The sequence below is a fragment of the Dama dama genome, chromosome 19, assembly GCF_033118175.1.
Source record: "Dama dama isolate Ldn47 chromosome 19, ASM3311817v1, whole genome shotgun sequence".
Classification (NCBI taxonomy): Eukaryota; Metazoa; Chordata; class Mammalia; order Artiodactyla; family Cervidae; genus Dama; species Dama dama.
Window position 1 is genome coordinate 33,311,329 of NC_083699.1, and position 144,179 is coordinate 33,455,507.

Consider the following 144,179-nt stretch of genomic DNA (forward strand, 5'->3'; position numbering starts at 1 on the left):
CTGGAATGGGCAGCCTTTCTCTTCTCCAGGGAATCTTCCCAACCCACGGATTGAATCCAGGTCTCCCGCATTGCAGGCAGATTCTTTACCAGCTGAGCCACAAAGGAAGCCCCCATATATGATAAATCCACAGCAAAAATTATTCTCAATGGTGTAAAACTGAAAGTGTTTCCTCGAAGATCAGGAACAGGACAAGGACACCCACACTTGCCACTATCATTTAACATAGTTTTGAAAGTCGTAGCCATGGCAATCAGGGAAGAAAGAGAAATAAAAGGAATCCAGATTGGAAAAGAAGAAGTAAAACTCTCACTGTTTACAGATGACATGATACTATACATAGAAAATCCTAAAGATACTATCAGAAAATTACTAGAGCTAATCAGTGAATTTAGTAAAGTTGCAGGATAGTATATAGGAATCCTTTGTATTTTTATATACTAACAATGAAAAACCAGAAAGAAAAATTAAGGAATCAATCCCATGCATGATTGCAACAAAAAGGATAAAATACATAAGAATAAACCTAAGGAGACAGAACTGGTCTTCCCTGGTGGCTCAGATGATAAAGACTCTGCTTGCAATGTAGGAGACCCAGGTTCAACCCCTGGGTTGGGAAGATCCCCTGGAGAAAGAAATGGCAATCCACTCCAGTATTCTTGCCTGGAAAATCCCATGGACAGAGGAGCCTGGCAGGCTACAGTCCATAGGATCTCACAGAGTCAGACACGACTGAGTGACTAACTCTTTCAAGGAGACAAAAGAGCTGTATACAGAAAACTCTAAGACACTGATGAAAGAAATCAAAGACAACATAAACAGATGGAGAGATATACCATGTTCCTGAACTGGAAGAATCAACACTGTAAAAATGACTATACTACCCAAAGCAAGCTACAGATTCAGTACCAATGACATTTTTCATGGAACTAGAACAAAAAAATCTCACAACTCATATGGAAACACAAAAAGCTGAATAGTCAAAGCAACCTTGAGAAAGAAGAATGGAGCTGGAAGAATCAATTTTCCTGACTTCAGACTATATTGCAAGCCTATACTACAAAGCTATAGTCATCAAGACAGTATGGTACTGGCACAAAAACAGAAATATAGACCATTGGAACAAGATAGTAAACCAGAGATAAACCCACACACCTATGGGCACCTTATCTTTGACAAAGGAGGCAAGACTGTAAGTAGTGCTGGGAAAACTGGACAGCTATGTAAAAGAATGAAATTAGAACACTTCCTAACACTATACACAAAGATAAACTCAAAATGGATTAAAGACCTAAAAATGTGTCTGCTGCTGCTGCTGCTAAGTCACTTCAGTCGTGTCTGACTCTGTGGGATCCCATAAACGTCAGCCCACCAGGCTCCACCATCCCTGGGATTCTCCAGGCAAGAACACTGGAGTGGGTTGCCATTTCCTTCTCCAATGCATGAAAGTGAAAAGTGAAAGTGAAGTCGCTCAGTCGTGTCTGACTCTTAGCGACCCCATGGACTGCAGCCCACCAGGCTCCTCCATTCATGGGATTTTCCAGGCAAGAGTACTGGAATGGGGTGCCATTGCCTTCTCTGAAATGTGTCTGAGAGACATGCAGAAGAAGATAATGAATAGTCAGACAGGTATAAGGTTTGAATCTCAGAAGAAACATCTGAACTAGAGATGTACATTTAGGATTTATCAGCTTCCCTGGTGGCTCAGAGGTAAAGAATCTGCCTGCGATGCAGAAGGCATGTGTTTGAGAGCTGAGTTCCATCCCTGGGTCAGAAAAATGCCCTGGAGAAGGAAATGGCAACCCACTCCCGGGAAATCCCATGAACAGAGAAGCCTGGCGGGCTGTAGTCCATGGGGTCACGAGTCAGATATGACTTAGTGACCACTACCATTTAGAATTTATCAGTAAAAGGGTGGGAATGGGCTTTCCAGGTGGCTCAGTGGTATAAAATCTGCCTGCCAATATATGAGACATGAGTTTGGGACAATTCCCTGGAGTAGGAAATAGCACCCCACTCCAGTATTCTCGCCTGGAAAATTCCTTGGACAAAGGAGCCTGGTGGGCTACAGTCTGTGCGGTTGCAAAGAGTTAGAGGCGACTGAGTGACTGAGCATGCATTTACGGGAATTGATACAATTACTTAGGGAGAGAATGTGTTGCAGAATAAAAGCAAATTAAAGCTTACTGAGTGCCTATTATATACCAGGCACTATTTAAAATTCTTTATACATATTCACATAATCCTCACCATAACCCCAAGAAGTAGATATTACTATTATCTCATTTTTATATATCAGAAAACTGAGGCACATAGGGTGTAAGTCTTACCTGCAGCGAGTTTAAGCACTGTAACCAGGATTCATATCTTTGAAGTCTGACTCTGTAAGAATAGAATATCCCAGAGCTATGACCTGAAGAGCTCTACATCTGGTAGAGTATAAGCCAAAAAAGGACTCTGAGAAAAGAGCCAAGGAGGTAATCAAGATATAGTTGAGTCAATAATGTCAATATAAACCAAAAACTATTAAAAAGAGAGAGAGAGAACAAGCATATTCAAGAAAGGCAGTGGCCAATGGTTTTGAATGGTGCTAAGAAGTCAAGAAAGATGCATGCTGAAATTAATTCTATCACTGATGGCCAGCTCAGCTCTATTTCACATTAGTTTGTTTCCATCAAGATACTTCTCAACAGTATGTTGTAATTCCAGTGTGATTCTAACTTGATAAATAATAAGGAAATAAGAACATCTACCATTATACATTTACATATAATAGCTTCTACTATAATATATCTTCCCATGAAATACATAAATCCAGACACTCAAAATATAATTTAGAAAGGATTTTTCTGTGGTTAACAATAGAATTCCTTACTGAAATGATTCATCTTATGATTCTTTTATATGGGGATTTTTCCTAGTACATTTAAAATATGATTCAATTTTCAAATCTGTTGAATATGAAAATTTAAAGACACATTTGAAGTGCAACCTGCACTATGATTTTTTATATATTTTAGTGTTTGCTAGACTAGGAAGAATTTTCAAGAAGAATGAAGCTTAAAATCTGTCAAAAATGATTAGCTTTTCCTACTGCTCATAGATGATCTTTAAATTTTCAAATCTTGTTTTCAGTTTCAGTGAATAAATTGTTAACATTTATGTTCTTTGGTTCTTAGGGAGAATCTTCACATCCTCAGGAATTTATTTGTCCTATGGATTAATTATGAATTCCATTTTCATCTGCACATATGCGGTTCTTGAGGAATTTCCAAGCACTAGGTATATTGTACATGGGGAAAAATGAGTTGAAGATCTTCCTTTCAAATAATCTGTTTGTAATCATCAGTGTAATATTAGCTTATGTTTTTCACTTTGATGTAAGAAATTTGTATCACAGAGCATTTTTTGGCTTGAATTTTTAAAACCTTAGTAACAATTCTAGAAAATGGAAGATGATTACTTTCTCATCTACATTTAAGTGTTGGCCTAAAGATAAAATTCAATTATTAACCAGCTAGCTCTAACCTGGAAAAAAAATTAGAATTGATGCTGTGCTTGACATGTGCTGCATTATCTGAGGAATCCTATGGAAACTAAATATACTATTAGTACTTCGCTTCCCCCATATCCACTATAAAAGAAAAGGAAATAATAGATATACTGAAGTTTTCAACTACAGGACCAGAGCAGGCTCAGAATCTATCACACATTAATATTAAAATCTAGTCCAGTGGTTTTCTGGACAGAGAGATGCAACCTGCATGCTCCTGGGGTCTCCAAGACACAGGAAGTGTGCAAAGACAAAGATACTTTCATAATAAAACACCCCAATACAAAATAAAAAGTTTAAAGTTTGAAAAAAACTAAGATGCTATTTTTTTTTCTTCATTATGTTAATATTTACTAGTGGTGCAAAAGCAATGGTGGGTAAAACTTTTGGTCCCTTAGGAAGAATCAAAACAGTGACACCATACTACACTGGTAGTCACATTCTTCACCATTATGCACTCAAAATAAAAATATCAATAAAATGCTAGGTTCACTTAAGAATGTCTTTTACAGGGAATTTCCAGTGGTTCAAACGCTGCACTTTCACTGCCAAAGGTCTGTGTTCAATCCCTGGTTATGGAACTAAGATCCTGCAAGCTGTATGGCACAGTCAAAAAAGCAAACAAAAATGTTTGAAACCTGAAAAGAATGCCCTTTATAAAGCAATAAAATGATTACTTTATTAAATTTATACATCTTATTAGTGTTCTGTATAATAAAACGAGAAGTATGCCTAAAACCCTTCTGCTATATTCTGAAATATGATATTGTTTCTAGGAAAAGCAATTCGCACAATTGAATAAAAAATGGAACCAGTTTAAATTTTCATAAAACATCATTTTTACATGAAAAAAAAAGACTGACAGACAAATTATGGATTATCAGATTGGGTATTTGGTACACTTTTCAATTTGTTTTTATTAACAAATAAGCCTGTCACTTCAAGGGAAACAACAGATGGTATTTTTTTTTGCCCCTCATAAAATTTGAGAGAAAACTAAAATTTTGGAAAACTTGAGTCTACTATGGTGAACTTCACAATTTCTCAACACTTAAAGTCTTATTTAATGAGATTCATGATGATATTAACAGAAAATTTTGGGGGTAATATATAATGAAATGGGTTAAAATTCAGAGTATCTGAATAAGTCAGGGAACAAATATTTTTCCAATGACCAATGAATAATATTACAAAATCATGCATTAGTAAAAAGAACCATTCAAAGTTTGAGATAGATCAGTAAATTTTTAACCCAGTCAAGTATACAAAGTTACTTCATATGGTTTCACATTCCACATTGTTATTAACCTTCAAGAAACTATTATTTGTAGGAGTTTGGTATAGTATAAAAAATAATACAAGGACAGATAGGACAAGTAAATTGTCCAATATCAAAAATAAAATGCTGAAGATCTGAGATTAGAAATGTAGCTCCTAAATTCATACTTCCCAAGTAAAAGTTTCTAATAATATCATCCATGTCTTAGTGGTAGTTAGATCCTTGCTGTTATTTATTAAGCTCCTGAAGAGGGACATGGTCCCACTTGATCCCTAGTCATCAGAACTGACAATTTGGAAAGAATTAGCCTATAAAATGATTTTCAACCTTTTAGTGCTAAAACATTTTGAGGACTTCTACATTTAGTACTTGTGTTTTGAGCATCCATTGACAAAATGCTGTTAGAAATTATATTCAGCCTACAGGTAGTATGTAGTATACATTTTGATTCAAGGAAATCCCTTTCAAGGATCGAAATTCCACAAACTGGAACACAATGCTTTTATCTAAACCTTTGAAAGAGCTAATAACAGGGTTAGCTTTCAGATTCAGACTAACACAGAAGGCAATAATGTGTCCCATCAGTTGTGGAGAAATCTGAATTGCATGTGTGTATGTATGTGGCATTGTTGTTCAGTAGCTAATTCATGTCCAGCTCTTTGCAACCCCATGGTCCGCAGCATGCTGGGCTTCCCTGTCCTTCACTGCCTCCCGCGGTTTGCTCAAACTCAAGTCCATTGAGTTACTGATGCCATCCAAACATCGTATCCTCTGTTGTCCCCTTCTCCTCCTGCCTTCAATCTTTCCCAGCATCAGGGTCCTTTCCAATGACTCAGCTCTTCATATCAGGTAGCCATAGTACTGGAGCTTCAGCTTCAGCATCAGTCCTTCCAATGAATATTTAGGGTTGATTTCCTTTAGGATTGACTTGTTTGATCTCCTTGCTACCATGTTGTATGTGTGTCCTGTTCTGTTGTATGTGTGTGTACTTTATATTTTCTAACTTTTTGTTAGGGGCTTCAGATGGTAAGAATCCACCTGCAAAACAGGAGACCAGGGTTCCATCCCTGGGTCAACAAGATTCCCTGTAGAAGGGAATACTGGCTACCCAGTCCAGTATTCTTGGAGAATTCCATGGACAGAGGAGCCTGATGGACTACAGTCCATGAGATCTCAAAGAGTCAGATGTGACTGAGCAAAGACTCATTGTTGAAAACTTGTAACTTCTCGCTCTGTGCATCCATTCTTTTCCCAAGTTCTTGGATACTTTTTACGATCATTACTCCGAGTTCTTTCTTGGGTAGGTTTTCTATCTCCACTTCACACAGTTGTTCTACTGGGATTTTAATCTTGCTCCTTTGTGTGGAGCATATTCTTCTGCCACCTCATTTTGTTTAAATTTCTATTTGTATTTTTACGTATGTGGAAGGTTAGTTAGTTTTCTCAACCTTGGAGCAGGGGACAGCCTAAATGTCCTAGAAGTACTCCCCATCTCATCACACAAGGGCCAGGGACCAATTGGTCCAGGGTAGGTTATGAACTGCATTCCCCAGGGTGCTGGATCATAGTTTTCATGCTTCTGGTGTCTGCCCCAAGGGTGAGGCTAGTCTAGAGGCTTGTGCAGACTTTTTGGTGGGAGAGGCTGGCAGGCCTCCTGGGTGGGTGGAACTGGGATCTTGGCCCTCTTTCAGGCAGGGCTGCATCCGGGGGCATGTCTTAAGGTGGCTATGGGCTTAGGAAGTCTTTTTTAACCTGTCTGCTGATGGGTGGGGCTGTATTCAAACCCTATAGGTTTTTTAGCCTAAAGCACTGGGCTTCCCTGGTAGCTTAGATGGTAAAGAATCTGCCTGCAATGCAGGACACCTGGGTTTGATCCCTGGGTTGGGAAGAACCCCTGGAGAAGGGAATGGCTACCTATTCCAGTGTTCTTGCCTGGAGAATTCCATGGACAGAGGAGTCTGGCAGCTACAGTCTATGGGGTCACAAAGAGTTGGACCAGACTGAGTGACTAACACTTTCACCTCCATCCAAGCACTGGAGCCTACAGATGTGGTGGGTGGGGCCAGGTCTTGGTACTGATTATCCAAACAAGATGTCTGCCTCCAGCCAGAGTTCAAGTAGAAGAACACTCCCCAATATTTCTACCACCAGCTTTTATGACCCCAGAGAGAGCCTTTCCAGGACACTCTCCAAAACCAGGAGGTAGATCTGGCTCCATGACTTTGAAGTCACTGCCTTTGCCCTGGGTTCAGATGTGCAGGAGACCATGTCTGTGCACTCCAAGAGTGGAGTCTCTGTTTCACCTGATTCTGTGGAGCTCCTGCAATTAAGTCCCGCTGGCCTTCAAAGCCAAATGCTCTGGCGGCTCCTCCTACCGATGCAAGACCCCCAGGCTGGGGAGACTGATTTGGAGCTCAGAACTCGCACTTCTGCAGGAGAACTTCTGTGATATAATTATTTTCCAGTTTGTGGGTTTCCCACCCAGCGGGTATGAGATTCAATTATATCATGAGTGTGCCCCTTCTACCATCTCTCTTTTTTTAACTTTTTGTTTTATTTTGGAGTATAGCTGATTTAAAACCTTGTGATAGTCTCAGGTGTGAAGCAAAGTGATTCAATTATACTCTCTACTGTTTCTTTGGACTTTCTGTCTTTGGATGTAGAATATCCTTTTTGGTAAGTTCCAGTCGACTGAAGCGACTTAGCAGCAGCAGCAGCAGCCCTTTTTATCCAGAGAAGGCAATGGCACCCCACTCCAGTACACTTGCCTGGAAAATCCCACGGATGGAGGAGCCTGGTAGGCTGCAGTCCATGGGGTCGCGAAGAGTCGGACACGACTGAGCGACTTCACTTTCACTTTTCACTTTCATGGATTGGAGAAGGAAATGGCAACCCACTCCACTGTTCTTGCCTGGAGAATCCCAGGGACGGGGGGCCTGATGGGATTCCGTCTATGGGGTCACACAGAGTCGGACACGACTGAAGCGACTTAGCAGCAGCAGTCCTTTTTATCAATAGCTATTCAGCAGTTAGTTTTGGTTTTAGTGTTCTCTTGGGAAGAGATGAGCTGAAGTTCCTTCTACTCTGCCATCTAGTCTCCCATCTTTTTGCCAAAAGGCAAGATGAGTGCATAAAAGATGGGTCCAAGCTCTTCTCTGCCATTAGCTTCTCCTCTTCCGTAGCATGGACTTCAGACCGTCCCCCAGGAGGCACAAGTTTTCGCATGCGCAGAAGCAGATGGCTGGGCAGTCCTGCTCACCGGCCTGCCTCAACCAGGGCCTGGGGTCCAGCGCCCTCTCCCGCCCAGCTGCGTGTGCCTGCTGCGGCCTCACACCGCCAGGCCGGCCGTCTAGCTGCTGTCCCTCCTGTATGTGTGTGTATGAGACAATTTTCTCAGAGGTATCTGTGTGATATCTTTCCAAAGTTCTAGCTTCTTGGGATTGATGGGAGAAATGGGACTCAGTCTGATCTCCTTTGTAAAGACAGTATTACTCTGGCTTTACCTGTATTCCAGGTACATATCATTTCAACTTGCAAGAAAAATGTACTGCATTATTCCATTGCCAAGCCAAACCTGAAATCGAAACACACAGAGGATGCAAAATAAAAATGGCTGTGTACAAATATAAGGAATTGTCTCAGTGCTCCGGCCTGGTGCACTGGGAAGACCCAGAGGAATTGGGTGGAGAGGGAGGTGGGAGCTGGGATCGGGATGGGGAATACATGTAAATCCATGGCTGATTCATATCAATGTATGACAAAACCCACTGAAATGTTGTGAAGTGATTGGCCTCCAACTAATAAAAAAATTTTAAAAAAGGAATTGTCTCTGTCTGGTCACATCCTGCCCAACATTTAAACTCAGAGAATTTCATATTCAGCAGATGTCTTACAGATAATTCAGCTAATCCTCACTTTTCAAAGATGAGGAAACTGTGGACCAGAAAATCTAAGTGTCTTTTTCAATTTTTTACAATGAGTTAATGCTAGAGAAGGACTGAAAACCACAGGCTTTTTTTCTATTTCATAACTTGATCATCTAATTGTTTTTTTCCTTGATTGTCAGTTCCCTATCTCTAAACCTATATTTAGGCTTCCTAACCACAGCAAAAGGGACACAGCATTAGTTAAGTCGAATTAAAGAACCCTATTTACTTAAAAAAAAGAGAGAGAGCAAGATAGAAGGTTTGTTAAATGCTAAGAAGTTCATAATAGTCTAGTCATTTGACACAGGTTCTTAGGTTTCAATTACAGGAAAACATTATTGCCAAAGTCCACAAGTGCTATCCTAATTTTTCAGATTACTTCCTCAGAAAGTGTGCTTTTGATCTGTTCTTCCATAGAAGAATAAATGTGCAGACTTCAATGCTTAATAAAGTTGAAAGCTTCTCCCTGGGGTAACTGAAATTCTATCAAAGGGGCGATAGACCTGGTTGCAGCTGCAACAAAGAAGTGCCATATAAAGCCAAGTGGAAAGCAGTTAAACATCATTGGTGGTACAGGGCTATTGAACACGGTCATATTAATTGGAATCTATTGCACAGGACATTCCACTACATGCTGGGCAAATGACCCTGAAAGTTTTGAGTCTCTCCGGTGCATAAAAAAAAGTTCAGATGTAAAAATAATCATACAGATGGTGGATTCTCTATCCTTGAATGGGAATAGATACCCTGAGATATAGGTGACTGAAAAATTTCTTTTTTAAATAATGCCCTTTGAGTGAGTCCCCATATATGCATCTTCTTTTACAATCACTTGAAAACTTGTCTTCTAATAATTTCACACAGAGCTTTCACTGTGGCAACATTCAAAAGAATAAAACTAATGAAACACAGCAACTTTTACATTTTAACTTTTGCGCTTTGGGAAAATTCCAACTGAAAGATACAAGGTAGTTCAAGTTGGAGTTTCTTTATTGCTCCCAAAGTGAATAACTTCTAATATAATATAAAAATTAGAGAATTTTAAAGCCAAGGTAGTATGGAACATGTTTCAGGTACACCAGGATGCAACCCTCTGCACTTCTGGTTTAAATGTCTATGTCCTTAGCTGGTCATATTGTTACTGATTGCAGGTTGTGTGTAAAGAGCAATCACCATATTTGTCTTTTAGACAGAAGTATTCCTGAGCTTTATTACAGGCCCTTTATCTTACTTTTTAAACTAAGTATTAAAAGAAAACCCCACAAGATATAATGCCATCAATGGGAATGTCAGAACTGTCATCAAGATATAGCTACCTGATACAGTACTTTGCCAACAAAGGTCCGTCTAGTCAAGGCTACAGTTTTTCCAGTGGTCATGTATGGATGTGAGAGTTGGACTGTGAAGAAAGCTGAGCGCTGAAAAATTGATGCTTTTGAACTGTGGTGTTGAAGAAGACTCTTGAGAGTCCCTTGGACTGCAAGGAGATCCAACCAGTCCATCCTAAAGGAGATCAGTCCTGGATGTTCATTGGAAGGACTGATGCTGAAGCTGAAACTCCAATACTTTGGCCACCTCATGCGAAGAGGTGACTCGTTGGAAAAGACCCTGATGCTGGGAGGGATTGGGGGCAGGAGGAGAAGGGGACGACAGAGGATGAGATGGCTGGATGGCATCACCGACTTGATGGACATGAGTTTGAGTAAACTCTGGGAGTTTGTGATGGACAGGGAGGCCTGGTGTGTTGCAGTTCATTTGGTTGCAAAGAGTCGGACACGACTGAGCGACTGAACTGAACTGATAAGAATAATCCCTTTCTCAGTTCCCCAAATTTTGCCCAATTTTATAAATAAATGACCTAGAATACAAATCAGTGAAAACATAAGCCCTAACTAAATGATGACTAAAGGGTAAATGTCCTTTAAAAGTACCACACTTTAAGCCAACTTTCATTTACTCAAAACTGTAAGCAAGACATTACTTTGCTGACAAAGGTCCATATAGTCAAAGCTATGGTTTTTCCAGTAGTCATGTATGGATGTGAGAGTTGGACAATAAAGAAAGCTGAGCGCCGAAGAATTGATGCTTTTGAGCTGTGGTGTTGGAGAAGACTCTTGAGAGTCCCTTGGACAGCAAGGAGATCCAACCAGTCCATCCTAAAGGAGATCAGTCCTGGGTGTTCATTGGAAGGACTGATGCTGAAGCTGAAACTCCAATACTTTGGCCACCTGATGCTAAGAACTGACTCATTTGAAAAGACCCTGATTCTAGGAAAGATTGAAGGCAGGAGGAGAATGGAATGACAGGATGAGATGGTTGGATGGCATCACCGATTCAATGGACATGAGTTTGAGTAAGCTCCAGGAGTTGGTGATGGACAGGGAAGCCTGGTGTGCTGCAGTCCATGGGGTTGCAAAGAGTCAGACACAACTGAGCAACTGAACTGAGCTGGAAGCCCCGAATTCTTACGTACATCAATCCTTTCATCAAGCTATATGATACATACTAAAAAGATGCTGAGTTTATACAACATCCATGTCTTTGTCTTCCCCAGGGATCAACACATAATGTTGATTGGATTTTTGTTAACATTTTTATATAAAACATATCATTCATAAGAAGTCCAAACACAGAAATCAACTCATTTACAACCACCTTTTCTTTAATTAAAGCAGTTCAAACAACTATGCCTTTTTTCCTCCTATAACAATAACAAGTATCTTCCTTATATTTACCTTTCTACCAACAAGTGACATTTTGATGATTTCTACCTTTTATAAGATGATGACTTCAGAGTCAATTGGAGCTCCCAACAGGTAGGAATTATTATTGCCAAGGAGAACAAGGAAGTATTTACAACCAGAGCTCATTAGAGAGTAGTATCTATGGAAAGCCTACTTCTTTGCTAAAGGTCAAATATCAATGAAAATAGTATTTAGGTAGCAGCAACATGACCTCTTGAGTCACGCTCCAATGGGTAGACTGGAACTCATAAAAGATAAATGACATATGAAAGAGTATGATATTCCACTCCAGGTCTTGCTTCGCCCAGGTAATGCATTAAGTGAGAGCCAAAACAAGATTTAATGGAAATTACAAGCTAGGCATATTAGGCCCTGCCAAATTTTCTCCTTAGATTGAGTAACTCTGGTCATCACTGCTTTCACTAATGATTACGATAATAGTCCAACATGGCTATCACTGAAAAAAAGGTTAGCAGGATATTAAATGAATCATTTTCCTACCAAGTCTTTATATTGTTCATAAAGCTTTCTCCCACAGCCCTTTACTAAAATTGCTGTGGTCATAATATTCTGTGAGGGAAGTGAACAAGCACTATACTATAAGTGGTCTCACTATAAAATACAATGGAAGATAGTAATCTGCAGTGAGAATATGCTTTTCCTAGATTACCTACTTCCATAAATGTATATCACCTAATATTAATATTACTCAAACTATTTATCTGGGTGCATATTGGGTAACAAAAGTAGAGAATTTTTTTCCCCAGAGTACAAATGTTTTCAAGTAATCATGTTATTGTTGTGTTATTTTTCTTAGTGACTGGTAAACTGTGATCATTTTACCTGCCTAAAAGACCTAGCAGAGACATTTGAGGAATGCTTGATGGTCCACTTAACTAAAAATCAGTCATTGACAAAATAGCACTAGGTTTGGAATCAAACAAATCTAATTTGAATTCAAACTACAATACCTATAAATTCTGTGTAAATTCTGAACATTTAGATCAGATTATATAAATTCTCTAATCCTCAGTTTTTTCATTTCTAAAATGAAATGATAATACTTTCAACACAGGGTTGTTATGAGGATTAAATGTGATAATAAATTTAAAACCCTTAGCACATGTCAGACACATAGTAATTACAGGGATAAATGGTAGCTATCAGGGCCACGAACAGACTTTACAGGTCTTTTGAATTAGAAAAAGCCCTGTGGGGACTCCATTTGGAAAGCAGAGCATGAAATGGATTTTAAGCTCCTCTGGACCCCCAACCAGGTGCTTCTGTACAGTGTACAAACTGCACAACTGTACTTAGAAGCCTTGGGAGGTACTATCAACTACAGCACATAAATTTCTATCATTCAAATAATTCCTTGTGAATCAGCTTTTTCCTCTCTCTAGGAAGCCCCTGCTATTTTGATATGCAACGAAAATAAGAAGATGATGAGACAGATAATTTCACACACTACTGGTGGAAGTATAAATGGTATATAATATTTCTGGAGGTAAAAATGGTAATATTCACTAAAAATCTTAAACAGGTTTATATCTTATGCTTTAGTAATTCCATTTTGAGACCTTACTCTAAAAATAATCAGAGATACAGAAAAATATTTGTATAGCATTATATATAATAGTAAACATTGGAAACTATCTAAACATCTGATTATAGTGAAATGAAATACTATGCATCACTTAAATTGCTTCTCAGAGAAGTTTTAATAGTAGAGCAAAAGCTCACTAAAATGCTGAGTGGAACAAGCAGAATGCAGAATTGCATATTTACATGATTCCATTAAAATATATTGAAAAAATCCTGGGATAAACTGACAACAGGTGATTTTTTTTCCCCTGCATTGCAGGGCATGCAGGATCTTAATTTCCCAACCAGGAGTCAAACCCACACCTTTGCATTGGAAGTTGCGTCTTAAACATGGGACCATCAGGGAAGTCCCTTCAAGTTCTTCTTGACACATTCTCCTTAGACTGAGCATTTTTATTATTATAAGCAAAAAAGGAGGTTTTTTTTTTAAATTTTTGAAAATTGCTTAGAATAAGAGATTTGTTAGTTCATTAGCACTGGTCCTTTAATGAGTTAACTAATATGCAACACAAAGAAAGAATGAGTAGGTAATTTAATGTGGTAGGAAGGAAGATAACAGGAATTCCTAGAACTAAGATTACTTTGAGGAATATGAATTACACAGGAGAGGATAGCTGAAGCTTTAACTTGGTTGCAACTAAACAGTATAAGGGATGTCTGCTTCTGGATAGATATACCAAGGTATATCTGGTTCTGGAACAAATAGAACCAGATGCACCCTCCCTTCTGAAATAACCAAAACTCTGACAAAATATATCAAATGATAGTTTTAAAGATGTTAAGCATTAGGCGAGAAAGAGTAGTGACCTCTGAGTCAGAAAACAATAAAATGAGTTTTACATTTACCCAGCTTACTGCCTTAAGAAAGTTTCCAGGCTCTGACGTAGTGAGAAGTACCCAAGTAGTCTGTCTTCCCGACTTGAAGAATTAAAGCTGGGCTTTTGAATGGCCAAAAGAACTACAGTTGACAAAGCAGAGTCCCAGAGAGGAGAAATCGGCACTGAGAGAATTTCAGAGGTCTATGCAGGTTCCACCCGGAGCTGAATACTGATCAGTACATACATTAAGAAAACTACTAGAGACAGGGAAAAAACATTAGATAATCCTCAGACCTTATACAAGACTGGAGAGAAAATATAATAGAAACTGATCTAGAAATGACACAGATGATAGAATTAGTAGATAAGGACATATAATACATTATACCCAATACTATAACTATATTCCACAATTTCAGTAAGTTAGAGGAAAGCCTGAACATATAGAGATATGAAAGATTTTTTAAGACACAAATTGAATTTCTGAAGATGAAAAATGACAACATCTGAAATAAAAAAAACACTGATGGAATTAACTAGAAGAATACATTGCAGAAGAAAAAGTTAGTGAATGAAATAATGTGGAAATAGAAACTAGCCAAATGAAAAATAAGAAGGATAAGGGTGAGGACGTAAAAAAAAGGAACAGAACATCCAGTCTGCAGAAGAGTTTCAAGCAGCCTAACCCAAGTGTAACTGAGGTCCCCGAAGGAAAAGACAGATGGGAGGACAGAAAAAATTTTAGAAGATATAATGGCTAAAAATCTCCCAAATTTGATAAATATTGCAAACCCATGAATCTAAGATTCCCCGTAAACTACAAGAACAAGAAACACAATGAAAACTATAGCAAGACATATTATAAACAAATTTCTTAAAATCATTGATAAAGAGAAAACCTTAAAAACAACCGGAGGAAGAAAGACACATTATGTACACAGGAACACAGACTACAGATTTCTCACTGGAAACAATGGAAGCTGGAAGATAGGAACAGTTTTAAAATACTGAAAGAACTAAGCTGTTTACCTAGATTTCTACACTCAGCAAAAATATCTGACAAAAATGAAGGTAAGATAAAACTATATCAGATATACAAAGGCTGAAAGAATTCATTACAAGCTAGCAAGACCGCACTATAAAAAAAAAAATGTTAAAGTTCTTCAATCAGAAGGAAAATGATAACAGACTGAAACCTAGAGCTACACAAAGGAATGAAAAACACCAGAAATGGTAACTATATAGATAATTAGAAAGATATTTTCTCTTATTATTTAAATCCCTTTGAAAGATAATTGACTGTTGAAAGCAAAATAATAATGTCTTGGGTTTCATAAAATATGTAGAAGTAAAATGTATGACAATAATAGTACAAACACTTGAAACACATGGAAGTATACCATTACAAAGTTGTTATACTATAAGAGGTAATTTAATATCACTTGAAGATAGATTATGATGTCTTAAAGATATATGCTGTAAACATGTAAACTCTGAAACAATCACTATATAACTATCAAAGAGCTACAGCTAATAAACCAACAAAGAAATAAAATAAACGTTAAATAAATAAAATAAAAATGTTCAATTAATCTAAAATAAGGCAGAAAAACAGAAAAAGTTAACAACGAACAGTTGGCACAAATAGAAAACAAATAGCAAGATGACAGATTTAAACACAAACATTTCAATACTCACATTTTATGTAGATAATTTAAACATCCCAACTAAAAGACAGAGATTGTCAGACTGGATAAAATAAGAAGAATCAACAATATTCTAAACTCACTTAAAAGCAAAATTGCAAATAGTTTTCATATTAAAGAAAAGGAAAAATATACCATGCTAACACTAATGAAAAAGCTGTAGAGACTATATTAATTAATATCAGACAAAGTAAATTTCAGAGCAAATAAAGTTTCCAAGGATAAAGAGGGTCATTTTGTAACCATAAAGGGATCAATTCATCAAGAAGACAGAATAATTCTAAATATGTATATACCTAGTGCCAGCACATTAAAATACATGAAGCTAAAATGGTGAACTTCAAGGTGAAAAAAGCTTGCCATTAGATTTCAGAGATCTCAATTACCCTCTCAATAATTGACAAGTAGACAAGAAATCAGCAAAGGTATAGAGAACTTGAACAACACTATTAACCAATTTGACCTTATTGACATTCATTGAACAAACACAACAGCAGAATGCACATTTTCTTTAGTGAATCTGGAACATTAACAAAGCTATGCCATATATCCTGGGTTATAAAACAAAATTTAAAATTTTGAGTGAATTAAAATCATTTAAAGTATGTTCTCTGAATATAATTACTTCAGATATCAATAACAAAGATTTCTGGAGAACAACCTAAAATTTGGAAACTAAAAAACATGCTTCTAAATAATCAGTGGGTCAAAGAAATCAATAGGGAAATTATAAAGTCTTTGTAACTGACATAATATGAATAGAGTATTGCAAAATTTATGAAATACACCTTAAGCAGTTTTTCGAGGGGAATTTATAGCATTAAACACCTACCATGGGTGAGAGCTCTCAAATAAATGATCTCAGCTTCAACCATTAGGAACTGGGAAAACAAGATCAAATGAAACCCATAGTAAGCAGAATAAAGGAAATAATGAGACCACAGCAGAAATTAATAAAATAGGAAACAGAAAAACATTAGAGAATAATCTATAAAATCAAAAGCTGGTTATGTGTGAACATCTATAAAACTGACAAACATATAGTGAGACTGATGAGGAAAAATGAGAAAGACACAAATGAAAGATAAAGAATGAGAGGTGAATAAGCTTCAGATACTACTAAAAGCAGATACTAAAAGTATAATCAGGGAATATCATGAACAACTTTATGCCATGAAATTCAACAATTTAGATGAAATATTAAAACTCCTTGAAAGATACAAACTACCAATTTCCTTTGGAAATTTCAATTCTACTCAGGCAAAAGCAGGTTAGTATAGAATTGAAAGAGAACAGAAGTAATTATGGAAAATTATAAGGCACAGTCACAATGATAGTTTTTAACATACAGAAATTTTTAGTTCCTTTATGATCAGTTCTCTAGCAAAAAGCATCAGTAGACTCTGAGAATATAATTTTAAATGTGTCAAAGATGTGATGGAAAGCATGTCTTTTTTTTTAAGACCTAAAGGGAGTCACTGTTTTACATACTGTTAATATAAGATCTTATGTAAAAAGCAATATTAATGCAGTGATTAAGGTAAAATTAATAATTCTTATATGCTCCAGAATTATCTTTTTATGAACTTGGAAAAATATCTATAATATTCATAAATGATATGAAATGAGTATAAGGGGCTTCCACAAATTAACAAGAAAAATAAATGAAGCTATATAAAAATGATCAAAGGATATTGATATTATGATAATTCACAAGAAACACTATAGACATCCATAAATTTCATATTATTAAAGCACCTTCAACTTTATTAGTTATCAGAAACATGCAAAGTAAAATGAGATAGCATTTTTCATCCATTAGATTGACAATAAATAAAGGACCATAATAATAATCATTGCTTTTAATGAAGAAATGGACAGTTTCAAAATTTCTTTTAAGGATATAAATTGCTATAGCTTGAGAAGAGCAATTTAACATTATCTAGCCAAGTTTAAAATGAATATACGATGAAGCAAGGACGTACTTCAATGATGCAGAAACAGCATTTGAGTTTTGCCAACGTCTGTGGCAAAAATGCTCAACAAACTAGAAACAGATGAGAACTTCCTCAACCAGATAAAGTACAACTAGAGATGCGGATATGATCCCTGGGCCAGGAAAATCCCCCGAAGTAGGAAATGGCAACCCACTCCAGTATTCTTGCCTGGAGAATCCCATGGACAGAGAAGCCTGGTGGGATATAGTCCATGGGGTCACAGAGAGTTGGACAAGACTGAGTGATTGAGTACACACACAATATCAACTAGATGGTGAAAAACTGAAGGCTATAGATTCTTTTCCCTCAGATTAGGAATAAGCAATGTATCTGCTCTTGCATTTCTATTCAACCTTCTACATACTGTAGGATCTAGCCATGACAATTGGGAAAAAACGAAAAGGAATAAAACACATTCAGATAACAAAGGAAGGGCAAAACTCTGCATTTGAAACTGATACACTCTTATATGTAGAAAATTTTAATAAATACACCAAAAAGCTACAAGAACCATTAAACAAACTCTACAAGTTTGCAAGATTCAAGATCAATATACAAAATTCAATTATATGCACCAGCAATGAAAACCCAAAGCAAAATTAATTTTAAAATTTCCCTTTATAGTAACATCAAAAATAATAAAATACTGAGGAGAATTCCCTGGTGGTCCAGTGGTCAAGACTCTGCACTTTCACTACCAAGGATGAGATTTCAATCCTTGGTCAGGGAACTAAGATCCTGCAAGCCATTTGGCATGGCCAGAAAAAAAGAAAAAAGATGTCTGCATTCTCTGGTTTGGTGGATACTTAAAACTGAGTCTTTTGTTTGCTTGTTTTTTAAAATTTGGCCACATTATACAGCACGATGCAGCTTGCAGGATCTCAGGTCCCCAGCCAGGGATAGAATCTAGGCCACAGCAGTGACAGCACAGAATCCTAACCATTGGATCATCAGGGAACTCCCTATTCATAAAGATGGCTTTATGAGTCCTTTGGTGACTAACCTGATAGACCCTTCCAACTGCAACACCCATGACATGGACCTTTCTTTCTGTATTTACAGCTACTGATCCACCCTAACTGCGACTATAAACAACAGTCCGCTTGTCAGATTCTGTGCAGGAGACCAATCACTTTCCCAATCTTCTCTGACAGATGTCTTGCTTTGTGAAATTCTGAATTTTCCTTATTATTTAAGTTAATTGAGTTTTCGTTTTAGGTTATCTGGAACCAAAGGCACTTTTACTGATAATATTGATACGTTAACTTTTTTCTCTTCCTGGTATGGTTTATTTGTGGACCGGGAGTGGCTGATTCTATGTTTGATTTCTCTTCAGGAAATTTCAGTGGTCCTGTTTTGGAAACTCTAAGCTTATTGCCTTCAAAGCCTCAGAGAATATTGAGAAAACTAATAAGTTGATTGTGATTATGAATAAAAATTATAGTAATGAATTATTTTTAAAAGTCTTGAGAGACTTATCCAAAAATAAACTAAGGGCAGAGCTCCCAGATTTTTCTTCTCAAACCTCCCTAAGTGAGTTTTTTTCTGAGATTGACAGATTTTATTTTCACTGTATTTTGAAAATTAGATGTAATACCCATGTGTTTTAAGCAGTAACTGTAATATATTTGCCTTAAAAACTGACAAGAAGCAAAAAGAACTAGAACAAAGAGCCCTAATTTTGTACCCAGCTGCATGCTAAACACACAATGAGCCAATTTGAACCCAAATATAACTGCTATTTTCAGATGTCTGTTTAATTTCATAAGTAACACATGAATGTATTCTATTATGAAAGATTCAAACAATCTCCAAGTTCCTTTCCTTTTTATAACTATTTGCATACATACACACATATAACTTTAAATATTTTATATAAATGTAGTCATCATGAATATACTATTCTGTGGTTTGCATTTTTACTTAATAATTTATTTTGAAAAAATTTCCAAGTCAGTATACAGGGCTTGGGCTTCCCAGGTGGCTCAGTGGTAAAGCATCCGCCTGCAGTGAAGGAGACGCAGGTTCGAACCCTGGATTAAGAAGATTCCCTGGAGAAGGAAATGGCAACCCACTCTAGTACTCTTGCAGAAAATCCCATAGACAGAGGGGCCTGGCAGGCTGCAGTCCATGGAATCGCAAAAGAGTTGGACACAACTTGACTAAACAATAATACAGAGCTCATGTTAACAACAACATAATATTCAGTAATGGAGTACATATAATTTATTTAACCATATCTAGTAACTGATATTTAGATTCCTTCCAATTTTCAATTGTTACTATATTTCAGTGAACCACAAACATTTCTTTATTCATATTTTTCTGTAGCATTTTAAAAAATGGAGACAGTATATACCAGGAACAATAAAATATCCTTTAACTCACTCCCATATGCTTGCATAAAGTTCTTGCTTCAACTGCATGTAAAGAATTATCTAAAACAGGGTGTAATAATATATCATTTGAACAAATAGGTTACTGCCTGTATGGACATTACCTAAAATAGCATACTTAATAAATGCCTCATGTCTCAAAATGGAACTGCAACAGACAAGTTCATGAGCTGACTAACCTAATTGAGAGTGCAAGCTGACTTTAGGCATGGCCTAATAGACCAAATTTCTTTTTTCCTTCTTTTCTTGCCTCCCTCCCTCTCTTCTTCTCATACTTGTCAATATCACTAGCCGTTTATTAAATATGTTAGAATACACCTTCCATGTCTTGATACTTCCATTACCCACTGAGGTATATTTGTGTAATAGTTATTACATACAGATATCTATTAATACTAAGAGGTGTTTCTAATTTTCACCATCAGAAGACTAAAAGATCAGTTTTTTAAAAAGCAGTCCTCTTTTAAGCAGCTACAGAATTATACTTGTCAGCTATTTGGTTTTCATTATAAGAGAAGAATTGCATTATATTTTTATAGCCTGAAAGAAACCTGTGTCATGCTTTTCATGTTATCATGTAGTCTATAAATAGATTTTTCTCATTCAGCAGAAAGGAAGCAGAAATTTGATAAGTTTTACATAAGGTATCAAATATTCCTGAGGTTCATGGGTCAACAAACCAACACCAAATGTCCCTCACATATTGCTGTCTGCATTAGCAGTAATTCTTAGTTTAGCAACCTAAGAAGAATATTGTAACAGAATCAAGGTCTGAAGGCATCAGAGGGTATTTTTAGACTTCTGTGGGGTCATGATCTGTTCTTTTTAGGTGTGGATTTCAGGTATTAAAATTCAATAACTAGTCTTCCCAACTTCGTAAAGCCCTTAAGACAAAATGCATGATGAAAAATTCCTTGGGGTCCTAACAGTAACAAAAGATATATTTTAATTTTAATTCCAATATTCTCTTCAGCAGTTCTTCAGCTTGTTTACTGCTGTGTCCTAGGTCTTCCCAGGCAGCCGGTTGTAAAAACCTTCTGTGATTTGGCAGTGCAAGAGCCCCACAAGAAGTTATTCCAATTAGCACAAAGGCCAGGTTAGATGTCAGTCAAGTGCAGTTAGGACTTCCCAGGCAGCACTAGTGGTAAAGAACCCGCCTGCCAACACAGGAGAGGAGACTCAGGTTCCATCCTTAGGTGGAGAAGATTCCCTGGAGCTGGGCATGGCAACCCATTCCAGCATTCTTGCTTGGAGAATCCCATGGACAAAAGAGCTTGACAGGCTGCGATCCATAGGGTCACAAAGAGTCCAATACTACTGAAGTGACTTCGAACACACAAGTGCAGATTTAGATAACATTCCCTGTATAAGTAAGGAACTTTGCTAAACAAACATCCAGTCATGTTGAATTTAATTTAACCATACTAAAGTATGAAAACGTTTGGAGACTTTGTAAATAGATTTCTTAGAAGGCTATAAATCTGGTTTAAGTCTCTCTTGTTGAGTCTTTTTAGAAATCTTATTATACTCTCTTAGCATTTTTGTACTAATATCCAGAGCAATCTCTTTGAACTCCGACCAAAGATTTTTTGAAATGTAATGAGTTAGAATAAGGTTTACATTTGTATCTGTAAAGGTGCTTTAAATTAGGAAGAATTTTCAATCCAGAAAAGAATTTCACTCTAATTCTGATTCCACTCTAAATAATCTTAGGTAATTATCACAAGCATTTCATATCATTTATAAATCATAAATGCTTTCTCAAATTTTGATTGTATGATGATAGTGTTATTGAGATTTTTGTTATCAGTGTTATCAAATTTTTGAAGTATGAGTTTAACATGGTTTTGTTAATGACAAAGGAAAAAAATAAGTGAGTGCTATTATTGGCTCTTAATTTTGCAGCATATGCAATTTATTGATTCCTGCTCATTGTTGGCATGAGATTGGGACTGTGAGAGATTGAAGTTCCATTCATTATTCATTTTCTTTGATCACAGTTTGCCAAATTTCACCATGAACCTTTTGGCTGCTTCCATTTTGTAGACAAAAGTAAAAGGCAGAGAGATGTTGAATAACTTTCCTAAGCTCACATAACATTTTAGTAACAAATCAGAATTAGCTTTCTGGAAATTTCTGGGATCTGACTTAATGCACCAAATGATCTTAAAATACCAATGCAGTGACTGAAAATAGAAATGCAGTGTAGCTGATGCCATACAGCAGTAGTGCGGAGTCTTGTTATTTTTATCATTTTTCCTAAGAGGAAAAGAAAAAGCAAAGTATATAAACAGAATAAGAAATATAAATAGCCAGTTAACATATAAAAATAGGCACCATCACTAAGCTCTAAAAAAAGTAGATATACATGGAAGAAGTCTACCAGAACACACACCACTTAATAGTAGTTACCTTTGGGAATGAAGATTGTAGAAGGAAAGACTTATTTTTTAATTTAAACATTTTTGTATTGTTTATATGTGTTATATCCAAAACATGTGATAGTCAACAAATATTTATTGAAGTTCTAAAGTAAGGTATTTGGAATATATTAGTAAACAAAATTAAAATTCCTGTTGCCATGAAACTTATATTCAGCTTCTGTTACATTGTAGTTTAAAAAACAGCTGAGGAATCTTTAAGTTTCATTCAAATAACTGCAGCAGAAAAAATTAGAGAGAACTGCTTTCTCAAGCAACTTTAAGTTACATTGAGGTGGATTTGCTTGTTTGTTTTTAATGACTATGAAAACAAAAGACCTATGTGAAGGTGGGAAAAGGAACAAAACAAAAAATAAAAACAGACCTTGGGGACAGATAATATTACAATATGTAAACTATGTTTATCTCCAATACCAGCCATGTCTTATGATTTCAAAAAGTATCTAAAGCATGAATCACAAAACAAAGTAAACCAAGAATAAGGGTTAGTGTTTATATTTGTATTAGGATATAGCTTTTGTAGCACTTTTGAGAGACTTTTTATTTTTTATACCTTGAGTATACAGATGACAGAAAGAGAAGGAAACCTTTAAAAGAAATTAGAGTGTAACAAAAAACAGTCTGAATCAGGGTTTTGAATCTTAGGCCTAATGGTCAGCTACTGTTGAAAAGGTATTATAAATATTCTGGAGCAGGGGAATTTACTGCACTGCAGCTGAATAAACCAGGGGGTCACATGACTGCTTCAGAATCTCCCTTTAATTAAAAATTGATTCGCTTCTTTCAAAGGTGACTCATATTTCTGACTTAATAGCCTCCATTATCAAAAAGGTAACATATTGTTCCATATTTAAAAGGTACTAATTTTTATAGATGTTTCAAATATCTTCCAGACATATATGTGAACACTACGCTATTTATGATGTGGTTTAATTCAAGTTTAATTTTTAAATGTTCTTAAGTTTATACTTGAAGATTTTCTTTGCTACATGATACATTTTTTTAAAGTTTGATCTTGGATGTTACAACAAAGTCTTCAAAATGCTACATATACATCATACCGAAAAAAACACTAGTTTCCAAGTACTCACCTGAAGCAATCATAGCTATATCCCTACTAAATACAGTAAATTATGTTATAAAGAGCTACTGTATTTATGAAGGTAAATTCTATATCATATAGTCATTCAACTATCATTCTGTTAATTTTAGGTTCTGAAATATATACATTCATATATACTATATTGCATATACTGTATATCACATATGTTCTTTATATATTGTATGTACACACTTTTTCTTAATTTATTTAACTAGCAAATAAGGAAACAAAATAACACCAGTGGAGAATGATTTATTAATATTCTTAATGTATTTAATATTGCTATTTTTAAATGTTAATGCTTATCAGTTAAGCTTCCCACATTTTAAAATCACATTTTCCTGGGAATGAGATGAATTATATATTATTAAATGAATCAAAGTATTCTTGATTCTTTTACACATGATTCTTCTAAAAGTTTCTTGGTGAAATCGAATAGTCATCCAAGAAATGGTAGATATTTTTTAAAATCTCTATGATCTTTTATTGTTAAGTTACATTTTAATTTTTACCTCCTCAATACAGAAGTTCAGTTTTATGAAATATGAACTAAATTTATATTGAATATCATGAACTCCTGCCTAGAATTCTGAATTTATGAAGCACAAATTAATTGGACAGTTTGGAAAGATTATTTTTGCTGAGGTGTTAGGAATCAGGACGAGTAGATGTTGATTCTATTTCAGAACTAAATTAATTCCATGTCAGTGAAAATACACCCAAAGTAGTTGCCTGTTGTTTAGTAGCCTTCAATAAAGGCTAAGGGAAAGGAAACAAGAAATAAGTAAGAATTAGTGAAGACATACACTTTCCAAAAATTGATAGAAATGTTTTCCCTCAATCCTCAGAGCAGTAATTCAACCCTCAGAGCAGTAATATCATGTAGGAAATGTTATTCAATTGCTTAGAGATAAGAGAAAGTAACTTTCTCAATGTCACACAGTTGGTGAGTGGCTATGTGGTGCAGTCAGTATTGGCGACTTTAGAACTCAATGCTTACTGTACTCTTCTACCCATCTGACTGGGCTTAATTTGCTTTTGTCTCTACTATTAATTTCTTATTTTCATGCTTTTTCTTTTACCCCATTTCCCTTCTTCCTTTCCTTTTTCAATACGAATGGAGAAAGACAAGTAAACAATAAATACTGCTTCATTGTATTGGGGAAAAATATACCAAGGACATCCTAGATATTTTGCCTTATTTATTTTCAATTCCATATAGTAACGGTGAATAACAGCCATCCTAAAAGGTTTTATCATTTAGGTACTGGAAGGAAATAGATGGCATACTCAAATTGGATATTTGAGGAGACTTTTTAAAAAGAGACTATTTTAGAAGTATTATCAGGATGTAGGGAAACTATGTGAGATAGTACAATAGGAGTTGGGCTGCTAAGGATGGAAGGTTTGGGCTGCGGGTGGATTTGTGGCTTCCTTTACCTGGAGGCGCAGAAAGCTCTGTGAGGAGGACCATCTGACAGGTACTCTGATCTTTAGTCAATGGATGTAAACAAATGTAGGATGGTGGAACCAGGTCCCATAGCTCTCTACCCTCTTACCATCTCCAACTGTGTGCTGCGCTTAGTCGCTCAGTCATGTCCGACTCTTTGCGACCCAGTGGACTGTAGCCTGCCAGGCTCCACTGTCCGTGGGATTCTCCAGGCCTGAATCCTGGAGTGGGTTGCCATTTCCTCCTCCAGGGGAACTTCCCAACTCAGGGATCAAACCTGCATCTGTTACTTCTCCTGCACTGGCAGGCAGGTTCTTTTAACACTAGTGCCACCTGAGAAGCCCAGCCCCGACCCTAAACTGAGAGACAAAAAAACCTGTGATGAATCAGTGCAAGTCCGCCACCTAAGGCATCAGTCAGTCAGTCAGTTCAGTCGCTCAGTTGTGTCCGACTCTTTGCAACCCCATGAACCACAGCATGCCAGGCCTCCCTGTCCATCACCAGTTCCCTGAGTTCACCCAAACTCATGTCCATTGAGTTGGTGATGCTATCCAACCACCTCATCCTCTGTCGTCTTTCTCCTCCTGCCTTCAATCTTTCCCAACATCAGGGTCTTCAAATGGGTCAGCCCTTCGCATGAGGTGGTCAAAGTATTGGAGTTTCAGCTTCAGCATCAGTCCTTCCAATGAACACCCAGGACTGATCTCCTTTAGGATGGACTGGTTGGATCTCCTTGCTGTCCAAGGGACTCTCAAGAGTCTTCTCCAACACCACAGCTCAAAAGCATCAATTCTTCGGCGCTCAGCTTTCTTCACAGTCCAACTCTCACATCCATACATGACCACTGGAAAAACCATAGCCTTGACTAGACAGACATTTGTTGGCAAAGTAATGTCTCTGCTTTTTAATATGCTATCTAGGTTGGTCATAACTTTCCTTCCAAGGAGTAAGCATCAGTTACGCTTAATGTCACACTAGAATTTTCAAAAATCCTATCTTTTACTCTATACAAATTTATATTTGGTTAGACTATATTAGCCAGTACATCTAATAATGCCTGGAGGAGGGGTAAAAAAACCTACTTATGAATAAAAACCAAGCTTTATTCAGTGGACAGAACCCATTACACCCTGTACATCCCCTAATTTTAAGACTTCTTAATAGCAAGGCACCATTAGTATTACTGCAACTCTTTTTTTAAAATTGTTAACTTATTCACAGGGAGCAGAATGAATAAGTGAGTTCATAAGAAAAGCAAAAAATGAAAACAGTTAAACCAGATAAAAAATTCATCAAACCTAGGAAAACCAAAAATTTTCTTATCTACCCTCAGTTAAAGTGGATATCTTCTTTCCCATTTTGATTCAACTGCATCTACATGTTTATTTAGGAGTATCTTCTTCTTAACATCACCAAGGATAGATTTGAAGCAAAACAATTTTAATCAAATTCACATGCAGATTATATGGGTTCTAGCCAATTCCTCTTATCATAATTGACCAGAACTCTGATACTGTCATGCTTTATAGAGTTTTAGAATAATTTTCTTTGATGCACATTTCATATCATTATGAAATGATATGGCCTGTTTTAAAGATGTTTTATAAAGCCAATTCCCTCTCCTGTCTTACTAACTCTTGAGAGTATTGGACAGTAAAATGTTTAAAAGATATGTATTTCCATCTTCTGGGCTTTGAAATTTCCTCTATATTGGAAATTGGAAAAAATATTATTAAATTTCACATGTGTTACAAAGTAGTTATATCCAAAATCTTTTCAAAACTAATTCAAAGTATACATCATCTGCAGTTATCTTTCAAAATGCCTCATTATAAATAGTATAGTCAAAATTAGCAAAAGTGGTTAAATTCAAAATACAAGGAATTTTACAGTAAAACTGAAAATGCCTATCGTGTTTTAAGTTTGCACATCACCTTTAAAAATTTCAGATGTATCATACATTCATAAAGTATGTAAAAATTAGTCAATCTAGAGAATAAAAGTTACAATAGAATGAACACTGAGAAGGTCAGTAACCTAAAATGTAAAACATCATTAGTGTTTTACAAGCTCTTTTCTTGTCCCTCCAAGTTGAAAATTTTTCTTTCACCCATCCCAAGAACTGCTATCCTGACATCTCTGCTAAATATTCCCTTGCTTTTCTTTACAGTTTATATCACCCATCCCTAAGTAATTTCCTGTTTCTTGTTTAGTTTTGAAAACCGGAGTAACCCTGAACCAAGATGTATACAGAAAAGGCTGTATTGCCTCTGTTACATATACCTTCCAAGGAAAATAGAAACTGAACAGGGATTGTATGATATGATCTTGCTTCAGCTTCCCTGAGAGTGTAAATGAGCCCTTTTTTAAGAAGTCAGTGACCAAGACCATAAGCAAATAGATAAAACATCTGTTAGAACAGTAATGTAGGTTAACTTGAAAGATATAGAGGCAATGCAAGGTCGACAAACTAACAAAAGATCATTACTTAATAATATATTATTATAGCCAAACATAACAGAAATGCTTATGTTTGCATATATATGTATATTTATCTGAAGAATGTAAAAACATATATACACTATATTGTACATATTGCATACATGCATTAGGGAATATTAGATCCTGAGAACTAAACCCTCATGAATGGAATTAATGCCCTTATAAAAGAAGTCCCAGAGAGATTCCATGCCCTTCCCACCACAAGAGGTTACAGTGAAAAAACAGTTGTCTATGAGAAAGTGGGCCTTCACCAGACACCAAATTCTTCAGCACCGTGGTCTTGGACATCCTAGCTTCCAGAAGAGTGAGAAATAAATTTCTTTCTTATAAGCCACTCAGTCTGTGATATTTTGTTATACCACAAATGGGCTAAGGCAACTATATAATTTATTTTAGAAAATAAGAAAGAGCCTCTGGAATTTAAAAGTATGATAGAAAAATGAAAAACACAATGGAGAAGTCGCAGAAATCTTCCTGAAAATAGAGCAAAAATATTAAAAAATATGCACTAGGAGAGAAAAGATAAGAAAATTAAAATACTGGTTTAGAAGATACCACATCCAAATAGTAAGCATTCTATTAATTCTAAGAGCAAGAACAGAGAAAACGGAGAGGAGAAAGTGTCAATGAAATAATTCAGGAACATGACCCAAAGAGAAAGACACACAATACCTTGTGTGCATTACATAGACATAAATAGAGTCACATCAAAGTATATCATCATGAAATTCCAGAATATTTGAGACAAAAATGGTTAAAAGAATAGGTTCACTTCAGTTGCTCAGTCGTATCCAACTCTTTGCGACCAAATGAACTGCAACACGCCAGGCCTCCCTGTCCATCACTAACTCCCAGAGTTTACCCAAATTCATGTCCATTGAGTCGGTGATGCCATTTAACCATCTCATCCTCTGTCGTCTCCTTCTCCTCCTGCCCTCAATCTTTCCCAGCATTAGGGTCTTTTCCAATGAGTCAACTCTTCACATGAGGTGACCGAAGTTTTGGAGTTTCAGCTTCAGCATCAGTCCTTCCAATGAACACCCAGGACTGATCTCCTTTAGGATGGACTGGTTGGATCTCCTTGCTGTCCAAGGGACTCTCAAGAGTCTTCTCCAACACCACAGTTTGAAAGCATCAATTCTTCAGTGCTCAGCTTTCTTCACAGTCCAACTCTCACATCCATACACGACCACTGGAAAAACCATAGCCTTGACTAGATGGACCTTTGTTGACAAAGTAATGTCTCTGCTTCTTAACATGCTATCTAGGTTGGTCATAACTTTCCTTCCAAGGAGTAAGCATCTTTTAATTTCATGGCTGCAATCACCATCTGCAGTGACTTTGGAGCCCAAGAAAATAAAGTCACTGTTTCCCCATCTATTTGCCATGAAGTGATGGGACCAGTTGCCATGATCTTAGTTTTCTGAATATTGAGCTTTAAGGCAAATTTTTCACTCTCCTCTTTCACTTTCATCAAGAGGCTCTTTAGTTCTGCACTTTCTGCCATAAGGGTGCTGTCATCTGCATATCTGAGGTTATTGATATTTCTCCTGGCAATCATGATTACAGCTTGTGCTTCATTCAGCCCAGTGTTTCTTCATTCAGCCCAGTGTACTATGCATATAAGTTCAATAAACAGGGTGAAAATATACAGCCCTGATGTACTCCTTTTCCTATTTGGAACCAGTCTGTTGTTCCAGTCCAGTCCAGTCCATGTCCAGTTCTAACTGTTGCTTCCTGACCTGCATACAGGTTTCTCAAGAGGCAGGTCAGGTGGTCTTGTATAACCATCTCTTGAAGAATTTTCCACAGTTCATTGTGACCCACACAGTCAAAGGCTTTGGCATAGTCAGTAAGGCAGAAATAGATGTTTTTCTGGAAATCTCTTGCTTTTTCAATGATCCAGTGAATGTTGGCAATTTGATCTCTGGTTCCTGTGCCTTTTCTAAATCCAGCTTGAACATCTGGAAGTTCACAGTTCACGTACTACTGAAGCCTGGCTTGGAGAATTTTGAGCATTACTTTACTAGCATGCGAGATGAGCGCACTTGTGCGGTAGTTTGAGCATTCTTGGCATTGCCTTTCTTAGAGATTGGAATGAAAACTGACCTTTTCCAGTCCTGTGGTCACTGCTGAGTTTTCCAAATTGGCTGACATATTGAGTGCAGCACTTTCCAAGCATCATCTTTCAGGATTTGAAATAGCTCAACTGGAATTCCATCACCTCCACTAGCTTTGTTCGTAGTGATGCTTCCTAAGGCCCAGTTGACTTCACATTCAAGGATGTCTGGCTCTAGGTGAGTGATCACACCATCGTAATTATCTGGGTCATGAAGATCTTTTTTGTATAGTTATTCTGTGTATTCTTGCCACCTCTTTTTAATATCTTCTGCTTCTGTTAGGTCCATAGCATTTCTGTCCTTTGTTGTGCCCATCTTTGCATGAAATATTCCCTTTGTATCTTTAATTTCTTGAAGAGATCTCTAGTCTTTCCCATTCTATTGTTTTCCTCTATTTCTTTGCATTGATCACTGAGGAAGGCTTTCTTATCTCTCCTTGCTATTCTTTGGAACTCTGCATTCAAATGGATCTATCTTTCCTTTTCTCTTTTGCTTTTCACATCTCTTCTTTTCACAGCTATTTGTTAGGCCTCCTCAGACAGCCATTTTGCTTTTTTGCATTTCTTTTTCTTGGGGATGGTCTTGATCCCTGTCTCCTGCACAATGTCACGGACATCCATCCATAGTTCATCAGGCACTCTATCTATCACATTTAGTCCCTTACATCTATTTCTCACTTCCACTGTATAGTCATAAGGGATTTGATTTAGGTCATACCTGAATGGTCTAGTGGTTTTCCCTACTTTCTTCAATTTAAGTCTGAATTTGGTAGTAAGGAGTTCATGATCTGAGCCACATTCAGCTCCTAGTCTTGTTTTGCTGACTGTATAGAGCTTCTCCATCTTTGGCTGCAAAGAAATTATAATCAATCTGATTCCGGTGTTGACCATCTGGTGATGTCCATGTGTAGAGTCTTCTCTTGTGTTGTTGGAAGAGGGTGTTTGCTATGACCAGTGCGTTCTCTTGGCAAAACTCTGTTAGCCTTCACCCTGCTTCATTCTGTACTCCAAGGCCAAATTTGCCTGTTACTCCAGGTATTTCTTGACTTCCTACTTTTGCATCCCAGTCCCCTATAATGAAAAGGACATCTTTTTTGGGTGTTAGTTCTAAAAGGTCTTGTAGGTCTTCATAGAACTGTTCAACTTCAGCTTCTTCAGTGTTACTGGTCAGGGCATAGACTTGGATTACTGTGATATTGAATGGTTTGCCTTGGAAACGAACAGAGATCGTTCAGTTGTTTTTGAGATTGCATCCAAGTACTGCATTTCAGACTCTTTTGTTAACTATGATGGCTACTCCATTTCTTCTAAGGGATTCCTCCCCACAGTAGTACATATAATGGTCATCTGAGTTAAATTCACCCATTCCAGTCCATCTTAGTTCGCTGATTCCTAGAATGTCAACGTTCATTCTTGCCATCTCCTGTTTGACCACTTCCAATTCGCCTTGATTCATGGACCTAATATTCCAGGTTCCTATACAATATTGTTTTGTTTACAGCATCGGACCTTGCTTCTATCACCAGTCATATCCACAACTGGGTGTTGTTTTTGCTTTGGCTCTGTCTCTTCATTCTTTCTGGAGTTATTTCTCCACTTATCTCCAATAGCATATTGGGCTCCTACCAACCTGGGGAGTTCATCTTTCAGTGTCCTATCTTTTTGCCTTTTCATATTGTTCATGGGGTTCTCAAGGCAAGAATACTGAAGTGGTTTGCCATTCCTTTCTCCAGTTAAAAGAATGACCTCACACAAAAGATAGGGGGTTAGGGTTTCTTTAGACTTTTCAGTAGCAACATTGGAAACAAATAGATACTTGAGCAATGCACTTTAAATGTCTGAAGGCAAATGATTTCCAATTTAGAATTTTATAGCCAGACAAACTGTCATCAGCTATGAAGTAGAATAAAAATACTTTAAAACATAGAAATATTTACTTCCTTGCATCCTTTCTGAGGAAGCAACTGAAGTAAAAAGGAACACTAATAAAGGAGAGAGGCGAAATGAATCCCCAGGATGTTGATGAAGGGAGATCTCAGGATGATAGCTGTGTATCTGGTGAAGGGTATAACCAGTCTAGTTTAGAGAAGGTAAAAGCACTTCTGGGAGAGACTTTGGAATTGAACTGCTGATAAGTAATCAGAATATTAAGTTAAGAAAATTAAACTCTAGGAAAAGTGTAAAGTCATCCTTAAATCCTTATTATCTTATGCCTCAGCTCTGAATATATGAATAGATATATAGATAATTGATATAAGATAAATTTCAATAAGATTAAACTGAAGGAAAAACAACAGAAAGGATGCATGTTATAGGTGAGGCAGGAAAAAGAAGAGACCCAAGTCCTCCTCTTCAACAGAGAGAAGTCAATAGATAATGTCCACATATCATTTAGAAATATAAAAGATGGCAAAATAATAAGCAAAAAAGTTAAAAGTGATTGTCAAGGGAAAGGGGAAATGATTATAGGTGGAAGTGGGGCACAGCAGTTTTCTAAAATTCCTTGAGAACTAATTGATTCTTTAAATTAGATAAAATTTTGCCAAAAAGAAAAGCTTAAGAGGAGATATCTGGATCCTTGGTGGTCCAGTGGTTAAGAATCTGCCTGCCAATGCAAAGCACATGGGTTTGATCCATGGTCCGGGAAGATTTAACATGCTGCAGAGCAACTAAGCCAGTGTGCCACAATTGCTGAAGCCCCTGCACCCTAGAGCCCATGCTCCTCAGCAAAAGAAGCCACAGCAACGAGAAGCCTGTGCACCACAATGAAGTGCAGCCACCACTCACCACCACTAGAGAAAGCCTGAGAGCGGCAACAAGGACCAGCACAGCCAAAAATAAAATTAATTAATTAAAAAAAAGAGGAGCTATATAATTTTTAAAAAGAAAAAGACTGTATCCTAAGTGCTCTGAGGAGAGTCCAAGACTGAAATTATGAGGTCTGGTAGCACCAGGGGTGACTAAGAAAAGTGGAAGGATGTTCAGAAGGTCAGTAGACAAGATATGGTTCTCAAGTTTAGATTCCTATTTTAACCTCAAGTTATCACATCATTTTTCTATTCATAAGCTGACTTCCTTCACTATCTTCTTTAGGCAACTCTTATCATCTAACTCTTATGCACATTCCACCTTAATTAGCTTGCTAATACTAAGATATTGTAATACAGCAGTTAAGGGCATAAACTTTAGAAGCAGAAAGACTGACTTTAAAGTCTAACTTGATCCTTCATTTTGTTATATGGTTTTAATTAACATCTCTGAGCTCTAGTTTTCTGTTTTTTTAAATGAAAAATAATAATTGGCACCTCTAAAAAAAAATAATAATTGGCACCTCTAAGGGCTAATGAGAGGATTGAATGAAGCAATATACATAAAGATGCTGAGTATAGTGTCTGGCATGTAATGAGTGCTCGGCCATTATTAATAAGCTCAAGAAGAGTATTACTGTTAGAATCAATATTTTGAATATGAAACTCAATTATTTGAAATCATCATGGGCGTTTTGTACTTTTTAAAAACTGCTCAGTCTGATTCATTGTCAGAAGATAGAATCAATTCACCAGATCATTATTAACATTTTTAAAACTGTAAAACAAAGTAGTAAGGAATAGACTAGAGTACTTTGTATTAAGAAGGATTTATTTAAATGTTAAGAAGCTTTGGCCTAAGTGTTCATGGGAGGGAAGCACACTATTAGAAGGTAGTTGTGTTTTTCTCCTTTAATAGTTATGGAAAAGTAGATTAAAGTTGATACAAATAATTGCACGTGTTTCTCAAATTCTTTGCTACAATACTAAACTACAATGAAAGTCTAAGATCAAGTCCATGTTTACAACAAGCTAACTTCTAGTTTTCAGAAGTACCAAAGTCCAAAAAGGAACTTTTTGGAATCCTTAGCATCCTAGCTCATCTTTTATACCTAAGAATAAAACTCTTAAGTATTAGAAACAAGTTTAGTCTCTAAAACTGTCTTTGATGAAATTTCGTATTTTAAAAGAATTTGGGAATTCTGTGGCAGCCTAGTGTTAAAAGTGAAACTGAAGTCACTCACTCGGGTCCTACTCTTTGGCACCTCATGGACTGTAGCCTACCAGGCTTCTCCGTCCATGGGATTTTCCAGACAAGAATACTGGAGTGGGTTGCCATTTCCTTCTCCAAGAGATCTTCCCGACCCAGAGATTGAACTCAGGTCTCTCGCATTGTAGGCAGACGCTTTACCATCTGAGCCACTAGGGAAGTCCTAGTGTTAAAGACTGTGCTTTCACTGCCAGAGGCACGAGTTCAATCCCTGGTTGTGGAAACTAAGATCCCAGAGACCATGCAATGCCTCCAAAGACACTTCTTTTAATAAAAAAGAAAGAAAGAAAGAAAGCTGTGTGCCAAAGAATTGATGTTTTTGGACTGTGGTGTTGGAGAAGACTCTTCAGAGTCCGTTGGACTGCAAGGAGATCAAACCAGTCAATCCTAAAGGAAATAACCCTAAATACTCATCAGAAGGACTGATGCTGAAGCTGAGACTTCAATACTTTGGCCACATGATACGAAGAACTGACTGATTGAAAAAGACCCTGATTCTGGGAAAGACTGAAGGCAGGAGGAGAAGTGGACGACAGAGGATGAGATGGTTGGATGGCATCACCAACTCAATGGACATGAGTTTGAACAAGCTCTGGGAGTTGGAGATGGACAGGGAAGCCTGGCGTGCTGCAGCCCATGGGGTCGGAAAGAGTTGGATACGACTGAGCAACTGAACTGAACTGAACTGAAATAAATAAAATTATAAGATATATTTTTACCACCCAGACCTCAATTTTTAAATGCAATTCCCTAATAAAAGGAGCCAGGGTTCCTTGGAGAAGTAGCTGACTCCACCACCACTGGAAAGAATAAAGTGAACCTAGAACAACTTGTGCAAGAAAGTACATTTTGCTCAAACAATGATGGGCCACACTAAAAGAACTCACAAGCCAACCTGAAGAGGTTGTCATTGGCTAAATCTGGGGACAAACGGTGAATAAAAAAAAAAAAAAATTGGAAAAATATTGTTATTCTTAGACTAGGCTATAGAAAAATATAAAATCAATGCAGAACATCATATAGTAATACATTTTTATGACACTGTGTGCTCTCCAGCCTGAGCTTCTAGTCTTGTGCAAGCTACATCTTTGTTTATTCTACCTTTAATAGGTTCCCATTGTCCTTCATATAAAATTTAAAGCCCTTGGTTGTTTGCTTGGGATCTCTAGCAAAGTTCATGTCTTGCCACATGTCCCTGTACTCTGTGCTCCAGTCATTCTGCCCTTGGGGCCTTCACACAATCTTTTTTTCTCTGACTAGTATATTGTCCCCTTTACTACTGTCCTCTTTCTACCTGATTAAATCTGGAATCAACTTTTTTGGGTTTCAGCACAGCAGCACTGCCTCAGAGAGGTGAACTGACATCACAACAGAATCGGGCCTGCATGGAGAGTTTTCTTGCCTTCTGGTCCTATACGCTTTCACAGTTTACTTACAGTACGTAAAGCGAAAGTTAAAGTCACTTGTTTGTCCGACTCCTTGCGACCCCATGAACTGTAGCCTGTCAGGCTCCTCTGTCCGTGGAATTCTCTAGGCCAGAATACTGGAGTGGGTAGCCAGTTCCCTTCTCCAGAGGATCTTCCCAACCCAGGAATAGAACCCAGGTCTCCCACACTGCAGGCAAACTCTTTACCATCTGAGCCACCAGGGAATGAATCTAACTCCAATCAAATGCAGAGAAAAAAGCAACATTCCAATCACCCTAACAAATTAAACTTTTTTCATTTGTTTAAGCTCATTTTATTCTTATTTGTGCATGTTTTACATAGTTGTAATCACTGTGCAGATCGACTTTTACATCCTACTTTAGTTTTTATTCATATATTGTTAAGCATTTTCCATGTTGTTACATAGATCAGGAATTTATTTCCTGTCTCATGGCCTGTGTATGCGCATGCTCAGTCGTGTCCGACTCTGCAACCCTATGGACTGTAGCCCGCCAGGCTCCTCTGTCCTCGGGATTTCCTTGGGACAAGAATACCAGAGTGGGTTGCCATTTCCTTCTCCAGGGGATCTTCCCAGATCCAGGGATCAAACCTGTGTCTCCAGCATTGCAGGTGGATTCTTTACTGCTTCAGCCACCGGGCAAGCCCTGTCCTATCCGATGCATTCATTCATATTTAGAGCCCACCCACAATATTTTGAATGCTAAGCCTGCTAACGTGCACAAGCAGAAATCAATCATTGCTGCAGGGGAATCTATGTCTAGTTTATATTAGTCAGACACTTTGTTTCCTATTTTATTGATATTATTATTAAATACTTCCTGCTGCTTAGTCTCTCAGTTGTGTCTGATACTTTGCGACCCCATGGACTGTAACCCACCAGGCTCCTCTGTCCATGGGATATTTTTGGAAGAATACTGGAGAGGGTTGCCATTTTCCTCCTCCAGGGGATTTTCCTGACCCAGGGGTCGAACCCTCGTCTCCTGTGTCTCCTGCATTGCATTGCTTAGTCTATGTTAATAGGATAATATATTCTCCTGTGGTCTGTAGCCTCTTTTCCCAAATAGTCCCATTGATAAATTGCATTTATTCTTATTCTAATTTCTCTTAAAAACTTTACCTAGGAAATCTCATCAGCTTCCCTTAAATGCTAAATATTCACTGGAGTCTCCTGAAACTTAATCTCTATTGTAAGTGAAAGTGAAAGTAAGTCGCTCAGTCCTGTCCAACTCGTTGCGACCCTATGGACTGTAGCCTACCAGGCTCCTCAGTCCATGGGATTTTCCAGGCAAAATACTGGAGTGGGTTGCCATTTCCTTCTCCAGGGGATCTTCCCGACCCAGGGATCAGACCTGGGTCTCCCGCATTGTAGGCAGACGCTTTACCATCTGAGCCACCATGGAATCTCTACTGTAGACTTCTACTAGAATCTTCACTGAATGTTTTGAAGACCCCTCCAAAGCAATTATTTCTCCAACAGAACTTCTTATCTCCCTCCACAGATCTTCCCTTATATTTTAAATTAATGGTATAATTATGTACCCAATTATCTAAGTAAATTTATCCTTGAGTTTCTGCTCATTGCTCAACATCTCTAGCAACTAGTTTCCATTTCTTCAACATTTTAAATGTCTCAGTTCTATCTCTTTTTCTCCACTTTCATTGCTTTAGTTCAGGCTCTACTTATCTCTCCTCTATGCTTGCAATAGACTGGCTTCTGCCTTTCTACTGTGATTTTTAAATCTTCCTCTTTACTGATAAAAATTCTCTTTCTAAAACCCAAACGTGATCAAGTGATGTCCCTACTTCTAAACTTGCAATGGTTTGTTGATTATCTGACACCATCACAATAATTTGTTGAATACCTGGTATATATTAAACCTAGCACTGGGCATATACTATCAATAATTGTTTAAACCATAAAAAAATAAAAGTGACAGCAGTCAGTACTGTTTACTATGTGCTTGGTTTTCTTCCACATGAATGAATGGATAAACGAATAAATGAATAAATGAGAGAAATAGTCTGGAGAGTTTGGCTTGTAAAAGCTGTGCTTCACAGATTCTGAGAGTCACTGCTAGGTTCTGCTCTCTTTACTTTGTAGTAGGCAGAATTAGGAGCTTCCCAGGTGGTGCTAGTGGTAAAGAATCCGTTTGCCAATGCAGGAGATGCAACAGACGTGGGTTCAATCTCTGGGGTGGGAAGATGCCTTGGGGAAGGAAATGGCAACCCACTTCAATATTCTTGCCAGGGAAATCCCAAGGATAGAGGAGCCTGGCAGGCCACGGTCTGTAGGGTCAAAAAAGAGTCAGATATGACTGAGCACGCACACACACACCACACACACACACACACACACACACACACAGAGGCAGAATTCTAAGATGGCCTTCATAATTCTTGTTCCCTGGTTGTCCATGTTTTTGTGTGGGTTGAACCAATAACTTGCTGCTAACCAATAGAATATGGCAAAGGTAAAGTTTTGAAGATGCACTTAAGGTTTTGAAGAAATTGACCTCAAAATTAACAAAAAAAATACTATCCTGGGTGGGCCTAACATAATCAGGTGAGCCTTTTAAAAGGGAGTCTAAAGGTCAGAGACTATGATGGTTAATTTTATGTGTCAAGTTGGCTAAGCTACTGTGCCCAGTTGTTTAATCAAACACAAGTATAAATGTGACTGTGAAAGTATTTTAAAGACGTGTTGCTGTTATTCAGTCTCTAAATTTTGTCCCAGTCTTCGCAACCCCATGGGCTTCCCTGGTGGCTCAGATGGTAAAGCGTCTGCCTACAATGCGGGAGACCCAGGTTCAATCCCTGGGTCGGGAAGATCTCCTAGAGAAGGAAATGGCAACCCACTCCAGTATTCTTGCCTAGAAAATCCCAGGGATGGAGGAACCTGGTAGGCTATGGTCCATGGGGTCGCAAAGAGTTGGACATGACTGAGCAACTTCACTTTCACTTTTGCAACCCCATGGACCTGATTTATTCATTTAAAGATATGATTGACATTTAAATGCTGACAGATTTTGAGTAAAACAGGTTACTCTCTCAGATGTTTTTTCTAACACCAACAATTCTCCAATTCTAAGTGAACCGAGACTGCATGCCCTGCAAATTTAACTCAATTCTGATACTACTTGGAGATAGCATCAGATTCCATAGGTTAAAGACTCAGTCCCACAAGTCTGCCCTCACTTCAGATGACAGTCTCCAAGTCCAGGTTGTCAGTTGTGTTTCAGATCAGCCTGTAAGTTGGAGAATCCAACAACCTCTTCCTCAAGTGTGATTAATTCACTAGAGCAGCTCACAGAAACATTTACTTATGTTTACCAGTTTGCGAAACCTATATTCAGGTCAAGAAGCAACAGTTAGAACCAGACATGGAGCAACAAACTGGTTCAAAATTGGGAAAGGTGTACATCAAGGCTGTATATTGTCACCCTGCTTATTTAACTTATGTGCAGAGTACATCATGTGAGATGCCAGACTGGATGAAGCACCAGCTGGAATCAAGATTGTCTGGAGAAATATCAATAACCTCAGATATGCAGATGACACCACCCTAATGGCAGAAAATGAAGAGGAACTAAAGAGCCTCTTGATGAAGGTCAAAGAAAAGAGTGAAAAAGCTGGCTTAAAACTCAGCATTCAAAAAACAAAGATCATGGCATCTGGTCCCATCACTTCATGGCAAATAGCTGGGGAAACAATGGAAACAGTGAGAGACTTTATTTATTTATTTGAGAGACTTTATTTTCTTGGGCTCCAAAATCACTGCAGATGGTGACTGCAGCCACGAAATTAGAAGATGCTTGTTCCTTGAAAGAAAAGCTATGACCAACCTAGACAGTATATTAGAAAGCAGAGATGTTACATTGCTGACAAAGGTCTGTCTAGTCAAAGCTATGGTTTTTCCAGTAGTCATGTATGGATGTGAGAGTTGAACTATTAAGAAGGCTGAGCACGGAAGAATTGATGCTTTTGAACTGTGGTGTCAGAGAAGACTCTTGAGAGTCCCTTGGACTACAAGGAGATCCAACCAGTCAATTCTAAAGGAACTCAATCCTGAATATTCATTGGAAGGACTGATGCTAAAGCCAGAGCTCCGATACTTCGGCCACCAGATGCAAAAAGCTGACTCATCAGAAAAGACCCTGACTCTGGGAAAGACTGAAGGCAGGAGGAAGAGGGGTTGACAAAGGACGAGATGGTTGGATGGCATCACCGACTCAATGGACATGAGTCTGAGCAAGCACTGGGAGATGGTGAAGGACAGGGAGGGAAGCCTGGCGTGCTGCAGTCCATGGTGTTGCAAACAGTCAGACATGACAGCGACTGAACTACAACCAGTTTCTTATAAAGGATATTACAGATGAATAGCCAACTGAAGAGGTAAAAAGTTCTTAGGGAACTAAGATGCTCCACCCTTCCAGCAGGTGGGATGTGTTCACCAACCAGGATAATCATCAAATGTCCTTGTTCAAGAGTTTTTAAACAGCTTTAATTTCCAGCCTCCCTGTCTGTCCTTTCTCCTTCCCAGAGTTTGAGCTGGGGCTGAAAACCTAACCCTCTGTTATTGTTCTTTGGTCTTTCTGGCAACTAGCCCTATCCTGAGGCTATCTAGGAGCCCACTTAATCACCAGCTTAATCACCTCATTAGCATATACTCTGGTGTTGTCTTCTTTTGAATAACAAAAGACATTCTCCCACCCCTCAAGCTGGAAGTCTAGACAGGAGTTGACGTGGTAGTCTTGAGTCAGAGGGCAGTCTGAATACAGAATTCCTTCCTTTTGGGGAACCCTCAGTCTTTTAAGGCCTCAAGTGATGGAGAAGATCTACGCACAGGAGGGAAGGTGTGGTAGAACACATATTCTGATGGAGAAAATGTGCTTCTTTAAAACTCTAAATCTGTGGTAATTTGTTTTGTGTGAAGCAAGAGAAAAATAATACAAATTTGAAATATCTTACCATACCCAAGTAAGGATCTTGGCGATTAATATTTTGATCATTTTTTTTGTGGGGGAGGATGTTACTTTATTTTAAAAATAACAATTTTAAAAAATCATAAAGGGTAGTATATGCACATGAAAGAAAAACATAAGAAACCAATTCTCCCCCCTCCCACAAACATACTATTCTGCAGCTTATTTCTCTTAACAATATACGTAAAAGAGCTTTCTATCTTTGCAAATATAGATGTACTCTTTTCTTCAAAACTTCCCAAGCATTCTTGGTTCATAGCATTCTCAGTAACTCAGTACTCACTACACTGCCTAAATAAATACCTAATGATTTTGTTATTAAGTAGTAAGATGTCAAAACTTAGAAAGCATTTATGTCATAACAATTCAATACATCGGTGGAAAATAAAGTGCAAACTAGTAGAAAAAATACTTTAATCTCACTCTTGAATAATCCAATTTCTTGTTAATGGGATATGCATCCACACTGGTCACTACACACCTCTCCTGGAATCACAGTGGAAATTGCCACCCTCATTTCCTGTTCTATGTTGATTTTTGCTTTATTGTTACAGGAATTGCTAAAAACTCATGTTTGAAAGATACAGAATCACCAAATGGAATGTAGCATGACCTAATATTGAAATTGAACTACCTTGAGATAGCAGTGTGCACATGTTAAACATGTACTATATTTACCCAAAAATGTAATGTATCTTCAGGCACTTCTGTGAATTCACTGTCATATCCTGGTGTCTGTTCCTGCACAATTTGGGAACTGTAACTCTATCCCATTCCTTTTAATGGGCACATATTAATCAATTTTATAGATTAATTTGTTTTAATTACTACTCTGTAAGGGTAAGCATAGGTTTTGCTGGCTTTTATTTCTTTTTCCTCTTTCATTTATTTTTTTCTTAATTGTTTTTGTGTGTTGCTTCCACCTGTGAAAATTCCTCACGAAAAATCTTGCAACCTTATTGAGTATATCTGTAGGATAAATTCTTACAAACTGAACTGCTGGCTTAAATGGTATTATTAATTTAAATGTTCATACTATTAAAAAGTATGTCTCCGAAGAGGTTTCATCAATTTACATATTTGTGTATCAACATGGCCATTTTCCAAATTGCTTCTAACACTAATTATCATTCAGAGAGAGGGAAAGTGGTATCTAAATGATGTTTTTTAAAGTTATTTAAAAAATTTTTTTATATTTCTTTTCTCCTTGGCCACCCACAGAGCTTGGATTTTAGTTTCGGGAGGAGGGATCAGACCGGGACCTCAGCAGTGAAATAATGTTTTAATATTTATTTCTTTGTTTATAGTTCTAGTTCTGAGCATTTTTACTATGTTCTTATTTATATTTAGTTTTATGTCAATTAAAAGTTGTTTTTTGTCCATTTTTCTTTGGGATTATTTGTATTTCCATATGACTTACAGGAGATATTGGGAATTCATTGGCTTTCTGTGGTTAAGACGCTGAGCTTTCATTGGTGAGGGCCCAGGTTCAATCTCTGGGCAGGGAACTAAGATCCCCCAAGAAAAGGGGGAAAAAAAAATATTTAGTAAAGAGCTTAGTTGTTTTTAGGGCTTTCTTGGTGGTTCAGATGGTAAAGAAGCTACGTGTAGTGCAGGAGACCCAGGTTTGATCCTTGGGTGGGGAAGATACCCCTGGAGAAGGGAATGGATACCCACTCCATTATTCTTGCCTGTATAATTCCATGGACAGAGGAACCTGGTGAGCTACAGTCCATGGGGTAGCAAAGAGTCGGGCACGACTAGGCAGCTAACAGATTAACATCCTTAGTCATTTTTACTCCTGGCTGCCTTTAACTTTGCTTAAGGTAACTTTTTTTTCCTTTGAGAAGTTTTAAGTGTTTATGTATTCAAACTTACAATCTTTCCCCATTGGCTTCTGGGCATTTTGTAATGGCAGAAACAATTAAACAATAGTTTAAAGTTTATCCATGTTTATTTGTACTATTTTCATGATTCTTTTTGCACTTAGATCTTTATTTCAAATGGAATTAATTTTGAAGTAAGTAATAAAGTAGGGATATGCATTTGTCAGATTAATTAATGCTAACTGCTATCTTAAATAATCCTAAAATCTTTGTGGCATAACATTAAATAAAGTTTTTTTTTTTTTTTGGCTCATATAGAGTCCAAACTAGGAAATAACAAACTTCATTTTGACTTCAAAAGGACAATCCATATTCAGAGTCCATGATCTTAACTCTTATTAATTATTTTTCAGTGGTCTTGCAATATAGTTTTTTGCTTTAAGTTCAACTTCACATTAGATTAGGGCTTAGGGTGGAGTAAGGCTCTGTTTCTGACTTGCAAAATGAGACTGATACGGTTTCTTTCTTCCTTTATCTGGAATTGTTTATATCATATGGACTCTTCACAATATCAAGACAGCTAAACTCAACAGTTTGGTCTAACGTAATTTTTAAAATATTAATTCTTATACTCAATGTATGTTAGTATATTGTGATTTAAAAAAATCAAAGATGCCTATGGGAAAAAAGTTAAAACATTTTACATTATGATTCCTGAGTCTTTCATTAGCTGTTTATAAAATAGGGAACAATTTGTTCCAGAAACTGTTGGTTAAAATATTAATATTTTAGGCCCTCTAGATTTCTATATCTCAAGGAAGAAAAACTCCTATAGTCTCAATTTAGTCAAGTTAAAATTATCTTCAAATGAACTACTTTGAGAAGATGTTAAATAATGATAGCATGTTTTCTTATCACATTTCACTGACAACTCAAACTAAATATAGTGCCACAAAGTTGATCAAAATCTTAAGTTCTTACTTAGTGTTACAGTAGCTGTGTATACAAAGTTTCATTATGTGTGTATCTAATTATATTTTTGAAGAACATTTTCCTATTTATATTTTTTAAAAGTTAGAAATAGTACCACTTTTCAATATAGAAAACTTGTAAAACGTAGAAAGCATGAAGAAAAATGATCATTTATAATGCAACTGCCTGAAAATACCACTGCTAACATTCTGGTAAACATCTATATATTTTTATGCAATATATGTATATATTTTCTGTACAAAATTGACTCCATATACAGTATTTGACAGTCTTCTTTTCATAGTTACATTGTAGACATTTACTCATATCATTAATATTCCTCTAAGATTTTATCTCTAATGGTTGTGGATTATTCATGATATATCATGATAAAGTGAAAATACTTTTTTTTTCTGAGAATCAAGTGACAAGCTCATTCAGAAAAGTTCGGACAATGCAAAAGAAAACATATACAAAATTTATGTCCAACAATAAGTCCTCTTCTGAAAATATGCAACAATGAATATCAACTTCTAAACCAGATATGTGTATGTGGTTGTATTTTATATATATATATAGGACTGGAAGAGATCAGTTTTCATTCCAATCCCAAAGAAAGGCAGTCCCAAAGAATGCTCAAACTACTGCAAAATTGCCCTCATCTCACACACTAGTAAACTAATGCTCAAAATTCTCCAAGCCAGACTTCAGCAATATGTGAACCATGAACTTCCAGATGTTCAAGCTAGTTTTAGAAAAGGCACAGGAACCAGAGATCAAATTGCCAACATTCACTGGCTCATTGAAAAAGCAAGAGAGTTCCAGAAAAACATCTATTTCTGCTTTATTGACTATGCCAAAGCTTTTGACTGTGTGGGTCACAATAAACTGTGGAAAATTCTTCAAGAGATGGTTATACCAGACCACCTGATCTGCCTCTTGAGAAACCTGTATGCAGGTCAGGAAGCAACAGTTAGAACTGGACATGGAACAACAGACTGGTTCCCATTAGGAAAAGGAGTACATAAAGGCTATATATTGTCACCCTGCTTATTCAACTTATATGTAGAGTACATCATGAGAAATGCTGGGCTGGATGAAGCATAAGCTGGAATCGATTGCCAGGAGAAATATCAATAACCTCAGATATGCAGATGACACCACAGAAAGTGAAGAAGAACTAAAGAGCTTCTTGATGAAATTGAAGGAGGAGAGTGAAAAAGTTGGCTTAAAGCTCAACATTCAGAAAACTAAGATCATGGCATCTGCTTCCATCACTTCATGGGAAATAGATGGGGAAACAGTGGACACAGTGGCTGACTTTATTTTTGGGGGCTCCAAAATCACTTTAGATGGTGATTGCAGCCATGAAATTAAAAGATGCTTACTCTTTGGAAGGAAAGTTATGACCAACCTAGACAGCATATTGAAAAGCAGAGACGTTACTTTGTCAACAAACGTCTGTCTAGTCAGGGCTATGGTTTTTCCAGTGGTCATGTATGGATGTGAGAGTTGGACTATAAAGAAAGCTGAGTGCCGAAGAATTGATGCTTTTGAACTGTGGTGTTGAAGAAGACTCTTGAGAGTCCCTTGGACTGCAAGGAGATCCAACCAGTCCATCCTAATGGAAATCAGTCCTGAATATTCATTGGAAGGACTGATGTTGAAGCTGAAACTCCAGTACTTTGGCCACCTGAGGCAAAGAGCTGACTCATTTGAAAAGACACTGATACTGGGAAAGATTGAAGGCAAGAGAAGAAGGGAACGACAGAGGATGAGATGGTTGGATGCTATCACTGACTCAATGGACTTGGGTTTGGGTGGACTCTGGGAGTTGGTGATGGACAGGGAGGCCTGGCGTGCTGAGGTTCATGGGGTTGCAAAGAGTCGGACACGACTGAGCGACTGAACTGAACTGATATATATTTGTATATGTGCTATGCTATGCTTTGTCTCTCAGCCGTGTCTGACACTGCAACACCATGGACCGAAGCCCACCAGGCTCCTCTGTCCATGGGGAGTCTCCAGGCAAGAATACCAGAGTGGGTTGCCATGTTCTCCTCCAGGGGATCTTCCCAACCCAGGGATTGAACCCAAGTCTCCCATACATGCCAACAACAAACTGGGTCATGATGTGAGCTTTGGAAATGGAAACAGGTGGGACTTAAATTCCAGTTCTGCTAATTTAGAAGTTATGTGATCTTAGATATATAACTGGTTGCTATAAATCTCTGTTGTTTAATGGAAGTCATAAGTTCTATCTATTAAAAGCAGGAGTTAGTGGAGATGGGTTGGGGGTGTTCAAACTCAAAATGTTTTTAGCATACAAGGCCTGAAGAGGAACAATCTTTTTTCTTCAACGTTCAAATAACTTGACCTTAGTCCAAATGGAACTTTCACAGCCCTGCCCAAAGTGACTGACATTCAGGAACAAATGTGAAGGCCAAGGAAAGAAGAAGGAAGAAAGAAAGGAAGAAAAAATAGGTTAGTGGTTGCTTAGGGTTTGGGGGATTGGGGTTGAAGGAGCAAACAGAACAGGCTCTATCTTGAAAGCAGGACTCCATCTTGGGCTGGACTTTGAGCTAAATGCCCAGTATCTGCGGAAACGACCTACCAACTGGAAAACCAGGCCCCTGGAAGGAAGTGCTCCAGGGCTCTCCATGCCTAAAAGAATACCCTAAATATCTGTGTAACCAAACAGAATTATACATTCTATTATGCTTATTGGAGTATGACCACAAGCCTATTGATAATTGTCCACTGTTAACTACCTAGGCTTAAAGCATATGAATCACTGGTTAACTTTGATTGTATCTTTCTTTTTCCTGACTAGTTTCAGGAACCTTATACACTTAGGGTATACAAGGTTTTCACAAAGACTGGTTGGGGTCCTTGGCTAAGAGGAGACTCTGCTTTGGGCCCGCCGGTGTAATAAACTGCCCTCCACTATCTGCATTGTCCTTCTGAGTGAGTTTGTCTCCTGGAACGTGTGGCTACCAGAGGGTTAAATGGGGAATGTCAACAGATACAGGGTTTTGGGGGGATGGTAAAAATGTTCTCAAATTGATTGTGGAGATGATTTCACAACTCTGTAAATGCACTAAAAAAACCATTGAATTGTACACCCTAAATGGATGAATTGTACGGTATGTGAATTATACCGCAATACAGCTGTGGGGGAAAAAAGCAAACTACAGTATTTTAATTCTGAAGGATCATAGCAAGATGATTATATAACGTGTCAGACACACATGAAGCCCTTAATAAACGGTGGCTGTTACTCATTGATGTAGTAGTGTGCTTGTGTTTTCCTCACAATGATGAGCATTTTAAAAAGAACGTTCCATCCACAGCAATATGGAGCACTTCGAAATGCAAATGGAATTTTACGTACATTTTAAAGGACTGCCTTGCTCACAAACGCCAGGGCTAGGCCCCTGGGCATTTCCTAAAGAGCGTAGTGTGCCAGCAAAGCATCCTTCTCTAGGGTTTTTCTGTCAAAACGGTAATACAACACACAGTAAAGAATACTTCCAGTACTATTTTCAAAGGCCTTGCTTTCGGAAAAAGTTTCAGTATTGTTAGATATTCAGAGTATCTCCATTATAACACTTAATGGTATTGGTGTAGGTTCTGGTAGAAAAGCCAAACAAATTGGTTCTGCTTTGATCCTGTGTGTGGACGTTCCTACGCCTTCAGCTGTATTGTTTTCATGATTACTTCTAACAATGGTATTACCTCCCGGGTTATGAATACATCTATGCTGAACTGGAAATACTTAGTTTAACTTTTTAAACAGCGGAATTGGTTGGGGATGGACAGAGAAGCCTGGCGTGCTGCAGTCCATGGGGTCGTAGAGTTGGACATGAGCGACTGAACTGAACTGGAAGTGGTAACAGGTGGGGAGAGGGCTGGACTGAGCTGTGTGAGGAGGTGTGTAACTGGGGGATTGGGAGTCAGGAGGAAGCCACCAATATACATTTTTTTTTTTTTTTTTTAAAGAAAGCGAGGCTACAGAATTTACGGCACATAGTATGTACATTTTTAGGTTCCCTCTTTCCCCTGAAGTTTGTGCCAGTGTGCAACTGAAGGCACCAGAGTTGCTTTTCACCAGATAAGGAAGCTACTCCAGGGCTTCCAGCACCTCAAGGAAGTTTCAGGGCAAGGTGCCGAGCCTGGCGGAACGCAGACGCGTGGGGCAAGCTGTGCCGGGGCAGTTCACTCCCGGGCAGCAGGAGGCCCCGACCGGCTGGGGCGGGCAAGCACCCGGCCCTTAGGGGCGGAGACGTAGGGCGGGTCAGCAAAGGTCGGGCGATTGTGTCGGGAGGCGAGCGGGGCGTCGGCGACGGCGGGCGGAGCTGGGGGCGAGTGATGTAAGGAGCGGAGGGATCCCACTGGGAGAGCCGGGGCGGCACGGTGAGACCCCAGGGGTGTGGGGCGGGGGATCCTAGTCCCGCCCTGTTTTCCCCGCCCCTCCCCCCGTCTCCTTCACGCCCCTCCCCCCTCCTCCCCTCTGGTTGGAAAGTTTCTAGAATCTCTTCCCGGTGGCCTTTGCGGTTCCAACATGGCGGAGCTGACGGTGGAGGTTCGCGGCTCCAACGGGGCTTTCTACAAGGTACTGACCCTTTTGCTGCTTTGTTGGCTCTTCTAGGGGCTCGGGCCGGTTTGGGGGAGGGTTGGTGGTTCAACATAGTGGCTTTTGGGGTCGAAAAAGGCGGCCAGGACAAAGCCTGAGGCCACTGGGTTCATCGCTTCTCCCCCCTCCACCCGCGGTTTAACGGTCTCGGGGGCCCGGGCTCCGTTATGTTTTGAAACAACACGTCGAACATCTCTTGCGTATTCCTACTTATGAACCTTTTTCTTGGATGCTAGTGTGGCCGTTCGCGAGCCGGTGAGGAGAAGCCGAGTGGCCGCAGGGAGCTTCCTGGGAGCAGGCCCGAGCGCCGAGAGGTGGGGGAGTCGTGAAAAGGTGGTGGTGGGATTGTGTGGTCACAGCCACTGCCCCGCCCCTCGGACTGGGCCGAGCGAGAGCGCCTCGGCCCGCGGCTACGACCCCTCCCCACCCCCTTGGGGGGCGCCTTGCGGAATCTTAGGAATTCACCTTTGTACTAGGGTTTTGGGCTAATAAACTTCAGTGTCTGAAGAGAGAGCGAGTGCAGGATTGAAGATTAGGCTCGAAGAGAAGACTAGAAAACCTTGAAATGTGTAGGGTAGAAATAGTTTGGTTTTTTTTTTTGCCTGGGAAATTGGGCGGCGCCTTAGCCCCTCTACTACGGAAGAAAAGGCGACAGTTCTAGGCTTTAAGGTTTAAAATGTGAGATGGATTAAGAAAACACAGGTGGGGAGGTATCTAGTTTGTTTTCCAGTTATTCAATGTTTCGGGAGGGTGTTGATTCCCCCCCCCCCCCCCCCCCCACACACACACACGTTTTTTATTTTTCTTTGGGAAGAAGGAGGTGCATTATTGTGGGATCGAGTCTGGAAAACGGAAGAGGAATTCGAGAGTAGAGGAATTTATTAGGGGCTTCCAACGTAGGGGTCACATAGTTGAAAATGAAATCCTTACAAGTTTAGTCTTGCCGTTATAACAGTCCCTTCTCCCGATTCTCCCTTTCTCCCAGAGTAATGCCGCGATGTTACAAGATCAATACAAAAATCTCCCCAGCTGTTGTCTGTCAGTCAATCTCACTAAGCCAGCATCTCAAATGTTTGAGAGTCCTGGCTATTTTTATGAAGGCCCTTCTCCTAATGCAGGAGTAGTATTGTGAGTACGCAGAATGTATTCTGAGTTTAGTTTCAGCGTACCTAGTATCTCCCACGGAACTTTCTCTTACTTGGTGGTCGTAATTCCTATTTTTAGCGTTTTCCTTTTCTAGTTTACTAATTAGCGGTGTGAAATTGGTTTAGCTGTCACGTGGTTATAGCATAGTGGAGAATCACTGTTGGCATCTTAAGATCTCTCTAAGCTTTTTACAAGTTTAAATCTCCTTAGATGGTTAACATTAAAGTGAAAACAGTGACTGGTGGAAAGGAGTCCTAATTAGTAGTTCCACTGTCAGTCTAGGTTTACAACTTCTTGTCATACAAGAGCCCTGAGTAAAATTTGAGTAGATAACTTCATTAACCTGTTCTGATGCTTGCCTTCTTTGAAAGACTGCAGATAACAGTTGTGGCACACTGCACAAAGGGTGGGCTTTATCATACTTGACTGTCAAGGGTAGATAAGGTTCATCATTTTTGCATTATTCTCACTATTTGGCTGTTGAATTCTTGTGTAGTGGAGATACGCATTTTTTCCTGGCATATCGAAACACAGGAAAGATTGTTTTGCTTTAACAAATTATTTTCAGCATGTTGATAATAGATGATACAACACCATTTCTTTTTATGCAAGTATATTTTATGTTCCTTTGCTAAACGTTTACGTTTTGTAAAAAATTTAAAAGGTTCAATAGTACCGTCAGTTTGCAAGCTTTAGTAAAGATTGTTTACCATCTTACCTTGGTTTTGCCTAGGTTTTTTTTTGCTTTTGTCCTTGTTTTGGAACTCTATCGATGGTACCTCTCCATACTCTACAAAATCTGCTTGATTCTTAGACTTTTTGAGTCCATTACACCTATTTTGCTAACAAAGTGTAGTAAGGTGGTTCTTTGGCAGAGGTTGGGAAGGACCCAAGCCACATTTGAATCTACTGAGGTAGCACTTCAACGTTTTGAATTTTATGTCCTGCAATAATCCATTTGTACTTTGTGGAAGCTATGGTCCTCAGAACTCTGGAAGAGTAAGGATGATGAAGTGGAAGGAGCCTTACATTTGAATGTAAACAAAGAAGAATTCTAGGTCTCTACATACTTCAGCTTATTTAATGTTATCTAGCAATGCACTGTTGGCCAAATATCCGTGGTCCTATATTGTTTTGTGTAAAATAAGATGTTTGAAGTAGTTCAGTAGTCTGTAATATTTTTTATCCCATGTAACTGTCCACTTGGAAAAAACTGGCTTACCGCACAAGCACTTTATTAATTGTAGCTTCATGAATTTTTTTAGATTAATTTACCCATAGTAAAATGCATCTTTTTAAAAACATCTTTGACGATTATGTAAGCTTTGATAAATGCTAACAGTTGTATAATCACTACCAACAGGATAAAGGGATAGAATAATGCCATCATCCCCTAAGTTTCTATCTTGTCCCTTTGTAGTCATCCTCTCTCCTTACTTCTGGAACCTAGGGTGGTTTCTGTCCCCATAGTTTTCCCTTTTCCATAATATCCTAAACATAGAATCATAGAGAATACTGTTTTGAGTTTGGGTTCTTTAGTTTAACGTGGAAGTAATTTTAAGTAATGTTTTCAAATTTAAAAAGTAATACATGGTCAGTGAGGGATTTTAGAAACTATCAGAAAAAGCCAGAATAACAGTTAACATTTTGGTGTTTTTTTTTTTTTTTTTTTTTTTCTTTGAGCGGTGGTTTTCAATATACTGGTGGTTCTGATTTTCCTCCTCATTTTTCCCCCTTCTTTGCCCTGTCCTCCCACCACACACTTTGCTGTGAATGTGAATTACCATTGAAGAGTTTCAAAGTCATGGGGTTAGTGGCCAGTATCATCATGCTTGAGGCAGTGCTCTGTAGACACTGATTAAAGTTTTTACTGGCATTGAAACTTCATTTCAGAAATTAGTTGGAACCAGTGAAAAGCTGAAGATGCAATCTAAAATAGAATAGTTTTTTTCTCCCCCAAATATTTACACAAATACTTTGTTTTGCATCCTGCTCTTTTTACTTAACAACAGTGGATCTATGGTTGTTAAAGAGATAAAAACTTAACTCTTGTTTGAAGCTAGGTAACTATAGGGATTGGAAAAATGGGAAATACGGTAATTAATCACTTGATGGGGATGTAATTTTATATACAAACTTGTTTTTATAGCTTGTTTTTTATCTGGAGTGCAGCATCATAGGGTTTATATTACTGTGCCACTTAAGATGCTTTTATTATTATTATTTTTTAAGTTTTCAGATAGCATTTACATTCTCTGATAGTATTGATAGTATATTTATGGAATTGTGTAACCATTACCACAGTCTCATTTTAGAACATTTTTGCTACCCCCTCAAAAAGCCTTGTGCCCATTTGGAGTCATTAAAATGCTTTTTAACTGATGTATATGATTTTAAGCTTTGTAATAGCACTGCAACTTGCATAGCCGTGGGCAGAATATAATTTTAAATAGAAGTTGAAAGTAAGTCAGTTTTTGGCACTTGGAGAGGAAAGTTTCCATGGTATTCCATGGAAATGTGTGGTCTCCAAGATGGCTGAGTGAATTTTCAGTTCTTCTCTTTAGAAGATAAAATTACTTTTAAAGCTCTGTGATTTCTGCTTTTGACTATATAACTGATCAACTACAAAACATTTTAGAGTATTATGTTTCCAAAATTTGCTTTTTGCTTTAGCTTAATATTAAAATGAAATTTGAAAGTAATTAAATTATCCAATGGATTTATTATTGCTAACAATGATGGCCAGTAGACTTATGGTAAAGGAGTTGTATTTTGAAAATGTGCTTACATTTCAAAGTTAGTATAGAAAATTGATTTCTTTGTGGAGATTAGTAATTGAGGAAAAGATGGTTGCTATATTATATTATGGACACTATTAGGTTAAAAACATAGTTTAAGATATTTTGAAGCTATTTTTAGTTGTACATGTTTTAAAATGAAGTTTTTTAAATATGTAAAAGAACTAGTATTAAGTGAAAACACCACTTAATTTTTAAAAATTAATTTTCCCATGAAGTTTTGTTTTTGTATTACAAGAACAATGTATAATTAATGAAAAATCTGAAAACACAAAAGCAGAAAAGAAAGCCTTGATCTTCCCTATCTAGAGAAGATGCTAAGACCTTGACTTTACTTACAGAAAACCTATTTTTCGATATTTTTTTCTTTACATCATCAGATATTTGTGGGTATTGTGTAAATAATAGTTTACTATTGTTTGTTTATTACTATTGTCCATTAGTAGTGGACATTAGTAGTAGTAGTAGTACTGTTAGTTGCTCAGTCATGTCCAACTCTTTGTGACCCCATGAACCAGTCCACCAGGCTCCTCTGTCTCCAGGGATTTCCCAGGCAAGAATACTGGAATGGGTAGCCATTCCCTTCTCCAGGGATCTTCCTTACCCAGGGATTGAACCTTGGTCTCCTGCATTGCAGTCTTTACAGTCTGAGCCATTAGGGAAGCACTGTTGTTCTTTGCGTTGTTCATTTTGCTCAGTCGTGTCCAATCTTTGTGACCCCATGGACTGCAACATGCCAGCCTTCCCTGTCCTACATTATTTCCAGGAGTTTGCTCGAACTCACGTCCATTGAGTTTGTGCTGCCATCTAACCATCTCGTCCTCTGTCGTCCTTTTTTCCTGTCTTCTATCTTTTCCTGGCATCAGGGTTTTTTTTTGTTTGTTTGTTTGTTTTTACAGTGAGTTGGCTCTTCGAATCAGGTGGCCAGAGTATTGGAGCTTTAGCTTCAGCATCAGTCCTTCCGATGAATATTCAGCGCTGATTTCTTTTAGGATTGACTGGTTTGATCTCTTTGCTGTCGAAGGGACTCGGAAGAGTTGTCTTCTGCGGTCAGCCTTATTTCCCAGCTCTCACACCTGTACATGACTACAGGAAAAACCATAGCTTTGACTATACGAATAAAGTAATGTCCATTACTTATTGTGTATTTTTTGAGGCTTATACGTTTTGACTGGATAATAATTCAGGAACTGAGTTCTCTACCACAAAGTTAAGGATGTAGCAAACTGCCTTTTTTGTAGTTGAACTGCAGTATGCTTTCTATGATTGACCCCTAAATCTTGTACTGGCTAGTTGTGAGGCCTTAGATTTTTCATCTGCAGTATGAGGCACTTGGATTTTTTTTTTTGACAGTTCATCAAGTGGTGGAATCTACTAGGTCTTTAGTTTTCTGAGGTTCTATCTAGCTCTAACAACAACAGCAATATTTGAGCACTTGTGGCTCAGACAGTAAAGAATCTGCCTGCAATGCTGGAGACCCAGGTTCAGTCCCTGGGTTGGGAAAAGCCCCTGGAGGAGGGCATGGCAACACACTCCAGTATTCTTGTCTAGAGAATTTCATGGATAAAAGAGCCTGGCAGGCTACAGTTCATGGGATTGTAAAGAGTCTGACAGGACTGAACTTTTTTCAGACTCACACTGTGCAGGTACCTTACCTGAATTTGTCTTATTTACTCCTCTCAATCACAGTGAAAGATGGTATTACTCCAGTTAAGGAAACTGAGGCTAAGCGAATCTATCCGTAAAACGAATAGGCTGATTCAAGATTAAGATTGATGTTTCTGACTCCCAGAGAGCCTGATCTCTTTAGCCATTATATGATTTTTTAAGTATGAAAATAAGGCTTACCAAATTATCATTAAATTATAAATTATTCTGGTGAATATAGTGGGAGTCAAGAGGACTGAATTGGGAAGATTCTTGGAGAAATGGTTTGAACTATGTCTTAATAATAGAAAAATCTGCCCTTTCCAATCTGGTAACCACTATCCATGAGGCCGAAATGTAGTCTGAATTGAGATGTGCTTTAATTGGAAAAGTCATACTAATACCAAAAAAAGGAATGCAGGACTCCCATGTGTGTGCGTGCTGAGTTGATTCAGTCTTGTCTGACACTGCGACTCCATGGACTGCAGCCTGCCAGGCTCCTCTGTCCATGGGATTCTCCAGGCAAGAGTGCTGGAGTGAGTTGCCATATCCTTCTCCAGGGGATTATCCCGACCCAAGGTTCGAACCTGCATCTCTTTTCTCTCCTGCATTGGCAGGCAGATTCTTTACCACTTGCACCACCTGGAACTCCATAGTTTTAAAATATTGATTACATTTGAAATAAGCATTTTATTTAAGTATACTTAGAAGTTTAAAAACTAGATGATGGCTCAGATTATAATTTGTGCTGGATAGTTATGACTTACACGTCCTCAGTTGTTAGCTTTATATTATTGGTTATGTTAGGTATTTGGGGAAATGTTTGAAATGCCTATATAATGAAACTTCCTGTTCAAATTTTCTTAGGATGTGGCACCTGTTAGTAATATTCACATGGTAGTTATCAAAGGCTTGAAAAAATTCTTTGGGAAATGTTTAGCTAATAGTAGTAAGTTCTGTTGTGATGTATGTATGCAGTTTTCTTGAACCAAATCTTCATCAAGAATAACTTGAACAAAACAAAATTAAGCAACGCAAAGCATTACTTTTGTTAATCTGAACATATATATTTGTGTGTACAATAGACTTTTCAGTTTATTTTTCCTGACATAAAGAGGCTGAGAAGCCATGACAAATTGAACGAAAATTAAATCTAAGTTAAGTATCAGTTGTTATAACTTGTCTTCCATATTCTGGCCTCAGCATTTTTTGCTTAGGTTTTTTGGGAGCATGAATGGAGGTCTCCCCCATTGATAACTGAAATTTATAGTTATTGTTGGCAAAGCTACATGGCATTTCCCTGTCAGTATTTCTTCAGAATCAGGAATTTCATCTTTCAGGTTCCTGTCTTTGTGCCTTTCTTATTCTGTTAATTAATAGTAGTAAAACTTCTTGACTTCCTGGCGGTCCAGTGGTTAAGATTCTGCTCTCCCAATGCAGGGGGCAGGGGTTTGATCCCTGGACCAGAAACTAAGATCCCATAGGCTGCACAGCACTGCCCGCCACCTCCCCCAGAATAAAACTTCTTTCTTGATTCATTGCTTTTTGTTTTAATAGTTTTTCAGGTTATTTTCAAGCCATGTTTTCTAGTGACTTGATATATATAAATAGTGTGTTAGTAGACTGTCAGTAAATACTTGTTGAATGAACAAATGAATCAGTCGTTCTTGGTTTCTGGACACTCTGACTAGTTAATCTTTGTATAAACACATGAAAAGAAAGTGAAAGTGAAGTCGTGTCCGACTGTTTGCGACCCCATGGACTGTAGCCTACCAAGGCTTCTCCGTTCATGGGATTTTTCAGGCAAGAATACTGGAGTGGGTTGCCATTTCCTTCTTCAGGAGATCTTCTTGACCCAGGGATTGAACCCTGGTCTCCTGCATTTTAGGCAGACGCTTTACCGTCTGAGCCACCAGGGAAGTCCATAAACACATATATACAAAGCTAACTTCATTATTTCTAATTTTTGTTTCAAACTGAACTAATTTTTTTTTTTTTTAATGCATTGATTTAAGTTAAGATACTGTCTCAGAACTTAAGAAGTGAAGTGTTAGTTGCTCAGTTGTGTCAAACTCTTTGCAACCCCATGAACTGGGGCTCACCAGGCTCTTCTGTCTGTGGGATTCTCCAGGCAAGAATGCTGGAGTGGGTTGCCATTTCCTTCTCCAGGAGATCTTCCCGACCCAGGGATTGAACCTTGGTCTCCTGCATTGTCGGCAGACCTTACCATGTGAGCCACCAGGGAAAATATGGGACTAAAGTGAACTTCAACTCTTGGCAAAAAAAGTCGTTATAGTTTAGTGTGGCTGTTTGAAACCTGCAAGCCTTTCCATTTCAGAAACTGTTGGATATTATAAACTTGTGAAATTAATAAGCCTAGAACATCACTAGTATGTGAGTATTAGTAAATATTTATGTATTTTTATGAAATCCTCACATTTTCATTGCCATTTTTTATTCGGAACAGTTAAATGTTCAGTTCTAATGGATGCTGAAGGCTTGCTTTGAGTAACTTTTTTCCTTAATAGAACCTAATGCATAAAGATGCAGTAATTTTTGTAATGCATACTGTGATTAGTAAATTTGTGGACTTTATTTGTAGAGCGTGTGTCCATTGATTTGAAATAATTGTCAGATGTAGATGTTCATGTTCAGTTGCAAAGTTGTGTCTAACTCTTTGCAAATCTCTGGACTACAGTATGCCAGGCTCTGTCCTCCACTGTCTCCTGGAGTTTGCTCAAATTCATGTCCATTTAGTTGGCGATTCTGTCTAACCATCTCATCCTCTGCTGCCCCCTTCTCATGTTGCCTTCAGTCTTTCCCAGCATCAGGGTCTTTTTCAGTGAACTGACTCTTCGCGGCAGGTGGCCAAAGCACTGGAGGTCCAGCTTCAATATCAGTTCTTGCAGTGAATGTTGAGGGTTGATTTCTTTTAGGACTGACTGATGTGATCTCCTTGAAGTCCAGAGGACTCTCAAGAGTCTTCTCCAGCACCAATTTGAAAGCATCAATTCTTCCGCGCTCAGCCTTCTTTGTGGTCCAAGTCACACATCCGTACATGACTACTGGAAAAATCATAGTTTTAACTCTACTGACTGTTATTGGCAAAATGATGTCTCTGCTTTTTAATACACTGTTTGTCAAAGCCTGTAGATCCTTTAAAGAAAAGTGTATTGTTTGAAGTTAAGAAAATTTTTGATTGCAATTGCAGTCTTGAATGTGCTTGTTACTGGGATCAAATTACAACTCACATCTTTTATATGTTGTATGTAAACATTAAACAAACAAGTTTATTACCTAGAATGTGGATTTGAGGTCTCTAGAGATGGAAAAATTAAAAAATTGTGGGGAGTGGTTTTATTTATATATATATATATATATATGTGTGTGTGTGTGTGTGTGTGCGCTATATGGAAAAAGTGCTGACTGACAGTATTAAAGCTATATCCCAACTCTTTAAAAAGATTTATACATGCGTATGCAAATGTATAGTTTCATTGAGCATATACAGACTTGCTTTATTATATTTAACCACACCTCCCCACCCGTCCTGCTCCCACTCCCGCCCTGCACATTTGGATTCCCTTCACTCCATCTGTTATCCACAATCCATCATTTAGGTAGCCTGTTCATAGCCAAGTAGACATCATGCCAGATTCTTTTTCATACTCCTAGAATGTAATAGATACAAATTCAGATACAATTGTAGGTGTTTCTTAGTACTGCTCTATAAAATTAGGATAGTCTACATCTTGGTCATTTTCTCTGGGAATGTAATTTATTTTTTAATGGTTACATGTTTCACATAATTACCATGAAATCCAGCCATCCCTAGTTAATAAACACTTTATTTCAGACATACATGCCACTCTGTGTATGTTTTCATTGGATAGGTTTCAAAGAGAAATAAGATAGCTTGGTGGAAGGGAAATTTATCTGTTAACTCTTAATAAATGTTAACAGATTACATTCCAAAAGGCTTAACACTTAGCATTTTCTCAGTGAATCCCAGCCTCTTTACATCCTTGCCAGAAATAGGCTTTATTATAATCTTTCATTTTTGCTAGTTTGTTGGGTGTAAAGGGTTATTTGATTGCAACTTTGATTTGCAAATCCCTACTTGTGAATTTTAATGTTTGCCCGCCATTTGGATTTGCTTTTCCATAAATTGCTTGTTTTCTGCCTTTTACTTCTGGGATATCCTTTCTCACTTTTTAAGATTTCCTAGGACTCATTGTCCCGAAGAAAAAGAAATGCAAAAAAGCAAACTAACTGTCTGAGGAGGCCTTACAAAGAGCAGTGAAAAAGAAGAGAAGCAAAAAGCAGGGGAGAAAAGGAAAGAAATAACCCATTTGAATGCAGAGTTCCAAAGAATAGCAGGGAGAGATAAGAAAGCCTTCCTCAGTGATCAGTGCAAAGAAATAGAGGAAAACAATAGAATGGGAAAGACTAGAGATCTCGTCAAGAAAATTAGAGATACCAAGGGAACATTTCATGCAAAGATGGGCTCAATAAAGGACAGAAATGGTATGGACCTAACAGACGCAGAAGATATTAAGAAGAGGAGGCAAGAATACACAGACGAACTGTACAAAAAACATCTTCATGACCCAGATAATCACGATGGTGTGATCACTCACCTAGAGCCAGACATCCTTGAATGTGAAGTCAACTGGGCTTTAGGGAGCATCACTATGAACAAAGCTAGTGGAGGTGATGTTATTCTAATTGAGCTATTTCAAATCGTAAAAGATGATGCTGTGAAAGTGCTGCACTCAATATGCCAGCAAATTTGGAAAACTAAGCAGTAGCCACAGGACTGGAAAAGGTCAGTTTTCATTCCAATCCCTAAGAAAGGCAATGCCAAAGAATGCTGAAACTATCACACAATTGCACTCATCTCACATGCTAGCAAAGTAATGTTCAAAATTCTCCAAGTCAGGCTTCAACAGTACATGAACCATGAACTTCCAGATGTTCAAGCTGGTTTTAGAAAAGGCAGAGGAACCAGAAATCAAATTGCCAACATCCACTGGATCATCGAAAAAGCAAGAGAGTTCCAGAAAAACGTCTATTTCTGCTTTATTGACCATGTCAAAGCCTTGACACTGTGGAACACAATAAACTGGAAAATTCTGAAAGAAATGGGAATACCAGACCACCTGACCTGCCTCTTGAGAAATCTGTATGCAGGTCAGGAAGCAACAGTTAGAACTGGACATGGAACAACAGACTGATTCCAAATTGGGAAAGGAGTACGTCAAGGCTATATATTGTCACCCTGCTTATTTAACTTGTATGCAGAGTACATCATGAGAAACGCTGGGCTTGGATGAAGCACAAGCTGGAATCAAGATTGCCAGGAGAAATATCAATAACCTCATATATGCAGATGACACCACCCTTATGGCAGAAAGTGAGAACTAAAGAGCCTCTTGAGAAAAGTGAAAGAGGAGAGTGAAAAAGTTGGCTTAAAGCTCAACATTCAGAAAACTAAGATCATGGCATTCAGTCTCATCACTTCATGGCAAATAGATGGGGAAACAGTGGCAGACTATTTTTTTGGGCTACAAAATCACTGCAGATGCTGTTTGCAGCTGTGAAATTAAAAGATGCTTATCCTTTGCAATAAAAGTTATAACCAACTTAGCATATTAAAAAGCAGAGACATTTCTTTGCCAGCAAAGGTCTGTCTAGTCGAGGCTATGGTTTTTCCAGTGGTCATGTGTGGATGTGAGAGTTGGACTATAAAGAAAGCTGAGTGCCGAAGAATTGATGCCTTTGAACTGTGGTTTTGGAGAAGGCTCTTGCCAGTCCCTTGGACTGCAATGCAAGGAGATCCAGCCAGTCCACCCTAAAGGAAATCAGTCCTGAGTATTCATTGGAAGGACTGATGTTGAAGCTGAAACTCCAGTACTTTGGCCACCTGATGCGAAGAGCTGACTCTTTGAAAAAGACCATGATGCTGGGAAAGATTGAAGGCAGGAGGAGAAGGGGACAACAGAGGGTGAGATGGTTGGATGGCATCACCGACTCAGTGGACATGAGTTTGAGTAAACTCCGGGAGTTGGTGATGCACAGGGAGGCCTGGTGTGCTACAGTCCATGGGGTCGCAAAGAGTCGGACGTGACTGAGCGACAGAACTGAACTGGGGACTCATTGTAAGAGTAACCCTTCTTCGTCTCTAATTGGTTAACTTTGTGGTATGCCTGTCAATAGAGAAGTTCTATTTTTTATGTACTGAACTGTTATTTCCCTGTTAAGACTTCCGGGTTTCCAGCCTGGTTAAGAGCCAGTGTCCAGGTTATACATATAATTTCTTAGATTTGCTTGTAGTGTTTTATTCATTTATTTCATGTTTACTACATTAAAACTTATTTTGACTATTCATAGGCAGTTGTGCTAGCACCATGTGTTACGTAATCTCTGTTTTAAAGATTTTTTTTCTATTTTTGCACATGCGGAAATTAGGTACTGTCTGGGATTGGGAGGAGAGGAAGATGTCCAGCATTTGGGAGAGATGGGTCCCATTCAGTGTCGATAGAACCTTCTGAAAATTGCTCCCAAAAGTGTCTAGGGTGCTCTGGGAATACCATAAGAAGTCTGGGCAGATAAAGCCAGTTAAGAGTCTTATTTTCCTTACCTTACTGCTTTGGTCCCTCTCTGGTTTTACCTACCACATAATAAGTAATGGATCTGAGACCAATCTTAACAGTAAAACCAGTAATACTGCACACTTAAGTTTTTTTTCCTTTCTCTAGTAAGGAGTTCTCTCTGTATCTGTTGACCATATAGACCAGAAACATGAAGGTGTTTATTGTAAATTCTTTATAAATTACTTGACATAAAAGTTCCAGAAAGAATATCTGGTGTTTTGTAGGGGATAGGAGTAGTTTTATGTACTTCTGGCATGTCTTTGAGTGCCTGGAAATACTTTCTAATTGAAGAAGCTTCAGCTCTTTCAGTTTGCAGATTGAATGAGACCCTTATGTGTAAAATTGTTTAGGTAAATATGACCACCTAGGTCCAGGAGTCGCTAAGTCAATTTTCTCAACCTAATAGAGTTTCTCATCTGAATTACAAAACAGAGAAACGCTGTTTTTTTTTTTTTTTTTCCTTCCAGTTTTTCCTAGGATTGTGCATAGTTAGTATTTTTCTATATGCCTGGGTGAGGAGTTAGTTCATTACACACAATGAATGCCTTAGTGATTGAACTATATTATATTCTCTTAGAACCCAGATTAAGAAATAGTTTGCTGTATTCACTTTTTTCTTTTAATCCTGTAAAATGGATCATACATGTGTAAAGTGCAAAAACATGACAGCAGGTGATTCTAACTGTTGATATGTTTTTAGGTACAAAAGTAAGCCATGGGTGAAGATGTGTGTGTAGTTGAAATTTGGGTCTTAGAGTCCAGGGAATGGGTTATATTTCTGTAAGTAGATTTGGGAAATCAGTGGAAGAGTTATACGATTTCCTTAGAATGGCATCAGTTGTAAGAGGCACTAAGAACAAATGTTGCCAATTGATCTATGAGTAGTCATAGTTTTCTCTTTTAGAACTCTTGTTGTATACTTACTTAAAGATTATCTTTGAACACTTGTATTCATAAAATGGAAAATACAAGCAAAATAAATTGACTGTGACATCTTTATGTTCAGATGATCGTATATCTTCTTACAATATCTTCCTCAGTGCCATGGAGAGCATTGATGTTGCAAGCATCCATTAAAAGAGCTCTCCTCTATTATCTCCAGGATTTTCTTCCAAGAATTTTCACCCACTCTGCAAGTTTTGATGCTGGTGCTTTCTTGATTTTATCAGAAGGTGTCAACATAACAACCTTCTGGTAAGAAACCTAAATCCTTCCTAAAATGGTACTTCATTGGTTTGCAGATTGAATTATCAAGGGGTTGCAGTCAAGTGCCACAGAAAATTGCAAGCAAACCAAGTTTGAGCATGCTTAACAGTGACATTTATATCCTGGCAGCCATTCAGCTGTTTGCTACTCTAAGGTGCCATCAATTTGAGGAAGCATCCTGATTTTAGGAACTCAGAATTGTTAGAATTGATGAGCTGGGAAGGTAGACTGGGGCCAGAGAATCACTAAACTGATAATTGATCAAAGGATAACAGGTGATCATCCCTTTTGTCAGCTTTATAAAAACAAAAACCTGAGGTCAAATTATGCATGAATTATGCTATTAGCGTTTCCTTTCTCTTGGGTTATCTTTTTGTAATTACATTTATCCGCAGCAGTGAACTTCAACTATGGAGGTTGGTAAAATGGAGAGTTTACCCAGTCAGAGGAAAGGCCCTATAGGATCTAACAAACCTGAAGCCTGTCCCTCTTAATATATTGAGAATTTATTTTAGTTTATTTTTAAAATATTTTATTGAAGTATAGGTGATGTACAATGTGTTGTGTTTCTGTTGTACAGCTAAGTGTAAGTGATTTGGTTTGCATATATATATTTTTCATATTCTTTCCCTTTATGATTTGTTACAAGATATAGAACATAGTTCCCTGTGTTATACTGTAAGGCCTTGTTGTTTTTCTGTCCTGTGTATAATAGTGCGCATCAGCTAGTGTTAAACTCCTGATCCTTCCCTCCTCCACTCTGCTCCCCCCTGGCAACCGCAGATCTGTTCTCTGTCAGTTTATGTTCAGAAATACAACATTTGTTTATTTAGAAATGCAGTGTTTTATCACAAATTTGCTTCAGTAATTAAGCCATCAATTGTAATGCTCTAACACATTGGAAAAGATGACTAAAATGTAGTTAATTTGACTGTTGTGCTAAATAAATGTAAAAAAAAAAAAAAAAAAAACCACCACTTTAAATTTCATGCCACTGATCCCGAGAAAGACTTTAGAGAAGAGAAACTGGAATAGATCTTAAATTTTATAAAAGTACTTGATCAGATTTGAAGGAGGCAGTCATGTGACTGTGAGAGTTTCTTGGCTTGCTTAGGAGAATAAAATGATAGCCCTTTGCTTTTACCACTTGAGAGTAGAGTCATTAAAAACATAGACTTCTATGGTGGTCTTCTCTGATGGTCCAGTGGCTTAAAACTCTGCACTTGGGGTTCTGTCCCTGGTCAGGGAACCAGATTCCACATGCCACAGCTAAAGATTCCGAATGCTACAGTGAAGATCTTGTGTGCTGCCTCAAAGACTTGACCCTGCCAAATAAATATTAAAACAAAGAAAAAGTGTAGTTTCCATTTAGGAAGATTATTCTGTTTCTTAATGGCCTTTTTTGTTCAGTCTATTGATAATCAGTAAATGCTTCTAACAAGAATTTTGAAGTTTAATAAGAGTTAACAGCTTTAGGGTGTAAGTCTTGGTTTTTGGGGTATGGGCTTCCACTTACATCTCGTTTTAAGGATTCAAGCTGTAAGACTTCTGTTAGTAGTTTGCTGAGTATTAAGGTTCTTTTTTTAATGATTGATTTACTTATTTCAGGGGGAGGCTGTGCTGAGTCTTCACTGCTGCACGTGCTCTCTCTGGTTGTGGCGAATGGGGGCTACTCTGTCGTTGGGCCTCTCATTGTGGTGGTGGCTTCTCTTGGAGACTCTGGGACACGGGCTTCACTAGTTTCTGCTCCCTGGCTTTAGAGCATAGGCTCAGTAATTGTGGCACACAGGCTTAGTTGCTCCATGGCATGTGGGATCTTCCTGGACCAGCGATCAAACCGGTGTCTCCTCTATTGGCAGGTGGATTCTTTACCACAGAGCCACTAGGGAAGACCCTGAATGTTTTTTTAAGTTTCTGTTTCCCTCTTTATAAGGTAAGTAAATTTTGTGTTGTAATGAATTGCAGTAATAGGAGGTCATTACTGGCTTTTGAGAAACCTAAGTAGCAAGTGAATTTGAAATGACACTTTGCAGGCCAAGAAAATTTTTTAGACTAGTATGATGTGTTCCTAATGAATTTAGTGGGAATGTTTTCAAAGGGATTTATGGATCTCTGTAGATTTCTAAGCCATCACTCAAAGCCTCTGATAAATTGATCAGTATTTTAAACGAGGTAGCTAAATTAGATTTTGATGTTTTGTTCTGGGACTTTACCTTAAATAGGCTTTTTAGGAAAGGTGCCTTATTTCTTCAAAATAGTATTGTTATCAGACTTGACTTTTTGGAGTTTAAAAATATAAATTAGCAAAATCATTCTATCATTTAATTGATAAGGATTTAATGGAAAGTGTTCCAGACAGAAGATGAGATTTTTTAATATTTATTTTAAAAAATAATTATTATTTTGTGGAGTCTTTAGTTTTAGTATATGGGATCTAGTTTCCTGACCAGGGATTGAATTTGGGCCCCCTCACTGGACCACCAGGAAGTCCCAAGTTGAAAATTTAAGTTCATTTATAATCTAGGGAGTAAAACTTGGGGGTTGTATATATGTGTATAGTTTCAGCTTCCCTTTCTCTCCAATGAGAGTGAGGCATCTGGAAGGTCTGTAAAAGAAATTGTGGAATCTGGAAGGTCTGTAAAAGATGATGCTTATCTTCAGAGTGGCTTTCCCATAGCCCGGGTCCGTAATTCATCTGTTCTGATTTTTGACTATATAACCTCAACCTTTCAATTCCTGAAATTCATTCTTGTCATGTTTGTTGTTGCTTAAACTATAGGATTTCCCCCCCTATGATTCAGTTTAGTCACTCAGTTGTGTCCGACTGTTTGCGACCCCATGGACTGCAGCACACCAGTCTTCCCTGTCTATCACCAGCTCCTGAAGCTTGCTCAAACCCATGTCCATTGAGTCGGTGATTCCATCCAACCATCTCATTCTCTGTTGTCCCCTTCTCCTCCTGCCTTCAGTCTTTCCCAGCATCAGGGTCTTTTCCAGTGAATCAGTTCTTTGCATCAGGTGGCCAAAGTATTGGAGTTTCAGCTTCAGCATCAGTCCTTCCATTGAATATTCAGGACTGATTTCCTTTAGGATGGACTGGTTTGATCTCCTTGCAGTCCAAGGTACTGGCAAGAGTCTTCTCCAAGACCACAGTTCAAAAGCATCTATTCTTCGGTGCTCAGCTTTCCTTATGGTTCACCTCTCACACATCCATACATGACTACTGGAAAAACCATAGCTTTGACTAGATGACTTCGTTGGCAAACTCTGCCTTTTAAGATGCCGTCTAGGTTGGTCATAGCTTTTCTTCCAAGGAATGCTGTCTAGGTTGGTCATAGCTTTTCTTCCAAGGAGCAAGTGTCTTTTAATGTCATGGCTATAGTCACCATCTGCAGTTACTTCGGAGCCCAAGAAAATAGAAGTCTCTCGTGGTTTCCATCGTTTCCCCATCTGTTTGCCATGAAGTGATGAGACCGGATGCCATGATCTTTGTTTTATGAATGTTGAGTTTTAAGCCAACTTTTTCACTCTCCTCTTCAACTTTCATTAAGAGGCTCTTTATTTCCTCTCCGCTTTCTGCCGTAAGGGTGGTGTCACCCTTAGGATTACCCTCATCGAATTGAAAAACCTGTTTTTCAGCTGTAGTGTTCTGTAACTTGAAAAATGCGTGTTTCAGTTAGGTAGATATTTGGAACCCGCACCTTGTTCTTTCTACCGGTTATTTAAGCTCCCACCTAAAAATTACCAAGTACCTTGTCTTTTTTTGGTCTTTATTACTGTAGCTTTAAAAGAAATTTTAGTATTTGGTATGGATAGTGTTTTCTTGTTTTTCCCTACCCTCATTTAAAAGTTGTCCTTTTAAATGCCTTCTTGTTTGTTATTAAAATACATTTGAATCAGTTCTAATGAGATGGATGAAACTGGAGCCCATTATACAGAGTGAAGCAAACCAGAAAGATAACACCAATATAGTATACTAACACATATATATGGAATTTAGAAAGATGGTAATGATAACCCTATATGCAAAACAGAAAAAGAGACACAGATGTACAGAACAGACTTTTGGACTCTATGGGAGGTGAGGGTGGGATGATCTGTGAGAATAGCATTGAAACATGTATATTATCAAGTGTGAAACAGATCGCCAGTCCAGGTTGGATGCATGAGACAAGTGCTCAGGGCTGGTGCACTGGGATGACCCAGAGGGCTGGGATGAGGAGGGAGGCGGGAGGGGGGATCAGGATGGGGAACACATGTAAATCCATGGCTGATTCATGTCAATATATGGCAAAAACCACTGCAATATTGTAAAGTAATTAGCCTCCAACTAATAAAAATAAATGGAAAAAAAAAAAGTTCAAATTCTTAGTCCCTCAACAGAATTACAGTCCTTAGTGTTTTAGTGGAATTCCATTTAAGTGTATATTGACAAATTTAAAATATCAAGATGTAAAAATGAGATGTGGTTTACATTTTCCTAAATATTCTAATTATATTCATTAGTTAAGTTTCACACATGTCAGCATATAGGTTGTGTGCAATATTTGTGTTGTTGAGGGTATTTCTAGGACTTTGCTCTTGTTAGTAGACTGTTTTTTTGTCTGTTTTATTTTTCAGCTGTTTATTTTTAGCTAGAAAGGAAAATTAATTTTGGTTAACTTGGGACGTTACTGAATCTTTGAGTTGTCTGTTAAAATTTTTATTTTAGGTTATTCTGTTTTGAATTGCTTTTGAAAAAGACAGATCTTCGATTAGTGCAAGTGCTCAGATATTCCTCCTATTCCCTTTATCCCTCCCTTACTCCTAGTTTATATACAATTTTTGGCATTCCTGAGTTTTTACTGTATAATGCTTTTTTTTTTTTTTTTTGGTCAGGGATGGCTTTCTAAAAGGTTTTGATTATATTTTAAATATGTTAAAGTGCCTTGTTACTTATCCATGATTATTTTAAATTGTAATTAAGAGATTCAACTGTAAATATATACCTGGCTGTATGAAAGAACAATTTAAGGGACCATTTTATGATGGCTTGGAATCTTCTGCATTTGTATATGCATGAAGAGAAGAAAAGGAAACGTCAGATATTCTGAGAAATAGGGTTCTGGGCCAGATGAGTATGACTAGGAAGAGAGACCAAATCCCCAAAGGTTGGACTAACAAGGAAGAGAGAAGTTATGGAGACTCAGTCATAAAGTTGTGTGCAGGAAAGTGTTGCCATTGTTATTTGGCATCTCCTGACTCTCATTTTGGCAGAGGCCTAACCCTGCCATCTCTTTGAGTGTCTGGGAAACACCGTCATTCTTGTGAATTGAGAAGTGTTTACTGTGTTCTGTATCAGTGTGTCAATTTTATAGAGATTTGGCCATTAGAAGTTCTTTATCCCAAGAATCTAGGGTTTGGGGATTAGAACATGTCTTTTAATTGTTCACTACAGTCCAGATACACTTTACTTGGGTATCAAGTTTTTAATTTATTTAAACTCATACCTGAAAGAATACTAGCAATAAGAGTAGGTTCCAGAGTTACCTTTTTTCCTTTAAGTGTTAAAAATGTGTGCATTCAAAGCTGATGCTGATGTTTGTGGTGTATGTAAAGTAGGAGTGGGGAGAGGTATAAGCACTGATTTTTAGCTAGGAGAAGATTTTTATTATAAGAGTAGAATTTTCCAATGATTTGGAGCTCTAGTTGAACTTACCCAGTATACAAATTATATAGAAATGATAAAGATTAATGGAACATCTCAAACTCTTTTATTTTTGTTTGTTAAGTACTAGAAAACATTAGTGAAAGTTTGGCTAATCTCCTATGGGAAAGATATGTCTTACTCTAATATTCATGAACTTGATTAATTCTCAGTTTATGAAAATATTCCTTACCGTACAAATGGCAAGAGTATAATAGAGATTTGCTGGTGACCAAAATGATTGCTGAAAGTAGATGTGCAGATGAACTAGTAGAAGTAGAGGCTGGCCAAGAAGTTATTGTTGTAGCGTGATTAGAAAAATCACAGCTTGAACTGAATGGCAACTCTAGCTTTGAGAGAACAGTCTTCAGAATTGCAAGTCAGGTGCTACTATTGTACTCTTGGAAGTATCTTTGAGTTTTAGGCCTTGCATGAAGATACATGCATTGAAATGCCCCATAGCATGCAATTAAATCGATCGCAGGCATTTGGAGCTGAAGAGCGATCCAGGCCAAATTACGGAATCATACAATTGAGTAGCAAATGTGGGAGGAGGGCATTGAGAGACTAGATACATAACTCCATATTTTGTGATTGGTCATCCTGCATTATTAAAGAAAGTAAAATGATTTTATTTTCAGCCTCATCTGTTACCTTCTCCTCTCTTAAGTCTTTAGTTCCAAAGATTTTCCAGGGTGGTAGTGCTGATCTATTTGCTTTTGGTTTTTCCAGTCAGTTTGCTTCTTAGTCTTGTTTGCTAATTTGCTTAAAATAATACCTGACACACAGTGTTTAAGTATTTTGGAAATTGATGAGGACATGTTTTAAACAAGTACTGCAAGTTTGTGTGTGTATTTATTTAGCTAGTTTATACTGTATATTATGGAGTTTAGTGTGATATTTTAGAAAAGAATTTTAAGTGCCTAGTGGTTCAGAGTATGTGAGCATTTGGCAAAGGTTGAGAATATTGCAATTCTGATAGACAGTAATACAGTGTCATTTAATATCTGTTGTAATCATGAAAGAGAGGTTAATTTGCAGGGTCAACACAGCTCATAAATGATGGAGATGGAAAGCAAAACCTGATCAGCCTATTCCAAGCTCTGGGTTGTTATCAGTATTCCATATTGTCTTTGTATCTCTAATATAGTGGTTTAGAGTTAATGTAATATTTAATTGAATATTCATTTCTTTGTAATTTTTTTTTTTACAGGGATTTATCAAAGATGTTCATGAAGACTCCCTCACAGTTGTTTTTGAGAACAAGTAAGTTATCTTTTATTGATAGAGATCCTAATTTTGAAGATTGATAGTGCCAAACTGCTGCTTTTGGGTATTCCTCTTATAATCAGAAAATGAATGTGCTTTTGGGTGGGGGGTTCTTTGCTTTGATTATCTTTTTGAGTTAAAATAATTTTTAGTTTTTGATGACTTCACCTGGTTTTCTGCTCACCATTCACTTGTCACTTTTTCTATGACTCCTTTCTTTGCCAAATCACATGTCAACATGAATCAGTTTTTGCAAAACTGGATTGCATGAATGTAATTATAACATGCATACTTCTTAAAACCCAGAATTTTTAAATGATACTGTACAAGGCCTTCCAAATGCCCTTTTAATAGAATAAATATATTAGGCTGCCTTTAATTGCTTGATTAGTCTTAAGGAATAATAAAGTTTTATAGATATTGTAAAGGTTAGGTAAAGTTGTGCTAAAAATGTCAAAGATGTGTGCTGAGCTTGGTTAGGAAGGATTATAAAGAAGCACTATATAACTGAAGGTCAGAAAAGAACTGGGCAGCTTTCCCTTTTAAGCTGTTTCTGGAACTGCCTGAAGAGCTATGGGTGGCCCAACATTTGTTTCATGTAAAAACAAGTGTTGAGGTGATTCCTGTCTTTGAGCACCTATTATTTAGACAGTAAAGATGGAAAGAAAGCACTCCAATATTTTTTACTTGTCTGTTTTTTGCCCATCGTTAGCATATAGAAACCCATCAGTTCAGTTCAGTTCAGTTGCTCAGTCATGTCCAACTCTTAGAAGCCATAGGAATATATTATGTGCTGTTGTACCTCCCAGGCATGTATGAATGATTTATTAGAACCTAAAATAGGAAAGCATTTTAATTTTATCAACTTTGTTATAAAATATAGCACACAAAAAGCACAGCTAAAGCAGTAGTTTTAATACATTTGTATTTACTACAAAGATTAAAATAAAGTTTTTATAGGTTTTAATTATCTGTGTTCATTGTAGAAAAGAAATTGTAAGGAAGGTAAATCTTTTTGTAATTTACTGTTCAGAATAATATTGACTACTTTTCTATATTTCTGTGAACATGTACACTAAAAAGGAATTATGCAGTTTATATTTTATAATCTTTGGAATTGTGTTCCTTTGACAGGTCATTTAGTTGTAAAAATGTTTGTAGTAAGTTGATCACAGTGTAGCAGTGTAGAATGACATTATTTTAAATCTGAGTCATTACTGTGAGCTTAGCCTTTGTCATTTGCAGAATGATGTGTGTGCTGTCACCTTAGGATGAGTGACTTGGAAGGTAGTATGGAATTATTATCGATGATGTTAATTACATATGAACTTCATTAAGAGCTATGCAAAATCTGTTCTGTCTCAACAGTCTGCTTGGAAAAAGTTTTCATGCAGAGGTTGTTTTTCTTTGGTGAAAGCTAAATGATTGATTTGAAAAATTGACAGTGCTAAGCATAGACTACATAGCTTCTATATTAAGGAGTGTTATATATAGATAGATATTATATTATATATTAAAGCTGTTCATTCATTTTCTGATCCTTCAGTTGGCAACCAGAACGCCAGGTTCCATTCAATGAAGTTAGATTACCACCACCACCTGATATAAAAAAAGAAATTAGTGAAGGAGATGAAGTAGAGGTATGTATTTATAAGTTTATTTTCTTGTGTACCTGTTTTTTTTGTTTGTTTCAAATAGATATTCTTGTAGGAAAATCTGTTAGCCGATAGAGAATAAGTCTAAATTCCTTTTCTTTCTTCTTCCTGTTGGTAATGGCTGTGTAATGTAGCAGTACTTGAGTTTTGGAGCTGGAACTGGGATTAATGTCTCAATGCTAATGTTTTTAGCTTTATAGCCCTGGTCAGGTTTGTTTTTTTAATCACTAGAATAAAAATAATTTGAGAATTAAAGATGATAGTGCATTTGAGTTGTTTTCCACAGAATCTGGTGGAGAGAACTATATGATATTGGTCATTATTTTCCTTTTTTTTTTTTTTGCAAGTTATTTCATCTTCAGTGTTTTCCTCAGTATTTTTGTAAAATGTTAGTAGTTATCCTTTATTATAGTGATCATTAATATAGTTCATTTGTAACAATGTGAAATGTTGTAATAAGCATACTGCCTTTTTGAATATTCTAATATTCAGAAAGATTTAAAAGGGAAAAAAGCAAAAATCACTTCCTAGAGATAAAATCCTATATTTCATGGTTTACATATTCCCAGGTTCTTCCTTTCCTCTCTTTTGAAAAATAAAAATTGTATTTCTTTGTATCTTGTTTTTTTCAGTTAGTAACTCCTGAATGTCTTCAGTATATATTTATTTTTGATTAATATGTCTGCTCTTATGCAACAAATTTTGAAATAATTGTGAAATAGAAGTATGAATTTGTTGGAGAGAGAAAATTTAATTTTTGAATTTTCAAGAAACTGATACCTCCAAGGAGCTCAAATATGCTAACTGTATTTCTCACAAACAGTTGTTTTGATAGTGTTGAAAGATAGATTTTCAAATGTCATTTGTGCCTAGTTTATGTAGGTTAGGGTGGAAGAACTGGGGACACAGGTCAGTCTTTAATGATGAAACGGCTGTTTCAATAAATGTTTTAATAAACACTTAACATTATGTACTTTGTGCCACACATTGTTCTGAGTGCTTTGCATATGAACTAATTTAGTTACTTGCCACTTTTATGCTTCATAATTTTTTAAATGGTAAATTTTGTTTTGAGTTAATTGTAGATGTTATGTTAGGAAGTCAGATTGTAGGACTGTAACCCCTAACTCACATTCTAAAATTCTGCCTAAATTTTAATTACTTGATCTAAATAATTAGAGCAAATACTCTTCTGCTTCTCTGGAGTAGGAAATGGCAACCCACTCCAGTATTCTTGCTTGGAGAATCCCATGGCCAGAGGAGCCTGGCGGATTACTGCCCATGGGATTGCAGAGAGTTGGACACAGCTGAGTGACTAAGCATGCATTCTTCTGCTTTTACCAAAAGCAAAGCATATTATGGGCTTCCTTTGGTGGCTTAGATGGTAAAGAATCTTTCTGCAATGTGGAAGACCTGGGTTCGATCCCTGGGTCTGGAAGATCCCTAGAGAAGGAGATGGGCAACCCACTCTAGTATTCTTGCCTGGAAAATCCTGTGGACAAAGGAGCTTGGCAGGCTACAATCCATGGAGTTGGACATGATTGAGCGACTAACACTTCTTTCAAAGCAGGTTATAACTTCGTTGTGTCAGGGTGCCACATGTGTGGCTATCAGTTCTGTGAGTAGTGCTTTTCATATTTTTAAAAATTATTGGTAGTGTAAAGGCTCAGGTTAAAGGGAAAACTTGGCGGAATGCTGAGGGTATTGTTGTTACATTGTGCTTTCCTCAGTCTCGGAAGATTTTCTCCATTCGCTGGACCATCTTTATGGCTTGGGCCCCCCACCTCCCAGCCAACTGTATACAAAACTTTGTTGAATGATTTGGAAATTAATGATTACAGAGTGTTTTATTTCACTTTCTGTTCTATGGTTTGGTCTTGGGAAAATTTGTTCCTTAAAAATATGAGAATGGTGGTCTGGAATTAAGATGTTACTGTTACTTTAATTTTTTTTGTGCTTTGAAATTTTTGAAAATTCATATAAGGAAAAGTTTAAAATTAATCTTGCCACCTGTGGATTTATTTATTTATTTATTTTTAGTTTTTGCCACCATGAGTTTAGGAATTTATCCTTAGGATGTGAAATGTTTAAGAATTATGGTTATTAGTACTTTATATTTTGAACCAAATAACTATGTAAGCACCACCTCTTTTACATTCAGAGTCACAAAGCTTCATATAAAAAGTGAAATGATACAGAATTCCCTAAGGTAACAAGTGAACTTCCCTCTTAGTGTAGGCATGTTGGTGTGTTTATCTGCCCACCCCAGCTTAAATCTGATTTACCAAAGTTGTCTCTTCAGATTTTTTTCTTTGCATTTATAAAGAATATTGTGTTTGTTTTAAGTTATAAAAATTGGGAATACACCTTATTTATAAATGTTTGTATTCAGTTAATTAATGTATCATAGACATTTTCCTGTCTGCACATACAGATTTAACCTTATTTTCCTCAGCACCCCATGGTATTGGGTGGTACAGATGTATTATAATTAGAAAGCATTGAAATTACTCAGTTTTTTTGCTTTTATTTCCCCCTCCCGCCCCCACCTCAAAGCCAGATTTAGTGTTCTTATGTAAATCATCATCTTAGGGTAGTATTAAATCTTGGTGATTGATAGTACCAAAACGTACCATTTTGTCCTCCAGAAATGATTCTTGAATAACCACTTCATAAGTTTGCTAATGCTGAAGATGTTTGCTCCTCATAGATTGACTGGCTGGATTAATATTAATCTAATATGTAAGATTTCATAAACATGGTAGAAGGAAGCTGTTGTCTTTTATATTTTGTGAATCTTGAATGCTAGTGATACACAGTGTCTTTTAAATTAGTTTTATGGCTGTTGGCTGCTTGTTCTGTTTATTGTCTGTTTTTATTCTTGATCCATGTAGTTTTTTATGTCAAATATATTTACATTTTTGGGTTAGCTTTTATCTGTTGTATATTGTGTTTTTTCCCAGGCAGTCTGTGCTTAGTGACTTTTGCCATTAAGAACTTATTTCTTCACTTATTCAGGTCTGCCCGTTTCCCCAGTGTGGCCTCCAAGATAACCCATTTTAGTAGTTCTACAGATGTGGCCCCTTTTTTTCTCTTTTTTTAAAGAGCATTTAGGTGTTTTTTTTAAATTTTTTATTTTATATTGGAATGGAACCGATACTGCTGTGACAGTTTCAGGTGCACAACAGAGCAGCTCAGCCATACACACACGTGTGTCCATTCTTTCCCAAACTCCCCTTCCATTCAGACCGCCACGTAACATTGAGCAGAGTTCCCTTGTGCTGTGCAGTAGGTTCTTGTTGGTTATCCGTTTTAAATATACTGGTGTATGCCTGTCCATCCCAAATCTGTAACTACCCCTTCCACCCATCTTCCCTTTCTAAGTCTGTGTTTCTGTTTTATAAATAAGCTCATTTGTATCATTTCTTTTGGCCACTATTCTCTTTCTGCTAGTTGTCAGTACTATAGGAGCAGTGAAAACAGCTGGCAGCGGGCTTCCTTGGTGTCTCAGTGGTAAAGAATCTTCCTGCTAATGCAGGAGCTGTGAGTTCGATCCCTGGGTGGGGCAGAGCCCCTGGAAAAGGAAACAGCAACTTATTCCACTATTCTTGCCTGGGAAGTCCTATGGACAGAGGATCCTCTGGTGGACCACAGTACATGGGGTCTCAAAAGAGTTGGAAATGACTTAGTGATCAAACAACAGCAGCTGACACTAACCATGAAATACATAACTAACTGACTTTATAAACACTTATTTCAGTTTGAAATAACAGTTTCTTGAGGACCTCTTTGAAATTCTATGAATACCTTTACTAACCTTTCCAAGTTCCTATAGCCTGATGGTTAGGAAGTTCATAACCAGGTTAAGTTTTTGCCCTATATGTTATTCTCTCTAATATATCATGCTATATTCACAGGATATTGTCAATTTTGTGCCATATTACCGACTCTTATTCTTTTAGGGCTCTAGGAACCATTTCTTTTTGAAGAACGGAAAGATGACTTTGTTTGGCCATTATTAATTGACTTAGAACAGAAATGATACAGGAGGGAGTTTTTCATTAGTTATTCAGGCATTTATCTAAAGTCTAGCTGTATGACAGAGACCTAAAAAGACATTTCTCCAAAAGACATACCTATGGGCAACATACAGATTATTATTATGTCAGCTAATTATTATTGTTGTTGTTCAGTCACTAAGTTGTATCTGACTCTTTGTGAACTTGTTGACTGCAGTACGCCAGGCTTCCCTGTCCTTCACTATCTTCCAGAGTTTGCTCAAACTCATGTCCATTGAGTTGGTCATGCCATCAAACCATTTCATCCTCTGTTGCCTTCTCCTCCTGCCTTCAGTCTTTCCTAGCATCAGGGTCTTCTCCAGTGAGTTGGTTCTTTGCATCAGGTGGCCAGAGTATTAGAGCTTCAACTTGAGCATCAGTCCTTCCAGTGAATATTCAGGGTTAATTTCCTTTAGGATTGACTGGGCTTGATCTGTTTGCTTTGTAAGGGGCACTCAAAGGTCTTCTCCAGCACCCCAATTTGAAAGACTCAATTCTTCAGTGCTCAGCCTTCGGTTCAGCTAGCATATCTGTATATGACTACTGGAAAAACCATAGCTTGACTATACTGACCTTTGTTTGCAAAGTGATGTCTCTGCTTTTTAATACACTGTTTAGGTTTGTCATAGCTTTTCTTTGAAGGAGCAAGCGTCTTAATTTCATGGCTGCTGTCACCATCTGCAGTGATTTTGGAGTCCAAGAAAATACAATCTGCCACTGTTTCTGCTTTTTCCCCATCTATTTGCCATTGAAGCGATGGGACCAGATGCCATGATTTTAGTTGTTTTAATGTTGAATTTTAAGCCAGCTTTTTCACTCTCCTCTTTCACCTCATCAAGAGGCCCTTTATTTCCTCTTCACTTTCTGCCATTAGAATGGTGTTGGTGGTTCAGTCACTAAGTCGTATCTGACTCCTTTGACCCCGTGGACTGCAGCACACCAGGCTTCCCTGTCCCTCACCATTTCCCAGAGCTTGCTTAAACCCATGTCCATTGAGTCAATGATGCCATCCAACCATCTCATCCTCTGTTGTCTCCTTCTCCTGCTGCCTTCAATTTTTCCAAGCTTCAAGGGTCTTTCCCAGTGAGTCGGCCCTTCGCATCAGGTGGCCAAAGTATTGGAGGTTCAGCTTCAGCATCATTCCTTCCAATGAATATTCAGGGTTGATTTCCTTTAGGATTGACTGGTTTGATTGCCTTGCTGTGCAAGGGACTCTCAGGAGTCGTCTTGAAAGGTGGTTGTTAAACCATGAAAGATGCCGGGATTCTTGGCCTCCAGAGGAGAAGAATTCAGTCTGGGGCCAGAGACGAGGCTTGATCTTTCTGTGCTTTTGTGTAATCAAGTTTTATTAAAGTATAAAAGAGAGAAAGCTTCTGACATAGACATCAGAACGGGGCAGAAAGAGTACCCCCTGCTAGTCTTTAGCTGGATGTTTATAGCTACTAACAGTCTGCTAATTAAAGAAAGGAAATGTCTTAAAACTCAGAGAATGGCACCAGGCCTCTCACTTGTAAGATGCATTTTGAGATAACCTTGGCACCAGGTGAGTCATGTCAGGCCATGAATCTTGAAGAAAGGCAGATCCCTGTACAAATATATAGTTTCATTAACAGATTAGGAGAACAGTGTATGACTATAACATACTGGTTTGTCATGATGGTTCTGAGCCTTTAGTTGGAACCGACTTGAAGACAGAGTCTGAGGTAAACTCATAGTACATTAACATAGTTTAAGACAAAACATTTCTGTAAGAAAAATGCATTGATTGGCTCAAGGTTTGAGAAAAGTTAAGTTCAGGTGGAACCAGTTGTCATTATGGCAACACAGAGTTTTAAGAGAAACATCTTTAAATTTGTATAGAGAAGGGAAAAAAAATGTAACACTAGTTTGTTTCTTTTGGCACTTAAGAGAAAGATAAAAAAAAAGTCTTGACCCTTGCAGCCTATTTCCTCCGTTTGGAGACCCCTGGCCTTCCTGCCTGTTACCCTGTCATTCTCTAGCACCACAATTCGAAAGCATCAATTCTGAGGCACTCAGCCTTCTTAATGGTCCAACTCTCATATCCATACATGACTGTTGGAAAAACTATAGCTTTGACTAGATGGACCTTTGTCAGCAAAGTGATGTCTCTGCTTTTTAATACAGTGTCTAGGTTTGTCATAGCATTTCTTCCAAAGAGCGAGTATCTTAATTTCATGGCTGCAGTTGCCATCCACAGTGATTTTGGAGTCCAAGAAAATAAAGCCTGTCCCTGTTGGCTGTGGAGTGGTGGGACTGGATTCATGATCTTAGATTTTTGAATGTTGAGTTTAAGCTAGCTTTTCCTCTCTTCTCCTTCACCCTCGCCAAGAGGCTCTTTAGTTCCTCTTTGCTTTGTGCCATTAGGGTGGTATCATCTTCATATCTGAGCTTGTTGATTTTTCTCCTGGCAGTCTTGATTCTAGCTTGTGATTCATGTAGCCCAGTGTTTTGCATGATTTATTATTCAGCATAGAATTTAAATAACCAGGGTGACAGTATATATACAGCCTTGATGTACTCCTTTCCCAATTTTGAACCAGTCCGTTGTTCCATGTCTACTTCTAACTGTTGCTTCTGCATACAGGTTTCTCAGGAGGCAGATAAGGTATTCTGGTATTCCTATCTCTTTTAACAATTTTCCACAGTTTGTTGTGATCTGCACAGTCAAAGGGTTTAGCATAATCAATGAAGCAGAAGTAGATGTTTTTCTGGAATTCCCTTGCTTTCTCTATGATCCAGCAGATGTTGGCAATTTGATTTCTGGTGCCTCTGCCTTTTCTAAATCCATCCGAAAGTTCTCCAGTACATCTGGAAGTTCTCATTTCACATCATTCCGAAGCCTCGCTTGAAGGAATTGAGCAATACCTTGTTAGCATGTTAAATGAGCGCAAATGTACAGTAGTTTGAACATTCTTTGACATTTCCTTTCTTTGGGATTGGAATGAAAAGTGACCTCTTCCAGTCCTGTGGCCACTGCTGAGTTTTCCAAATTTGCTGGCATATTGAGTGCATCACTTTTAACAGCATCATCTTTTAAGATTTGAAATAGCTCAGCTGGAATTTCATCAACTCCACTAACTTTGATCATAGTAATTCTTCCTAAGGCCCATTTGACTTCACATTCCAGGGTATTTGGCTCTAGGTGAGTTCCCACACCATCAATGTGTGGCTAATTATTAGAGAAATGCAAATCACAATTACAATGAGATATCACCTCACACTGGTCAGAGTGACCATCATCAAAAAGTTTACAAATAATAAATACTGAAGAGGGTATGGGCTTCCCAGGTGGCACTATTGTTAACCTGCCTGCCAGTTCAGGAGACATAAGAGCCTTGGGTTTGAACCCTGGGTTGGGATGATTTCCTGGAGAAGGAAATGGCAACGCACTGCAGTATTCTTGCCTAGAGAATCCTATGGACAGAGGACCCTGGCCGGTGTAGTCCATGGGATTGCAAAGAGTCTAGCATGACTGAGCACACATCAAGAAGAAACAGAGGGTATGGAGAAAAGGGGACCCTACTGCATGTTGGCGGAAATTCACATTGGTGCATCCCCTATGGAGGCTCTTTTAAAAACTGAAAATAGAACTACTATATGATACAGCAATCCCACTCCTGGACTTATATTTGGAGCAAAATAATTTGAGAAGATATAGGCACCTCATTGTTCATAGCAACACTATAATAGCCATGATGTGGAAGCAGCCCAAGTGTCTATTGATAGGTGCATAGATAAAGAAGGTAATGGAGTTATATATATATATGCGTGTGTATTTGTGGACACTTACACACACATCAGTATGTATATACGTACAGCAGGGAATTAGTTATAAAAAGGAATGAAATAATGCTATTTGCAGCAACATAGATGAACTTAGACATTATCGTACTTAGTGAAGTAAGCCAAAGACAAATATTTAATATCACTTAAAAATTGTTTTTACTTTTTGACTGTGCTGCACAGCATGTGGGATCTTAGTTTCCCAACCAGGGATTGAACCCATGCCATCTGAATTGGAAGTGCAAAGTCTTAAACTAGACCACCAGGGAATTCCACATTTGATATCACTTGTATGTGGAATCTAAAATATGCCAAAAATGAACTTATGAAACAGACTCACAGACATACAAAACTTAGGGTTACAGATTGGGAATGGGGAAGGGATAAATTAGGAATTTGGGATTAACATATACACACTACTATATATAAAATAAACAACTGGGATTTACTGTATAGTATAGGAAACTATATTCAGTATTTTGTAATAAGCTATGATGACAATCTGAAAAAAAATGTGTGAATCCCAACCCAGGGTTCAAACCCAATGCACAAAACTGAATCACTGCTGTACATCTGAAACACAGTATTGTAAATCAGCTATACTTTTGTTTAAAAATGATAATTGAAAAAAATTCAGCCATCTGAACTTTACATTCTTGTCAATCAGGTCACAATTTCACCTGGCTTACTCTAAAATTTTACCACTTTACAAACATGTTTGGTTCCTTCAGATTTGCCTTTTCAACCAGCCTATGAGGTTTACATGAAATTATAAAACATAAGTTAATGTGTCTAGGAATGGCCTCAAGAAGACACTATATGGCTGATACTAGAAAGTTGGTTTTGAAAAGTCTTAAGATTCAAAATTGTTTTTTTAAACCTAATTAGTGGCTTTGTGTTTGATTTCTTAAACAGTAATGGCGTATATTTTAAAATCTTTCTAATCTTATAATTAATTTTTTTGATTAAGTATTTGCTTAACAGTTGATTTTGCTAACTAAAGATTGCTAAGAAAATTGGTAATTCCCTGGTGGTCCAGTGGTTAAGACTCTGCAGTTTCACTGCTGCGGACCTGGGTTTGATTCCTGGTCAGGGAGCTGACCCCGTAAGCCATGTGGCATGGCAAAAAAAAAAAGATTGCCAAAAAAATAATTCTCAGCTCATAAAGTTAGAGATGATGGGAAAATGAGGAGTTCCTTAGGTTCTCTTAAGCTGGATATATGGTGTGTTCTGGCATATTGAAAAGCCAATAGAAAAAATGTTTTCCCAGTGAGTTCATGTGTGAGATGCTTTGTTTTTATTATCTTATTTAGCAAGTTAATGACACATAAACATGTTACATAGGAAGCCTGATATCTCAAGCTAATATGTAATTTTATAAGACTTAAGTTTTTCCTCTTGGGTTTAACATATTTGATATTTAAAAACTTTTTTTTCTTTTGGAATTGTGAAGTCTGGTTGAAATACAGATTAACAGGTTTTCCTTGTGACATATACCTTGTCTTCCATCTTTTATGGCAGATAGACATTATGGTTCTGCATATTTATAATTTAGTTATAATCTTGTGGTAAGTCCCTTGAAAGATTTGGTAAAAGGAATAAGAATAATTTGATAGGATACTCCCTTACCTTACCATGTGGCACGCGGAGTCTTAGATCCCTAACCAGGGATCCAGCCTGCACCGCTGTAGTAGAATCACTGAGTCATAAACCACTGGACTTCCAGGGAGGTCCCTTTACTGTACATTTTTAAAAATTTAATATTTTACTTATATAAAAAATTACAATATACATGTATAATTTACATTTTGCCTTTCTAAAAGTTTTAAAATATATGACTTTTTTATTTTTGTGTGTGCTGGGTCATCATTGCTGCACGTAGACTTTCTCTAGTTGAAGAAGGCAAGGGCTACTTTCCAGTTGCATGTTTGAGCTTCTCACTGTAGTGGTTCCTCTCGTTGAGGAGCCCCGGCTCTAGGGCAGGCAGGCTTCTGCAGCTGCACTCTGGGGGCTGGCTCTGGAGGGCAGGGCTCAGTTGTTTGGGCACACAGGCTCCCAAGGCATGTGGAATCTTCCCGGACCAGGAATCAAACCTGTCCCCTTGATTGGCAGGTGGATTCTTAACCACTGGAGCACCAGGAGAATTCCTCCATCTTTCTTTTAAAAATGTATCAGTTTGGTTCTTGGACCAACTTTGGAAATTTTAGCTGTGTTTACTTAGAGTCAGTCTTTCTCATAATGCCAAGTCAGCATTGTTAGTCTTTGTGGTTGGAAATGCTTATATGTCAAAGGATGAATGAATTTATTCTTTATTACTTACATCTTTTTCTTTTGAGGAAATGATTTGTTAAAGTATCAGCCACAAATACTAATAAGATCATACTGTTGTGTAAGTAGATAAAGCACATTAGTGTTTTCTGGATGTTAAACTTGCTTTCCTAATGTACATTTTCTATTCATAGATTAATGAGATGAAATAGATGTGAACAGTAGTCAACAAATGTTTTTCATGTAGTTGTAAAATAGTTCATTATGATTAAGTATTCTTTGTTCATATGTTTAAGTTTAATGCTTGACAGCATTTAGAACTTGATAAAAACTGGGTAAAAAATTCTCTATTTCGGTTTTCGCATTATTTCTATTTGGTTATAACTTTGAAAGGCCTTGTTGAACATTATTAACTTGAATTATTAAGTTGATCACATTAGGATCTGGAATGGAATGCTATTTGTCATAATTTGGTTGTGTGCTAGAATTTGGAGGCCAGTAAGGTTTGACTTGAATTAATTTGGTAGAAAGAATACTGAATTGGGTAGTATAGACTTTTGGAATTTTATTCCATGAAACTGTAACCTTCTTCAGTGTGGTTACTATTGTGTTTTTAGGTGTCTCATGGGCACCCCTTAGGCTTCTGCTTTTCTAAAGCTCTTTCTTAGATTTGAAGAAACTTAAAATATTAGAGAAATGAGGGCCGTTGCCTTAGAGTTTGAAATGCTTCTTTGGGATAGTTTGGAGATTTAAGTGAATTGAAATCTGAAATAAGGGAATTTCTATGAGGTGCTCTTACTCCAATGACATAGTCATAAATAAATCCAGTAATCAGCATTTTGGGCATAGTATACTAGGGCACGTTTTTAATGCTGAGTTTTTAAAATGAGTTTTATTGTGTTGAGTACACTGTTCATTTTGTGAAGGATGTGATTTGACTCACAGCACTAAAGTGGAAGCAAATTCATAGCACCTTGATTAAACCTCAGGAACTTAGATTCATTTGGCTTTATGAGAGTGGCTTTGTCTTTCAGGGATACAGTTATTAATGAAATTTACAGAGATGAATAAAATGTAATAAGAAAGCTGCAAGGCAGTCCACAATGATTTATTCTCTTTTTTTGTAGGTAAAATTACATAGGAAGTCATTTTAGACAGTTATTCTTTGGTGAAAATAGAAATAGAACAGGTGTTTTTAAGACCCGTTTTTCAGCATTCAAGCTTGCGGCAGCCATCCACTGTGGATCAACAAGAGGTTCATCAGTCTGTTTAGCTGACCTGCCGGTCTCAGGTAGCAGTTGGAAGGGGCGCTTCTTGTTTTCAAGGTTATCTTTTTGTTTCTTTAATTCTCATACTAGGGGAAGTAGTCATAATTTACCATTTGGGTCTAATGGACCATTTTTACAATTTTTTTGTATTTTTAAGTCATTTTGCATATAAATTTACAGAAGTAAGAATAAAAGGGTGGTGAAGATCAGCATTATTAGGTATTTTAATAAGCATTTAAACATAGGGTTTAAGACAGTGGGTCTTCCCTGGTGGCTGTAGTTGTAAAGAACCCGCCTGCCAGTGCCGGAGACTTAAGAGACTTGGGTTTGATCCCTGGGTCAGGAAGATCCTCTGAAGGAGGGCATGGCAACCCACTCCAGTATTCTTGACTGAAGAATCCCTTGGACAGAGGAGCCTGGCAGGCTACAGTCCATAGGGTCACAGAGAGTCAGATGTGACTGAAGCGACTTAGCACACACATACCTAAAATGAGCGAAGTTTTCTGTGTGTTATTTACTGCTCATCAGCTATCATGTATAAACCCAGAACATACACATCTTGTAATAAATATTGATACCAAATTTAAAGTCTGTCTCTGTAAGTTCTAGTTTATCTTCTGTTTCATCTTACCCTGGAATTATCAGAATGCATCAATGCATTTAGGTTAGAATGCAGTTGACACTTGAACAACATGGGTTTGATCTGCATGAGTCCATTTAAACTCAGATGCTACACCTCCCCGCGCCCCGCCCCCGCGCCCACGTCCACTCCACCGCTGCCCACCCCCCCAACATCTTATGTGATCTTAGTTCCCTGACCAGAGATTGAACTCCCTGGGCCCTTGGCACTGAAAGTGTAAAGTCCTAACTACTGGACCATCAGGGAATTCCGACTCAGATTGTTTTCATATTTTCATAGAAAATATGGTAGTACTGCATGATCAGTGGTTGGTTGAGTTTGCAGATGTGGAACTATATATAGAGGGGTTAACACTTGATTTTCAATCCCATAGAGGATGAATGAGCCCCTAACCCTTTTGTTGTTCAAGGGTCAGTTGTATTTTGGAATTTTTGATGGCTTCTAATTTTATTGACTAGAGCGTGGGAGTCCCCAACCTCTGGGATTTAATGCCTGGTAATCTGAGGTGGAGTTGATGTAATAATAATGAAGTGCACAATAAATGTAGTGCACTTGAATCATCCAAAACCTTTCCCCTTACCCCCAGTCCGTGGAAAAATTGTCTTCCACGAGACCCATCCCTGGTGCCAAAAGGTTGGGGATCACTGGAATTGAGTATTGTCATTTTAAAAAATTTATTTATTTATTTATTTTTTGATTGTGCTGGGTCTTCATTGCTGCTTGGGCTTTTCTCTAGTTGTGGTGAACAGGGGGCTACTCTCTAGTTGTGGTGCATGGACTTCTCATTGCAGTGGCTTCTGTCATTGTGGAGCACAGGCTCTAGGCACACAGGCCTCAGCAGTTGCAGCACGTGCGCTCAGTAGTTGAAAGACACGGGCTTAGTTGCTCCACGGTATGTGGGGGATCTTCCCAGACCAGGGATCAAACCCATGTCTCCTGCATTGTCAGGCAGATTCTTTACTGCTGAGCAACCAGAGAATCCCGAGTATTGTCATCTTTGTGCTATAATTACACCACTTCATATAACCAATTGGATTGACTAATCCATTGCATTTTGTGCATTTCTTTATCATCTTTTCCTTTCTAGTCAAAGAAGATATCAAAGTATTGGATATTTAGGATACAGGAAAAATAAGGTTCCTGGACTCTACCTTAGATTTATGTAAGGGTTCACTGGATACATACAATAACTTCAATGAGTTTTATTCCATTCTAAGAAAAGGTAAAGTGTCTTATTTTTTTGGAAGATCTGTTAGAAGGGACTTCCTAGGTGGTGCTAGTAGTAAAAAAAAATCTGCCTGCAATGCAGGAGACCTGGATTCAATCCCTGGGTTGGGAAGATCCCCTGGAGAAGAAAATTTTCTTGCCTGGAGAATTCCGTGAGAGGAGCCTGGCAGGCTACAGACCATGGAGTCATAAAGAGTTGGACACAACTCGACTAACACTTTGACTTTCATTTTTCCCCTGAATACATATAGTAACTGCAATGAGTTTTATTCTATTCTAAAAAAAGGTGAAGTGTCTTATCTTTTTGGAAGATCTGTAAGAAAGGATAGTCATGAAACGTATATAAGAAATGCAAAAGCTAAAATTGAGTTCACTGAAGCTTTGTGGTAAATATGCTTTTTTCCCCCCTCATAGCTTTTCTCTAACCATGGTATACATTAAAGTTGAACATGAAATTTTGGCTTATTTATTTTTAGTTCCAGTAATTCCACCGCTTCAAGGTTACTTTCACATCATCTTGATAGAAGCTTCAGACTTTTCCAAAACTATTTGCCTATCAGTAGTTGTTTGCATTATTTCACAAATGGCTGTTAACATGTATTGATGGGTAGAGAAATCCACCCACTGGTGTAGGGACAGCCTTAGTTTAATCAATATTTTGTAGGTGTTTCTTGGTCATCTTTTCTCAGCCTTCCCTTCCCCACCTCGTTTTCCATGTATTGAAAATATATCAAGCAACTGTGTCATAAGAAACAGCCCTAATCCTCAATGGAAACTTTTCTAATCTATTATATTTTGAAACACTTGATAATTGTAGAGTATATAAGATAGCAGGGGTTTTTTTTGTTTTTTTTTTTTGGGGGGGGGGGTAGGTGGTTTTGTAAGATAACTTACTCTGCTTGATGGACTAAATAATGTTTTTGTTGTTAGCTAGACCTTGGTGGCTCAGATGGTAAAGAATCTGCAATGCAGGAGAGCTGGGTTGGGAAGATCCCCTGGAGAAGGGCTTGGCAACCCACTGTAATATTCTTGCCTCGAGAATCCCCATAAAGGGAGGAGCCTGATGTTCTACAGTTCATGAGGTCACACAGAGTCAGACACAACCGAGTGACTAATCACAGAATTTAGTACTTCTAAGTTCTTTAGCAAAGGATTTAAATGTGATACCTTGAAGGAATTTTAAAATACGGTTTATCACTTTCTAAAAACAATTCTTAATTTCAGCATTTTATCAACACTGATACCAGTTTTAAAATACATCTTATTAAAGTTCTAGCTTATCCTCACTTCTGATATGTAAATCATCAGAATGCCATGCTCAAAGATGAACAGTGTTGACAGAAGCTTAAAGATGTGTGCTTTACACTATGTGAAACTGTTTTGTAAGAAACATTTCTTTATAATAATACTTATTTATGTTTATTAGACACTCATAAATTTGGGGCTTCCCTGGTGGCTCAGATGGTTACGTTTTCTGCCTGCAAAACAGGAGACTTGGGTATAATCCTTGGGTTGGGAAGATCCCCTGGAAAAGGGAATGGCTACCCACTCCAGTATTCTTGCCTGGAGAATTCTGTGGACAGAGGAGCCTGTTGGACTACAGTCCATGGTGTCACAAAGAGTTGGATGCAACTTTCACTAGAGTTGGACTGACACTTTCACTAGACTAGACTTTCATGAATTTGAAATTCAATTTTCAGGGCACCAAATTGCCCAAACAGGTTCAATTCTGTTTTTCAGTAGTAAAATTTAAGCATATACGTTGTTGTTCAGTCGCCAAGTTGTGCGACCCCGTGGGTTGCAGCATGCCAGGCTTCCCTGTCCCTCACCATCTCCCAGAGTTTGCTTAAACTCATGTCCACTGAATCAGTGATGCCATCCAATCATCTCATCCTCTGTCGCCTTCTCCTCCTGCCTTCAATCTTGCCCAGTATCAGGGTCTCTTCCAATAAGCTGGCTCTTTGCATCAGGTGGCCAAAGTATTGGAACTTCAGCGTCAGTCTTTCCAGTGAGTATTCAGGTCTGGTTTTAAGATTGACTGGTTTGATCTCTTTGCTGTCCAAGGGACTCTCAAGAACATCTCCAACATCGCAGTTTGAAAGTATCAGTTCTTCAGTGCTCAGCCTTTGGTCCAGCTCTCACATTCATAGATGACGACTGTAAAAACCATGGCCTTGACTATACGGACCTTTGTCAGCAAAGTGATGTCTCTGCTTTTTTAATATGCTGTCTAGATTTGTCATAGCTTTCCTACCAAGACGTAATTGTCTTGTAATTTCATGGCTGCAGTCACCATCTGCAGTGATTTTAGAGCCCAAGAAGAGGAAATCTGTCACTGCTTCCACCTTTCTTCTGTTTGCCAGGAAGCGATGGGACTGGATACCTTGACTTAGTTTCTTTAATATTGAATTTTAAGCTGCCTTTTTCACTCTCATCTTTCACCCTCATCAAGAGGCTCTTCAGTTCCTCTTTGCTTTCTCTCACTAAAGTGGTATCATCTGCATATCTGAGGTTGTTGATATTTCTCCTGGCAATCTTGATTTCAGCTTTTAACTCATCCAGCCTGGCATTTTGCATGATGTGCTCTGCATATAAGTTAAACAAACAGGGTGACAATAAACAGCCTTGTTGTACTCCTTTCCCCATTTTGAACCAGTCAGTTCCATATAAGGTTGTACCTGTTGCTTCTTGACCTATGTACAGGTTTTTCAGGAGAGAGGTAAGATGGTGTTCTATTCCCATCTTTTTAAGTGTTTTCCACAGTTTGTTATGATCCATGCAGTCAAAGGCTTTAGCATAGTCAATGAAAGAGAGGTGGATGTTTTTCTGAAATTCCCTTGCTTCCTCTGTGATCCAGTGAATGTTGGCAATTTGATCTCTGATTCCTCTGCCTTATGCATATGTAATTCTTATTACATTACACTTATGCAGCAGTTTCATCTTGTTCACAGTAACATTTTTTGATTCTTGAATTTCATAATTTTGCACTTATAAAAAGTCATTATTTACAGTGTTAATCTTTTGGGATAAATGAATAAGGGCACTTTTTTTCCCGTCAGGTATATTCAAGAGCAAATGATCAAGAACCATGTGGATGGTGGTTAGCTAAAGTTCGAATGATGAAAGGAGAAGTAAGTGATGTTAAAACTTGCTTTGTGATTAATTTTCAAGGAAATATGTTGACTCCTGGTTTCTGTAACTGTTACTCCAACTCTTAGTTTTGTTGTTAAAAAGCCTATTTCAGAAATAATTACGTGTTTCAAAAATTCATCAGATCATTAATTTCTGTTTGTGTTCTGGATTTGCAAACACCAGAGCTGCTCTCCAGGGGTATTCTGGAAGCATGTCAGGACCACCAGAGTTCTTGCTTGTAATAACCTCTAATCTAGTTTAGGCAAATCAGGTTGCTATAACTAAGCTGTGCTTAGTATTTGTGCCACAAGGGGAGGGTCTACTGCTTAAGCCAAGCAAAGTAATTAGAACTTCATATAAAGCTCATTATTTTTGTTCGGATGGGATTTTTAAAGTGTTTTGATGTCTTTTAGTTTTATGTCATTGAATATGCTGCTTGTGATGCCACTTACAATGAAATAGTCACATTTGAACGACTTCGGCCTGTCAATCAAAATAAAACTGTCAAAAAAAATACCTTCTTTAAATGCACAGTGGATGTTCCTGAGGATTTGAGAGAGGCGTGAGTAATTTTGTTTACTGTTGAATTGCTTTGTGAATTAAGAGGAGTTTTCAGTGCTACAAAAATCTTTTTTACCCCAAACACCTGATTAAAACTTTGATGGAAAATGTTTTTTAACAGACAAAAGTTTTCAGTGGGTGGTGTCAGTATGAAATACAAGAGTTTTCATTATAATTGCCCTCTAAATTTAACCTGTTGCTTCGGTCTTACGTGTGAATTACTCTCTCCTTAGGTGTGCTAATGAGAATGCACATAAAGATTTTAAGAAAGCAGTAGGAGCATGCAGAATTTTTTACCATCCAGAAACAACACAGCTAATGATACTGGTAAGATAACTCCATATTTTAAGGTATATAGCGGATATTGTGAATCTGCCTACAATGCAGGAGACCCAGGTTTAATCCCTGGGTGAGGAATATCCCCTGGAGAAGGGAATGGCAACCCACTCCAGTATTCTTGCCTGGAGAATTCCATGGACAGAGGCACCTGGCAGGCTACAGTCTATGGAGTTTGCAAAGAATCAGACAGGACTGAGTGACTAACACTTTTCACTTTATTAAACTGTACATTGCACATATTTTGTAATTAAATATTTCAAAGATAAAAGATAACTTGTTTTATGGTGACTTTATTAGAATACAATATGGGGGAAAAATTTTTTTGCAGTTATAAAATTGTTAATTTGTAAATCTTTACTGGAGAAAGGAGGAAAAATCTTAATACAGCATTCTTTATGTCATAAAATTCTTAACGTATGGGATCCTGGATTCTATATCCCTCCTCCCCCCATTATAATTTGAAGAGCAGATCTAAGTAATATGGAAATTAAGAAAGCAAGTAAGATTACTTGTGGGAGGGGGTGCATGTTAGGTGAGGAGAGTACAGTAGATGAAAATCAAGGGAGGCTTTATTTAGAAGGTTGTGTTTGTATTATCTTAAAAAAAGGGTTTAAGTTTTTGAATGAGTAACTTGTTTGTTTATAGTCTGCCAGTGAAGCAACTGTGAAGAGAGTAAATATTTTGAGTGACATGCACTTGCGAAGTATTCGTACAAAATTGATGCTTATGTCCAGAAATGAAGAGGCCACTAAGCATTTAGAAGTAAGTGGGTTTACATGTAAAAGGTTTTTTGTGCTTCTCATTTAGTTTCGTGAGTATATTATTCAAGTTCTATGGCTGAAACTATTTGATTGTTAGGTAAGGCAACTTGGGAACTCTTTTATGACTAATAATTGGAATTATTGTGTCCTTAGAGTTACTTTTCTCTACTACTTTTATCAAACATAGCCTTTTAGCTGCTAAATAACTGAGTGGTGCCAAAGAGCTTAGAAACTCACTAGGGATTTCCAATAGAACTTTACTGCTAGTTCTTTACTCTGTTTTTTATTGTCCTGTGAGCTGTCAGTCAATGCACTTTCTCAGTAACTAGTTCATTAGTATAACAACTCTTGGGTAAGAAGAGAGGAGGTTACATGGCTTGTAGTTTTAAAAAAGAGCCTGTCGTTGCTTCTCTCTATTCTGTCCTGAGGTACTCCTGTTTTCTTCTACTTTTCACTGCCACATTATTAGGTGATTTGTTGCCCCTACTCCCTCCCACACCTATGTGTGCTCCCACGCACTGTCTTAGGGAAATTGAGGTTTGTTTATCTTTAGGACAAGTACATGAGTGCCCTTAACTAATTTCAAACTTCCAAACAAGTGATACGTGAATGAGTTTTGAAATAGGAATCATTTGAGTTGGAGAGCTCCCTGTGTGGGTAATTCTGGAAAATTGTTTTAAAATTACTGTTTTCTGTGACCATGATTAAATAGAATGATCAGACTTCCCCCTTCCATTACATGACCAAGTGAACTACCTTTTTTCTTTTTTTCCTTTTCTTTTTTTTAATTGTAGTAGAATAAACATAATATTTACCATCCTAACCATTTTTAAGTGTGCAGTTCATAGTATTGAGAAATATATTCACTGTTGAACAGTCAATCTTCAGAACCTTTTCATCTTGCAAAACTGAATCTCTGTGTCCGTTTAAACAACTTCCTATTTCCCTTTCCCCCAGCTCCAGGCCACCACCATTCTACTTTGTTTTTACAAATTTGATTACTCTAGATAACCTTGTTGTAAGTGGAATCATATAGTGTTTGTCTTTTTGTGACTCGCTTATTTCACTAAGCATAATGTTCTCAGTGTTTGTCCATGTTGTAGCATGTATCAGAATTTCCTTTTTAAGGCTGAATAATTCTGATTGTGTGCATATATTACATTTTGTTTATCCATTCATCATTCAGTAGACCTTTGGGTTGCTTCTTCCTCTTGACTATTGCAAATAATGCTATGAACATGGGTGTACAAAAATTTTTTTTTTTATCTTTTATAATACTAATTTGCCTCTTTTACTAGTGCACAAAGCAACTTGCAGCAGCTTTTCATGAGGAATTTGTTGTGAGAGAAGATTTGATGGGCCTGGCGATAGGAACACACGGTAGTAACATACAGCAAGCTAGAAAGGTTCCTGGAGTTACAGCTATTGAGCTAGATGAAGATACTGGAACATTTAGAATCTACGGAGAGGTATGCTGCTTGTCCCCCACCTTGGGTAATTTTACTAGAGCATATTAACTGTTGTGTGGAATTTTAGTTTCTGGGTGGAATGGTTTAAAATTTCAAGTCTAGTATCATTACATGTAGGTTGATTAAAGATACTATATTAGTATATAAAATGTATTATAGTATGCTAATATATATAATTATGGGGCCTTGAAAGATTACTGGATATCTAATGTGTACTGTTTTCAAAAGTTCCTTAATCAGCTGCTTCTGAATTTCTCAGCTTTATGTGCATTGTAAATAATTTATTCAAGTATTTTTTGAGTGCTTATTATATCAGGCACTGGCAGCTGTAAATAGTATATAATACCTTTTGTAGACCTTGAATTTTAAATATTTTGTCACTGGTTAATTGTGACATCTGTGTGGGCAGGAAAATAATCTGAAAAATAAAACAGGCTTTCCTTCATTAAGACCATCCTTCACATTAGAGTAAATAGATGAGTTTTTGGGTGTGATGATTTTAAGTCTCAACTTTTCATTTAAGTCATATAGTAAATCTGACTGGAGGTCTGATTTTTACTTCTGAAACCTTTAGAAGTAGGCAGTATACCAAAGTGGTTAAGATGAAAGGCTTTAGAGCCATATTACTTGAATTGGAATTTTGTCTCTACCACTTTGAGAAGACTTGGAGAAAGTTACGCAGTTCCCCTGCATAGTTTTCCACATTGTAAAATGAAAATAATAGTGCTTACCATAACAGTTTATGAAGATTGAATATGGATTTTAAATTTTTGCTGTGTATGATATAGTGAGCACACAATATACTTGATTTATGGTTATTAAAGGACAGACATTAAAAGTGGAAGATAATTGTTACTGAGAACTACAAATTCCTTTTAGAGAAGACAACCTGAGCCTCCCCCCATCTTCTAGTTTTTTAAAATTTTAACTGTTAGAGCTTAGGGATTTTAATAGTCATATTAGTAGGTAATTTTTTAAATGCATCTCTACAAAAACAGCCTTTTAAATCGTTTCTTACGTTGAGAAGGAGAAAACAATGCAGACAGCACATACAGTATGTCTTTTTTTTTTTTTTTTTTTCTTTTAATTCACCTGGAGAATCCAACATAGAAGTGTGGGCCAGATGTATTTAGGATGGGGTTAAAATTTCGCTAACATAAGTAAGTTAAACTCTTAGTTTTCGTAGGAGCTTAAAGATGTCTGTTTAGACAGTTTTAGATGTCTTAGGGACCTTAGAGATGTCTAACATTTTGATTGTAAAAGCCTTTTTTCCCTAGCTCTTTAATGATTACGCTTCTTTTTGGAAAAGTACTTTATGAATACTTGCCTTGAAATAGCACTTTGGTCATCTGAGCAGAATCTTGTACTGGAGCGTGACAGTTCAGTTTCTTTTTTCCTTCTTGTGTTTTTGTTGTGGATTGTGGGTTTCTTCAAGATTGAATTTCATGTTTGTTCCCCCACCCTACCCCGCAGAGTGCTGATGCTGTAAAAAAGGCTAGAGGTTTCTTGGAATTTGTGGAGGATTTTATTCAGGTTCCTAGGAATCTTGTTGGTAAGTACTTCTACTAAATGTTAAGTATTATTTAATTACATGTGATGACAATTGAAAATTAGCCTTTTCTGATAACTTTTACCTTCTAAGTAATGTGGAATTTTTAAAAAAATAACAGTTTGGCATTACAGTTTTTCTTAAGCTTTTTCATCCCTTGGCTTCTTTCTTAATATTTTCATTTGCTTGATGCCTTTTTATCTTTCATATATCCATCAAAATTGTAGTACTTTTTTGAGAAGGTATTTGTGGTAATTGTTTTGTTTGGTGCAGAAGAAAAAGTTTGAGTGGACTAGCAATAGGGTAATAAACTTCTACACAGTAGGCTTTGGGAAAGTGATAGTTGTTGCAAAAACCTCAAATAAGGATAAGAAGTCATAGGTCATGGGCAGAAGAGAAGGATGGTGATGATATTAGGGGAGGTTTCACTGTTAAGTTTTTGACACTCTTGATGAAAATTGCTGTGCCCGTGGGTTGTAAGTTAAGTGACAACAGGTTTTGCTTTTGAAGCTGCAGTTAATGAGCATTATAACTTGAGAGATCAGTTGTTTAATAGCTTTGTTAATAATATTCTCTGTATCTGTGTGATCTATCCTTTAAGATGCAGTCTGAAACATAGAGAAATCTTGGTCACTTGTTAAATTATGCTTAGTGATTATCTTAAATGTTTAATATAAGCATCAACATAAAGTAGTGAAATTTTCTAGGGAAATGATTTTTTTATGACTTTTTTGGTTATCTGTTGAGTCTTGTTAGTTTTTTGACCATAATGAAATCGAGCCCCTTGGGCTCTATTTATATATAAGTAAGGGCTTCCCTGGTGGCACAGATGGTAAAGCATCTGCCTGCAATGCGGGAGACCTGGGTTTGATCCCTGGGTCGGGAAGATCCCCTGGAGAAGGAAATGGCAACCCACTCCAGTATCCTTGCCTGGAGAATCCCATAGACGGAGGAGTCTGGTAGGCTACAGTCCATGGGATCGCAAAGAGTCAGACACGACTGAGCAAGTTCACTTCACTCACAGCTTTTCTACCTTTAGGAAAAGATTCTGTACACATTTTACTTGTCAGAGTCTGAAACATTAACAGGTGAAAATTAAAAAACAACAGCACATTTGTGCTATTAAAAATATGTTTGTTTTGGCCAATAACAAGTAGTGTATTTGGTATAATAGTGTACACTACAAGAATTTGGACAGCCTGTTGGTATTCAACTATAGAAAAAGCTTTTCACTTCTGCCTAAACACTTGGATGTCTGTGATATACTACCAGTTAATTTAGCTCCACTTAATCCGTTGCTAGCAATCACTGTGTACTGAGTGGCTGGAGATGATGAGAGGTTAAAATTAAATATAAGTCTTACGAATTTTATATAATTTAAATAAATGGTAAGATACAAAATGTTACCAAATATTCATTGCTGTCAAGAGGGAACATGACCTTTGGCAAGAACGATGCTTTTGAAAATGATTCCCTTTGTTGTTTATATAATGCTCCCATTATTGACAGCTATCAGTACTAACATTTTGGTTGCTGCTTTCACAGAATGTTAATTTAACTTAGATTTCTTCACTTGTAAAAATGATTTGGAGGTGAGTGTGTCCAAGGGTTCTTTCCAGTCCAACAATTCTGTAGAAGATAGCATTGGTCTTACAGAATTTGTGGTAGTGTTAATTTTAAATAAAAATTTTTCATATTTGAGAAATAGGAAGTTGGATATATTTATAGTTCTCAGATTCTTCTCTTTGTTTATCTGTTCAGTGATGTGAGAACCTAACATGTCTCTTGTTTTCCTCTACCCTGGCTTGGTTGGCTTTGTTTATTTGGGTTATTTGTTTACTATTTAGAAAATAAATACTAGCAGCAACTATTATACATTGGTTAAATACTCAGAAGTAGTATAAAAACCTGAGTTGAGTGCTGTCTATTTATAGTAGTACTACATCTTTCTCTAAAATGTTTTCTGGGTGAAGCAGTCTTTTGAGAAATAGTACATTCTTAGTCAAAGTGAAAGAGAAAAAGAGGACTGAGAAGTAAAAGGAAATGAGGACTACTTGGTGGGTAAGTTTCAGAGAGAATTCTCACATATATTCAGGTTCCAAGAGTTCTAGACTTGTTGACCATTCCCACCCCTCCCAAATCAAAAGTATTATGTGAACATTGATTTGAAAATGAATTGAAACTTCACCTCCTGGAAGCCTTCCTTAATCACTTCTCTACTCTGTCCCTTCAGCATTTATGCTCAGTGCTCAAATTATACCACAGGTCTGCTTCAGTTTGTCAATATGCTTTGGAATTTAAACTGTGGAAATGATCAGTTAAAATATTGACGGTCTCTGGTGGGACTAAATAAAACTTGCAGGTAGGTCCTTGCCACAGACCCCAGAAGGGTGATGGATATTCACTCACCACTGGTATAGTTCACAAGAAGTAAGGGGCAGAGATTTTGGGGAGGGGGTATGATGTAACAATCTGATTTTTGTTTTTTCGAAAAGATATTTGCTTATTTTTAGCAGGGTCAAGGATGGAGTTGCTGCTTGAGCTTCACTGTGTTAACATGAAGGTTGCTTTTATATGCTGCTGCTAGGGCTGCTCTGAGAAGACATGCATCATGTGAATTCCCTGTCCTACTCTATTTTGTTTTTTCTCTTGTTCGGTTGCTGCTACCTTTAAATTTAGGGTTATTGGGCAAGGAGGTTTGAAAATCCTATCATAGTATCTGTTGTACTGACTGGCTTACTGTTGCCATTATTCCTTTGTTTGTCCCCCTTCCCCCTTATTTATTCTTTATTGAAAGCTGTTCTGTCAAGCATGCAGTAGGAGAAACTTACATTATAACCTGTTTTAGCCAAAATTAATTTATTGTGGAAATAGAGTGCTGATGTAGTGTAACATTTTAACTGAGGATTTGAACTTAATAACAAGTAAGATGTTACTATTAACTTAGTATACATCTATTTATAGTAATGGTTACCGGAACATTTACTTCTGTTACCAGGTCACTACCCAATATTGCTTTGTTATTTTATGGGTGTATATTAGCTATATAAAAAGTGAGTTCCCTAAGTGAAGAGCATCTTCATATCCTCCTTTTAGTTTGTCCGCTAATTGTCAGATACTCAGTAACTGTTATTTGACAGACTTAACAAGTTAAGTGTGGAGAAGGTAAATAATTTGAATTCTGTGTCATTTCACAATATTTCATATCTAGGAAGACAGCAACCCATATACATTTTGTATGTAGTTGTATAGTTCTAAAGTACTTTAAAAACTTATAGGTGTACAATGTAATACTTGTTAAATGTGAACATTTTATTTCAGTGAAGAGAATATTCATTTTAAAAGAATCTTCAAGTCACAGTTGTTTTTTAAGTAGGACCTTGAAAATAAAAGCCAGGTTGATGACATTGTTAGTTGTTTGAATGATAATATATATAATGTGTCATAAATGTAAACAAATTGATGTAATTAATACCAAAATAAAAATTTTCTTTTTGCCTTCATTTATATAATTCAAGCTTTTGGAATAAATGGGTTGGACTTGATATTTTAAAAATATAAAAATGGTATAGAACATATTAAAAAATAGTTGGACTTTGAAAATATCTTACATGTGAGTAGAGTTATCATTCTCAGTTAATAGTAGCAATGTTAGCCATATTGAAGAGGAGGAGGTTTCATACCAAGGATATGTTTCTCAGTTGTTGTTAGGGTGAGTTAATTGAGAGTAAAAAGATGCAGTTTTGCTTGGTTTTTATAATTTGATAGCAAGTCATAAATTTGGGCTGATGTTGAAATGATAGCAGTGTTGGTTTTTAATTTATTATTATATATGTTTTCTCTTATTAAAGGAAAAGTAATTGGGAAAAATGGCAAAGTTATTCAAGAAATAGTAGACAAATCTGGTGTGGTTCGGGTGAGAATTGAAGGAGACAATGAAAATAAACTACCTAGAGAAGATGTAAGTATTTAAAACATAGTCTTCATGTGCTCCCCCCACCACCCAGTCTTTTATATTTTGAAAATTGTTTTAAGAAAGTTATATCCAGTGAACTACTCTCACTCTGCAGTGGAATTTTTTTTAAGTTCTATTTCTCAGTGCTTCAGTAAAAAGGCCAATTTTGATTAAAAAAAAGACATTAGTTTGATAATCTTATCGGTTCTTTTTTTTTTTTTGTACTTAAGAGTGTAAAGAATTTGGTATTCTAAACAAAACAGTTGGCTGTGAAGGAATTCTTAATAACACTTCTTTGACTTTTTTTTTGTAAGCTCTGACCATTTCTTAATTGAAATCTTTAAGCTTTAACATTGAAAGTCATTCTGATGCCATTGGAGAAGGAAATGGCAACCCCCTCTGATATTCTTGCCTAGAGACTCCGGTGGACAGAGGAGCCTGGTGGGCTGCTGTCCATAGGGTCGCACAGAGTTGGACACGACTGAAGTGACTTAGCATACATGCATGCATTGGAGAAGGAAATGGCAACCCACTCCAGTATTCTTGCCTGGAGAATCCCAGGGACAGAGGAGCCGGGTGGGCTGCTGTCTATGCGGTCACACAGAGTCGGACATGACTGAAGTGGCTTAGCAGCAGCAGCTGATGCCAACTTTCTGAAAATTTTTTTTCAGTCTTTTTGTTACATGTTAATGTCTTGTCCACAGTACTTTTTTTTTTTTTAAACTTCTTATCCACCACTTTAAGCATCACTAAGCTTTGTGGCTCTGGTGGTCAACTCTTTATAGTTACATGTCTGAATATAAGGCAAAGACTTCCCCCTCCCCCACTCCCAAAATTATCTCCCAGAAAGCAGTACATTCACAACTTCTTCAGTTTTGCACAGTGGGTAAATGGGGAGTTCGTTTGCTTATTGGACAAAGTAAGTTTTGTTTTTAAAAAAAAAAAAGACACATGGAGGAAACTGAAGATATTTTATATTTTCTAAGATAAACAGCCTCACACCACATATTGGATGTTGTAAAGACCCCAGTGAAAGATACCATTTCCTTGATTCTTTTAATTAGTTAGGATGTGGTGATAAAAATGAATGAGGAAAAACAAATGACTGTTATGCAAATGGATACTTAGAGATTGATTACATCCTACACAGCTTTAAAAATTGATGTAAACCTTAAGTAATTTTAACTTCATGTTAAGCAAACACCATACTCCACCTGGAGGGTGGGTGATGACCCCATTAAAATCAGGGGTGTCATACTATTATAATTGACACTATCTCTGTTTATATACTTAAGTATAAAATAATGGTGACCCATTTGGCATACCAGGCTTCCCTGGTGATTCAGTCGTAAAGAACCTGCCTGCCAGTGCAGGATGTGCAGGTTTGATCCCTGGGTTGGGAAGAGCCCCAGAGGAGGAAATGACAACCAACTCCAGTAGTTTTGCCTTGGAAATCCTATGGACAGAGGAGCCTGGTGGACTACAGCCCATGGGGTTGCAGAACAGTTGGACATGACTTAACAACTAAACAACAATAGCAGTTTGGCTTATAACTGCTGGCTAGAATTGGTCTGAAGATTAAGGTGTTTACTGGACAGGGTCATTAAATGACTCAATTGTAAATATCTTAGCTTGATAACTAATATCTAGTCTTCCCTTAGCTTGACTTATTCCTAGCTGCTTTCCAGTATTTACCACCTTGTTGCAAGCTGTTTCTTTTAGGATGTCCTTCATAAATTATTACACTTTACTTTGTAGTTTTGGTCATTTTTACCTCCCATTTCTATGCCAGAATTTCTGTACCAGAAATTTAATTGTTAAAAGATACCAAATAGATTATGTAAATTATCAAACAGATTAGGATACAAAAGAGAGGAAGGGGAGGGCACACTGTGCCTTACTCTAAAAGAAACCAATGCTGCTCAGTTTTAATCTGGTTGCTGTGTGGGTATGCGTGTATTCTGTTTTGCTGTATCTTTTAATATTTAAAGAAAAGCTAAAAGCCTAAATAAAACTTTTTAATTTTCAAAGCATTGAACGTGAAAACAAATCTGAAGGTTTTACAGACTTATGTGGGGTTAGTTCGACTAGTCGCATCTGACTCTTTGCAACCCCATGGACTGCAGCATGCCAGGCTTCCCTGTCCATCGCTGACTCCAGAGTCCACTCAAACCCATGTCCATTGAGTCAGTGATGCCATCCAACCTTCTCATCCTCTGTTCCTCCCCTTCTCCTGCCTTCAGTCTTTCCCAGCATCAGCATCTTTTTCAATGAGTCGGTTCTTCACATCAGGTGGCCAAAGTATTGGAGTTTCAACTTCAGCATCTGTCCTTCCAATGAATATTCAGGACTGATTTCCTTTAGGATGGACTGGTTGGATCTCCTTGCAGTCTAAGGGACTGTCAGGAGTCTTCTCCAACACCACAGTTCAAAAGCATCAATTCTTCGGTGCTCAGCTTTCTTTATAGTTCAACTCTCACATCCATACATGACCACTGGAAAAACCATAGCCTTGACTAGACAGACTTTTGTTGGCAAAGTAATGTCTCTGCTTTTTAATATGCTGTCTAGGTTGGTCTAGAAAAGGCAGAGGAACCAGAGATTAAATTGCCAACATCCGCTGGATCATCAAAAAAGCAAGAGAGTTCCAGAAAAACATCTATTTCTGCTTTATTGACCGTAACAAAACCTTTGACTGTGTGGATCACAATAAACTGTGGAAAATTCTTCAAGAGATGGGCATACCAGACCACCTGACCTGCCTCTTGAGAAGCCTGTATGTGGGTCTGGAAGCAACAGTTAGAACTGGACATGGAACAGACTGGTTCCAAATAGGAAAAGGAGTACATCAAGGCTGTATATTGTCACCCTGTTTATTTAACTTATATGCAGAGTACATCATGAGAAACGCTGGGCTGGAGGAAGCACAAGCTGGAATCAAGATTGCCGGGAGAAATATCAATAACCTCAGATATGCAGATGACACCATCCTTATGGCAGAAAGTGAAGAAGAATTAAAGAGCCTCTTGATGAAAGTGAAAGAGGAGAGTGAAAAAGTTGGCTTAAAGCTCAACATTGAGAAAACTAAGATCATGGCATCTGGTCCCATCACTTCATGGGAAATAGATGGGGAAACAGTGGCTGACTATTTTTCTGGGCTCCAAAATCACTGCAGATGGTGATTGCAGCCATGAAATTGAAAGACACTTACTCCTTGGAAGGCAAGTTATGACCAACCTAGACAGCATATTGAAAAGCCATGGTTTTTCCAGTGGTCATGTATGGATGTGAGAGTTGGACTATAAAGAAAGCTGAGCACCGAAGAATTAATGCTTTTGAACTGTGGTGTTGGAGAAGACTCTTGAGAGTCCCTTGGACTGCAAGGAGATCCAACCAGTCCATCCTAAAGGAAATCCATCCTGGGTGTTCATTGGAAGGACTGATGCTGAAATTGAAACTCCAGTACTTTGGCCACCTGATGCAAAGAGCTGACTCATTTGAAAAGACCCTGATGCTGGGAAAGACTGAGGGCAGGAGGAGAAGGAGACAACAGAGGATGAGAAGGTTGGATGGCATCACCAACTCAGTGGACATGGGTTTGGGTGAACTCCGGGAGTTGGTGATGGACAGGGAGGCCTGGGGTGCTGCGGTGCATGGGGTTTCAAAGAGTCAGACACAACTGAGCGACTGAACTGAACTAGGTTGGGGTCATGGCTTTTCTTCGAAGGAGCAAGCATCTTTTAATTTCATGGCTGAAGTCACCATCTACAGTGATTTTAGAGCGCAAGAAAATAAAGTCTCTCACTGTTACCATCGTTTCCCCATCTGTTTTCCATGAAGTGATGGGACCAGATGCCATGATCTTAGTTTTTTGAATATTGAGTGTTAAGCCAGCTTTTTCACTCTCCTCTTTCACTTTCATCAGGAGGCACTTCACTTTCTGAAAGTTTCTCTTCACTTTCTGCCATAAGAGTGGTGTTATCTGCATATATGAGGTTATTGATACTTCTGGCAGTCTTGATTCCAGCTTGTGCTTCTTCCAGTCTGGCATTTCGCATGGTGTAATCTGCATATGTTAAATAAGCAGGGTGACCGTATACAGCCTTGACATATTCCTTTACCAGTTTTGAACCAGTCTATTGTTCCATGTCTAGTTTTAACTGTTGCTTTTTGATCTGCATACAAATTTCTCAAGAGACAGATCAGGTGGCTTGGTATTCCAATCTCTTGAAAAATTTTCCACAATTTGTTGTGATCCACACAGTCAAAGGTTTTAGAGTTGTCCATGAAGCTGAAGTAGATGTTCCTCTTGAATTCTCTTGCTCTTTCATTGACCCAATAGATGTTGGCAATTTGATCTCTGGTTCTTCTGCCTTTTCTAAATCTGGCTTGAACATCTATTTGGTAGTTCTTGGTTCATGTACTGTTTAAGCCTTGCTTGGAGAATTTTGAGCGTTACTTTCCTAATGTGTGAAATGAGTGCAGTTGTGCAGTAGTTTGAACATTCTTTGGCATTGCCTTTCTTTGGGATTGAAATGAGAACTGACATTTGCCAGTCCTGTGGCCACTGCTGAGTTTTCCACATTTTGTTGGCATATTTAACAGCATCATCTTTTAGGATTTGAAATAGCTCAGCTGGAATTCCATCACCTCCACAAATACTTTACAGTGAGATTATTACAGGAACGTTTAGTATCTTTTCTGAAATTGTGGTTCCCTTTACCTTTTTCTTTAACATAGATTATGGCAGTTAACAAGTGGATATTATTTGGAATTAGGTAACTGGATACGAAATCAGTTGGGTTAGGTGCTGATTTTATGACTTGGGGCACATTTTTTTCTCATCTGTAGAATAGGGGTATTTCTTAAAAATGAACATAAATAATATAGTCCTAGAATTACATTACAGATTAAAACTTTCTAGCTCTTTCCCCCCCCCCCTCCTATCTTTCGTTCACTTTGCATCTTCTGTTTTCTGCATGTGAATTCTTGAGGATAGCTCAAGGCTTTCTCACTTCCTAAGCCTAAGTTAGAGTCCCTTGTTTCATGCCTTCCTAGTTGTAATTACTTCTTTTAGAGTCACTACAGCTTTAAGCTCCTTGATAGCTGTACTCTGTACTGTGGCTTTAGCACCTGCCTTGGTGCCTTTCTTCTTTTTAATTTCCCATACTAAAATTCACTAATTAAATTTTTAAAAAATTATTTTGAAAATAAGTCACATAGTGATTTCTTATATAGAATAAAAAGTTGAGCCACACTTAATTCTGTGTTTAGAACCCAAAGTTCTTAAGCCAGGTTATTTAAATAACTGTCAGGAATGATTGTGTAAAATCAAGAAAGTGAAGGACATTGAAAGTGATTGGGTGAGTTTCCTTAGACTGTTCATTTTCTTTAGCCAATAGGAAGCTGGAAGTTTATTTCTTTAAAGAAAAAACAAACATCATTTAGGTATCTTACTTTCCTTCCTTCTCACTGTTTAAAACTGTCTTTTGAAATTCAACTAAGTAAAACAGGTCAGGGTTAATCCTTTCATTTGGTTTAATAACTAAGGTGACTATTTGTCCATATCAGTAATTTCTTTATTTTACACTGTGTAAATATTGAAAGTTTGTAAATGATACTTCTGTTAATGGTCACAAAGTACTTCCAACATACAGATGTTGAAAGTTTTGGTATATGAGCATATATTACAGGGAGAACCTGCCCAATGTGTTTTATGTTTTTAAGGCAAGCTCTACTAAAGATACATCTGATCTGTAAATTCATGCCAGTTTGATGGAAAATTTCTTTGAAAGTTGGTTTTGAATTAGAGGACATAAATACTAAATACTGAGGATGTTTTGTTTTCTTACAGGGAATGGTTCCATTTGTATTTGTTGGCACTAAAGAAAGCATTGGAAATGTGCAAGTGCTTTTAGAGTATCATATTGCTTATCTAAAGGTTTGTACAGTGTTCATATTTATATCATGTTCCTCCACACATTAAACTTTAATTTTATATTAGTATTTGTAGTAAATTTTTAAATATTTTTGTTAATTCAGTTTCATATTTCCCTTTCTGTGTGAAAATATTAAAAGGTCCTTTGCCATAGTAAAATGATTGGCCTCATGTACATTTTTTCTTTTTTCCTCTGAACGTTTATATTTCTTTCCTTCTGTTTAAGACATGGCCACTCTTAACGTTGTTGCCGATAGGAGATAGAACCGGGAATGATGTGGGCTTTCTTGATTACTAATGCTCATCTGTAAACATTCCCTTGAAGGAGATGAGTCCAATGTCTTTTTTATATTGTATACTTGTAGCCCTTAGCAGAGTTGGCACGTGATGGTTACTGGTGCTCCCTGAATCACATGAACTACCTCCATACATATCATTTGATAACTCTTAACCATTGTTTTTTACTCCTATCTGGGTTAATAAAGAGAAAAGGTTTTGGAAAAGAAATACCCTAAAATTATTATAAATTGGAATTGTCATTTTCTATTCTCTTTATTCCTGCTGTGTTTTTGTTGGTTATGGTACTTCGACTGCTGTCTCTAGTTGTGTTTTTCTTTTAGTCACTGAGATAATTGTTTTGTTAATATTTTCAAAGCACCCTTGATTAAGTCATTCCTTTCTTTGAAAAATTTGTCTTTCCAGTACTCTACTGCTTTTTACCCAAGAGCTTTCTCTAGACACCTTACCTTCACATCCTGTAATGACCTCAGTCTCTGAATGACCAAGTCTACCAGTTCAGCTAGACCACAACTCAGTTGTCACTATTTTGATAGGAAAGTAGTTTATTAGTAATACCTGTCATAGGTGGTACTTTACCTCATTTAGCAGAGTTTGATACTCCTTGAAGACTAGGTCTGATAATTAGCTATTAAAGTAGGTTATTTCAGCAGTTGTCTGTTAACCATCCCCTAGGTTATTCTAATACTCATCTGTAAACATTGCCCTGAAGGAGAAGAGTCCTTGTCTTATCTATATTGTATACCTGTAGCACTTAGCATGGTTGGCACATGATGCTAAGGCATTTGGTAAATGCTTGGTGAATTGACCTTGTAAATGATGTTCACTAGGAATACAGTCTACATTGCCAAATAACTGCCCAAGATCACAGCTGCTTTCAGTGGTAGGACCTGAGTATAGCTCAACTCTAGGCTTTAAGAAGACAAAGAAATACATGTAAGATTTATCCTTTTTCATTTTCATTATAGGAAGTAGAACAGCTAAGAATGGAACGACTACAGATTGATGAACAACTTCGACAGATTGGTATGGGTTTCAGACCTTCTTCCACCAGAGGGCCTGAAAAAGAGAAAGGATATGCCACTGATGAAAGTACCGTCTCTTCTGTACAAGGTTCTAGGTCTTATAGTGGAAGAGGCAGAGGTCGTCGGGGCCCTAATTACACCTCCGGTTATGGTAAAAAAAAATTTTTTTTCTTTTTGGTAGTAGTTGTAGTTTAGGTGCTTCAATACATTTTGGTTATTATTGTTCAGTTCATCACTTTATCTTGGTTTTGAGGATAGGAGATAGTTCTGAGGTACATGTTTTAATAGTAGTGACTGTATTTTATATTAATGACTGTACAAGATTTGTAGTGTTCAAGTAGCTGTGTAATGAAACAAGTTTTTGTTAAATTCATAGCTCATGACCATTTTTATTCTAAATATTTAAATATATATACAACTGGTTTTCTCAGATAGTTTCCTTGTACAATCATATACATTTTCCAATAAAAACCTAGTGATAGTGGTGATACTACCAGGATTTACCTTTTGTTTATCCTTTAGGAAAAGTAAAAAGTAAAAAATACACTAGTCACTGTGCTATATTTACATATAGCAAATCTGTACTAGTTTTTAAAATACACTATATTGGTTCACTTGGCAGTTTGAATAGTAATACCTCACATCTGCAATTATTTTGTGAAATATAGGATTTCAATGATATGAGGGCTTTAAAAGTTAGAACTTAATTAACATAAATGAACATTTTTCTAAGATACATTTCACTTTGAAGATGGGACTTAACCCATGTAGGAAGGGGCCTGTGGATGGTGATGGTCAACAATTCTCTAATCCTAAATTTCTTACTTCTTCTTCAGCTTTGGAGTTGTTCCATTTTTCTACATTTGGACTTGGATCTTAGCAGTGACCTGATTTTTCTGTTCCCTTCTCTCTCCTCTTCTCTCTTCTCTACTCCCCTATGTTCATCCAAAATGCTTTGGGAAAATATTTCATAAGCCTTTTCCAGAATAGAAGGCATTTAGGGAAAATAAAAATACATGAAAGCTTATAGTGTACAGATTCCACATCCATATTTCATGTCTGAAGGATCATCTAATGATGTCAGAGTCTTTTTGGTACTATATTTCATTTGTTGTAGAGTTGAATGGTAATTTCCCCCTCCTACTTTTTCATTATTTTAAAGTTAACCCTGTATTGAAACCTGAAAAGAAGAATTCCAGTTAATGTGTTATGTGAAGGATTGAGAATTGCGGTACTGAAAACACATTTAATACAAAAGACAGTAATTAAATAGAGATAAGTACATACTGAATGATTTTAGAGGTACAAATTACTAGTGCAAATAATCAGATTTGGTTTTTTGGTTGATGAATTCATCCAAGAATTTTATAAGCCTCTGCAAAGTCAGCTTATTGATGAGAGGTCCCTCTTTGGCAAAATGCTTTTGTTGACAGTAGATAATAAATTTAAATGAGAAGGTAGAGGAATAACATTTGGATTGAAGAACGCTATGCAAATTGTTCAGTAGATGGCACTCTTACTTCTGAGTCTTTTCAAACTAAACATTGTATTTTCTGAAATGGCTGTTGAACTTAAATGGGCTCCAGAGAAATAAAAATTATTTGAATTTGATTATAGATGTTCTTGTCTACTTAATGGCAGAAGATTTTTTAGGTGAGGAATATATATATAATCTATATAAGGAACATTTTCTGAATTTAACATCTCTGAACTTGTGTTTTACAATGGATGTTGTCTTAGAACTGTAATTGGCAGGATTTTCTTAAGTGGCACAAAAAATATTGTGACTACAATGGATGGCATAGCAGATTTGATAAAATGTGGTACTTTAGCTATTAATTTTAAGTTCAGCATACATGTTCATTTAAAAGAATGTGAACCATCTTCATAAGGTGATTTTAGAAGTTTTAGGGAAATCTGATTTAAAATTCTGTAGAAAACAATTTTTATTTGTTGGAGCCATTACAAATGGGATTGTTTTTATGGATCATTATTTCTTGTAGCCCCCTCCCTAATTTCTGGATTTATGAACTAATATTTTACAAAATTGAGATTGGAATGATTGTGATGACTTCAACAGAGCATTAGTTTTCTGTTGATTATACAGCAAATTAAAAATTCAAAGCCTTTAACAGTACTATTGTACGGTTCTGTAGGTCAGAAATCTGACGTTAATGTCACTGGGCTGAAATCTAAGGGTTGGCATATCTGTATTCCCTTTGGTAGGCTCTAGGAAAAAATCTGTTTCCTTGATACTTCCAGCTTCTAGAGACAACCTCTATTCCTCGGCTTAGGTCCTCCTTCAAGCTCCATCTTAAAAAGCCAGTAATTATAGGTAGATGGGATTTCCTGGTGGCTCAGTGGTGAAGAATTCTCCTGCCAGTGCAGGAGACATGGGTTCAATCCCCGGTGAGAAAGATCCCCTGGAGAAGGAAATGGCGACCCACTCCAGTGTTCTTGCCTAGGAAATCCCAAGGACAGAGGAGCCTGGTGGGCTACAGTCCATGGGGTCACAAAAGAACCGGACTTGACTTAACGACTCAACAACAACAGATTATAGAGAGTCCTTATTCAGCCACCTCTCTGGTTCTCCATAGTTGAGAATGGTCCTCTATTTTTTAAATATTCATGTGATTAAATTGGCCTCACCTGAATAGTCTAGAATAATCCCCAAACCTATTTCCTTAACCTTAATTTCATTTGCAAAGTTCCTTTTGCCATCTCAGAAATGTTTAATATGAAGAAAATGGAGAATTTACCAGTTCATTAGCCTTTTTTTTGTTTTTTGACATTGATAGTTGTCTTTATCTCCTGAAGTCTATTTATGATTTTAGATACCTTCTATAAGTATCTTGAATGCTAGATTTAAATTAAAACTATGAAAATTTTTTTGCTCATGATATTGAGTTAAATACTACACTGTATTTTTAAAGATAATTTGATAGGATCTTTTGTTAAAACCTTTTAAAACGAGATACTCATCTAACCTCAAAATTTGGTAATGTTTTCAGGCAGGGTATGTAGGTTTGTAAATAAATTCAACAAAAGTTTTTATAATTCCCAAGACTTTATTGTTTGTTTTGTTTTAAACTACTCATGAAATGATACATTACCCTTATTCCACCAAACCATGGCATCAGTTAACAAATTCTTTCTTATCCTTTTGAAAAAATAAGTGTTTTGATTCATTTTCTAGTATGAGACTCATCTTAACAAAGATGCAAATGTCAGTACTAGAAACTTGCTACATTTTTCTTAATCCATTCATTACTAGCTACATCTATATGGTATATGGAGAAAAAAGACAGAAGAGTCCTCTTTAAAGGAGAAAGGAAGTTGGTAGGCTTTGTTCAACTTTATGTTTTATTCCTTGAAGAGCTCTTGTATTTTACTTTTTTCATTAAATGACTATGGAGTTAATATGGGGTATTTTTAGTTTATCTTGAAATCATTCTTATTTGCGAGTTTAGCATAGGAACTTCATAATTATGCGGTAAATTAATTTATCAGGAGAAAATTGTTATGTGCATTGCTAGGCTTCCGTGGGCATTTAGAGGTACAAGAGAGCTCCCCTTTACTGTAAGCCAATATGGAAGTAAATCCACATTGTAAAAAGAAAACAACACATGGCAATACTTTATTAATTTTACGTTAATTTTAAGGAAATGAGGGGAGATGTCTGTTGTCAGTTAAATTGGTCTGAAGCTACAGACATTGAACTGGGCTTTTAATTTTAAGGAGATAGATTTGCACATATAGTTTCCCACATTATCAGAAAGTAGTTTTCCTGGGAAACCTTTTGTAAGCTGAAATGGCATAAAGTGAAGAAGCAATTACTTTAGGACACATCTTGCTAATAGATGCAGGAAATAAAGCCGCAGATGCTCACCAGTACGGTTCAAAGATCTGTTGGCTTGATGCTGAGATGCTGAGTTTAGTTCCTGAGGCGGGAGCTGGGGGTGCTGCTCTCCCTGCTTGCTGTGCTTCTGCCTCTTTTAATTGCAGCGGTTTGCTGCAAAGCAAATACTGAAGGCTGTTTTCTCTTCGTGCCCTTTTTAGTGAAAATCCTCTTTGGATTTCTTTTGGTTTGTGAAAACAGATACTAGTGTAAGTCTTTTGTAAAAGCTAAGTGGTGTAAAATGAACTTTTGAAAAGCATAGGATAGCTCTATGATGAAAGGATGAAAAGGTGCCATCCCAGACCTAACAGAGAAGTGGAAATGAGTATGTTAGTGATTGGGTCATATAAATCTGACACATAAATAGTGATTTTATATGATATTGTAGGCTTTTATAGAACCTTTGTGGTGTTTGCATTTTTAAAAAATATTAAATTCAGTCATTAGAAATAGTCTGTAGTTAACTTTCAAAGTTATGCTGAATTTTTGTCTCACTGGTAATGGCTTCATCTCTTATTGTCAGGTTGAAGTTATCCTTTTCCAGAGCAACCTAAAATTTGTTCAGAGATTTGAAATATTGTATTGTTCTAACTTAAGGCACTATTGTGCAAAAGGTAAATTTTATGTACAGCCACTAAAACTGCACTCCCAGTTTATGAGACAATCAATTGTAAGAAATAGCCTGATTTCAGAGATGTTAAATGTGGGGGAAAAAAGTGTTCCTTAAAATCAAGTGATAGAATAGAATACACTATACAATTGTTACTCATTTTTATAAATATCATTAAATTGGCTTTTAAATACTCGGATAGTGGTTATTTTTTTTATTACACTGGCAATTTGTTAAAGACATAAAAGTGGGCAAAATTTTTAAAAAATATTTTCCATATTAAATGCATTTTCATATATTAGTGTTATTTAAACAATGATTTGCAAGAGATTCTTTGAAAAATTTCACTCCTTTCTTAAAATAGAAATATAGTAGGCTTATGTTCTCTTCTTTCCCAAGGTACAAACTCTGAGCTGTCTAACCCATCTGAAACTGAATCTGAGCGTAAAGACGAGCTGAGTGATTGGTCACTGGCGGGAGAAGATGACCGAGAGAGTCGGCATCAGCGTGACAGCAGGAGACGCCCAGGAGGAAGAGGCAGAAGTGTTTCAGGGGGTCGAGGTCGTGGTGGACCACGTGGTGGCAAATCTTCCATCAGTTCTGGTAGTCTTTTATATACTCTGTCAGAATCTTTTCTTTGTAAACAGTATAATTTCATAAAAGTTAATCCATTTCCCAGGACCCCCGCCCCCCGTTTTTGGAAGTTTCTCTTTTTGCTTAACTGTCTCAGGAAAACAGTAGAATATCTACATATATATATGCGTGCACACACACACACAACAACATCATAAGGAAAAGCACTATAGAGTGTCTCTCAGTGAAAGTTTAGCCAGAATATTCAGGTCAGAGTAATTTTAGTTGGAGCTGACTTCTCTGCTTCATTGGTCAGATGTTCAAACTTTGAACGCTTAGGTAATTAGAATTTTTTTTTCCCCTCTAGAATTTCTTGGGTTATATATTTCTGTTTGCCAGAGAGACCCAGATAATTCTAATGTATAGAGAAATATGCTGCTAAGTCACTTCAGTCGTGTACGACTCTGTGCGACCCCATAGACGTCAGCCCACCAGGCTCCCCCGTCTCTGGGATTCTCCAGACAAGAACACTGGAGTGGGTTGCCATTTCCTTCTCCAGTGAGCGAAAGTGAAGTCGCTTAGTCGTGTCCGACTCTTAGCGACCCCATGGACTGCAGCCTACCAGGCTCCTCCAGCCACGGGATTTTCCAGGCAAGAGTACTGGAGAGGGGTGCCATTGCCTTCTCCATAGAGAAATCTAAATACCTTTGTATACAACTGAAAAGCATTTATTGCTACTCCACCACTTTGGAACAGGGAAAAACTGTGAAATCACCTTCTTTAAAAATCTTTTATTGTTTGAGGAATTCACCTGTAAAGAGGAGTGTCTAGAAGACTGAGATTTGAGATATAAGAAACCTTTTACTCATTGTCTTTTTGAAAATTTAAATGCTGTAACTTAAGTGGTGGTGTAGGAGTTGACAGAATGTTCTTGCTTAGCATAATGGGCTGGGGAAAGACTGTCAGGGATATAACCATAACAATTATTGTATGGAATTTGTAGGAAAACCACTGTTAATTTTTTTTTTAAAGTGAATCAAATCACATTTTTCAAAGAACCTTTAAAAAAGTACTCTCTAGTTCTAGTGATAGTCTTCAAGTCCTAAGTTTATTTTATAGACTTTGAGGGAAATAGTTTTTATATTTTAGAACATTGCTCACTGTTACCAAGGTTTAACATTACAGTTTGCTGAATTTGAAAGTAAATGTACTTTACCTAGTGTTTATGATTAATGGATAAACTTAGTGTCTTTTACAAAGATGCTAGCTTGCTAGCTGTTACCAAAGGAAACTTAGGAAAAATCGTGATTAGGTGAATTTCTTCTATAATTTGATTGCTGGAAGCAATAATGCACATAGGTAAGATGGGTATTTTTTTTCCCCTATAAATTATGTCTTACAAACCTTTCCTTTCCCACTCTTACCCTACCATATCCCACCTATACTTTTTCTTTCTGGAGATGGGAGTACTAGTCAGCATTCATTCCCACATTTTCCTATAACCAGTTAGAATTTCAAACTTTTTAGTTTGCCTTTTTTTGTGTAGACTTCTTTTGCTTGCTTCAGTTTGTAATAATAGATTTCTGTTCTGTCATAGAGTGCAGGTGTTGAGTATTATTTGGAAGTATATTAGCTGAATATTTGTTTTCATTTTTATTTCTTTAGCCTCTATACAGAATTAGCTAGGAATGTGAATGTAAAAAGTAATGTGTAATAGTATACTAGTTACTAATGTTTTTAAGACAAGTCCAAGAGAAATGGTAGAAAGCCAAGGTGTTCACTCATTTTGTTTTAATTTTTCATCATCATTTAAAGTTTTTCCATATTTGTTATCTTTCAGGTAAAATAGTGATACAGAAAACATTTTGTCTGAAGACAGAGGATGTATTTTTATTGGGGGAAAATTGAAGTTTATTATTAATTGATATAGTTCAATATAGGTCAAAACATTTCTAATAACTGCAGCTCTCTTAAACAAATATTTCTTGCCTCTGACATGCATTTAGTGCTCAAAGATCCAGACAGCAATCCATACAGCTTACTTGATAATACAGAATCAGATCAGACTGCAGACACTGATGCCAGCGAATCTCATCACAGTACTAACCGTCGTAGGCGGTCTCGTAGACGAAGGACTGATGAAGATGCTGTTCTGATGGATGGGATGACTGAATCCGATACAGCTTCAGTTAATGAAAATGGGCTAGGTATGTAAGCATTTAGGGAAAAGATATATATTACCGTATACTATTGTTAATATACGATGCCTTTAAAAAAAATCAAACATATGCAATTCACAAATTGAATTTTTCCTAGTGTTTAAGTAGGTAGATGGCTTTGTGTCTGTCTTAAATGTCTAGTTTTCAGATTTGTATAGCCAGACTGTTTGAAACTGGGAGGGTTTATTAAAGTGCCCTTTAATGCCATTAAAACAATACAGATATTCAAACTGCGGGGCACTTAATACTCTCAATCTTCTAAGCCAAAATTGGGCTTTCATCTTGCCTCTTTAAGTATTATTATAAATGACACTAATGAAGTGTGTATACTTTGCAGGCATTGATTTCCAAAGCACTAAAATGTGATTAACTTTGGTAAAAACTAAACTCTGTTGGAGAGGAAAATTTTATTCCTGAATGACAAATTAAGTCTTAGAGTTTGTTTAATCAAGAGTTAAAAACCCTCTTAATTTCTGGATGATGATTCCATCTGTTAATCTAGTAGGAATGTTTAAAACTCCAAAAGTATTTTTCCTGTGAATAGCATGTATTGTTTTATCTTTCCTGTTTAATTAAAAGGTTCTTTCCCCTTAAATATTTGAAGGCAAGAAATTTTTTTTTTTTTTTTGCTTTGTTTTTTGCATTGTTTTTGTCAGAATAGTTTCATGGTGAACTTTGCAATTACAGATGATAGTGAAAAAAAACCCCAGCGACGCAATCGTAGCCGCAGGCGTCGTTTCAGGGGTCAGGCAGAAGATAGACAGCCAGGTAACTTGAGTGGACCTGTTGACAACACCAGGTCATAAGCATGAAAAAAAAAATGTCATGTGTCTGCTTTCTAAATATATTATACTTACATGTACACATGTGTGTATATACATTCAAGATGTGCATTGCATAAATTGTTTTCTCAACTAATAAGACTACTATTAAGAAAATGCATTCTTCCTTCACACCGTAATGTAACCTGTCTAATTGAACTAATGTTGTGTCTCAATTTTTTTACATGAAAATACTGTTGAAAAGACCATTATTTTGTCCACTTGGCAGATTCTGCACACTTGAGTTGGGACCTGCTATTCCAGGGACTGTGTTGTAGCTTGTGATTTTGGATGATTGGCAAAACTGGACAGCTTTTGCATGGTGCCTGCTACTATATCTGGATTCAGCACCTCATTTTTGTGGGGGTTCTAGTACCCACAGTTTAAAAAATATAAATGAGAAAAATACTTGAAAGTGTCTTTTTCCTAATAAGAGGAATGCATGTTATGTTTTTGTTTATTGTAGTGTGATGCCTTTTCCCTTACACTTACTAACTATTCAAATTAATAGTACTTACTTAGTTTTAGAATGTTAATTTAAGTAGATAAAATTTTTAGTAACTTAAAAGAAACTTGTTTGCTGTGTCTATACTATCTGGAACATAATTCCATTTCTTGTGTACAGAGAATCACATGTATATTCACAGTGGAGAAATTGTGTGCACCAGAAATAAATCCCTTTTGTTAAACTAATCAATTTTGCATTCTTTCCAAAGCAAATTCTTGTGTTTTTCCCCAAATAAAGAATATAAATTCTAGTATCTTTACTTAGTATTTTAAATTTAGTGGTTGTCGAGACATGTGAGAAAACTGATTAAGGGGATTAATTCCCATTCTTAGGGGGAAAAAAGTTCCTGTTTAAATTTAGTTGTAAATTTAAAAGAAATTAAATACTGTCACAATAGGTTTTGAGGAAATGTTTCTTATTTTTTTATCTTCTTTTCTCTCTCTTTAGTGTTAGAAATATCTTTGGGATGAAGAGATTATATTTAGTTTGTGTTTTTGAAGCTGGCATAGCAGTGAATACCAGTTTCTGGCCATACTTTATAAATAAGGAAATTTAAGTTACTAGTATGTGCTTGAGATAGGATAAATTAAAACATAATTTAGTAACTAGGTGGATGGTGGTTCACTACTAAGTCAACGGACATAAAGGGAATAATATAAAAGGCTTTGATAAAGAAGAGGAAGAGATTTCTGCATGGTATTAATCAAAACTTGAGTAATTGGAGTTCTAAATAATTTGACAATGATTTGTGTTCTCTACTGCATTTATTCCTGTTTTTACTCTGTTCTTTGGAAGTACTGATTTCCTCTTTAGAACTCATTGCCTTTCTCAGCCTGCCCCCAGCACACACACACATACACACCCACCCACCCACACACCCAGAAGATAGGATAGGTGAAACAAACACATCATTTTCTCCTTTTGCTCTGGCGGCAGTTCTAGGAAGGAAGCGTCTATCTAAAAGTTAATGTCAGCATTCTCTGAAATAAACAGTTATTTAATTTGTTCATATTTGCTTAAAATTTCTTGTTGCCTTTAGTATTAATTAAGCAGTGAGTATTTACTATACTTAGCAAAGTGCAGCAGTGTACTGGTGTACAATTAATTAATTTTGGATCCCTTAGAGGAAATTCTGGAGTCCAAATTACGCCACACAAATTGCCTCAATTTTTTTCCTAGATCTTATAAGTGCTTATCTGTTTTGAACTTTTAAGTGGCTTGCATTATGAGGACTAAAAACAGACTATTATCTGGCTATAGACAGGTTTTTCTCTGGATCAACTGAGGTTATTTTTAATTTTACCTCTGTTTGGTGGAGGATGGGCACTGGTTTTTACCTTTCCAGCTACGTGCCTGTTAATTGATAAACTGTATCAAAGTTCTATGTCTGCATAGTGGGCGAATGGTTCTAAGAATTACCGTAAGTTCAGATTTAGTAGTATGTGCGCCTGTGCATCAAGGTTTCCAGGTAGCTGAGTTCTTCCTGGTGTCACTGAAGGCTGAACCATGGAAACAGAATGAATTCGTCATGGTGCTCTCCAAACTACAATACTTCCTAGGATGCTTGTGGTTCCATATATGTAGACATAATAAAGAAATGGGTTTGATCCCTTTCCCCAGTTTTGGAAACCATTAAATTTATTTATAGATTCATTTACAGTGATTTTAAATGATTTTTAAAGCTCCAAAATGAGCATATTGAGTTTCTTATAGAGGGAAAGGTCTAAGACATGAAACATCTTTTAGTGGTGTTTCTAAAGATGTTTATTAGTTCTGAATTAAGTTTTTTCCTTGAGATTTAAAAAGATTCATATAATAATTCTATAAATTATTGAATCTTATAAAGATGTTAGCATTTTAATTCATAATTAAGAGAAATGAATTGTAAATACAGTCCAGTCTTATATTAAAATGATTTATGTAATTTGAACCTGATGGGTTAGTTCTCCCATGTATGTAGTGACTTAAGTTTATCGAAGTTTTAATTGTTACATAATTTACTTGCTCCCATAATTTATACCATATTTTACATAATCAGGGATTTTTCTTCATCAGTTTCTGAGAGAAAATAAATTCTTTGAAAGGAAGAGACTTATTATTTTGATATTTCTTCAAATCAGTGAATTCTAAGTTGCAAGTCCTTGGAGAGAGAGTTCTGAGGTTTAAAATGAGGCCAGTCCCAGCAGACCAGAGGTAGTTTGTTGCCATTGGGTTGCTGGCAGGGTGTTAGTTTTGGTTAGTCTTTTCCCTTCTTTTCCCCAATCCCCACCACCATTGGAAATAGGTCAGTCCCTTGAGAGATTAGCAAAACATGAAAAGGGGATAGTTACTGAATTAATGGTGGACATTTTCCACCATGATCATTGTCCACATTTTAAGATGGTGGACAAATCTTTAGTTTGCTTGAATTTTTCCATATTACTCAGAACAGTTTCTAGTGTGAAATATTAAAAAGGAACCATAAAACACACTTGGAAATCTTACTGTGCTTAAAAAAAAAAAAAAAAAAACCAAAAACAGAACTATTAAATAATACCTGAGTAATAAAGTTTTTATACGTTTGATGAAAATTTCATATTGACGCATGCTACACCATGATCTGCACCCAATTTACCCATCCCCCCCCCCCCCCCCCCCATAAGTGCAAACACTATCTGGGCTTAGAATGCGGCATTTCCTATTCTTAGTTGTGGGTTTTTATATCAAACTTATCCCACAACTGTAGACTAACCAGAAGCAAATGGCTGGATTCTTGTGAAAGAGGACTTTAATCTAGGCGTCCTCTGTGTCCAGCCTGAAATATTCTACAGTCAGCACCAAACCACAGGCATATTTTTCAAACTTCATTTTTGGTTGGAGGTGGTACCCATCTTAAGAAAATTTTGAAATTGGGTAACCCACCATTAGTCTATTTTAAAAGTAAAATTACTCTTTATCCATAAATAAACTTTAGAAATATTTTTTCAACACCTGTAATTTTTTTCTCATCTTCAACAGTCACAGTTGCAGATTATATTTCTAGAGCTGAGTCTCAGAGCAGACAAAGAAACCTCCCAAGGGAAACTTTGGCTAAAAACAAGAAAGAAATGGTAAGGAGAATTTAACCTGTAGGTTTTGGCTTTTTTGGTTTTGTTTTTGTTATGGTTTAGTTTTATTTTTACTTCTTAACTTGTATGATCACTTGTTTCCCCAACTAGACCAGTAATATTTTAGTTAAAGACTACTCTTGATTTTGTTTTTGGCCCCAGGTAACTGAAGATATGCATGCTTGAGCCTGAAATACTTTTCAATTAGAATTAGAAATAGCATTTGTAAAAGATACTGGGCATAGAAACCGTTAACCTTAATTTGGGGAGCAATAGGCTGAATAGATCCTCTTCTTAGTGGTAGATAAAGACCTTTGTTTCAATTTTTTGAAATATTTTAAGGGATTTGATACGTAAATTTGAGTTTGCAAAAAAGGTGAGTAAATAGGTGGTGGTTTGCCTTACTTAGGGTATTAACTGTTTATGTCTTTTTATATGGTGAGTTTTCCAGTGGTTAAAATGAAATTAGGTGCAAGTTTTCAATAAACAGGTACAGATTCTTCCTGTGGCTTATGTATTGGTAGCCACTAGAGATAAAGAGTTGAAAGACCCAGAGAGGTGGAATACATTGGGGTTTTTGTTTTTGTTTTTTTTCCCTTTTTTTAATTTTAAGAATGTTTTAATTCAGATCATTGTGGTATGTGAAACTAAAATTATTTATTAGCTAATTAATGTTTATGTAGTTATTTTCCTCCTCAGTTATAGATTTTATTTATAAAGAAGTTGAAAAAGTTGTCTCCCTTTGGCAGGCAAAAGATGTGATTGAAGAGCATGGTCCTTCAGAAAAGGCAATAAATGGCCCAACTAGTGCTTCTGGCGATGAAATTTCTAAGCTACAGCGTACTCCAGGAGAAGAAAAGATTAATACCTTAAAAGAAGAAAATACTCAAGACGCAGCAGTCCTGAATGGTGTTTCATAAACTGAAGAAGTTCCTAGTTTACAGTTCTTTTACATTACATTTTACAATAGTGCTTGTACAAGCTTGCCAAAGATAGAATATGGATCGCCAGTCTTTCCATCGCACTTTCAGTTCCTCCATTTGGAATTCAGAAAGGGGAGGGATCCTGAAGAAATCATATGTTAAACATACTTTGACACCTACTGTGTTATATATCATCAGATGTGCCTTGAGAATAGTATATGTAACATTAAAAAAAGTTGCTGGCTATAGGAAATGTTATTTTGTTTTCAAAATATGGCAGAGATGGGGGGAGGTGGGTGGGGTGGGATCCCTAACCTAATATTCTTTATGAAAGCATTAGCTGCTTTTGTTACATTTTTAATAATATGCAACCACTTCTTCACCTGAGGAAAACTAGAATGAAATGCAGTCTAAGATATTTTGCACTGAATTGTAATTTCTTCATTAGTTTTAGTCTGGAAACTGGTCTGTTTTAATGTGTTTTAAAAATGCTGTATTGTAGAGGAAAATCTGCAGACCACTGGAATACATTTGTTAAACACTCATCTGCAGGGACACTGGGTGTTATTGGCAGTGACTGTTCTACATTGAGGCTTTGTTTGGTTTATTTATTAAAGTGTACAGTATTTAAAAAATCAAACATAGCTTTAGTTAAAACACTAAACTGAATTAGTCATGTCCATTCAGACATAACCTGAACTACTGAAAAGATCAATTTCCAGAAGGTTTATTCTGTATAAACTACATGTTAGTCTTCAGTAGAGTATCTTTTCTTTTTTCTCCCTTTTTTCTTTTTTTTTTTTTTTTTGGTTTTGATTGTTTGATGTGCAATATGTTTTTGTATGCAGGTAGTAAATAAACTTTTGATCTTCCATTTGCTGATTTTTAACTTTCTACTTTTTAAACAAACTGTTGAAAAGTAGTTGGACCTACCTAAAGGCCTAGAGTAGTATTCTGATTGCTTTTTAAGATGCATTTAAACTTGTTCATAAATAGTATTAAAATATTAATTGTCATTTTGTAATGAATCCTCTGAAGTCTTAGTACTTAAAAATTTAGTATGTTAGAATAGAATGGTTTAGGGAATTGGTCTCAGAGATTTGATATTAGGAAAGTCTTTGTAACAAAATTCTAGTCATAGGCAACTTTTGGAAGGCAGTGAGGTAAAATCCAGAATTTTACTTTTGCCTTTGATTCTTCATTATTTTTATAAAGTATAATGAACAGTTTTTAAATAAGAAATGTCACTGATTTTTGGTTTTCAAGGTAATAACTTTAAAGGTTCTCATATTAATGATTGGATTGTTTTGTAAATATTTTGTCCAGATGGCTTAATGTTAGGAATATACAAACTTTTACACAAAGTAAAAGTTCGCAAGTTTGATGATAATGTGGATTTGTGGGAGGGTTTTGCTCCACAATATTACATAAAGACTACTGAGCAAGAAGAGGGAGCCCTTTTGTTCACTTGGGATCTGAGAAGTATTTTTATGTGCATAACTTTTGTTAATTTGTTATGTGCATTAAAAAAAACTTAAGTGATTTTACAACTGAAGGATAATTCAGGGTGTAGCTAAAAATATTTGTCAGGTCAGTGTATATAAACCTTAGCCCTCAGATTTATTACTGGTGAGGTTAAGCTGTGATAATATCAAATGCTTTTTCCTAAAACCCTAATAATGGAAAATTTTAAAGTAAGGTGTAGTGTGAACAGTGCAGTCTTTGGACTTTAAAAACAAGTAACACTTTTGGCTTTTTTATTCTTCTCTTCAATAGTAGAATTATAAATTGAGGTATGGGAATTTTCAGTAATCTCCAAATTGGTAAATATGGCAAAAAGAAAATGATTTTTCATTTTCTTCCAGGTAGTAGAATCTATTCATGAAAATCCTCCTTGTTCTGTAAAGACTGGTTCAATGAGAAAGGAAGAAACACAAAATCATCTTAAAAGTGGAGTTAGCCCAAGGAATTTTTTAGAACTGACAACCGTATTCTAGGATATAAATATTAAGATTTCATTTTTTTACAAATGACTAATCCCAATATCCTTTAAAAATACATACTATAGCATCATGATAGGCTCTTTTTTTAAAATACCATATGCTCAGATTTAGAAGTGAAAAGCCCAGTCCCCAAAGGTAACTATTCTTTATAGAGGTAGCCTTCCAAACTTTGAGAGAGGTGCATCTTTTTTGGCTATTAGTTACATGAAATGTTGCTATGGGAGAATTTGCCAGCCTCTGTGACCCCCTCCCATCCCCCCACCAATTCTCTGCAAGAGAATTCTCACCAACTTTCTCTGCAGGTTAAATACTGTTTTAGCATATATATATATATATATATATATATATATATATATATATATGTATATAATTATATATGATATCTGAACTAAATTACAAATTAAGAGGTGAGATTACATGGGTGTAAAAATGATCATTTCCTGAAACTTGGGATGCCTTAGGCCTCTCGTTGACAGGTCAGTCATTGTTGGTAAAATTATAGTAGGGATACATAAAAGTCTTAAGTAGTTACTGTATTTTTATGTGAAGGTGAGAGAAAGAATATCAAAGTAGTGAGTTCAAACCACTGAGACACTGCTTAGGACCACGCTGAGGAAGATTGCTTAAGTAAATAGTCTTTAAAAAGCAAGTATAGATATATACAGGTAAGCAAAATAATTAAACAGGAAAACACTAAGCTGGTGTTTTACTCTTTTTTTCTGGTCAGTCATTCTTTTGTGGCTAGGATCCATCACCTTGGAAGTATTTTTGTAGCTACTGTTTGCTATAAGTTTGGTGTTTAACCTGAGAATGGTCTGCAAAGTTGGTATGTTAATTTAACATTACTGTAAACAGATTGACTTTTGAGGTTGAAACCAACTAGTCAGTATTCTTATAGGCTGTGCCTACAGTGAGCTTAGTTTACTAAAGACAGGTGGATGGAATACTAGTTACATAATGCAGTTAAGTCCTATGTCAGATGATTGGTCATTATTGGAAACGAGTAAAGGAAAATTACTTATGTTTTTTAAGTTTCCAGGAACTTCGATTTGAACTAGATCTATGGGTTTAGCAGTATTCCAGAAGGTAGCAAGTAGAGTGTTCATTGTAAAGTCTCATTCAGTCTTCCTATCTTTGCTATTTATAGTTTGGATCCCTTGTACCCTTTATAGGGATACCTGATATAGTGAATTTGCTGACCCCTTAGTTTTAAGTTTTAGTTTCTTATTAAGGATGCTTGAATGTGTAATAGTCACTTATAACCCATAATTAACCTATGATAGCATTTGGGTTTAATTTCAGAGGACTCTTGGAATAAAGCAATAACTGCATTCTGCTATAGTAAAACTTTTTGCAAGTGGTGGTAATTTGAAACTGTGTTCAGCTGCTGGTTGAAAATGTCAGTTATGCTGAAACATAGGAAATTGCCAACAGCTGACCACTTCTGACCCACAAAAGCGACAATTTCTTATGGTTCAACCTAATAATAATACGTTTTAAGGTATAATCACTTACTTTGGACATCCAAGCAGTGAATCTTTCTGAGTCTAACTATCCAGAAAACCCCTAATTACTGGATGAGGGAGGTGCATACTTTGTAAGGGAGATACAATTTTGTAAAAAATGGTTTGTCAGTGGACCACTTTAGATTCAGATTCATCTGTATCTTCTATATTAATGTTTCAGGTACTGAAGTACAGAATTGGGAGTCACTGTCTTAGTTGTACTACCCTTTTCTATATTCTGTTTTATCCAACTAGATCCTATACGGGCCTTTCTAATATAACTTGGTTCTAGTCATATGTTAGATACTGTGTGACACTTAACCATAGTCCTATGTACTCTAAAAGAGTATGCTGAATTAAAATGTGTTTGTTTTATATATGTATCTATCCCAGGCATTTCCAGCTATGTTGTATGCAATCTAAAAATAAAGGGCAAAATTATTTTTTACTAATATTCTTAATGTCAAAGCTCCACTATTAAGTATACTAGTTAGCAGTTTCTCAAGTTTGTGTTTTAATGAGTGGTATTTTGCCGGGGGGTGAAGAGTGAAATTACAGGGGTATTTTCTGGATGTTTTTGTATTTTGTACCTTATTTTACTTGGATTGTCAAATGTAGCTACTCATTTTCTAGGTTAGAGACAATTTTCGTTCTAAAAATTATCCCATAGTTTTTCTAGATGAACTAATTTATGCTTCATTGTTGTCTGGAGCTCGTGCTGCAACCTCTTTGAGCTTCATTTTTCACCTTGCTGTTTTCAGGCTGTAAAGAAAGTCACGTAAAGACTTCACTTGAAATTCCATTAACTAAAATACCACTAAGGCCACAGCAAGTGTTAACTTGTTCAAGATTATATCTTAACACTGGACTATGTGACCTTGTCATCGGGTCGGGAATAATAGGTTAACAGTGGAGAGAAGCTCTTCCTATATCCTGTTGCTAAGGCAACAGGTGACTCCAAGCAGATACACAGCACTGAACAACAATGCCAACAACAAATAGCAGAGCTTAAAGTTATTTAAGTTTCCCGGTACTGAAGGTTCTCTCAGTCCAGGACTCTTTAACGAAAAACATATTCTAGCATTTTAATTTTAACCTCAGATGTATAGTTGTTTTTTTTTTTTTTTTTTCCTTCTATCATGTTCTGTCCTTTGACGTTTTGGAGCCAATTGCTTAATTTTCTTTGGAATTAACATGTTTGGGGGAATCATTTATGCTGAGTAAAATATGCCTGCAAGACACACTTCTGAAGTACAAAAATGTTAACAGGTCATTATCAACAGAAAGATGCCTTATAAATTCTCATTGAAACAGTAAAACTCAGTATTTTAGCCTAAATTGTTTAAACTTGTTTGATTATCTCTTAAATGAAGACACTGTCTGGATTAATTTAAACGGCTTCGGATACAAGGCCGTCTTTAAGGCAGAGGACGTACAATTCCTAGTGTGCTGACTATTAGAAAGCTCTTTAGTGTGTAATAGGCCAACATGTTTAGGTTTTTACCCTTGGGTCAAGATGGTAGTTATCCAGTTTCTTCCACTTCTCATGTTACATCTAGCTGCCTTTTATCCTTCTTGTAATTTAGAGCAGAAGAAATTAAGAACTGCAGAGAAAACTATAAAACCAAGCTTATCACAATATATAGATACGGACTTGTGTTCCATCTATTTTCCTACAGGTTCTCAATTATTTCTTGAATGGTTTTGGTCTGCATGACTTGTATTAAATGCTTCCATAGGTATTCCCATCATTTGTGAAATACTTGAAAGCAAGAGAATTTCTCATGGGTTGGAATAGATTTAACTTCAGGACTGCCCATTATAGCCTACTTTCATAACCAGCAAAGCAGGTTTATAAAGCTTATGAAGCAGTTAGGACTCATCTTAATGACGACAACCTAGAGGCCCAGTTAAGGCAAAAGCAAAGGGGGTCAGTAGGAAAACTAAACCTTTGGTATGCTAGTTCTAAATATGATGGCTGTAAATAGGCATCTTTTAAGGACTAATACGTAGAGAACCAAATTATAAGTGAACACAGTAAACTGGAGAACATATTCTGGGCTTATAGTTTCAGTAGCTGTGCAACCCAGCATAGTTTCTCATTTTCCCATCCAAATAATGAGAAATCATCACAATTTTTCATCCTCCCCTCCCCCCCCCCCCAACAGATAAGGAAGCAGAGCTCTTAGCATATAGATTCGTTGCTCAAAGTTGCCTGGCTATTGATAGCAGAAGTTTTGACTTGAAACGTGTATCTCCTATTCCCTAGTCCTATCTTCAACCATAACCTTCCTCCCTTTTAAAAGTGTCTACATCTGAAAGGAGAAACCGATAAAAAGCCTCAAGGTGTAAGTGTAATGACAAGTGCCAGACTTGTATCTCAGTACCACCAAGGAAGACATCCCTGGGTTATCATATTTGTGAAAGGTACCACAGTGTAGAGGTTAACAGCGTAGATCTTTGGGTTTGCAAAATATCAGCTTTCTTGACCCAGCATGTTGCTTTGGCCAAGTTTCTTAACTTCACTGAACCTGTAAAATGTACTTTAATAGTAACTACTGTGGAGATACCGGGGAAATGCTTAGCACAGTGCTAGCACATTATAGTCAATAAATGTTAATACACAAGTATTTTGTAAAAAAAAATAAACACCACTGAACAATGAAGGCTATCTTGTAGATCATCCATACTTGTATCAATTATGACCTAGAGCCCTCAAATTCATGACTTTTTTACCCAAGAAAAATGGTAAGTCTAATAGCTTTCAATGAAATAATAGATTCTTAAAAGGTAAGCCTAGAGAAAAAGAAAAACTGATCATTGTGAAAGAAAAATGCTCTATTGTGCTCCTTAGTATTCTTTTAAAGTGGATCCCATTGTCTTAATACTTCTCTTAAAACATATATGCTATTTTTGCATTAAACACTCAAGTATGCCTACTATATGAACTTTTCCTTTTTAAAGTTAATGCTTGATTGCCTCTGGGCGTATTTTCTATGTGTCTGAAAAATTTGGTTTTTAGTTGATACTAAACTCTTGTTCATAAATAATTTTTGATTAGTCCGGGAGATTGAAATAAAAGGCTAGTAATCTAATTATTAGCAGATTTCTTATTTTCAAGTTAATACCTCCAAAATCACCTGTGATTTCCCAGTAGGCTGTTAAAATGAGTCACCTGCTATCTACAAAGTACTGCTCGGCCTACTGTGTTTTAACAAATGTTTAACTTGATTATGTAAATAACCAATTATAAATAGTGTCTTTAAGGAGCTACCTAAATAAAATGCACATACTTCATTAAAAACAAAACATGTACTCTCAAATCTTTATCATACTATTACAGTTTTTAATGTATGAAATCTGAAACAATTCAGATTTATCACTGACAAAGAGGTAAATACATACATCAATTTCTTAGGTTAACATTATGGCTAAACTCACTTTAAAATTCAGGGTTCTAAGTGACTAGGGAGTCCTCTGTACCTTGAACAGCCGTCCCTCCCAATGAGATGAGTCCCTACTAAAACAACCTGTGCTAATACCATCATATTTATCACATTTTAATTATCAGTCTCCCATTAGATTGGGGATTCCTTTAGGGCAGAGACTGTTGTCTTGAAATAGGTACCAAATTATTTGTCAAATGAGTAGTGAACAACACTTAAATGGTATGCATTTAGCCATAAAATAACCTACAAATAATCTATAATCTGATTTAAAATCCTCCAATTTAAACAGATTTATACCAAGGCTTTGATTTAGCTTGTACTAAATAACTTCTAAAATTTGTAGGTTTGAGGCATTTTATTATAAAAAGCTGGTATGCATAAGTGAATAAGAACTTAAAGTCATCATACATTTACTTCATTTTTTAGCTTGACCTTCTAGTAAATCTTTAGCTTCATTGATTTTGGCTGCTATATAAGGAGATCCTCCTATAGAAAGAAAGAAGAAAGGAATAGTTATAACATTGGATTCTCCAATTTCTGCCTGGTGAAAAGCTATTACCTTGTTTCAAGAACTCCTCTGTTTAAGATGAAATGAGCAGAAATGAAATTTTAGTTTTTTAAAAAAATAGCTATGACACTGGAACCGGATGACTAAAAACAGTTAAATGTATTTGATCAATGGGAAATGATGTATTCCAATGAGGGAGATTTATACACACACAAAATGGCACCTTTTGAAAAAGCTTAAACAGAAATGAGATTTAAAAAAATTCTTATGTGACTTTGAAAATAGTGTAAGTTACCTTTTTCATAAATGAACACTGATTTATCATATTGTGTTATTATAAAATCATGAAATTGTCAAAGGCTTCTGAGCTTTGTTGGAAGACCCCACTCTAGTTCCTTTGCCAGTTATCAATAGTCCCTTCATGTATCACCTACAGCTGCTTTCCTACTAAACTAAAGCTGTGATTTCAGTGAGTCTCAAAAAAGTGTGGCCCCAAACCAGCAAGCAATCAGTAAGCTTAGTTAAGATGCAAATATATGGGTTCCATCCTAGACCTAAGGAATCAGAAGTTCTCTGGTGTGTGCTTAGTCATTCAGTCGTGTCTGACTCTGTGATCCCATGGACTGTAGCCCTCCAGGCCCCTCTGTCCCTGGGGATTCTCCAGGCAAAAATGTAGTTAATACCAGCTAAGTTTTGTGAAAGATGTTATGCAGTCAAATACCAAATATTTACCACCCCACTGAAGCCAAAACTCTCTTAATGAGACCTCTCACATGAAAGTAAAAGGACTTAAAAACTGATTCATGGATTTTGTGGTCTATATTTTGGTATTCCATTTGATCTTTCAACAGAGCCTTAGGCTGCTTAGAAGTGTATCGGAAACTAATAAGTACATCCTATAAGTCTCTAACTAGATAACCACTAGTTTAAAAAGTCTATATGTGAGATAAACAAGACCAACAACAACCAAAAAAAAAAAACTAAATGGATAGGGGGGGAAAAGTTTTTGGTAGTTTGATTAACTGAAATTCAACATTTTCCTTAAGAATGTAGACACCCCTCACACCCCACCCCAAAAAGTAATTAGCAGTATTTAAGACACATCACAACTGCCGGTCTCAAAACATGGTTAATGCTTATCACTACTTCCAAATGACAGTAGTTACTAGGTCTGTTTATTAGTCTATAAGTAAATTTCCCACTCTATTTATTCTTTTAAGATACCAAAACAGCAAGTAGACCCAGCTTGGGAGACAATGCTCACAAACAAATTGAAGCATTTTCCTTACAACAGCCAAGATTTAGCTATAAAATTATCCCATTATTAACAATTAGTCACCCCAACAAAATGTGTTAACAACTGTAATGATACTTACCCTTGTCTGGGTGATTTAAAAGCATAATTCGTCGATGAGCATCTCTTATTTTGGCTTTATTGGCAGTAGGGCTAATTTAAAAAAGGAAAAGGTATTGTTTACTTCAGACTAGTTCTGGGTCATATTAAAAAACTATAAAGGTTAAGTGGAAAATTGTGAAACTGGATTAAGTATGAAAAGCTACCTAGGAGCCTCTTCTCTAACACAAGGAAGATGACTATTGTGAATCACAGAACTTAACAGAGCTCCTTAGAAAAATAAGGTATTCTCAAAAATTGAGTTGAACTTGAAACTATTTATTACAACAATCCCGTTATTGGAAAGCATGTATCTGGAAATGAAAGAATTTTCACCACAAAATTTGTCACTCAGTTATAGAGAACAACATTGAGTAATGATTATCTGTTGAAAAACCTACCTCCAGTGAGTTAAAAAGTACTTCTGTGTCAGTGGGCCTTCTCTTTGGATTTTTGTAGGGAATGTTAAGGTTTAAAAAAATGTATATAATAGATGGAAGTCCCTGGCAGTCCAGTGTTTAAGACTTCCTGCTTCCAATGCAGGGTGCATGGGTTTGATCATTAGTTGGGGAACTTAAGATCCCGCATGCCACACAGTGTGGCCAAAAATAAAAAATAACTCCTAAAAAAAGAGAGAAGGTCTTTCTTAAACATTTGCTTATAGCTCTAAATTTGAAAGAAAAATATTAAAAATGTAAGAAATGTTACCTTACACCTAGTATTAATGCTGCTTCCCGTTTCGTCATTTTGGGTTCAAACCCACCTCTGTAATAGCCACCACTGAAGGCCTGAAAGAGGAAATGAATTTGTAGGAAAAGATTATCAAACTGAAAGTTGCTAAAAAATGTCTAAAAATGTTCACAGAACCAGCAAAAAACTTTTAAGAGTGATTCCTATGGTATTTTAGCTTGTAAGTAGCAACAGGTATTTTAATGATCATTAAACATCCATTTCCAACCTCCCACCCTGCCAGACAACCTAAACTGTCAAAGATAACAGGACAAAATAACAATGCCTCAAAGCCAGTTCTTCGGGGAGTGAAGGGAAGATTATTCCAAGCTAGCCATGTTCAAATAAAAACTTGTTCTCAGACTATGACTAAATGTTTTAGAACAAGTGCTTTATAGGATCTGGAGATCTTGTGAGCAAGTTGTTCAAGGATGTTTTGAAGTTCAAGGCAGCTACTAAAACAAGACTTTAAGATAGTACTAAGAAAATCAGGCTATTAGGTCCATTGACCTCAATGTGTCAGAAATCATATTGGTAAAGCCTACCATTACCCACTATGTAACTCAATCACAAGAATAAAAGGCAATTCTCTACAGAATGTCAAAATTATATTCACTGTGAATCTTGACTACAGAGGGTATTATCACATTCAGTCATACTCCAGAGCCCAACTAACTGCTGTGTTATCCAAGTAAGCTGTTAAGGACTGCCACAGCCACACAGTAACAATGGGTCACTTCAGATCCCTAGATCCTTCTGTGTGTGTGATTCAGAGCAGATGATGCTGAAGGTAATCACATACGAACAATAAAGTGACATTACCTTTCATGATACTAGAACTGTTAACATCCCTTCCCCAAATCCATCATATATAACATTTGATTCTTTAGCCCCATTACAAAGCTCAGAACTTCTAAACCTTTCCCGTGGGAAGCAAGAGAAGGGGTCTAAAGCAATCACTTAGAACGCCATGAATGTCTGGCTCTAGGCTTCATACACAGCAAAGAATTAGCAAAAGTGCTAAATAAGTCTTACAGATTTCGGTAGACTTTGAAAAACTTGTTTTACTTGAGGCTCCATATGCTTCATGGCTTGCAAAGCATAACGACCTAAAAACAAAAGCAACAAAATAATTAAAAAGTCCTCAACGTCTGTTGATGAAAGTGAAAGAGGAGAGTGAAAAAGTTGGCTTAAAGCTCCACATTCAAAAAACTAAGATCATGGCATCTGGTCCCATCACTTCATAGGAAATAGATAGGGAAACAGTGTCAGACTTTATTTTTTTGGGCTCCAAAATCACTGCAGATTGTGACTGCGGCCATGAAATTAAAAGACGCTTACTCCTTGGAAGGAAAGTTATGACCAACCTAGACAGCATATTAAAAAGCAGACTTTTTATTACTTTGCCAACAAAGGTCCGTCTAGTGAAGACTATGGTTTTTCCAGTGGTCATGTATGGATGTGAGAGTTGGACCGTGAAGAAAGCTGACCGCCAAAGAATTGATGCTTTTGAGTGGTGTTGGAGAAGACTCTTGAGAGTCCCTTGGACTGCAAGGAGATCCAACCAGTCCATCCTAAAGGAGATCAGTCCTGGGTGTTCATTGGAAGGACTGATGCTGAAGCTGAAACTCCAATACTTTGGCCACCTCATGCGAAGAGCTGACTCATTGGAAAAGACCCTGATGCTGGGAGGGGCTGGGGGCAGGAGGAGAAGGGGACGACAGAGGATGAGATGGCTGGATGGCATCACCCACTCAATGGACATGAGTTTTGAGTAGACTCCGGGAGTTGGTGATGGACAGGGAGGCCTGGCGTGCTGCGATTCACGGGGTCGCAGAGAGTCCTGCAGGACTGAGCAACTGAACTGAACAACATCTCCTACTTCAGTTCCATCCCCAAACCATGAACAAACCTGCAAATCCTGCAGCTGCAATGGTCAGTCCAACTGCTACCACTGTACTGGCCTGGTAAAGGGAAACAGAGACTAAGTATTTATTTCTCTCATTCTCACCCTATCCTATCATGCCCATTCTCCTATTTCAACTCACTACAAAATTTATTTCAACGGGAGAAACAACTTTGAGGATGAAAATACTCTGCCCAAGGATCGTGCAAATTTTCCATCCAATGCATCGTAAAGGTAGGGGGCTCTCACTGCAGGGAGGAAAAAAGCAAGTTGATTTGCTTATTTACTTTTACAACAATGGATGATTTCCCGCCCCTTGAAAACTTCTACTTCACCTCAGGGAAAGTGAAGTCACATTTAAATTCAATCAAGAGGAATGGAAATAAAGTTTCTGCTGGAGAAAGAACTGTTTACAGAGGGTTCCTGTAAATTCTGATTCAACATTAAACGTGAGCTTAACAAAGGGATGTAGCTTTTCATAGCGCCTTCGGCCAAATATGTATAGGAATCGAGAAGTGTGTCAGTCAGCAAGAGAAAAGGGGGAAGACAGTGCAATGTAGATAAAGGACTGCGAGGAGATGGAGGGGAACAGCAGGTATAATCAAGTGCGTTTCCATTTATCTCCGAGCACTAGGGACGGCAGGCACAAAGGCCCGAGAGCGGTGAGCCAACAGCTTTGTGACCTAGAGAGGGTGACTCCCCCAGGCGCTACACCCCCAGCTCAGAGTCCCATTAGGCAGACATCGGCTCCTCTCCTCTCAGGCCTTGAGCTGAGGTTGAGAACTGGGCCTGAAATCGCCCAAGACGCCGGAAGGCCGAACTCACCATGGCACCTGCTTGGTTCCCCTGCCTCCACCAGGAGCGCGGTTCATCCCAGCCCACCAAGTTTCTGCCTCTATCACAAAGCGATTCGTCCACCACCAGCACTTACAAACCACCTAGGCAAGGGCGCCCCAGGAAATACGGCAGTGGCGGCCGTAAACTAAGTCGGAAAACTGTCGTAAAAGTGGGCCTGCGGACGGGAAGGAAAAGGTCGCTCAAGCAGTGGGCGGGTGGAGAACGCGACTTTGGATTGGTTGGTGGATAGGCGGGTCACCTCCTAATTGGGTTCAAAGGTGGGGCTTCTCGGCGTTTTGTCCTTCAAGTCTGGCCCCGTTTTGTTTTTTGCTTCTGAGCCTAGAGTATTTGGGAATTCCTACGGGAAGGGTTTTGGTATAGAAGGGCATGAGCAAATACTGTGTAGCTTCATTCTGAACGTTTTTCTTTCTTTACGTCTTAGCACCTCCACTTGGCATTTATTTTGTTTGTAATTGTCAAGAGTAATGAATATCCATATACCTGCCGTTACAATTCCACCATAAAGCCAAATAAATGTAGCGATACAGTATAGCAAAAAGATGTTCTAGAAAATTAAGGGAGCAAACCATATTGTTTCGGGGGTTGTTCTGTGGCATTCTTTTATTTAAAATAATTTTATTTAAATACGTGACTTGACTGGAACTTGTGTGAATGTTTGGGGTTTGGTTTTGTGGAATGGAATTACGACTTAAGGACAGTTAATATTCTGATCATGGGATCTCAGAATCACCTCAACTGAAAAATGCTATTTAAGGTTACTCCCTTTCTCAAAATAAAAAGTAATGTTTGGTTTTGCCTTACAGGGTATCACGTATCTACACATAAAAGGAGAAGAGAAAAACAATGAAGACAATAATGAAAATTTTGCAGTGTGTTGTTTGTATAATGAAAATAAATTTGGAATTAATTCCACTTAGAACTTAGAAAGTATCAGAAGTCTGTTTACATTGCAATAAAATTCTGCTTTGATGAGCTCTTTGGTTATTAGACAAATAGTTGAATTTGTTGGCTTTGTTTTCCTCCTCTGTAAAAAGAGTCTGTATTTGGATCTCCAAGGCAGCCCTGAGCTGTAATGAAATTTATTGTTAACAAACTATCCAAAACTGAGATCCTAGTGTTAAGTGTACATCTTCCTTTTTTGCCTTTTTAAAATCTAGTTCTAAACCCAACAACTACAAAAGATAAGTAGGATATAAGACCTTGGGATCAAATTGACCTGAAAAAAGTTTAAAGTTCCTATGTTTAAAACTTCCTGTTACATATGGTTTTGGTATATACAAGCTATGATATGTAGCTTGCTTGAGGAACACAAGCCTAGACTTAGGAAACCAGGGGTGGACAACATAGGGAGACACTCGAAGTGCAGATAGCTGTTTTTGGATGCAAATCAAACTAGATCCACAACCTTTGTCACTTACTATTTATGTGCATTTGGGCAAGTTATTCCTGACTCTTCATTTTCTCATTTGTAAAACAAGAGTATGATGGCTATCTTGGCAAATTTTTGTACGGATAGAGATGTATATTGTGTATTCTATACATACTTATCTCTCAGTGTGTAGCTATTATTATTACTAAAGAAAGTCAGAGGGAAGTCAGAGTGCAAAGTTCTTCCCAATTCTCATGACACTTCACTCGTGAGTGCAAGCACACTAAAGGCATGGGAAGAACCCTTCAAAGCAATTTTTAAAAAGTCTATCAACTGATAAATAAATGAGTAATCACTGTTTGTTTCTTTTAGCCTGCAGTATCTGCTAGCATACCGTGACTTGTGACTGCATAACTTCAATCTTCAAGAAAGGTCTGTATCTTAAAATCCCTTTCTACTCTGTCTTCCTGTTGCCTTTCTCCTCTGTGTGTGGAATCTTCATAGCCTCCCTTTTAAAGGATACATATAATTGCATGTAGGGCCCACCTGTATAAATCCAGGATAATATCCCCATTTTAAGGTCCTTAAGTTAATCATAGCTGCAAAAATTTTGCCATATAAGGTAATATTCACAGGTTCCAGGTTTTAGGACTTGGTATCTTTGGGGGTTATTATTTAGGCTACCATAGAGAATAAGAGAAGACAATAGAGGGGACTTGGAATGACCAGATAATGAGAAAAGTCTCAAGCACATCTACTCAATTTCTCCTCTCAAATTTGTCGACCAAGTAAGTCACTTTTGGGGGAGTAATAAGTGAGAGATTAGAGGGAGTATCTAGACGTAGTCTTGAATTGTGACTTTGAAACAGTTTTTGACTATAACTCTTATTAATAGTAAGAAGTATATTTTAGCTTGTGACTCTAGGAAACAAATACATACTTGAATGTGCATGTGCACACACACACACATTGAATTTAATGTGAATTTAAATTGAACTTAATGGAAATTGCTGTTTTTGAGACAGTACTTGCACTTGCTTCCTGAGATGTATGCTCCTTTCCTATTTAAAAAAAAAAAATCCAGAAAATCCATTAAGTTTGCAGTCCACTAATTGGTCATAATCTGAAGTTTGGGAAACATCACTCCATGAAAATCCACCTTTGGAAATTAATGCCAAGCATATAAAATTTGTTCTTTCCCCAAAACCATGTGCCAGACATTGTGCTAAATGCTTCATGTTGATTATTTCACTTGATAACAGTAATACTTATTTCTGTTTTGCAGATGAGGATATTTTGCCAAATACATTTGTTCCCTGCCCCCCAAGATCCCTCTTTATTGTTTTCCGTTCTACTCTGTTTCCCAGAGGAGCACAGGTGGCTAGGAGGCTGAAGTTAATGGACTACATCAATGGACTCCCTTGTCTTCTAGCTTGGAGTTCAGTTATGTCTGATCAGCAGATCAGAAAGCAGGAGGAGAGTGAGTTCATGGTCTTCCTTTCTCCATCTTCCTTTATGGTAGTTGCCAAAGGCTGGCTGAGTTTGTCCACTGGAGTACGGTTCCTGTTGTGTGTGTCTTCAGGTAATTACTCCCACTTCTTGTTCTTTCAGGTATGTCTAAGGGTAATAATGATTCCGTTGGCCCCCAAAGCCATGCTGGACACTAAGCACTTGATCATTATTTGCTTATTTCCCTTAATCCTGTCTGTATCCTCGTAAACAGTCCCTAATTAAAATTTCTTTAGTTACTCCATTGGGGGATGCCATCTCTTTCCAACATGAATGGTGACTGTTACAAGAGATTGCTACAATCAAGCAGGAGATGATAGTAGTAGTGGAAGTGGAAGGAAGTGGCTGGACTCCTGCTGATATTTTGAAGGAAGAACTGATAGGATTTTCTGATGGATGGGATACAGTATGTGGGAGAAAGAAAGGATTCAAGAGTGATTCTCAAGCAGTAGGCTTGGGTTATTGGAAGGCTGAAGTTGCCACTTAATGGGACTGGAGAGACTTCAGGAAGAGCAAGTGGGGGATGGGAGATTTTGTTGTGTTAAGTTTGAAATATCAAACTTAGATATTCAAAAAGTTTTAGGAAGGCATTTGGATATGCAGGTCCTGTGTCAGGAGAGAGATCTGAGAGTCATCAGTCCATAGATGATCTTCAAGACCATGGAACAGATGAAATCATCCATTGGATGAGTGGAGAGAAAAAAGAGGGATAAGGGCTGTTTTGATATCTTTTTTTTCCCCACTTATTTTTATTAGTTGAAAGCTAATTACTTTACAATATTGTAGTGGTTTTTGCCATACATTGACATGAATCAGCCATGGATTTACATGTGTTCCCCATCCCGATCCCCGCTTCCGCTTCCCTACCCATCCCATCCCTCTGGGTCTTCCCGGTGCACCAGCCCTGAGCACTTGTCTCATGCATCCAACCTGGGCTGGTGATCTGTTTCACCCTTGATAGTATACTTGTTTCAATGCTATTCTCTCAGAACATCCCACCCTCGCCTTCTCCCACAGAGTCCCAAAGTCTGTTCTGTACATCTGTGTCTCTTTTTCTGTTTTGCATATAGGGTTATCATTACCATCTTTCTAAATTCCATATATATGCATTAGTATACTGTATTGATGTTTATCTTTCTGGCTTACTTCACTCTGTATAATGGGCTCGAGTTTTCATCCATCTCATTAGAACTGATTCAAATGAATTCTTTTTAATGGCTGAGTAATATTCCATAGTGTATATCTACCATAGATTCCTTATCCATTCATCTGCTGATGGGCATCTAGGTTGCTTCCATGTCCTGGCAATTATAAACAGTGCTGCGATGAACATTGGGGTGCACGTGTCTCTTTCAGATCTAGTTTCCTTGGTGTGTATGCCCAGGAGTGGGATTGCTGGGTCATATGGCAGTTCTATTTCCAGTTTTTTAAGGAATCTCCACACTGTTCTCCATAGTGGCTGTGGTAGTTTGCATTCCCACCAACAGTGTAAGAGGATTCCCTTTTCTCCACATCCTCTCCAGCATTTATTGCTTGTAGACTTTTGGATAGCAGCCATCCTGACTGGCGTGTAATGGCACCTCATTGTGGTGTTGATTTGCATTTCTCTAATAATGAGTGATGTTGAGCATCTTTTCATGTGTTTGTTAGCCATCTGTATGTCTTCTTTGGAGAAATGTCTGTTTAGTTCTTTGGCCCATTTTTTGATTGGGTCATTTACTTTTCTGGAATTGAGCTGCAGGAGTTGCTTGTATATTTTTGAGATTAATCCTTTGTCTGTTGGCTTCATTTGCTATCATTTTCTCCCGTTCTGAGGGCTGTCTTTTCACCTTGCTTATAGTTTCCTTTGTTGTGCAAAAGCTTTTAAGTTTCATTAGGTCCCATTTGTTTATTTTTGCTTTTATTTCCAATATTCTGGGAGGTGGGTCATAGAGGATCCTGCTGTGATTCATGTCGGAGAGTGTTTTGCCTATTGGTATCTTTCATATTTGGAATTTGGGAAGATGAGGAAAAGCCAGAAAATTAGACTAAAAACGGTTGACCAGAAACCGGGTGAGTGTGGTGTCCTGGAAGCCTAGGGAAGACATTGTTCAGTGGAGGAACTATATAAAATGCTGCTAATAGTCACAATAAAAAAACAACTGAGAATTGACTACTAGAGATCGTTGGTGATACTTATGAGAAGAGTTTCTGCAACATGATGGGGACAAAAGTCTGACTGGAGTGGATTCAGGAGAGGATGGGAAGAGAAAGAGTGGAGATATGGATCATAAGACATCTCTTTCAAGGATTTTTGCTGAAAAGGGAATTAGAGAAATATGACAGGTCTCAGAGAGAGAAGCAGTTCAAGAATGGTTTTTCTGCTTTTGTTTTTTTTTTAAAATGGAAGAAATAAAAGCATGTTTACCTGCTATAGAAATGATCTTACAGAGGAAAAAAATTGGACCAAATTCATTGAATCATCTAATTTAAGAATGAGAAGAAAATATAGAGATCATTTTCCCCACAACAGCGTTGTTTTATAAATGAAGAAACTGAGCTTCAAAATTGTAGACTAACTTTTCCAAAGCCCTGATAGTGTCCAGTAATTGCTTACCCTTATTGTCCACTTTCCAGATGTATATAATGTTGGGGTCATAAGAAGGTCATAGAATTGCCTTTCCCTGTATTTCCTTACCACCCTTTAGGAGTTTACTCACATCTGGTCAGTGGAGTCTAAGTTTCTGACTAGCAGCCATTTAACCCATGATTCTCTTCTAGGTGGGCTTCCCTCATGGCTCAGCTGGTAAAGAATCTGCCTGCAATGTGGGAGACCTGGGTTCGATCCCTGGGTTGGGAAGATCCCCTGGAGAAGGGAAAGGCTACCCACTCCAGTATTCTGGCCTGGAGAATTCCGTGGATGGTATAGTCCATGGGGTCTCAAAGAGTAGGACACGACTGAGCGACTCACTTTCACTTTCTCTTGTAGACAGCTGCTCATACAATGCTGTATGTAAAACTAAATAGCACTCAGTAAATATTTAGTTCCTTTCCCTTCTCCCTCATTCCATCTCTTTTTATCCTCTTCCTGTTTATCTCCAGTGATCCTACCATGACCTGACAATCTACTGCTGGGAATTCATCCTGTTTTCCCCTGTTTGAAAATCAGTATTCTTAGTATAATTATCATAGTGAGCTGTGATCAACAGACTCCTTCATGAAGTGTTTTAAGAGCCTCTTTTGCTATTATAGCTAGTAAAAGGAATGTTCTAATGCTGGTGCAAAATAGGTGGAAGAAAGGAGATATTTAGAGCAAGTGAGTTGGAGGACAGGTCTGGGTAGGAATGTGAGGGCCTAGGGCAGTGGGAAGTGGAGGGGATGCTGGAAAATCAGAAGGCTGAAGTCTAGCCACCCTTTCACCCTTTTGGATTCATCTGCATCCAAGTCAGGTGATCCCACCCTGCCTTGTGCCTGTTATAAAATAATTTATAACTATTTCTCTGTGATTTTCTTTCCTTTTTCTTTATCTTGCTTTATTTTTTCCTCACTGCATCTGTTTTAGTCTGATTTCCTATTTTCCTTTCTAATTACAAGAACCATTGTCCTAATTAATAAAGTCCAGAGCATGTGAGTGGAGGGGAGGACCAAAGAATTGCAATGTGTTTGACTGGAGTAAAGGCATGTGTTTCTGGATAAAGACTCTGCTATCTTCTCAGGCTGTAGGGAAGAGAATTGAGGAGGCACTCAAGATTTCAGGGGAAAGTTGGAAATTGGGGGTAAAGACTAGATGTCTTTTCCCAATGGAGATTTCCCAGCCAACCCTCTATTTCATTCCATTGTTGCACGTCTTTTTCCATTGCCTTTCTCAGTTCTTTACTCCCTTCCCTATCCAGAGTTCCATTTGTATGCAACAGCTTTATGTGTTGAATAAAGCGAACCCTTCCTGCTGAGCTGTCAGCAAATGGAACTGACCAACAGAACAGTCTGTGTAAGTGCATGTTGTGCTTGGGCCAGACAGACAAGTGCAATTATTTGATTGCTGGAGGTTGCCACTAAATGAGGGTGAAATAGTGGGTCTGAGACTTGTTGGGGAATATTATTAATAATATAGTGTCATGCATTAATAGCATAGTGTCATGTGAAACAAAGCTATACTAGAAGGTCTTTCTGAAATCTCATTTTAAATTACACTTTCAGGGAGCTAACTGGTGGAGGAGATGAGAAATAATAAAGCAAGTTGTCTTTAAGCAACTGGTTGGGAGTTTCAATGTGACCTCGACTATAGTTCAGAGAATATGCATTGCTGTCATGAGTTCTTTGCTGGCTGGAGTGAAACATGGGATTCCTCTCTGGTAAAGTGTCATAGCAGTTACATTATGGTAGTGCTCTACTATGAAAAATAATCTTCATTTCCATCATTAAAATTCTTGAAGAGAGGCCACTGCAAAAACTGCATAAAATTCTTTCCGGCTACTGTGACGTCCTCAGTAAATGAATAGTCAAGTACCAAAGTCCACCCATCACAAACAACCCTTCCAGACTCCTCCACTTCTTCATTCATAAAATTCACAGTCCTGCCAAATGGACTTGTCACCATTATTCTCCAGATGTGTCCTGAGTAAAAGTAATTCCCTCCATTCCAAGTGCTCTTCCCCCATCCCGGCTCGTCTGTCAGTTGAAAGCCCAGACTAAATGTGCCTTATGTGACGTCTTCTTTGTTTATTTGTCTGCAACAGGCATCCACAGACTTCTTATGTAAAGTAACAGTAGAATTCTAGGCTTTGTCACATACAGCCTCTGTATTCTTTCCTGTTTTATCAAAATGTGAAAACGATCCTTAACTGACGGTCCATTTAAAAATAGGCCACAGGATAAATTTGGTTCATGGACCATAGTTAGCCAATCTATGGTCTGGAGTGGTCTCTGATCTCTCTAAAGTTCTGTACAATTTCATTTGTGTTATATATACCACTTACCACACCTAGCCTTGTATACAAATTGTTGGTATACAAGTATCTTCTCTATTGAACTAAAGATTCTTGAGAGTATAAATCATATCTTGTATACTTTATCCCCTGCAACCTCTGTTATGGTATCTGAACACAGAAAGTACTCAAACGCTATTTATTAAATGAATGCATAAATTATTTAAATTATCTTCCAGCAAGAACATAATTTATTTCCCAACAACTCTTCCAAGCCCTTAATTTTCTGATAGATAGGTCTTCTACCTCTACTCAGGTCCTGGACCATTAATATGGCCATGAGCTCCATAAGTGGAACTGGTAATTAGACATAGAATATTGTTTTCATTTATTAAACATTGTAGCTGGGAGAAGTATCAATAACCTCAGATACACAGATGACACCACCCTTATGGCAGAAAGCAAAGAAAAACTAAAGAGCCTCTTGATGAAAGTGAAAGAGAAGAGTAAAAAAGTTGGCTTAAAACTCAACATTCAGAAAACTAGGATCATGGCATACAGTCCCATCACTTCATGGCAAATAGATGGGGAAACAATGGAAACAGTGAGAGACTTTATTTTCTTGGGCTCCAAAATCAGTGCAGGTGGTCTCCACAGCCATAAAATTAAAAGATGCTTGCTCCTTGGAAGAAAATTTATGACCCACCTAGACAGCATATTAAAAAGCAGAGACATTTCTTTACCAACAAAGGTCCATCTAGTCAAAGCTATGGTTTTCCCAGTAGTCATATGTGGATGTGAGAGTTGGACTATAAAGAAAGCTGAGTGCTGAAGAATTGATGCTCTTGAACTGTGGTGTTGGAGAAGATTCTTGAGAGTCCCTTGGACTGCAAGGATCCAACCAGTCAATCCTAAAGGAAATCAGTCCTGAATATTCATTGGAAGGACTGATGCTGAAGCTGAAACTCCAATATTTTGGCCACCTGATGCAAAGAACTGACTCCTTGGAAAAGACCCTGATGCTGGGAAAGATTGAAGGTGGGAGGAGAAGGAGACGACAGAAGATGAGATGGTTGGATGCATCACCGATGCTATGGACATGAGTTTGAGTAGGCTGCGGGAGTTGGTGATGGACAGGGAAGCGTATCATGCTGCAGTCTAGGGGGTCACAAAGAGTAGGACACAACTTAGTGACTGAACTGAACTGAATCACTCAGCAATTTTTACATGCAAATCTCTGAGTAAACATTAGTGGATAAGATAGCTCCTGTGGCACTTTGCAGTCTAGGCTGAGAAGCATGATCTTAATATGAGCTCTTCTCCTGATATGTCTCAATTTTACTTTCCTGTTTTTTCAGATCATTTACTTAATGATAATATTATTTTGCCACATGGCTTGCCAGGGTGCAAGAAACAATACAAGTATAATAGCAGAAGCCAACATTGATTATTTACCTTAGATAGTTATAGGTATCCATTTTAATATGTACAACCACTTAAGGAAATTAATAAAGCAACTAACTGCAGTTATTTATTTTGTTGTTAATCTGGATAAACTGGTGACCACAGCTGTTGCTTAACCAGATAAAAGGACATAAGTCAGTCAACTAGAGGCAATATCTTGATCACAAGCTAAAGTAAGCAACATCATTTAGAATAGGCATATAATGCTTAATAATTGTTTTCTTACAGCTGCTCAGTCACTCAGGCATGTCCATCTCTTTGTGACCCCATGGATTGTGGCCCTCCAGATTCCTCTGTCCATGCAATTCTCCAGGCAAGGATACTGGAGTGGGTTGCCATGCCCTTCTCCGGGATATATTCCTGATCCAAGGATCAAACCTGGGTCTCCTGCATTGCAGGCAGATTCTTTACCATCTGAGCTACCAGGGAGGCTGCCAATAATTGGTCATGGTTTAAAAAAATAACTGTTTTGGTAAATAAAGTTGTGTAGATTTGACTTAAGTTTTGTTTAAGCCTCATCTTTACAATGTAATCAAAATATTGTTGGATCATGTTGAGTTTCATTCTGAGCATGAATTTTCTTTGAACTGAATGACAGCAAAGCAAAAAAGTAAAACTATGAAAGAAAAACAACTACACATACAATTAACTGAAAGAAACTAAGATATTTTATGGCAGTCTCTAAAGAAAAAATCAACAGAGTTAAGTTTTTAATAGAAGAAATTCCTTAAAGCCCTCTTTCTTTATTGTATCTTTCTGTCTCCCTCACATCAAGTCCATTGCCAGACAAAACTCTTTACTCTCCGGTTCTCCCCCAGTCCTGTTTACCCAGCTCCTTCTCTTTCTACCACTCCTCAGTCAATTTGATCCTCTCGTCTAGTTACTCTCTGCCCATTCGAGGTTTTCCCATTTTTTTATATTCTCTCCCTTTCTCCAGTGTACACTGTGGTAGGTCAGATGCTTAGATAGCTGCCAAGATTCCCAACCACTAGTGTACACCCCCTGTATGATTTTGTCCCCTCAGGTATGGGCTGGACCTGTGAATATGGTGGGAATATGGCCCTCTCAGTTGATTACATCAAAGTGGCAAAGGTGATGTGATAGTTCACATCTGTTGTTACACTACTTTATGTAAGACACCATTGGAGCAGACTGGAGTGAGAGTCTCCTGCTTGCTTTGAGGAAGTGAGCTGTCATATTTTAAAAGGCCTTGTGGCTAGGACCTGAAGGTGGCCTCTAGGAGCTGACAGCAGAGAGCTGATAGCTTTGGTTCTATGACTGCAAGAACTGAATTCTCCCAACTTCAGTGAGTTTGGAAGAGACCCCAAACCCTCAGATGAGATTGCAGCCTGCCTGACACCTTGATTTCAGTCTTGCAAGACCCTGGGACTAGAATTTAGATACAGTATACCTAGACTTCTGACCTAGTGAGATAATACATGTTGTAATAATCCAATACATTTGTGGTAACTTATTATATTAATACAACAATAGAAAACAAATACATGTACTTTGGTTTGTGTGATAAAGTCTAAAAATATCAGGGGAAAGGGAAATTAGTGTATTTATATATTTATGCTTCATGCATTTATATTTTTATCTTTGTTACATTATTCTTCCAATGATTCTAACCCATTTCCCCCACTATATATCCATGAACAATACACCTGAGGAATGTGATATCTCTCCATCAGAATAGTGGCTCCCTATACCTATAAATCTCCAAGGGTGGGGTTAAAGTTGTGTAGTTTGTCAAAGTCCCCTGGTGGCAGGGAAAATGCTTTGGGTTGAGAACTTCTGCACTAAATAATAGTTTAAGGACTGCTAAAACTGGGTCTGCTACCCATATCCGGACTAGATCACACACTAACTTTATTTGATTTCAATGAGCTGGTTATTTTACATCATCAAAAGTAAGAAGTCAGTGAAAATTTTCACATTCCCCCTCTTTGTAATAAAACTCAATACTAGATGTTACCTAGGTATTATCTGTCTTTCTCCTGCCCCCTACCTAAAGAGAAGATTCTTCAACCATCAAATCAGTTCTAAGCTTCCAAGAAAGCTATTATGGTTCTCTTCGTAAATATAGGTAGACAGTAGGGGGGATACCTGCAAGCATCCACAAGCACAGTGGTCTCCTATTTGAGAGGTGCTGGGGGAAGTGGTGAAGGTATTATGGCTCCTTTCATTCAGTTTGTTCAGGGAAAACATTGTAGATTAAGGCAACATCTAACAGCTCTTCTTTCTCATTGAAGATTAAAGAGGTGTGTTTCTCCCTGTTTTTCCTCTTCTTTTCTGTCAGTGTCATGTGGAGAATTACACTGATGTCTTAATATTAAGATACTTTGCATTCCTCAACTGGGTCCTGTATATTCATTCTTTTTATGTATTGTTGGATTTGGTTTTATCTATGGTTTGATCCTATGTCACTCACCTAGAACCAGACATCCTGGAATGAGAAGTCAAATGGGCCTTAGGAAGCATTACTATGAACAAAACTAGTGGAGGTGATGGAATTTCAGGTGAACTATTTTGTTTTTGGTTTTGATTTTACCAATTTCTGCTCATATTTTTGCTATTTCCTTTCTTTTGAGTTTATTTTTCTCTTCATATTCTAACTTTGTATGATGTTTGCTTAAATTATTAATTTTCAGCCTTTCCTCTTTTGTAATGCATGCATCCTTTCCTCTTAATGCATGCATTTAAGACTATAAATTCCTCTCTAAGCAATGCTTTAGCTATATGCCACAAATTTTGATATGTAGTATTTTTATTATCATTCAGTTCCAAATTTTCCTAATTTCTATTGAGATTTTGTCTTTGATCCATTGGTTGTACACAAGTGAATTTATTCATTTTCAAACTTACAGGGTCTTAAGTTACTTTAAAAAATTGACGTCTTGCTTAATTGCAGTGGGTCAGAAAGTATTTTATATTATTGGTCTGTTTGAAATTTCATAAGACTTGCTTTATGGCCCAGGATATGGTCACTTTTAATAAGTATTTCATGTGTATTTGAAAGAGGTATGTACTCTGCCATTGTTCAATATAAATCATTAATTTGAACAAGATTAATGTTCACATCATATATCTTATTGATTATTTGTTTGTTCTATCACATTCTGAAAGAGGTAGAAAAAAATATTCTACTGTTAATTGTGGATTTCTGCATTTCAGCTTTTAGTTTTTTTTGATTTTTACTTTATGTGTTTAGAGGCTATGTTAGTATGCAAAGAAATTCAGAATTATTATATCTTCCTGTTGAACTTATCTTTTATCCTTATGAAATATATTTTATTTTCAGTAATAATTCTTGCTTTGAAGCTTTGTTTTCTAATCTTAATATGTATGCCTATACCAGCTTTCTTTCAGTTACCCTTTGCACACTGGAATGTGGTTTACGGTAAAGTAATTACAGTAGTTAGATGTGGGTTTAGTCTCAATACCAGAATGCATTCATCAGATGAATCAGGATGAACTTGGCATTGAATGATTTCTGTAGACTTCATTGTCTTTCTCTCCTCAGGTCCCTGTTCAGAAAGTGGGAGTTCACTTCCTGTAGAACAGGAATTCTGCTTCCCTTCCGTTCTCCGTCATTCTACGCAATCCTCCTAGTAGGCTCCTAGCTTGCTCCAGATCTTCACGCTCTCCACGGTGAAGACCTATCAGAGGCACAAACCTCTCCTGGAGCACAATTAATGTATTTTTATGGTAAATTATCTCCTTTTCCCCCTGGTGTGAGCATGGGGCAGGATGAAAGAGAGAAAGGGAAGTGAACCCTGTTCCACCCTCCTGGTGAAGATGAGGTGGGACAAAGACAGGAAGGGGACAGAGAATCCAGGCCTGTCTAAATACATGAAGGGTGAAGATATATACTCTCTATGTGGAGATAAAAGTAGTCAAGAAATGGCCATGTATTAGATAAGACTTTTAAATGTTTCTAATGCTGTTTTAAGATTTTCAGAGCTAGGTGTAGTCACTGAAGGGGAGGGTATAGAGATATGCAGAGTTGAGATAGAGAATTCGACACAAATAAAAGTGGCAAGTCAGTATTTTCGGTGAAAGGTGAAGAATATAATGAAAAATGAGGAAATGGGAAAACAATTCCATTTAGGTTCCTGGAGAATATAAGAATAAGAGCAAAGACAAAGTTTCAGAAGTTTGCAGCTCCTTGACCATTTAAGTGTTTTAATGATGCCCATGCATTGCATACCTGCTTTCTTTAAAAATAAGACACCTCTGCTCAGGAATGCCCTTCCACCTTGGCATCCAGGATTCTGCCTTAAGTCCAGTGCTTTGGAGTGCTCTAATCTGGCCCTTCTCTGGCTGTGCCTCTCCTGACTGGTGTGAGTTTGTGGGGCCCAGGACATGTGCTTGCTTGGAGACTGCATTTCCCTTTCTAGAACACACACTGGGAACACTCAAACCGAGGTCTCTAAAGAAGCAGAAAAATGGGCAATGATGGAGGAGAAGGTGGAAGTGGGTGGGTACGTCATGCACAGCTGGGAGCCTCCATTTGTACTTTTGCCCCAGGCCCCACAACAGGTAGGGTTGGGCCTATACTTTGCTGATGTTCCAGAACATTTTCCTTACCTTCTGCATTCCCTGGCTTCTGTGTTAGATCTATGTTCCATCAAGCAGACTGTGATCTGTTTTTAACCATACATGTATCCTTAATCAAGAGTTCTCAGCATGCAAAGGGCCTGTGAACTTGAATGGAAGAAAACTTACATTTTAATTTTCACTAACTTCTTATTGAAATTTATCATTTCCTTCAATTATGAATGTAGGCAGTGAAACATCACATCATATTAGTAGTACCTGTAACTTTGTCATCAGTAGAAATCAGGTATTTTTTATAGCACACTCAACTTAAATCTTAAAATATCGTTTACACTTACCATACTTAAAATTGGGGCTTCCCTCATATCTCAGTCAGAAAAGAATCCACCTGCAAAGCAGGAGACCCAGGTTCAATTCCTGGGTTGGGAAGATCCCTTGAAGAAGGAAATGGCCAGTATTCTTGCCTGGGAAATCCCATGGACAGAGGAGCCTGGCAGGCTACAGTCCATGGGGTTGTAAGAGCTGGACACGATGAAGTGACTAAACCACCACCACATACTTAAAATTAGAATATTTTGAAATGACTCTTATTATTTAAATGGGTTAATAAAGCATACTTATTATTACATACTACAAATTTTAAAATTTTTCAGTGGCTTTATTTCAATGTAATTTGTTTCTTTTGCAATTCTATGTATTTTATTTGGCATGTTTAAAAACTTTATTCTGAGGAGTCCATATGATTCAACAGATAGGCAAAAGAGTCTATGGTACAAACAGGGTTAAGAACTTCTGAGGCACTGAAATTTAAATCTCTTTGTTTCTTTCTTTCCCCCATCTCTGCTCACCTCAGAACATCCCTACTAGCTACAGGCCCATAGAATTAAAACATCACCTGGTCATTGGCCAGTGTTTGGTCAGGATAGCTCTCCTGGGACTTTGACTTCCTTGCTAAGTTTCCGTAGGCTCCATTGTCTAGCATTGGGCTTTGTTTCATGTAGCCCTTACTTTCAGTTGAGGTAATTTCCTTAGTATGTCATTTAGTCATGTATCTGTCATTGGAAGACACTGTTCTTTAGGAGCTACTCTGGCCTCCACCCCTGCTTAATTCCATAGTCTCCTGGTTTACCTAAGTTAGTTTTCTTTTATCTAAGATTTTCTACTGTCCTCTCTGCCAGAAGGACTAGGTGGTTTAATGAGAACTGTGTCCACTCCTGTCTACCTACCATGAGTTTTGAACTTTGCATTCTCATCTGAACACATGGTAATTTTACCTCATCCTTATTTTGACTTTATGGTGGTAATCTTTTGATAACTAGTCTCTCTGGTCTAAACAGAGCCTCAGTGCTGTCAGCTCCTTGTTTTCTCTGTCTTGTTATCTTTCCCCTCAGTTTTCACATTTAATTGGTCATTACATTTTGCTATCTGTAAGTTTGAATTACTGCCTTAGTTTAGGCTCTCATCAACATTTGGCTGGATTATTACGGTAGCTTCCTAATTGGTTGCCAAAGCCAAGCTAGTGTGTGTATTGAAAAAAATCATAGTTCTCTGTGCTAGTGTTTGAATGATACACACTCAACACAGCAGTGGAAAGAATATTGGGATTGCAGTTAGGAGACATGGATTCTAGTTTAAAAAGTAAGTAATCTATGGAAATGATGGGCTTCCTGGTGCCTCAGACAGTAAAGAATCTGCCTGCAGTGTATGGAAATGATCTGGTGCAGTAATATGGGGTTTTCATGAAGGAAATAGATTTTTTCCACTTGAACTGGAGAAAGGACAATTTTTATTTATTTTCCTTTTCTCCTTTTATTAGGACTAAAGGAGTATTGAACAGAGTCAGAGGTATAGGATCACATGGACATTCCACTGATATGAGTGGAATGGTTTTTGCTTCACAAGTGGTTCTTGCAGGAGCCAGGCATGGATTCAAAGTCAGATGATACCTTATGACCTCTCAGAGCTATTTCAGAATAAGCCACATTCTGTGTTGAACTTCCTATCTTTGGGCCTTCCATAAAGTCTTGTTTTTTTTTTTTTTAATTAGCTAATTTATTATTATTTTTTATTTGGCTGCATTGGATCGTTGTTGCATTGTGTGGGCTCTTTAGTTGTGGGACGTAGGCTCAGAAGTTGCAGTGTGCAGACTTAGTTGCTCTGTGGCATGTGCAATCTTAGTTCCCCAGCCAGGGATAGAACCTGCACCCCCTGCAATGGGAGCCTGAAGTCTCAACCACTGGACCATCAGGGAAGTCCCTATCTCAGAAAAGTCCCTATCAGCACTATCTTGTTCCAGAACATATTCATTATCCCAAAAGAAAACCAGCACTAGTTGATCACTCACTTTCCATTCCTCCCCACCCTCATCCCTGGAAATCACTAATCTGCATTCTTTCTCCATGGATATTTCATATAAAGATATGAATAATATAATTATGTGGCCTTTTATGTTTGGCTTCTTTCACTTAATGTTATGTTTTTAAGATTAATTCATGTTGATCATGTATGAGTATTTCATTCTGTTTTTATGTCTGAATAATATTCTACTATATCAATATGCCACATTTTGTTTATCCTTTCATCAGCTGGTAGTTATTAAGAGTTGTTTCTACCTTTAGGTACTATGAATAGAGCTAGAGACATTCACATACAAGTATTTGTTTGAATAACTGTTTTCAATTTTAGAGAGATATATATTACCTAGGTGGCTCGGACAGTAGAAAATCTGCCTGTATTACCTGAGTTTGATCCCTGGGTGGGGAAGATCCCCTGGAGGAAGGCATGACAACCCACTCCAGTATTCTCACCTGGAGAATCCCATGGACAGAGGACCCTGGTAGGCTACAGTCCATAAGGTTGCAAAGAGTAGGATAGGACTGAAGAGACTTAGCCCACACGCGTATGTATTACCTAGGAGTACAGGTGTTTTGTGTTAGTTCTTTAATTTTTTTTAGCAACTTCCAAACTGTTTTCCAAAGGAGATGCACAATTTTATATTCCCTCCACTCTTTAGCACTGAGAAAGCTCCAGAGTGTACAGGAATAGGGAGGGAGTAGTCAAACCTCTGAGCTGATCTCTCAGGGAGCCACTGATAGGTCAAACCACACCACCACAATCCTTTGAGAACGATGTCCACATTGCTCTGTTTGGCATTATCAAGAGGCTGGGCCATCATCTTCATGGCTGCCCCCTGAGCTAGTGGGTGAGAGGTTTTAGGTAAGAAAATGCCACAACCCTCTGTTAACAAAATTCAGTAGTTTCTTTCCTCATAAGTGTTCTCTTGGATGTTGTAAAGTTTTGATTAGATTCCAAAGTTCTGAAAAAGTTGATTCTCTTTTTTTGTTAATCATTGCTTTAATGATGGGATGGTGTTTTGGAGTTCTTTACTCTGCCATTTTTGGTAGTATCGCTCCTGTTATTTATTTTTGAATGTATTTATTTCTTTTGT

At 37.3% G+C, this 144,179-nt stretch overlaps 2 protein-coding genes across 7 annotated transcripts; one reads left to right on the plus strand and one right to left on the minus strand.

The window, feature by feature from the left end:
• The first annotated feature begins 47,300 nt into the window (after positions 1-47,300).
• Positions 47,301-118,527, plus strand: FXR1 (FMR1 autosomal homolog 1). 5 transcript variants are annotated; one of them, XM_061166646.1, is made up of 18 exons: positions 47,453-47,558; positions 67,932-67,984; positions 69,534-69,627; positions 85,967-86,038; positions 86,453-86,601; positions 86,834-86,927; positions 87,585-87,701; positions 88,999-89,169; positions 90,643-90,721; positions 94,570-94,679; positions 100,528-100,614; positions 101,877-101,934; positions 102,022-102,084; positions 106,841-107,044; positions 109,021-109,221; positions 109,921-110,001; positions 113,560-113,651; positions 114,398-118,527. In XM_061166646.1, exons 1-18 carry the CDS (start codon positions 47,508-47,510, stop codon positions 114,566-114,568), a joined length of 1,947 nt encoding a protein of 648 aa, XP_061022629.1. In that variant the 5' UTR covers positions 47,453-47,507; the 3' UTR covers positions 114,569-118,527. The 5 variants fall into 5 exon arrangements, with proteins under 5 accessions (XP_061022625.1, XP_061022629.1, XP_061022626.1 ...); XM_061166642.1 differs by lacking the exon at positions 109,921-110,001 and adding an exon at positions 47,301-47,316 and having other exon boundaries at positions 47,469-47,558; positions 101,877-102,084; XM_061166643.1 differs by lacking the exon at positions 109,921-110,001.
• Positions 118,528-121,864: 3,337 nt separating this feature from the next.
• DNAJC19 (DnaJ heat shock protein family (Hsp40) member C19) lies at positions 121,865-127,045 on the minus strand. Of its 2 annotated transcripts, XM_061166647.1 has the most exons (6): positions 126,890-127,045; positions 126,071-126,122; positions 125,194-125,267; positions 124,138-124,217; positions 123,413-123,483; positions 121,865-122,014 (listed from the first exon to the last, which is right to left on the minus strand). In XM_061166647.1, exons 1-6 carry the CDS (start codon positions 126,890-126,892, stop codon positions 121,944-121,946), a joined length of 351 nt encoding a protein of 116 aa, XP_061022630.1. In that variant the 5' UTR covers positions 126,893-127,045; the 3' UTR covers positions 121,865-121,943. The 2 variants fall into 2 exon arrangements, with proteins under 2 accessions (XP_061022630.1, XP_061022631.1); XM_061166648.1 differs by lacking the exon at positions 126,071-126,122.
• Positions 127,046-144,179: the final 17,134 nt, after the last annotated feature.

Bases quoted from the DNA above. Each gene is read 5' to 3' on its own strand.
- FXR1 (XM_061166642.1), top strand. From the start codon at position 47,508: ATGGCGGAGCTGACGGTGGAGGTTCGCGGCTCCAACGGGGCTTTCTAC. The intron at 86,602-86,833 runs GTGAGTAATTTT...CTCTCTCCTTAG, and splicing joins CCTGAGGATTTGAGAGAGGC to GTGTGCTAATGAGAATGCAC. The intron at 113,652-114,397 runs GTAAGGAGAATT...TCCCTTTGGCAG, and splicing joins CTAAAAACAAGAAAGAAATG to GCAAAAGATGTGATTGAAGA.
- DNAJC19 (XM_061166647.1), bottom strand. The intron at 125,268-126,070 runs GTTTGTTCATGG...TTTTGTTTTTAG, and splicing joins TGCAGCTGCAGGATTTGCAG to GTCGTTATGCTTTGCAAGCC. The intron at 124,218-125,193 runs GTAAGACTTATT...TTCCTCTTTCAG, and splicing joins TTCAAAGTCTACCGAAATCT to GCCTTCAGTGGTGGCTATTA.